The 144,179-nt window shown below is 41.0% G+C and overlaps 1 protein-coding gene and 1 pseudogene across 3 annotated transcripts; both read left to right on the plus strand.

Annotated features, from left to right (window-relative positions):
* Nucleotides 1–8,960: 8,960 nt before the first annotated feature.
* On the plus strand, nucleotides 8,961–91,901 carry LOC148017002 (uncharacterized). 3 transcript variants are annotated; one of them, XM_087663357.1, is made up of 3 exons: nucleotides 8,961–9,220; nucleotides 90,982–91,412; nucleotides 91,501–91,638. In XM_087663357.1, the coding sequence occupies exons 1-3, from the start codon at nucleotides 9,091–9,093 to the stop codon at nucleotides 91,513–91,515; spliced, it is 576 nt and encodes a 191-aa protein (XP_087519483.1). In that variant the 5' UTR covers nucleotides 8,961–9,090; the 3' UTR covers nucleotides 91,516–91,638. The 3 variants fall into 3 exon arrangements, with proteins under 3 accessions (XP_087519483.1, XP_087519484.1, XP_087519482.1); XM_087663358.1 differs by having other exon boundaries at nucleotides 91,493–91,628; XM_087663356.1 differs by having other exon boundaries at nucleotides 8,962–9,220; nucleotides 90,982–91,901.
* Nucleotides 80,451–82,576, plus strand: LOC148017003 (uncharacterized; annotated as a pseudogene).
* Nucleotides 91,902–144,179: the final 52,278 nt, after the last annotated feature.

Consider the following 144,179-nt stretch of genomic DNA (forward strand, 5'->3'; position numbering starts at 1 on the left):
AAAGTGAATGTGCGAAACTTGAAAGAAGCAGTATAAGGAGACAAGAAATCTTTCGTGAAAAACATGAAGGAATTATAAAAGCTAGAAGGGAAGATGATCCAACTCTAACTTCTACATATTTTGAATCCTTGGAAAGCAAGATGAAAGAGTTTTCTAAGATACATACAAGTTTGTGTGCACATGTTGATGGTACCCTTGGGATGTTTTCGGCTGAATTGAATGAACAAGCCAAAGGTTTGCATGAAGTTGTACGAGAAACAAAGCACATAGAAAATGTAACAAGTCTCAATGGATCTGAGAGCTAAAGTAAAGACTCTTTCAGGAGTGGTTTTACAAGACAAGTAAATTGACCTATGTCTTGGTAAATGATATGTGAATTGTTTTTTGGGGACATGGAGATGACCAGCAACAACCAGTGATTTGCAAACAAGGGTTGTTGATTGCCATTTTTGTATATGCAAGAGCAAGTTTGTTGCTACAAGGGGAAGTGCACTCATTAAAAATGAGTGTTGGCAAGTTTCATGCTTTGTTGCAACAAATGAATAGTCATCTCAATGATCACACTTGAAGAAAAGAAGATATTTTGGATAAAGCTAATGGTTGATTCCATATGTTGTAATAAAGAAAACTTTGATTAATCTAACTTGATGTGCTATCCTTATCTTTTTTTATGTAACAAGCAAACTCCTTTGGTGTGCTATCTTATCTCCTTTGATGGAACAAGCAATATCTTTGATTTGTTAAAAAGCACTTTTGATGTTTTATCATTGGTCTTCAATGTCTGTAATCTTCTTTTCTGGTGGATTTCTAGAAAATTTCTTTGGGCGTACATACATACATACATGCATACACACACATACACCTGTATGCATACACATTGGAAATGTAGGTACATAGAGAAAGGCACATTAGCACATTATACATGTGCGAGACATGCATGAAGCCACATGAATCAATGAAGATTAGGAGAAATCAAGTTAAGCAACATAATAAACCCCGACCCTTTCCTTTTACATAATGATACAATTCTATTTTGTTTTGAGGATTAAACTTGTTGCCCTGAGGCTATCCTCTATAGCATTTTACTAGAATAAAATTGCAAATCTATAATGCTTTTATTAGTTACACATTTGTTCTAATAATACATTTATATGAGAAAATTTATCAATTTTATTTTGAGATAGAGAGACAAAGAGAGAGTGTGTGTGTGTGTGTGCCCTATCCTCTTAGGATATACAATCCTCTCTCTCTCTCTCTCTCTCTCTCTCTCTCTCTCTCTCTCGTATGGCTCCTCTCATACATACATACATACATACATACATACATACATACATACATACATACATACATACATACATACATACATACATACATACATATATATATATATATATATATATATATATATATATATATATATATATATATATATATATATATATATATATATAGAGAGAGAGAGAGAGAGAGACAAAGAGAAAGAGAGGTCCTATTAACCTTTGTGCATTGTCCCTCAAATTATCACTCAATTATAATATTATCTCTTGATACAAGATTCTTCTTAATTGCAATAATTATGGGATTGCCATATTGAACAATTGCTAGAGACAATGTCCTTCGTGTTCATAGGCATCTACTCAAGTCTACTAAGTATAAAGGAAGACAAATGGCTAGATTTAGGACTCAAATGGTTTGACTACAAATAGAGTGTCCATTTCTCTATATCCCATGCAATAGAGGAATCCCTATGATGGGACAAGATAGGTTGCTAAATATGATGCCTTTTGTTGCTCAAAACATGCCTTCTCACGTCCAATTTTCTACCAAAAATATTGAACCATCTATTCTTATACATGAACCTTTGATACAAATGGATGGTACCAATGCTCAAAATGATCAAAGTTTAGAAAGTCCAGTATTAATGAATCACATATTAACAATGTTCCCATATTTGATCCCCAAAATGGAGGATTTTGCTCCATTCTACATGCTTGCCCACAATGGATATTCATCCAGCAATCACAATATTGTTATTTCAAGACCCAAATCTACATTCCATTGGGAGTCTTTTTTGAGGTATGTGAGCGATGCTTGGCCAAATTGTGGAAATGCAAAACTCAAATGCAACATTTGATCTTATTTGGTAAACATTGTTGTCAAAATGGAAAAGTGATATTACCTTCATTGCAACGTCCACCACAACCATTACATGATTTATTGCATGGTGTGCATTCTCAAAGCAGAGAGTTTAAAAATAATATACGAGCTTATAATAGTGCTCTTGCATTTGTATTGCTTGGTGAAAATTTTGATGAGCTCTTATGTGGTGTTGGTAATGCTTATACTTTTAGACTACATGGCTCAATTTATCACCGTATAGTACCCAATATGCAACATCAAGAACGACCAAGATTTGCTCAATTGTATGTTTATGATACTGAACATGAGCTATCTAATCGCGCGGGGGGGGGGGGGGGGGGGGGGGGGAGTCATGCCTAACCTCTTATCAAACTTCCTTAGAGAGCTTCTATCTATGATGCATCAACACAATATATATGCACAAGCTTTTAGATCTATGGGTAGACAATTGCAACAAAATCTTCAAATGGAATTGAGGATAACTTTTTTTTTTTGTTCAACAAAGTAATAGACAGTACTTAGCTCCAATGGCAATCTAGGTGGTAGCTATCATGCCAGGTCAAGGTGATGAGGAAACTCTCGACCATAGAGATATTCATGTTTATACTCGAGATGGTCATTGTGTTGCTATTTCAAATGAACATAGAGCTTATATGCTAATGTGGTATGTTCTTCTCTTTCCCAAAGGTGATGATGGTTGACATATAAAAGCTCCTTATAGTAATGTCAATGTTCCAATCAATGCATATGAATTATTCAATAAGGATTATGTTACTCAAATGCAATTTCATGCATTTTCTCTCCAAGTGCGTGAAGACACTCAAGCATGCATATTGTGTAGTGGGCTAACTGTTGCAACAAGTTATTATGGATGCTTACTGCAACATAGAGTAATGTAGATTGACTTGGTGCCATTAGAATCAATCAATTCTTCGTTGTTCAGAACTTTTTGAAGCTCGATTGACTAGTATCTCTATGGGTAAGAGAGTGCTTTTACCATCTTCTTTTACTGGCGGATCAAGTCATATGTATCAATTATATCAAGATGCCATGGCCATAGTGAGAAGTAAGGGAAAACTAGACCTTTTTATAACAATGACGTGCAATCCCAAGTGGCCTGAGATAATTGATGTGTTGTTGCCTAGACAGAGTGCTCATGATCATCCTCATTTGACTAAATGAGTGTTCCATAAAAAGCACACTAATATGATCCATACCTTATTGAAGAAAGAATTGTTTGGGAAGATCATAGGTTATGTTAGTGTGATTGAGTTTCAGAAGTGAGGGTTGCTCCATTCCCATACTTTGTTGATTTTGGGCCATCCTTTTAAACCTCTAAGGTGTGTCACTATGATGGATTGGTTTATGTTGATCAATTTCCTAATAAGGATGGGTTTTTGGATTTATTTGATATAATTAAAAAATGCAATATTCATGGTCATATAAGTATATATATAAAGGACATGATCGTGCAACCATTAAATTCTCTGTTGGGGTTGGTTCAACACCTAATCTTACAAGTGACCATGAGATGGATGAGATCCAAAGCTACTTGGATGCACGATATATATTTGCTTCTTAGGTATGTTGGCGAATATTTGATTTTTCCCTATATAATGAAAAGCCTGATATACAATGCTTACACGTGCATATATTGAGTGAGAATTTAGTGGTATTCCAATACACAAATAACATATCAAATGTTATGCAAAATGAAAATACCCAAAAAACTGCTCTTACTGAATGGTTTGTATACAATAGGGTCAATCCTAAGGCTAGAATTGTTCTCTATAAAGACATTCCACTATTTTGGGTGTGGAATGAACAAAGAAAGATTTGGACCAAGAGAAAATGTGGAAATACTATTGATCTAATATACTTTGTGGCACCTACCTCTAAAGAGAATCTAGATATATATTCTTTTTGGATGGTCGTGGTGGGTTTGGAAAGACTTTTCGTTATTGGTGTTTGCTAGCTAAGTTGCGAAGTGATCAATGTATAGCATTGGCAATTGTATAATCAAGGATTGCTACCTTGCTTCTACCCCATGGTCATATTGTTCACTCCAAGTTCAAAATACCATTAGAATTGGATAGTCAATCCACTTGTAATATTCTTGTTCAAAGTGACCTTGCTTAATTATTAAGACAGACAAGCTTAATTTTGTGGGATGAGACTCCTATGATGCATCCATATGCCTTTGAGGTAGTTGATAGAAATTTGAGGGATATTATGAGGTGTGATAAGCCATTTGGTGGAAAGTTTACTTTGTTTGGAGGAGATTTTAGATAGATCTTGCCAATTGTGATCAAGGGCTCCCATTAGAGTATTGTTAATATGACTTTATGGTACTCTTATTTATGGCAGTATGTTAAGGTATTAAGACTCTCCGAAAATATGCATGTATTCGCAAATGGTGGTGTAAATGATTGTGGCTTTAGTAGTTGGATTCAAGGGATTGGTGATGGGATAGGTATTGCTGATGATTGCGATAAGTTGTAGATTCCATCTACCATGGTGTTGAAAACACAATCTCTAGAAGCATTGGTTGATAGTGTATGCCACCAAGTGTTTATCTCATGATTGATTTTGGAACATATTTTAGAGAGCGTGGCATCCTTGCATCATGTAATTCAGAGGTGGCCTCTTTAAATCATAGTGCATTGCAATTGATGCCAAGAGAAGTTATACACTATTATAGTGCTAATTTAATTGTTCAAACAAATGATAACTCATTTTTGTACTATGTAGAGTACTTGAATATCCTTAATTTGGGAGGTGGATTCCCTCCTCATATTTTGTTGTTGAAAACTAATGCACATATAATTCTCCTTAGAAACTTGAATCCACGAAAGGGGTTTTACAATGGCACAAGATTGATATGCAGGGCTTTTAGCAAAAAGTTGATAGATACATAAATAATAACAAGGACAAATATAGGTGAGAGGGTTTTTATTCCTAGAATCGCATTCATTCCTATCAATTTGCATTTTCCATTTACTATGAGATGAGGGTAGTTTCCTATTCGACTAGCATTTGCTATGACAATCAATAAGTCTCAAGGTCAAAATTTAATTGTTGTTAGACTTTACTTGAAAACACTAGTGTTTACTCATGGCCAATTGTATGTGGCACTTTCAAGGGTGAATTTATCATGTGGTGTGAAAGTCTTGCTGGAGGAAAGTGTAGATGATACAAATCTCACTACAAACATTGTGTATAAGGATGTACTTCAAAAAGTACAATGGTATGAAATGCTTCTTTAGAGAGATGTATTTTTTGGTATCCCCTTGCAAGCATTGCTACAAGTATTTTACAAAATATTCTATATGATGTGTCTAAAAAGTGGTTTCTTAATTGTGGATCTCTCTCTTTCTTAAGTTTTTGCTCAACTTTTGTAGATGCCTACCCCAAGTTATGGCTACTATCCTACTTTTGAGTATCATAAGTATCTTCAACATACTTTGAGAACCGAGCCATGCTATTATAAGAAGGACTCTAGCTAGAGTCATTGAGCGTGTGGAGTTCGAACCCAATATGGACATTATGTTTCCCCTATTTGTTGAGATCTCACACATAGGTTACATTCAATGTTTCCATGTTCACTTGACTACCCCTGATCAGAACCATGAGTATAAATAGTCTCATATGGATAAGATACCCATGGGTTGGATGAAGTATGAAAGTACGGACTTGGGCTACTTCATGACTATACATCAAGGGCACATAGCTCCTACCAAATGGTCTAGGAATATTAGATTAGGTATTTTTATTTTGTGATGAGGATACAATTTAATGAGAGAGAGAGAGAGAGAGAGAGAGAGAGAGAGAGAGAGAGAGAGAGAGAGAGAGAGAGAGAGAGAGAGAGAGAGAGAGAGAGAGAGAGAGAGAGAGAGCCCTAGAAATTGGAAAGAGAGAGCATGAGCAAAAGAGGCGAATTTTGCATGGTCGACAAATTATATAAGCGAATGGTAGGTTTATTCCTTTCTCAATGTTTTTTTGTGGTATCTTTATGTAATAAGTTGTCGTAAGGTGGCGTGAAGTTCCTTGCTAATAAAAAAGGGAAAAGCAAAATATAATGTGTGGAAAATAAGTAAATAAATCAAAGTTTCTTTAAGGAAAAGGGTTATTGCCTTGGAAGAGTAGCCTAGATCTTGGTTTTAGAGAGAGAGAGAGAGAGAGAGAGAGAGAGAGAGAGAGAGAGAGAGAGAGAGAGAGAGAGAGAGAGAGAGAGAGAGAGAGAGAGAGAGAGAGAGAGAGAGAGAGAGAGAGAGAGAGAGAGAGAGAGAGAGAGAGAGAGTGCATAATATTGTGCTAGGGTTTGTTATAAATGTTGTAAAAGCATATTGATACCAATGTTGTGTGTATAATGTGTGTATGTGTAGAGAGAGCTATGATTAATATTGAAACATATCAAAGTAATATTGTACACCTTGAGAGAATTGGAGATGCTAGTTGCATCTTCAGATGTTAATAAAACACGAGATGGGAAAGGTTGACAAGTTTTCATAAGCTACCATGGAAGTTGGAGAAGGGAAAGGTTGACAAAAGTGCCTAAGCTGCCATGGAAGTTGAAGATGGAAAAGGTTGACAAAATTGCCTACATTGCCATGAAAGTTGGTGTTCTGAAGGGAATATTATAATGGTGATAATGAAATCCTTCACAGATAGTTGGAAGAGTTTAATCCATGATTTGAGAGAGAGAGAGAGAGAGAGAGAGAGAGAGAGAGAGAGAGAGAGAGAGAGAGAGAGAGAGAGAGAGAGAGAGAGAGAGAGAGAGAGAGAGAGAGAGAGAGAGAGAGAGAGAGAGAGAGAGAGAGAGAGAGAGAGAGAGAGAGAGAGAGAGAGAGAGAGAGAGAGAGAGTGTGTGTGTGTGTGTGTGCGTGTGTGTGTTTGAAGAATAAGAAGATGAGGAGGAAAAGCAAGAGAACTCACAATGCCGCTTTGTGGCAAGCATTCCGCGCACACAAAGCGCACAAGGAACACTAGTGGATATTTCGAACAAGTTTACAGGGTTGATTATGAGAACAATATAGGTGCATTTCAATAGTTATGAAAAAAGCTATAAGTGGAATGGGATTATCTATTGCTAGAGGGCACCTACACAAGGGGATGATGACCTTAAATGGTTCTTGCTTGTGCACATCATCAAAGGGAAAATTGCAATAAATGGTTCTCTCTCTTTAGGTTAGGGCGCATTCTTAAGGAGATGACATCCTTAGATGGTCCGCACTTGAGTGGAAAGTTGATGGAAATGCTTTTCCTTTTCAAGAAACTACATTTGTTAGCATGCATGTAGATGATTTTCTCTTTTAAGTGATTCTATGACATCCATGCTAGCTAATTGTGGCATCTATGTGTTGGAGTCTTTTGCATAGTCCTATTATCAAGTTACCCATGGAGTATCCCCATTATATTTCTTTTTTCACTATTTAGATACATCTTTTGGATGATATGTAGTGCATATATATTTAGTTTCTTATATAGAGCTTTGTTGACAAATTCATTGTTCTTAGATGGACCTCAAAGCAAGACATGTCTAGTGTAATATAGAAGAAGAGAAATTATAGTTCTTAGATTCTAAAAATTATGTATGTGCACCTCAAAGAACTCTTTTTTATTTGATATTCTCATTGGGTTCATTTTCTCTATTACAATTCTTAGATTCTAAAAACATGTATGTGCATCTCATAGAGCTTTCTATTATTTGATATTCTCATTGGGTTCATTTTCTCTATTGCAATATTAGGTCATGAAACTAGTTTTCTATGAGGAGAGATGGAAATTTTCTATTCACATACGGGTCAAATTAACCCTTTGAATGTAGGTCAATAAATGCAAAGCAAATATAGTCATTTGCTTAGTATTTACTTTTAGATTATAGAGTTGAAAACTCATTGAGTATGAATAATCTTTAATTAATTGTAGAATAAGCACTCTTTTTTTGGAGAAAGGCTTGAAATTTGAAATATACCTAAAGGATGAATCCAAGGTTTGAAGTCACACACATGTACATGCCCACATACTCAAACCACTTGAGCTACAACCCCATTTGCAACAAAGTAAGCTTATTATTATGATAGTATGCATATACATATATGCATGATAGCATGCATTATCTATGAAGAGTCTATGAAAAGTGCTAACTTACTTATCAATTATAAGTCCAAGATTATTTAATGTCAAGTTTTATTAGATCTTTGATTTTAATAACATTAGAGTAGTAGATTTATAATAAGCTTTCTTTATGAAATGCTTTGTTATTTTTTAAATGTAGTTCTCTTTTTCTTTTTGGATTTTCCAATTATATAATTTTTTTGTACATTATAAGGTTATATGTATTTGAGATTTAAGATGCTAGATTTTGCACATGATTTACTTTAAAGCATCATCACATAAGGAGGGAGCTTAAAAGTTTAGTTTTAAGCAAGACTAACACCACACAATCCACACATTTGTGTAGTCTCAAGTATAGAGTATTCCTTCGAAGATAAGGCTAGCTTGTCAAACATATGTTCCTTTTTGATGGGCTAAAGCTACTTTTTCTCTAAAACTAGCCTCTTTCTCAAGGATTTGGGATTTTTTTCCCTCTATTTGGACTACTTCTCTTCATTGAATTGGAATTTGCTTTCCTTGAAAACATGCTCAATAGACCATGCACTCTACATAGGTGTTATGACTTTGCATGAAGAAATATGTTATGGTGGGTTGGGGGAAGGAAGGGGGTTAAGTGACCTCAAGCATGCAAAAAAGATTAAAGCAAGGATAAAATCCAAGGTATAGCAGCCTTGAGGTAGGTACGTTGATCTCAAGACCCCGCGACAACACCCTTATTAGCGATCGGCCTACACGCTGCTGCTGATAGTTTGTTAAACTGACAGTGTTAGTCGGATACCAAATAACTTGAAAGAAAGCTGGAATACTCTTTCTGCTTACGAGTGCACTGGAAAAATGCTGAGGACTCTATGCAAGCAGGCTTACCGAGGGGCCCCTTCTCCTCTCACCTCGACGCGCGCACAGTCCTGGAAAGTAGTTTGCTGTGCAGCTGGTAATCGCGATCTCCATGGCTCCTCTACGCCTGGTATGCTGCCGCTTGTTCTCAATTATTTTGTTACTTAGATATAGGGTGCCTTCCTTGCGGCACTTGCCTTCACATGCAGAAATAAATTTACCAGATCAAGAAAGCCTGCTTTCAAAAGTTCAGCACATAAATGCTATGGACATTTTTCCGCTTTTGCACGTGTTATAAAATTGTTCGAAGAAATTATGAAAGTTCATGTGCTCGTTGGAGAAACGTTCTGCAAAGATCAATTTGAAGAGACAAACATACGGAATTTGAGCAAAACAAAAAACAAGGCTACTTCAGAAACTTGGATTGGAAGAAGTATGTTTTTCCGGATTCTCGCAAGGGCAATTCTATCTAGACTTCTGCATTCTAATTATCGTTTTGGTTCAATGAAGTCTTGGTCCCTTGTATGGCTATGTTGATTCAATCACTGACTATATATGGAGCCAATGGTTGCAGACTTTTGTATTGCAAGCCCTTCATCTAGGTAATAGGAGGGGTGAAAAGATTATCCTAACTAAGAAGAAATTTAAAATTGGATCGTAATATCTTGCTTACCTTATATTGATTCCAACTATTGAGACCGGTCAATGCTGCAAAGTAAGTAGATACTACTAAAAAAGACTGAAGAGTAAGTACTCAAGAGCCATGAATGTCTAAAGGCTGAAGTATGTATCATGAAATAGCCAAGGTTCGAGTGGCAAAGCCAATAGTAGATACAAATATCGAGTCAAACTAGGTTAAATTGTCACTTGGTGGCAGGCAGTAGGCTGGAACGTGGCATTTCCTACAAAGTTCCCTACATTGGAACTTTCCTAGGTCAGAATATTGTTGGGAACGGGATAGGTAATATGCTCCACCAAGTTGAATGCATTCCTCCTCCCAGCTTGTCAGGGTCCAAGGAACAATGCCTTACCCTGTTTAAGGTGCCGTTCCTGCCATTCCGTTTCACAATTCTCTTTTCACTATGTCATTTTCACTCTCTCACTCCTCCTTGAATGTTCCCTCTCCCTTCTTTTCAACTAGCTGCCCACACTCCTTGCAAGAGCCATTGCCCAGCTAGAGGAGGTGCGGTCCTGCTATGCAACCTACCACCCAGCTGTAGGATGCTGCCACCCTGCCCTAAAGGACATTGCAAGCTCTTGAGAAGTCATTGTCAGCATGGTCCTTGCATTTTGCTGTAGTCCAACCACATCATCATTTCCTAGACCGTTGCTTGCAAGCTCTTGAGAAGTCATTGTCAGCATGGTCCTTGCATTTGGCTGTAGTCTAGCCACATCATCGTTTCCTAGACTGTTGTTACTCGTGTTTTCTGCTTGCAGGCTGTATTTTGCTGTGGTAGTGGGCTGTCTGCTGACATTGTCATCCTCTCCATCATCTGTTGATTGTAGAGCTGTGTTTCACCCAGCAGACCTTGTGTTTGTTGCTTGGAGTCATGATCAATATTGTGTTGATGAGAGGACTGCATTTTGTTGCCTCTATTGCTGCCCACATAGCCACATCAAATGGGGAAAACAGGAAATGGTAATGGGAATGGGGAATGTGATTGGAATGGGAAGGTCCCATTCCGGGAATAGGGGGGACAAGAAATTAAAAAATAGATAAATATATAGGGTTAATAAAATAATTCTACATTGAGCAACTTCACAAGTATTCAAAGACACTTGAAAAGCTCACTATTGCATGAATGGTGCAAGATATATTAAGACTAATCAATGCTTCAAATAAGATATGAGCACATAATGCACACAACCTAAAGAGTTAAGACTCTAATGATTAAACTCTCAAGACTCAAGAGCCATAATTCATAAATGTTTGAAGGCTGAGTAACATATCAAAGTATCATGAAAGAGCTTAGGCCCAAGTGGCAAGGCCAACAATACATACAAAAATAAAGTCAAGAGTCTAGACTCGAGACTCATGAGTCATAACTAAGAACTCAAACTGAATACAAACTAATGTACTAAGGAGTGAGTACTCAATAAACTATCAAAAAGACACATCATACTAGACTTTGGTACATTGAAAAGATATCATACTCCACCAAAATGAAAGGAAAGGGACCAAAGAATTCACCCACCCAAAAAAAAAAAATCTCTTACTCTGCATTGATATAGCCATTGCCCACATGGAATGGCCAGCTTGGAACATTGTGAAATGGCCCTAAAATTGCCACACCTTTCGTAAATTTTTAACTTCAACTGTCAATGGATGTATTATAAGTTGAGATTTCATGATCTCCTTGGCTGATCTAAAAGCCTCTTGCTGATTCAATAATCAACAAATAAATTGGGATATTTGCCCCTTGATTTTCACCCAGGACTTGCTTAAACTGGATCCCAATTGGCCAAATTTTGCCCCAAATTTACAATGGATGGCTGGGTATTTGAAATCCTTGACAATACAACAAGTTGCATTTGTTAATTTTAGTGTACAATGCTTTATCTTGTTGGCACAAGTCCATAGATGGCTTCTAAACCCTAACTTCTGCAAAGTTTAGGGTTCACAGCAGAGATCCTTGTGCTGTCCACCAAATTTAGTTGAGATCTATTCAAAATGGTTGACAAATGTTGAGATCTCCGGAGAATGGGTTGGAGAAGGTGAGAGAAAGCCAAGATGAGAGAGAATTTTATTTTTTCTTTATGAGAAAGCCCTAAAATTTGCATGTTGCCTACTTTAGCTTACATTTAATGTAGTTACCCACTACCAAGTACCTCCAAAATGCTGTTACTTGATCAACATTGCTGTTGTCAGCCCTTGGAAGGTGTCTCCCTATTGTCCCATGTCTGTTGAGGCCCCTAGATGGTTGTCTTTTGTAAGAAATAGCTATTCTGTGATGAGAAAATGGACCGGTAGCTCCCTCCCTCTCTCCCTCTCTCCCTTAGCCTGTAAACTGATTGAATGGATGAGATCCAGTCCCCCCAAAAACGTTTTCTTAGTTTGTATGGGTATTTTTGCCAAAGTGGCAGCCTTATAAACCCATTTTTCAGCATTATTGAGCCATTTAATTAAATTTCAGAGTTAAATAAACTTAAAAATTAATTTCGGCCCTTTTGATGTACCCAAGATCAAATGTGTCCATCATAATTAAATTGGCTAGACCATTTGCAACCTGGAGTAATCCCCAACCTGTAAATGTGGTTAAGAATGTGAGAATGTCAATTCTTTGAACTAACCAACTTGATCAATTTTCACCATGAAAATGTGTGTGTGAGAGAGAGAGAGAGAGAGAGAGAGAGAGAGAGAGAGAATCTCCTAAATTTTAGAAGTCACTAAATTTAGATTTCGAAAAGCTTCATTATGTGGGTTCACCAGTTCATAGTTTGTTTCTTTGATCATGAGCATCTGGTTTTACTTTTTGGAACCACTCATTATATGTATTTCTAGTCAATCTAACTATTTGTGTATAAAAGTCTTAGTCGTTCTGATCTTTTTGGTCAATTTAACCGCCCAACTAAACCTTTAATTTCTCTTGGGCATCTTGTTAATGGTGACCTGAGTATAATTATAGGTGCTTTGGCCATTGGCCACCCTTAAAAGAAAAATGAACATTTAATCATATTTTGAAACGCTTAGTTAATACAAATTACCTTTCAAAGTATGTGAGCATAAAATGAATTTGAATCATTGAGCCAATATATCTTGGTAGCAATTTATATACAAAAGGTTAGTTACATCCCTTCCTCTTGGAATCTTGTCCTTAGAACATTGCTTGAAGTATTTCTGATCTTATAGCTTCTTCATAAGCTAGAAGTATTTCTAGATAGTCTTTAAAGTACTCTTTTGGTATCCATTTAGAATCTAAATGAGAGTAATTTTTAAATTTTAGAAGAAAATTTCTAAAACTGTTTCTTTCTCATTTTCCAATCATTTAAAAGACTATTTGCTCTGGTTGAAGTATATCCTTCTGTTCATCTACTTCGGTGGATACTTTATTACAGGTTTCAATGGTTGAGGCCTTCTATAAGGCTTGAAAAGATGGATATGAAAAGCATTGTGAATTCTTAAATGCTCTGGAAGTTGTAATCTATAACCAATATCATTAATCTTTTCAGTAACTTGAAATGACCTATAATTTCTTTTGCAAGCTTAGTGACTTGGGATGAAGACTTGTTAGAGTTTCTTGGACGAGCTTTGTCAAATTTCAGACATACCCAATCTCCTTTTTGTAAAATCAAGTGTCTTTGATGCTTATCTGTTTTTTTTTTTCTGTTTTTATTGAGATCTTTGGATAGCTTGTCTAACTTGGGCAAAAGCTGTATCCATATCAAGCATGAACTCATCGGCGTGAAATATCTCCTCCTTTGTTTTGAGAATAGGTAGTAAGATTGATTTCCAATATATAATCTCAAATGGTGCTTTACTTGTAGAAGAATGAACTATGGTATTATAGGTATGTTCTACCAAAGGTAAATACTTTTTCCATTGTTGGTTGGCTTCATGGTAATAGTGCTTTAGGCTTGAAATTTTTAGTAGCACATAACTTATTCTCCATCAAAAGAAATCCATCTTAGATAACATAAGAGTTTACCCTTTTACTGAGTTGTAAACTCTCCTAAATGATTTTAAAATCTTCATCAAAAGTATACATGTCCCTCATACTAGTAAAATCTGTATGATGAATCATGGACATTGCATGAATTTGAGGTCTTCTTGATAGGTTATTAGCTACCTTGTTTTATTTCCCAGGATTATGCAATATTTGAAAGTTAAATTGGGCTTAATAATTGGCCCATCAAATATGCTTCTCAGAAATCTTTGGTTGGTTGAGAAAATGTCTCAGACTGTCATGATCTATCTTGATGAGAAATTCTCCACCTAAAAGATAGTATCTCCAATCTTTTAAAGCTTGAATGACGGCCATTAACTTCTTTTCATAGTAGTAACATTCTTTTTTGCATTTTACAACCTCCTGCTTGTATAAGCAATTACATGTCCTTCTTGGTTTATGGCTATATCAATGCAGTCTCTTGAAGCATCACATTTCATAAAGAATGGTTTTGATAAATTTGGTATAATCAAAATAGGTCCTTTGCTGATATAGAACTTTAGAGCCTCAAAAGATTTCTTTTTTAGTTTGGTCCACTGGAATGCCATTGCTTTCTTGGTTAAATTATGCAATGGTCCAGCAACCACTACAAACCATTTAATGAATCCCTTATAATAAGCGCATAATCCTAAGAAACTTTGAACTTTATGAACATTAGTCAATTTTGGCCATTCTAAAATAGCCTTGATTTTTTCTGGATCCATCATTTGAATCCCATCTTTGGATACAATATGGCTCAAGTAGTGAATCTATTATAGGAAAAATCACTATTTTTGCCATTTATATAAAGTTTATGTTTGTGAAGTTCTTGAAATACTATTTTCAAGTATTGCTTATGCTATTCTTCATATTTTGAATGAATCAAAATATCATCTAAGAAAGTACTTGTAAACTTCCGATGTGCTCTAAAGATTCTTTCCATCATTCTATCAAAGGTTGTAGGAGCATTGGTGAGACCAAATGGTAGCACAAGAGACTCATACAAACCAAAAGTTGTCCTGAATGCTATTTTATAAATATCTTGACAAGCAATCCTTATTTGATGTTAGTCACTCTTTAAGTCAATCCGGTTGAATACTTTGGATCCATCCAATCTATCCAAGATATTATCAATTCTTAGAATGGAAAATCTATTCCAAATTGTAATTTTGTTGAGGGCCCTATAGTCCACACACATACACGAAGATTCATCTTTCTTTTGCACTAAGAGGACTGAAGAGCAAAAAGATGATGAACTAGGTCTCATTACACCCTTCTCCAAGAGCTCATTCATTTGCTTCATAATTTCCTCTTGTTATGTTGGTCTCACATGATAGGATAGTCTATTTGGGGTGAGCTCCCTAGGAATGAGATCAATGTGATGATCTTCTGGCTTCTCTAGTGGCAACTCATCAGGTAAAGTGTCTATAAAACAATCTTCATACTCCTTTAAAAATCTCATTCTCTCCTCGTTCATTTAGAGATAGACTCTTTAATTCTGGACTCTTTGTTAGAATCTTTGACAAAAATCAAGTACGAGGAAATAGACTTTTTCATTGCTTTATAAATTTGTACATGGGATAAGATGGAAATAGAGTTTCCTTCCACTCCCACATCAAAAGATACATTTTTATCCTTAAAAGAGAATCTAAACTTATTTTGATTTCAATCAATGGTTGGATCTTTTCTTGTATACCAAGGTATTCCTAATACAACATCACAATGACTAAGATCTCCGATGACAAAACTCTCATGATTTATGTTATGAGGATGTGTATTTTTGAAACCTTACTTAACCTGTGGATTAATTTTTAATCACATGGTTATGTAAATGTTGCACATGTGAGGTGTAACTGGGGTTAGAGTAAATTTATGAGCCCGAGACCCAAGGAAATCACGGAATGTCAAAGGCAAAAGTTGTTATAAGTTATATTGCATTGGTATTTGGTGGTATTTGGTGCCAATTGTTGGCCTAGGTCATTCATTTGGCCATAAGTATTAGTTGGTGACATGAGAGAAGTGGTGTTTAATGGTACCTAACTCCAACGTGATGGTCAAAGATGGTGTAGGGACGCTCATGAATGAAATTTGTCTAGCCAATTTAATTATTGGCCAGTCGGATTATTTTTTTTGGGCACCAAAATAATTGTTATATTAATTTTTGGTATTTAAAGACTAAAAATTAATATTTAACTATGGATAATGCTAGAAAAACCATTTGGGAAGGCTGTCACTTGTCAAAAATGCCCATGCAAGACTGAAAAACGTGTTTAGATATTGAAGAGAGGCATTGGAGAGAGATTGAAAAACTTCCAAGAGAGAGGGAGGAGATACTGTTGGTCTGATTTGCAGCCATTGAAGGACCTTTTGAGGTAGTTAGGGGCAGGAGAAGACCAATCAACATTAGGCGATAACATCTATAGGTTGTTCAGATAGAGCAACAACAATAAATGATTGATTTTCTTCAGTTGTTTGCAAAGAAAGTATGGATTTTCTCTCTTCTCGGCACTCTCTCTCATCTCCTAGCCTTTCTATAGACTTGCTCCGAAAATTACAGTATTGAGATCACTAGAGGCTGAGAAATTTTAGATTTCTTTGCTGTAAATCCTAACCTTCAGTAGAAATTAGGGTTTAGCAGTAGCCTTAGGAAGTATGTCAGAAATTGGAAGCTCCAAGACTTGGATTCAAGAGGGCTGAAGCTGTTTTCAATTAAATTCAAGTGGAGGGACCAGCAAATTGATGAGTTCAGGGTATTTTCCATCTCCATCACAGCGGCGGGTGAAGGTCAATTAACAGCTCGAGTCAAGGGCCAACTCAGATTGATGAAGACTTATTGGTCATTTTGGACAGCAAGGGGGGTTGGAATACTGAAAGGGATTGGGAAAATCCCATTGTACATCAACTTCTTCTTTAATTAAGTTAAAGAAATACCGAAAGGGGCGCCAATTTTGGGGCTAACAGGGTGTTCATTGTCAAAGATTGTGAGTTAATTTGCATTTCTCAAGTTTGTAATAAATGTTACTGTTGTAATCAAGTTGTATTAAATGTTACTGGTATAATCAAGTTGTAATTAGAAATTATCATCCATCCACTGAAGGAAGATTGGTTTTGATCTACATAATCTCCTATCTCAATTTGTAGTTTCCCAAGAATGGGAGTAGCTTCAGACTCCATTTTTTGTAAAGCAGCACTTGACATTTCTAGTGTTTCAAACCTCTCCTTTGGTAGATGTAGAGCTTCAACAATCCAAGGATGGATATAATAATATGTAGCCCTTGTATCAAAATGAATGAAAATAGGTTGAGTAGCAATCTTACCCCAAGCCATAAAAAGCTTTCTTTTCTTTGACGGATTTTCATCGTGTTGCAGGGATTCCTTAGGTACAACATTTGCTTGAGGTGTCTTTTGGGGCTGATTTTCCTCATTTGCCTTATTAGAACATTGACCGGCCATGTGTTCTTTTTCACCACAAGAGAAATATCGTCCTTCGCTTGTATATTTTGCTAACTGCTAATATGTTAGCGTCTTTTTAGATGGCAAATGTGGTATATCCCCATTCTTATGCTTTGGTTTTTGTTTATCTAACTTCTTTTGGTCAAATATCTTGGTCTTCGTCCTTTGTGGTTCTTTTTTTGAGGACTTATCCAGCATCCATGATATATGCAATCCTTCAGCTTCTAGGGTTGTATCTTGGTTTGCTTCGAAAGTACACCAGGACTTGTCATCACAAAAGCTTGTCGTATTGTCGGATGTAATCCTTGGATAAACTTTCTCATCTCCGTATTGGATGAAACTTCATTAAGAGATGTAAATTTAAGAGAAAGAGTTGTAAACCTGTTGATATATGTTTCAACATTTTCTCCATGGCTTTGCCTCAGCTCATGCCATTTTTTGTTGCACGTTGGCTCCAAAGGATGAAGACAGAAACTTCTTGTTGAACATCTCCTTAAACTCTTTCCAAGACTTGAGTTCTTTTCCCTCTTGAACAACTTTGAGCCACCAATTCAAAGCGGCATCCTTTAGATGCATTTTAACCATCCTAATCTTTGATTTTTCTGTATAATCTTCACTGCCAAAAGTAGCATCAAATTATCTAGTAAAAGACAAAGCTTTTTGAGAATCTCTCTTACCATAGAAAATGTAAAACTTGACGCTCTTCTCTCCCAACTTGAAGTCTCTTTTAGCATTATTTTCCTTTGCTAAAAGCATGTTTGGAGATTCAGCTACATGGAGGGATTCTTGGGACAAGAGGAAGCAGCTTGTGTATGATGGGACTTTGAAGTCACCGCTTGGGTGGATCCGTGAATGATAGGTGATGCATTATCTTTCATAGAATTAGTTGTATCAATAACATTGATACCTTTCATGTTGAGGTTGGCCTTCAACAGTAATACCATCTGTCTCAAGAGCCTTCTCGATAAGGAAATCTTCAAAGACTTTCGCTTCAGCCTGTACTTTAGCTCTTTTCTCCATCAAAGCTTGAACTTTGGGATCAGCTTCCAGCTCCTTGTATCTTTGTATCTTCTCATAATAAGAGAAGAATACATATATAGAGTGTCAGGAGCCTTCCAGTCGTTCATAAAAATTCTCTTCTCCTCCTCTTGATATGGTGAGAGAGTTGGGCCCAAAGATCTTGTCACCCCGAAAAAGTTCTTGCAAAGAAGAAGAAACCTGGCTCTGATACCAATGCAAACGTGGGAAAGAATGTGAGAATGACAATTCTTTGAACTAACCAACTTGATCATTTTTCACCATGAAAATGAGAGAGAGAGAGAGAGAGAGAGAGAGAGAGAGAGAGAGAGAGAGAGAGCACGTTGAGAGAGGAGACTAGAATTTATTGGAACAAACCACGAGCACTGAGTGCTTGAACCATATACAAAAGGGATGATTTGCTGCAATTCTTAAAATTAGGGTTTTTGAAGCTCTAATTTCTGCAAACTCTAGGCAGTAAGCTGACTTTCTTCTTTAGTGCTTGGATTAGATCAAGCTACGTTGAAAGTGCTTCTTGGCTGAGAGATAGATAGGAGAGTATAAAGCATGTGGCTGAAATTTCAGCATGAGGGCTTATTCCAAATGAAGAGAGAGACCTCTAATATATAGATGTGAGACTTGGATGCGCAAAAGTGGAAAGTAGAGGTTACAAATGACGTGTTTGTTAAAAATAATAAGTGTAGGAACGCTTGTCTCTTTAAAATGACACATGTCCTCTTCTACATGCCACATGTCACTTTTCTAGAAAAAGAAGCTTCTAAACCTTCGACTCTAAAAATCTCTTAAATTGTTAAGAATTTAAGATAGCTGTTGAAGACAAAATTGTATCTTGCGAAATTCTAGAGCTTTTATCATGAATAAAATTTCCATTTGAGCAACTTTCACAAATAGTAATTTTCTAAATTTTAGGAGTCACTAAATTTAGATTCTGAAGATCTTCATTATATAGGTTCATGAGGTCATGGTTTGTTTCTTTGATCATGAGCATCTGGTTTCACTTTCTGAAATCACTCATTATATGTTTCTAGTCACAATCTGACTATCTAAGTATAAAAGTCTTAGTCATTCTAAGCTTTTTGGTCAATTCGACTACTCGACTAAACTTTTAATTTCTCTTGGGCATCTCGCCAATGACGACCCAATCATAATTGTAAGTTCTTTGGCTACTGGCCACCCACCCTTAAAAGAAAAATGAACATTTAATCATATTTTGAAATACTCACGTAATACAAATCGCCTTTTATACACGAGTATTAAATTAATTTGGAAATTGAGTCAGTATGTCTTGGTAGCAATTTATATACAAAAGTTGGCATTAATTAATCAATTAATGCTAGTCCCTAGTATCACTACTGACACTTATTGGCCAAACAATACTCCTAGGGTCAAAACTGATACCAATTGACCACCAAAACCCAATTGGCATAACTTATCATAACTTTTGTCTTTGACACTGATTGCATCCTCGGGGTTCTTGGCTTGTTACCATGAAATAAATGCCTTGTGCATTGCATGTGCTAAGCAACCTTGCACATTTGATCAAATTCTTAATCAAATGTTATCAGCAAGATTAGAGCATCTCAAAATTTCATGTCCTCGTGATTGATCCATGCAACATGCCCCAAACGTGCTGAAAATTTCCAGCTAGCATAAACATGATAAAAATCTGAAAAACAGTCCAGAATTGTTGCTAGAAACCCATTGGATGCATCCATAGCTCATGTTTCTCAATTGTCTTGACTTCACAACCATAGTAAATCATATTCTCAACATAAACCATGGCTGAAACTATCAATGGCATTTTCTAACATGCTGGTGTCCATGGAACCAGCTGCAAACCATTGAAAACTGAGCATAATCTGATCATTTGCTGATCTGAGAACTAATCACAAACTGCTGCAAATGTGATCCCAAACTGCTCACAATCTCATTACAAAAACTGATCAACAATTGATGCAAAAACTGATGTGAAACTGATCCCAAAGTGGCCATAAACGGTTCTCAAATTGATCGAAAATCGAATTGAAAGTAATCAGAATTTGATCTCAAAATTGAGGCAAAAGCTCATGCCTAACTGATCATAAGTTGATCCCAAATTAATGCAAAAGTATAGTCTTAGAGCAACAGCAACAACCAAACTTATTTGCATACATCTCAGAGTGACTAGTACACTGAGTAATGATCTCATGGCAGGGATAGTGTCAGCATAGTACCTTGGATGCATGTTGAATACATTTGAGATCCACTACATACGAGAGCTGTCCACAATTGGAGGAGTGGAAGTGGTACCTCCCCCTTGAGCATCAAGCAATACCTCGGACCCCTAGTCTATTGAACCTCATTGAGCCCAAACTAAAGTCAGCTCTATGCAATGATTGATGATGGTTTGCCAAGTCATTCTCTTCCATTCATTTTGCATCCATTAGTGAATAATTTTGAAACTTTAGCAAATATCTCTTAGAAACTTTACCTCTAACCTGTCTTTCCTTATGTGCCAAGATTTACTTAGGTAACAAAATCTCATCTAGCTCTTTAACCTCAGGCTGAATTTCAGGATACATATCCTGTTGCACATCACCACGAAAAGGCCTCAACAAATTGACATGAAAGGCATTTTGTATTCTTTAATGTGGAGGTAAAATGCCATATTGCAGATATTTTCCAACACTTGAAAGAGCTCATAATATCTTATACTCAACTTAGGATGCAACCTCTCTCTTTCTTTCATCTTTTTCAGCCTTGCCTTTCATAACTTGCAAAGTGCAAAGCATGTCTATGGCGATCAATTGCCTTCTTTTTCTTTTCCTGTGATCTCTAAAGTGCATATTTTTATCTTTGCATAGGCTGCATCCAAGTTTTTCACATAATAATCAACCTCAAAGATCTTATCCTTAATCTGCAAGATAGGTAGTATCTTCTTGCCATCCTCAACCATCTCAAATGGAGCTTTGCCAGTGGAGCTATGCATTGTATTGTTGTATGCAAACTCAACTAATGGCAAATACTGCCACCACTGTGTCTTGTGGTTTGAAACATAGCATCTCAAAAGGTCAAACATGAGGAATTTGTTTTCTCAGACTGACCATCTGTCTGCGAATGGAAGGAGGATGAGAATTTCAACGTCATATCCATATTCTCAAATAATCACTTTGAAAATAAACTGGTCATCTAAGGGTCTCGGATCAACTTTGGCATACCATGATACTTAAGGATATGCTGCAAAAACAATTGTGCCTTATGATGAGCCTTTATTTTCTTTCTCATTGGAATGAAATGGGCGGGTTTGTTGAACGTGCAAATGATAGTCCATGTCCCATTATTCCCTGTAGGTGTTTGAGGAAGCTCAAAAATAAAATCCATTGCAATGCTCTGTCAAGGCCTATCTAGAAAAGGCAAGGGTTGCAACAAGCGCGACATCTTTTGCCTATCATGCTTTACCTTTTGATATACGATGCATGTCTTGACAAACTATGCTACATCATGCCTCAAAGCTGGCCAATAAAGAAACGCTCCATTGCCTTGATTGTGGCATCAATGGCTTTGTGTCCTACATATAGAGAAGCATGACTTTCAGTGATAACTCTAGGCCTTAATTGCTTTGTGACACATAGTCGTCCATGCATCATTAGAAATCCATCTTTAAGTACGAAGTGCTCATGCCCCTGGCCATTGCAAAGCTGATCATAAACATTAGTAACGTCCGAATTAGTAGTGTATTGCTCTTTCATGGCATCTAACTTAGTGTGACAAACCATACTAATGGCTGAAATTTGTGGCTTACGTGACAGTGCATTAGCCATGACATTTTTTTAACCATCAATATGTACAATCTGAAAATGAAATATAGAGAGAAAATTTGCCTACCTTATATGTTTCTTTGACAACTTGGTTTGCATCAAAAAGTACCTCAAAGTTTGACAATCTGTTTGCACTGTAAAATCGGTCCCCAACAAATAATGTTTCCACATAGATAGTGCACAAATTATCGCCAAGAGCTCTTTTTCATAGACTTGTAAATTCTTCTTTGCACCATGGAGAATTTGGCTCTCATAAGCCATAACATGGCCATCTTGTATAAGAATACCCCCAATGCTGTTACCACTTGCATCACATTGCCAAAATTTCCACAGCTGTCCGTCTAAATGGCACATTTTTCTTTTGCAAAGCATGCAATGAAGATGCAATTTCAGCAAAACCCGTGCATGTACATCCTATACTAAGAACATAAAGCCAAGTAGTTATGGATCTCATGCATAATTTTTAAAGGTGGCCATGATCATATTGCCTCAACCTTCGGAGGGTCCATGCGAATACTGTCATGGACATGCCATGATCAAGTGTATGGATTGATTCTTGCTCATGCCATATGAATCTACACCCCATGCGAACACACTCTTAATAGGACATCCTCGAGCCAACCATGCGAATCTAAGCTTGCTATGTCATTATAGAACCTTTTAGAAGAGATACCATGTCATTGCTTGTATCATCGATGATGCCATTATGAACATTCTAGATCTTTAGTCGCTCTATAAAAGGAGGGGCTTGCCATAGAGCTCCTCCAATACCTATAAAAGGAGGGGTTCGCCATAGAGCTCCTCAAACTTGCCAATGCCAGTCTTGGGAGCTCAAAGATTCGAGACCTCCAAGTAACTTCAAGTTCTAGTTTTAGTTCTTGACTAGTCATGGTATCTAGTCTTGTCTCATCTTCTATTATACTCCTGTTGTCTTGTCCCCTTGTAGTCTCGTAGTACGAGATCTTGTCTAATACTGTCTCGTATCTTGTTCATTCTCGTGGAGGGAGATCTTGTAATTTTGATATCTTATATCCATACCTACGGTCCCGGGTTGTGCAATCCTTCATATCCTATTGAGTCCTGTTGTCTATACCTATGGTCCCGGGTTGTGGAATTTTCCGTATCTTGTTAAGTTATCATTGTACCTTGTGCCCCTACGTGGGATTATCTTGCAATCAAAAATCTTGTAACAAATCTTGCATCTAGTCCAGTCTGTCAAGCACAGTCTAGTGCTCCCATAATAGTTTAGCAAGGCCACTTTCTAGCCCTACTGAGTAGCATGGAGGCGACCCTTGAAAGAATCGTGGCCTCCCTTCAAAACTTGCAACAACAAATTCAAGGCAACTTCAAATAGAACACCCTATGCATTTAGGCCTTGCGCTTCAAGAGATGCAAGACCAGGTCCTAGACTTATAGAACAACAGAGGAAGTGATCGGATGATTCCATGTGTTCGTCACCCCCCAACAAGAGAACCCAAGATTAACATGCTAGAGAAGTTCAATGGTGACCGTTCGAAGTTTAGGGGATTGCTGCAACAAATAAATCTCTATAGCTGCATGCAACCGGATAGGTATCCAGATGATGCTTCCAAGGTGGGATTCATATGGACTTTGCTTTGTGGTCAAGCTTTATCATGGTTCACCCCAATTTTGAAAAAGAATATGCTAGTACTTCATAACTATGCAATATTTCTTTGCGAGCTCACTTCCACATTTGGAGATGCAGACATTGGTGGAGTAGCAGAAATAAAACTTCGGAAGCTATGATAAGGTAACCACCCTACCTCTACTTATGCATTTGAATTTAGGCTATTAATTTGTGACCTCACTTGGCATGAGGAGTATTTTATCAGCCAATTCAGATAGGGTCTTCGAGATGACATCAAGGAACTTATGCTCAATATGCCTGAGGTAAAAACACTCAATGATTATATCATTCAAGCCATCCAATGTGATAATAGATTGTTTGAGAGGAAGTAAGAAAAGTGAGAAGAATTAAGGCCTTGCCAATGGAATTAAGGTCTCATCAATGGAACCAAGTCCCAATCAAAGATCCAATCAGAGAAGAAACCAAGACCAAACAGATGCAAATAGATAGTATCAATTTCTAGCCCTTGACCCCACAAGAAAAGCAAAGACGAAGAGAGAATCATCTATGTCTATATTGTGGAAACCCTGGACACATTGCCCTAAATTGTCCAAATAAAAGGGTAAGAAGAATCCGAAGAGTTGTTGCAACCATCCTCGAGTAGGAAAACGAGGATGTCCGATTGTAAATGAGACCGTACAACCTGACCTTGATATAAGAAAGGGTCTCTTGATCCCAGCCACACCCATGGAAACTTTCCTTGTCATAGTCCGCATGATCCTGCCGAGAAAGTCCCTTTCTCTCAAAGCCCTGGTCGACTCCGCGGCCTCAGCATGTTTCATTGATGGTGGCTTTGTGAATAGATACCAGATTCAAGTACTCCAAAAGACCAATCCTGCACCAATTGAAGTCGTGGATGGAAGATCTCTATCATTTGGAGATATTACCAAGGAAACTTGACCACTCGTGGTAACTCTTGGTGATCACAAATCTCGTGTATGCTTTAATGTCATATCTAGTTTCTACAAATCCAATTATCCTTGGGATGCCTTTGCTAAAGAAACACAACCCAAAAATTGATTGGGTTAAGCAAAAGATTATACGTCATGAAAATCAAGGAAAGTCGGTATATCTAGGAGCCGAAGCCTTTATACACATAGCAAGGCAGGAACCGACCTAGATGATATATCTTATACTAGCTCAAGAATCTAGTAAGGATGAGTTAGTCAAGCTACCAAGCCAATATCAAGAATTCCAAGATGTCTTTGAAAAAAAGATAGTAGATCTTTTGCCCGAATACAGACCATATGATTGTGCTATAGAACTCCATGAGGTGGCTCAACCACCTTTTGGACCCATCTATAGGCTATCCCGTGACGAACTAGCTGAACTATGCAAGAACATTGATGAGAACTTAGCCAAGGGGTTCATTAGGTACTTGAAGTCTCTTGCTGGAGCCCCAATTTTGTTCGTGAAGAAGAAAGACGGGTCAATTCAAATGTGTGAGGATTATGGAGGAATCAACAAGATAACAGCCAAGAATCGATACCCTTTGTGGTTGATACTAGAGTTCTTGGTGTTGAAATGCATAGATCTGAGTATGGCTATGGTGGATGGAACACAAAGAGAATGTTCATGATGACATAGATTAGAGAGACCAACTGTTACTCAAGTGAATTAGGTTTCAAGATGGAAGCTTGGATTCATAAACACAATCTTAAGTATGACACTGACTATGAATGAAACGACAAAGTACAATAGTATTCCATCATTGAATGATAAGAAGGTACATCACTTTATAGGCTCATGATGGTTCCCTTTTTCTCCACTGTGCTTATGGGATTTAGGCATCTTGTATTTCAGGCATCTTCTGTAGTAGACTATTTAAGTCTTGCCCTATTGCTCCATACAAAGAGGCTATCACATGGGTGTGATTGCATAACTCTCAATATCCCTCCTCAATCACAACCGTGAAAAAAAAGGCACTTAAGTGTACAGAGGCTGTCATGAGTAGAATCTTGCTAAGTGTGGATATGCCACATATATGGTAATCATTCAGAGACTGTCGCAGAAAAGGCTAAGTGTGGTACCAAAAACATGGCTAACAGCCAGGGGCTATTACAAGGCGTCACTAAGTGTGTAGAGGCTGTTATGCATAGGCTACATGAGGAGTTTTACAAGGCGTATGATAGAAGCATTAATGGCAAGTATATACAATAAAAAGTTTTAGAGAAAAAAGTGGAGACAAAGACTGACAGGCCCTTGTGGCTTTCTTCATCAGGTAGGCATAGCAGATCTTTTTTTTTTGTTTTGTCCTCTTCTTTAATGTAGTTCACTTTGCTTTCTTTGATACTCTTTTTGTCTTCATGGTCTTATTTTTCTTGGTCTTTTTGATTTTCTTCTTCATTGACTTTGCTTGCATTAATCTTTATGTCCATGTCCCCCTCAAGGAAATGTATCATCATCTTTGAGACAACAGAAATGTCTTCAGAGTCTTCAAATAAGATCATTGATTGCTCTTTAGTATGGGCATCTACATTTTGCCCTTTCCTGAGAGTGAGACGGTGAAATGGCTCCACACTAGTAAAATGTAGGAGTGCGACTGGGAATAAAACAAGGCCATTGAACAATCCAAGGAACTTGCTTTCTCTTCTCCTCTTGTTTCGTCCAAAAGTTTCTTCCGGATCAGTGCTGTGTACATTGCATAGAAAACAACTAATATAAGGCAGAGTAAGTCGCCCCATGCTGGATTAATGACTCTGCTACTACCTGCCTCCAAATCTAACAAGCTCACAACTATTGTCCTTGCCATACAAAGAAGCATACTCCATAGCTTCACCTATTTGAACTTCTCTCGCAGAAATTTTAGGGACATGATGAACGTGAACAGACTGGAAGTTGAACTTAAGATCATGTTGGAGGTTATAGTTTTGTACTTGAGAGATAAACTGAATGTGAGCTCTGCAAGGAACCAAAAGGGGCACATAAACAGGCTAGCACAGGCGGTTTCTTTCCTGTTCACATTCGTGGGGATGCATAAGGTTGTGAGGTCTCTTCTGTGACAATCAGTTTTTCGTAACCAGCATCATCATGTTCTGCCATGCTGACCATATTATTAGTTGAACCAGATCTCTTAGCATCCCCGTCTTTTGCTCTTGTTTCAACACCTTGCTCTTTTACAATCCCATCCTTCAGAATGTTGAGATGATAAGCTCAACACATGCGGATATTGATGATGGACCGCCTGGTTAGATGGGTCCACACGTCTATACTTAGCACGTCGGTGGTCATTATGACTCACACATGGCCACTGACTCGTTACTTATTATATTCAGGTTGTTACACCTATTTACAGCTGGCATAGTTATAGCGCCAGTCGACTAGTGTAGTCGGTTATGCATTGTTTGACTTAGTAGGCCACTTTCCTTTATGTTGTATCTTATCTATACTTTGTGTACATTGTAAAGAGTGTGGAATAAGAATAAGAAACTAGCAAGAAAACGTTTTTGGCCTCCATCTCTCTTCTTATCTCTTAAGTGAGCTTCTCCTTGTGCATTCTGTGTGTGTTCGGCGCATCATCTCGAGCAAGTCCCCCCACCATGCGATTCTTGACATGGTATCAGAGCCGCGCCACTGAGAGAGGCTGATTCCGAAGGCTGAAGTGAAGGAGAAGAAGCAAGGTTCGAGCAAGCAAGCCATGGGTAAGAAGCTCTCCCATTCTTCCACTCCTTCTCTTGGATAGTGCCTGCGGAGGCACCGGAAGCAGGGCAGAGCAAAAAATCTCAGATTGCAGTGAGATTTGGTGTGCGCGAAGAGTGCTGTGTATTCTGCAGATAACCCCTTAAGGGCTTTCCCGCAGTTATTTTGGGCATCTGAGGCCGTTTCAGGGCCCGTTTTAGAGCCGCAAGGTTGCAGACAACAGTTTCAGGGTACACAGTGACTTCGACTGTATTGACTGAAAGTGGGTGCGCAGGTTACAGATTTCAGATCTGTAAGTTCAAAGGTGTTTATCAGTGAGTAAACACAAGGTTTATCTGCAAACAGGTTGCAGATTGCATGTATTGTTGAGCAGACAGTGAAAAAGGCTGTCTGGTATATTGCTGTGCTTTACAGGTCAAGGGCTTTCCCGCAGTTATTTTGGGCATCTGAGGCCGTTTCAGGGTCCGTTTTAGAGCCGCAAGGTTGCAGACAGCAGTTTCAGGGTACACAGTGACTTCGACTGTATTGACTGAAAGTGGGTGCGCAGGTTACAGATTTCAGATCTGTAAGTTCAAAGGTGTTTATTAGTGAGTAAACACAAGGTTTATCTGCAAACAGGTTGCAGATTGCATGTATTGTTGAGCAGACAGTGAAAAAGGCTGTTTGGTGTATTGCTGTGCACTACAGGTCAAGGGTTGTAGAAGATTTGCTTGCTGTTGGTATTAATTTTGTGATAATGACAGAGAACAGTGGAAGCCCCATCATTGAGAAGCTCGACAAGAACAACTACCCATCATGGAAGTTCCGTGTCACGAACTTCCTTATTGGAAAATGCCTCTACGAGTTTGTTTTAGGTGAAGAAAAGGAGCCGGAGGTGAGTGATCCTCCAACTGTAGAAGAGACAAAGGTACGGAAGGAATGGAATGCAAAAGACAAGAAGGTCATGTATTGGTTGTCTACAGTAATTGACAATAATATGCTGGGACACATTAGAAATGCAGAGAATTCATATGCAGCTTGGACCATACTTGAAAGTATGTTTTCTGTAAATACAAAGGCACGAAAGATTCAACTCAAGCAAGAGTTGAATACATTAAAGAAAGGGAAGATGTCTATCAATGAGTATGCACTGAAGGTAAGAAGCATTGCAGATGCATTGGCAACGATTGATGCAATGCCCGATGATGATGATTTGGTGTCGTCTACCTTTGGTGGACTTAACAATGAAAAGGCTTGGAAGTCTTTTGTAACTTCCGTATATGTTAGAAAGCCATTTCCAGATTTTGATGAGTTGGTCTCCCTTATGATCACTGAAGAGATCAACATGCAGAGTGAGATATTTGAAAAAGGTGGTGAATAGGTCCAAGCTTTCTACTCCAGTTCAGGAAGGGGACGTGGCAGGTTCTCTTCAAGAGGCCGTGGTAGTGACAATCAGCAAAACAGATTGAATCAACAATTTGGCGATATGCAGGTTTCAGGTGGTTGTGGTAACTTTAGAGGCAGGGGGAGCTTTAGAGGAAGAGGTGGATGGCAGAACAGAGGTTCTAATAATTTTGGTATTGTGTGTCACTACTGTGGCAAAAGAGGTCATATTGCAGTCCAATGTTATGCTAAGAAAGATGATATTCCCAGTGGTAAGTTGCAGCAAGGAAACTATGCATCGTCTTCACGACAGAATGAAGACAAAAATGAACGTCTGTTTGTTATGCAGCATATGCTAAATGTTGTTATAGGAAAGGGAACACATGATGATGTTTGGTATGTTGATTCAGGTGCATCCAATTATATGACCAGCCATGCAGAATGGTTTGGAGAGATGCAGGATTTGCAAAATGCAGGTTATGTGCAGACGGGTGATGATTCATGCCATCCAATTTCACATATTGGAAAAGTTCCCTTGTCCTTGCATGGTAAGACAAAGTCTTTCAGATGTATTACATATGCCATCTATTACAAAGAACTTGGTGTCAATCGGTCAAATGGTAGAGCAAGAGCTGCAAGTAAGATTTAATGCAAAGGGCTGCTTTGTAGAAGACTTCAATGACAAGTGCAGGTTGGTAGCAAAGGGAAGTAGAGTTGGACGTATGTTTACTCTAGATGTTGGAATTCCTACTATGAATGCTACTATGTATGCTAAAGGAAAAGCTGTTGCAGATATTGAAATTTGGCACAAACGCATTGGACATGCAAATGTACAAAGGCTGAAATTAATGCAGTCCAAAGGGTTGGTTACAGGTTTGCCTACATTTAGAGTTGCAGAATTTCATAAGGTATGCGAAGCATGTCAGTTTGGTAAGCAAGCAAGACAACTCTTTTCACATGACAGAGATGTAAGCAGAAATATCCTTGATGTTGTGCATACAGACATTTGGGGGCCTACACAAAATGTATCTCTTGGAGGCAGTTCATACTTCGTCACATTCATTGATGATTGTTCTAGGAAGCTGTGGGTATATTTTATGAAGGAAAAGAGTGAAGCGTTTGAGCACTTCAAAACTTTCAAGGCTGCAGTTGAAAGAGAAACAGGCTTGAAAGTAAAGTGCTTGAGGTCAGATGGAGGGGGAAAGTACCTCTCGAATGAGTTCAGTGATTTTCTGAGGTCTCATGGGATAAAGAGACAGTTCACATGCAGGTATACCCCACAGCAAAATGGGGTTGCAGAAAGGAAAAACAGGCATATTGCAGAAATTGCACGCGCCTTGATGGTTGAAAAGAATATGCCTAAGCATTTCTGGTCTGAGGCTGTTCATACTGCTGTTTATATTATGAACAGAACCCCCACAGCTGCAGTTCATGGTATGACTCCTGAATAATGTTTTACTGGCAAGAAGCCTGATGTATTACACTTGAAAGTGTTTGGCTGCATTGCGTATGTTCATGTGCCAGATGAGTTGCGGAAGAAACTGGATCCAAAGGCTGAAAAGTGTGTCTTTATTGGATACTCTTTAGAGCAGAAAGGGTATCGATGTTACAACCCTGTCACATGTAAGTTCAGAGTGAGCAGGGATGTCATCTTTGATGAAATGAGCAGTTGGTATGCATCTAGTGGTGATGCATTGGATGATGATGATGATCATGACACTCATGTGCAGGCTGAAAAGCAAGAATCACGAACTCTTAGTGGACCAGAGACATCATCTGGTAGTCCTTGGTCTGGGAGACTAAGGAGTACCTCTACATCTTCGAGTGCATCTAGTAGCACTACAGGTAAAGACAAAGGAAAGAATAAAGTGTCAGAAGGCATTGATGCAGTTCTTGATGGAGACTCCAGTGGCTCAGAGAGTTGGGATGATGAGCTTGGCATTCCTTTAGTGAGGACTCCAGGTGTGCAGAGAGCACACGTTAATGCAAAGACTCCATTGAGTGATCCAGTGGTACGCAGGTCTAGCAGGGTGAGATACCCTATTAAAAGATTTGGTTTTGAAGGTTATGCAACTCACCATTATGCTTATATGGTGAAACTAGTTGAGGATGTTGAGCCCACATGTTTTGAGGAGGCTGTTGGTCATGCTCATTGGGATGTAGCAATGGATGAGGAGATGGCTGCATTAGAGGCCAATAAGACTTGGGATCTAGTATCATTGCCGAAGGTCAAGAAAGCCATTGGATGTAAGTGGGTTTATAAGATTAAGCACAATGCAGATGGTTCTATTAGTAGGTACAAAGCTAGGCTGGTTGCAAAAGGCTATGCCCAGACATATGGCATAGATTATGATGAAACCTTCAGTCCAATTGCTAGGATGGCAACTGTCAGATGTGTGATTGCTTTGGCAGCAGCCAAAGGTTGGAGGTTGCAGCAAATGGATGTGAAGAATGCTTTCTTGCATGGTGATTTGCAAGAAGAAGTGTATATGGATCAGCCAGCAGGTTATGAAGATTTAGAGCATCCCACATATGTGTGCAGGTTGAAGAAGGCACTCTATGGGCTCAAGCAAGCACCTAGAGCATGGTCTGACAAGATCAGAGAGTATCTTGTCAATATTGGTTTTTATGTTTCTGATGCTGATCACTCACTTTATGTGAGAAAGGGAGATGCGGGTTTGGTCATCATAGTCATCTATGTGGATGACTTGATTATTACAGGTGATAATGATAGTGGGATTGCTGAAGTCAAGGATTTTTTGAAGAAGTTTGAGATGAAGGATTTAGGTGAGCTAAGGTATTTCCTTGGCATTGAGGTGATCAGATGTGATGATGGTATATGGCTGTCCCAAAGACAGTATGGCTTGGATATGTTGTCCAAGTATGGTATGACAGCATGCAAACCACTTTCAGTCCCATTGGAGCAGAATGTAAAGTTGAGTACTGATGTTGGGGATGAGATAGAAGACCCTACTATGTTCAGGAGGATAGTGGGGAGTTTGATCTACATGACCATTACAAGGCCAGACTTGAGCTACGCTGTTGGTCTTGTGAGTCAATTTATGCAAGTACCTAGAAAGCCACATTTGGATGCAGTCAGACGCATATTGAGATATGTGAAGTCCACATTACATTATGGAATTTTCTATGAGGCAGGTACAGATGTACAGGTGTTTGGATACACAGATGCAGATTGGGCTGGTAGTATGTCTGATAGAAGATCTACCAGCGGGTACATGTTCTCTCTTGGTAGTGCAGCAGTTGCATGGAGCAGTAAAAAGCAATCTACAGTTGCTTTGTCGAGTACAGAGGCTGAGTATAGAGGTGCTGCTGTTGCAACATGTAAGGTAGTATGTCTGCAAAAGCTATTGGCTGATTTGGATGTGTAGGTGGAAGGTCCAGTTGTCATTTATTATGACAACATGAGCAGTATACAGTTGGCTAGGAACCCTGTGTTCCATGCCAGGACAAAACATATTGAGGTACACTACCACTTTGTGAGAGAGAAGGTACTAGCAGGTGAGATTGACTTGGTGTATGTCAGCACACAGGATCAGATAGCTGACATCTTCACGAAGACATTGGGTACAGAGAAGCTTCAAAAGTTTCGAAGCTTACTTGGAGTTGCAGAGATGCAGTTGAGCTTGAGGGGGAGTGTTGAGATGACAAGCTCAACACATGCGGACATTGATGATGGACCGCCTGGTTAGATGGGTCCACATGTCTACACTTAGCACGTCGGTGGTCATTATGACTCACACATGGCCACTGACTCGTTACTTATTATATTCAGGTTGTTACACCTATTTATAGCTGGGATAGTTATAGCGCCAGTCGACTAGTGTAGTCGGTTATGCATTGTTTGACTTAGTAGGCCACTTTCCTTTATGTTGTATCTTATCTATACTTTGTGTACATTGTAAAGAGTGTGGAATAAGAAGAAGAAACCAGCAAGAAAACGTTTTTGGCCTTCATCTCTCTTCTTGTCTCTTGAGTGAGCTTTTCTTTGTGCATTCTGTGTGTGTTCGGCGCATCATCTCGAGCAAGTCCCCCCACCACGCGATTCTTGACACAGAAGGTTGTCGATTTCTGATCTTGCACCTTCTGTTGTACTTGGTGCTAAGGAAGGAGCGCCCGAGAGGTTCTTGGACGGAGGCTGTCTCGGTCGTCTCTATGGCGAGGGGGTTGCCGCAATCCGCAATCGGGGGTGCTCCCGGCTCGCAGGAGGGAGGCAGAGGGTATTGACCGGTAAGGAATCTAAGGCGATCAGTGCGTGGCCGATGTAGCTGGAGAGTGGAGTAGCCAAGCTGGTGCAAGAGTTGACTGGCACCTTACTCAGCTTTATTGCCTTTGTATTTATGATGAAGCAAATTCTGACTGATCGCTGCTTGACCTTAATCTGGGAGGGGAGAGGTCGAATGAAAAAAGGAGTTAATAGGAAAAATCGGCTAAGCAAAAGGCCTCTGTTTCATATATATCTGTGTTCATCGTGATTACACCAGCAGCGGCCAATAGGAGAGTACCAGAAGACTGGCATGATGAGATTTGCATAATGTTGGTGCCATAGCTAAGCAAACAACGGCTGCAAGATTCTGCCTACTTCAATGATAGGTAAGTATACAAGAAAGAGCGTGTTGCAGATGTAGGTGACTAGAAATGGAGTGGCTGCCATGGTGGAGGGTCAAGTGGAAATAGAGGTGGAAACTAAGGTCATAAGCTAACAATGAGCTGATCAAAAGTGAAGAGGAGCTAAGAGAGTAGAGAAGGGAGCTGATTTGAGCTAAGCCGCCATGCTCACCATGGCAGCCACTCCATTTCTGGTCACCTACATCTGCAACACACTCTTTCTTGTATACTTATCTATTGTTGAAGTAGGCCGAATCTTGCAGCCGTTGCTTGCTTAGCTATGGCACCAACATTACACAAATCTCATCATGCCAGTCTTCTGGTACTCTCCTACAGCCGTTGCCGGTGTACTCACGATGAACACAGATATATATGAAACAGAGGCCGTTTGCTTAGCCGGTTTTTCATGTTAAATCCTTTTTAGCCATGCTCTGATACCATGTTGAAATGCATGGATTTGAGCATGGCTATGGCGGATGGAACACAAAGACAATGTTCATGATGACATAGATTAGAGAGACCAATTGTTACTTAAGTGAATTAGGTTCCAAGCTAGAAGCTTGGACTCATAAACACAATCTTGAGTAAGACACTGACTATGACTGAAATGACAAAGTACAATAATATTCTATCATTGAATGATAAGAAGGTACATCACAGAGAAGTATTTTTTCCATTAGATAGAAGTGGAATTCTTGGGGTACAATGTCTCCCAGAGAGGACTCTTCATGGATCCCAAGAAGATCAAGGCTATTTTTGACTTGCAGACACCCACATATGTTCGTGATGTCCAATGTTTCCTTGGCTTTGCCAACTTCTATAGGATATTTACCTTAGGAGCCATCTTGTCCCAACATGGAGATGATGTTCATATGCATTTGCTGGTGTTCCACTCAAGGAAGTTTTTTCCCCCAAAGATAAACTATGATATCCATGACAAAGAACTCCTTGCTATTGTAGATGCCTTTGATATTTGGTATCATCATTTAGAGGGTGCAGCCCATAAAGTTATCATCTATACATATCACAAAAATCTAGTGTACTTTATGACAACCTGCATCCTCATTCGAAGACAATCCCGCTGGAGTAACTTCTTATCTAGGTTCGACTTTGTCATCACCTATCACCCAAGATGCTAATAATGCCAATCAGATGCTCTATTAAGAAGATCCTACTTGAAGGGAGAAGGAGCTTTTGATCAACAACGAGCAATACTACTCAAGCCAGAGCACCTCCAGCTAGCAATCGTCTCCAATTGTCACCAAGATGACCCTACCTTGATCCAATTAATCCATGAAGCCCTGTTGCATGATGATTTGGCCAACAATGTCAAGATTAAAAATCAAGAGGGAAAAGGAAATGAAGTTTGTGAGTTTTAGGAAACTAATGGATTGTTATACTATGAGGATAAGGATCTACTTTACATCCCTCTAGGAAAGTTGAGACTCTAGGTACTCCAACAACGCCATGACATCCTAGCAACATAACACTTTGGAGTTAATAAGACCTCAGAGCTTATTTCAAGAGATTTTTGGTAGCTAGATGTGGAAAGAAGTTAAGGGATATATAAAATCATGTGATATCTACAACAAGGCCAAGGTACCTTGTCACAAACCGCATGGCCTCCTGCAACCCTTGCCCATTCCAATGCGACCCTGGTCTTCTTTGTCCATGGATTTCATAACAGATCTTTCCAAATCAGACCAATATGGCTCTATTCTTGTTGCAGTAGATAGGCTTACAAAAATGGCACATTTCATCCCTATTACCAAGACCATCACAGGCATAGCTATCGCTAGACACTTCCTGTGACATTAATGTGACATTAAAAGTGATATTTAATGTCACATTAAGGTCATAAGTGTGGAATGTGACATTAAAAGGGATATTTAATGTTACATTAAGGTAAATTTAGGGGAACATGCACGAGAACGACCGTCCGGGCTCTTGGGCGCCCGAACGGGGTTAAGGGGAGCCTAGAGAGTAAGGGAGTCCAGGAATAGTAGGACTCCAGGAAGTTGACGGCTGGCAAAGAGATAAGCTTGAGGGCCAGCACTTATCTAGGCGTGGCTGGGAGGTGAAGAACACTCGTGCTTCCATCTTTTCAAGAAATCTGTCCCCGTAATCTAACATTGGTATCAGAGCCGTGAGAATTCTTGAAGGTCTTCAATAGAAGAGCAGTGACGAATTGGAAGAAAAAGGGTTGCGTGAGAAAACGGATCGTGAAGAAGAACGGAAGCCAGAAGCGCCCCGTCTCGTCGCGTGAGAATCGACGGGCCGTGAAGAAAACGGAGAAGCGACTCGTCATATTAGAAGTACAGCGGCACGTCACGTAAGTGACATTTAATATTGGTCTAACGTTACGGGGACCCGTGGCAGAAAACGTTACGGGCAGAAACGTTACGTTCGGGCGGGAGAATCAGAGTCGCGAGAGGGTCGCGAGGACCAACCAGATCAGACGTGGAGATACCAGCATCCACGAGAACCAGATCAGAAGTGGAGCCGCCAGCATCAGACGTGGGTCATTGAAAAACAAACAAAAACGTGATTCTGTTATGATGGCTGTTGATGGGTGAATCCGATTGCTCCTGAGACGGATAGGACTGCGACTGCTGTGAGACAGGCAGAAAAACTTCATACACAACTGAAGCTACAGCCTTCATACATAACTGAAGCCACAGCCTGCCATTAAAAATCAGGGAAGTATTCTATCTTGTATGCAAATTTCTTATTTTTGCTTTCCAATTCCAGTGTATTAATGGCAGAAAAAGGGAAAGAAAGGGTAATGGAAAGTTCTAGTTTTGGGGATCAACCTATGGTAGACCCCCATGAACCAGACATACAAGAAGAACAATGGGAAGAATTTTTTGCCACGAGAGAGCAATTTGATGATCTTTCTGCTCGTGTGCAAACTCAGGGGGTTCAAATGGAATTTTTAACTCAAACACTTACTGAAATAAAATCTCAGTTAACTTTATTGTTGGAAAAAGATAAAAATAAAATAGAAATCTCAGATGTCCCATCTTCATCGAAAGATTTAGATGTGACCATTCGAGATTCTAAAGAACCCCAAACTTATCATAAATTGAGGGATAATCCGGTTTTAAAGGATATGAAACCACCTCAATTTTACGGGGAGGAAAAAGATAGGAATAAAGATACAATCTTTAATTTCCTCCAAAAATGGGAAGATTTACATAAATTAAAAAATACCCCACCACATCTCCAAGCACTGGAGGCCAGTTTAACTTTGGGGCCCAAAGCATATAAGTGGTGGCGAACTTTAAAGGAGGCGAATAAAATACCTGAAACTTGGGCTCAATTTGAATCCGTCTTTTTAAAAGAATTTCTTCCTGAAAATGAAATGGAAAGAAATTGGGAAGATTGGGATTATGTCAGACAAAAGGGACGGCCCCTACTGACATATCTGGAGGAATATCGTGAGATAATCCTCAAACTGGAAGGAATTGATGAATTCCAAAAAACAAGAGGATTCATTAGGGGACTGGATAAAGCCTGTAAAAAGGAAGTAAAACGGAGTTTACCTAAGACGCTTGAAGAGGCAATTAAATTTGCATTAATTTATGAAGATAGTATGCGTCCAAGTACACTCACCAGTCTCACTGATATGGAGCCCAAGTCTAAGGAATTAGAAACCTCAAAATTTGTGGGCAAATTTAAAAGAAAAATGCCATTTTTCAAGGGTAAAAAACAACCTTTTAAAAAGAAACCATATATGAGGCCAAAGTTAAGTCCTGATGACTTTGATAAGGCCAAAAAAGAAAAATTGTGTTTCAATTGCCTATCCCCTAACCATGCTGCTTGGAATTGCCCTCAAAAGAAAAAGGGGGAAGACAAAGGAAAGGACAAGGGCAAGGGAAAAGAAAAACAAATCCATGTAGTGCAGACCTTAGAATTAAAGGGCCATGAAAAGTATAAATCTTTAAAGGTCTTGCACATGGATGTACAACATAAGTGTTGTATGTCAACTTCTTTGTGGCAGCCTACTTTTGGGCCACATGATTTACTTAGAGTACATGGATTGATAGCTGGAAAACGGGTTAGAGTCATGATTGATGACTCTGCCACACATAATTTTATAAATTATGCACTTGTCAAAAAATTGAAACTTCCCCAACAAAACAGTGAGCATCAATATGTTGTTCGTATGATGCAAGGCCAAGACAATAAAATATGGGATACAATGGTATCCAATTTGGAAATCGAGATTCAAGGATATAAAGATAAGCTTGATTTCCAAATAATGAACATGGAAAGAGTTGATATTGCTCTAGGGAGGGAGTGGCTATGGGGATTGGAACCATCCTTAAAACGTAGCTATCACCATAATACACTGGAATTTGAAAGGGATGGTAAGACTTTTGTCATTCAAGGTGAACATGAAGTATCTGATAATCCTTTGCTGTGTTCTACTGAAGTTCAGAAGCTGATAAAGAAGGAAGTTTGTGAGGTATATATGCTATGGTCTCTTCCTGTACAGAGTACTTTTACTTTCTGTAATATAAAGCAACAATTTTCTTATGTTTGCGAATTGAATGTAAATAATGAATTGAACAGTTTGTTAGATGATTTTAAAGATGTGTTTCCTTCTGATTTACCTAGTGGCCTTCCACCTGATAGGGGTGAAATAAATCACCCAATTGATATAAATAAGGATACACACCCAATTTCAAAACCACCGTATAGGTTAAGTGAAACACAGCATCAAGAAGTTGAGAGACAAATTAAGGATTACCTAGATAAAGGATTTATTCAACCTAGTAATTCACCTTGGGCTTCACCAATTTTATTGGTAAAGAAAAAAGATGGTTCTATGCGACTTTGTGTTGACTATAGAGCACTTAATAAAATAACGGTGAATAATAAATTTCCTATGCCCAGAATGGAAGATCTTTTTGATCAATTGCAAGGGGCAAAATTCTTCACAAAGATAGACTTAAGATTAGGTTATCACCAAATAAGAATTAAGGCACAAGATGTTTCCAAGACGGCATTTCGTACTAGATACGGGCATTATGATTTTTTGGTGATGCCTTTTGGCCTCACTAATGCACCAGCTACCTTTATGAAGCTGATGAATAGTGTTTTACGGCCCTATCTAGGACATTTTGTAGTAGTCTTCTTAGATGATATTTTGATCTTTAGTAAATCAAGAGAAGAACATTTGGAACACTTACAATTAGTATTCGAACTGTTAAGAACACATTCCCTTTATGCGAAGAAAACTAAATGTGAATTCTTTGCACAAGAGGTCAAATATCTAGGGCATATAATCTCGAAAGAGGGAATCAACATGGATCCAGAAAAAGTAAGGGCAATTATTGAATGGCCACCTCCACGGAACCTGGAAGAGCTGCAGATCTTCCTAGGTTTATCTGGATTTTATCGTAGATTCATTCGAGATTATGCCAAAATAGCTGTTCCAATGACAGACCAACTTAAAGAAAAAGGGAAAAGTTTTAATTGGGGAACAGACCAAAATGAAAGTTTTCAAAAACTTAAGGTAGCTATTGCTACAGCTCCAGTATTATTAATAGTGGATCCCAATAAACCATTTGTGGTTGAAGCTGATGCCAGTGATAAGGCAATAGGCGCGGTCTTATTACAAGAAGGTCGACCAGTTGCTTTTGAAAGCAAGAAATTAGATCGTGCAAAACAGAATTATTCTGTTTATGAAAGGGAGCTGTATGCAATAGTACATGCAATGAAGAAATGGAGGCACTATTTGTATGGTGCCAAACTTTTGATTTTATCGGATCATGAAAGCATTAAGTGGCTTAATGATCAACCAGATTTACATGGGCGTAAAGCCAGATGGGCCGAACTCCTCCAAGAGTTCGACTATGAGATAAGATATAGAAAAGGAAAGTATAATATAGTAGCTGATGCACTCAGCAGAATGCCCATCATTAATGAATTGAGTTTTACTCAGTTCACTTCCAATTTACTTGAATCTTTAAAAGGGAAATGCCAGGTTGATCCGGCATATTCCAACATATGGGAAGCAATAAAAAATGGGGATCCAAATGAAAGTGCTTCTACTGAGGAAGGAATATCTGAGGATGTTCAACTAGGAAATGGAGCATCAGGGGTTGCTCAAACTGGATTCAAGTGGAAGAATTTTACCATTGATAATGGTTATTTACTCTACAAGGGTAGGGTATGTGTCCCGAAAGATATAGAAATAAGGCGCCAGATACTCTTTGAGTGTCATGATACCCCTAGTGCGGGACATCCAGGAGTTAATAAGACTTATAGTCTTATTAAAAGGCAGTTCTATTGGCCTGGAATGAATAAGGACGTCCTTGACTATGTGGTCAAATGTAATAAATGCCAGGTTAATAAAGCTGAAAAATTAAAAATGGGAGGACTTCTCCATCCATTAGAAATTCCTTCGGGAAAACGGGAGAGTATCTCCATGGATTTTATTGTTGCTCTACCTAGAACACAGAGGGGGCACGACTCTGTGTGGGTAATTGTGGATAGGTTAACCAAAATGGCTAGGTTTATTCCAACTTCAACTGATGTTAAAACACCAGAATTGGCTAGATTGTTCGTAGAGAACATATACCGATTGTATGGCCTTCCGGCAAATATAATTTCTGATCGGGATAGAAAATTTGATAGCCATTTTTGGCGTGCGGTATTTAGGAAATTGGATACTAAACTTAGCATGAGTACGGCGGATCATCCGCAAACAGATGGGCAAACTGAAAGGGTTAACCAAAATCTTGAAGATATGCTTAGGGCATATGTAAGTAAAAGGCAAACTAATTGGGAAGAGTATTTACCGATAGCAGAGTTTGCATATAACAGTGCCAAACACTCTTCCACTGGATATAGTCCATTTATGTTGATGTATGGGTTTCAGCCCAGAGCTCCTTTTGCAGTAGGACTGCATAAGGAAAAGGTTCAGGCAGCTAAAGACTTTTTGGAGGATATGAATAGTATGTTAAAATTTGCTCAAGAAAATATTAAAAAAGCTCAAAATCGAGCTAGAGCATATGCAGATCCTCACCGAAGAGACATCTCCTTTGAAGAAGGAGAATTGGTCTATCTTAAAGTGCCTGAACAAACTAAAACTATGAAAAAGGGACATTGTCCAAAGCTTTCACCAAGGTATTGTGGTCCTTTCATAATACTTAAAAGGGTGGGAGAATTGGCTTACAAGCTCCAACTACCTATTGGTAGTAAAATACATCCAGTTTTTCATGTAAGCAAACTAAGGAAGAAGCTGGGTGATTTGGATAATCTAATCTTAAATGATGATATTGAGGAGTTATTCTATGACCAATCTAATCCACATGAACCAGAAAAAATATTAAATGTTCGTAATAGACGAACGAGGAATACTATTTATCAAGAATGTTTGGTTAAGTGGAAAGATTGTTCAGAAGAAAGCTCAACATGGGAGCGAGTAAGTACTTTAAAGAAAAGGTTTCCCGATTTACAGTTAGACCTTCCAAATATCGTTTTCGAGGACGAAACCGATTCTTAAGGGGAAGGAAATGTGACATTAATGTGACATTAAAAGTGATATTTAATGTCACATTAAGGTCATAAGTGTGGAATGTGACATTAAAAGGGATATTTAATGTTACATTAAGGTAAATTTAAGGGAACATGCACGAGAACGACCGTCCGGGCTCTTGGGCGCCCGAATGGGGTTAAGGGGAGCCTAGAGAGTAAGGGAGTCCAGGAATAGTAGGACTCCAGGAAGTTGACGGCTGGCAAAGAGATAAGCTTGAGGGCCAGCACTTATCTAGGCGTGGCTGGGAGGTGAAGAACACTCGTGCTTCCATCTTTTCAAGAAATCTGTCCCCGTAATCTAACACTTTCTTAGATACATTTTTAGATTACATGGACTCCCAGGCGACATCATCAACAATCAGGGTCCCCAATTCATATCCGGTTTTTGGAAGAGCCTTTGCAACCTCCTTGGTGTCCAAGTTAAGTTATCCACTGTCAATCATCCACAGAGACTGATGGTCAAACAAAATGGGTAAATCAAGTATTAAAACAATATCTTTGCTGCACACCATCAACTATCATTGGTGATTGATTTGAGCTCTTGCCCTTTGCAGAGTTTGATTATAATAATAGTATCCATGCATCTACCAAGCAAACTCCTTTCTTTGCAAACTATGTGTCAAGCACTTCATCATTGCTACGAATAGGATAAACCAATACCTTTCGTGTAGCATCATTGACAAGGCAATGTGCCTTAAGAGGAGAAAAGAATCAGCTAAGTCTATGTATGTACAAAGCTGAAATACATATATCTATCCAACTCCCATCATCTATCGGCAATGAGCAAACCGCTTTGTTGGAAGACCCTTCGTGAGAAGGTTTGCAAGATTATCATTTGCATGCACTTTGACAAGCTCAATGCTCTTGCTGTCAAGTACATCTCTAATGAAGTGGTACTTCACCTGTATGTGCTTTGTCTTTGCATGAAAGACAGGATTCTGTGCTTGCATGATAGCACTCTGACTATCACAATGGAGAATAGGTAACTCTGTAATGCCAAGCTCTCCCACCAGACATGAAAGCCATAAATCCTCCTTGTATGCCTCAGTGGCAGCCACATACTCTGCCTCTGTAGTGGACAATGCAACACACTTTTATAGCTTGGAGATCCAAGAGACTAATCCTCCTGTGAATGTAAACACATACCTAGAAGTGGACTTTTTGCAATCCGCATGACTAGCATAGTCTGCATCCGTAAAGCCAACGACAATTGCCTTCTGCTTTCCAAAGCAAATGCACAACTCCTTTGTGCCTTTGAGGTAACTCATAATACCTTTCATTGCTTTCCAATGCTTTTTACCAGGGTTTGCCATGTACGTGCTAACTACTTCCATTGCAAAGGCAATGTCAGGACGTGTAGCAACCATAGCATACACCAAACTCCCCACAGCTGAAGCACATGGTATCTTGGCCATTTCAGCCTTCTCATCATTAGATGTAGGGCTATCCTCTACACTGAGTTTCACATAAGGAGACAATGGAATCCCAATTGTTCCCCCCCCTCCCCTCCCCCCCCCCCCCCCCCCCCCCCCCCCCCAAAATATTGAAACGCTGTAAAACCTTGGAGATATACTCCTGCTGAGATAGATAGAGCAATCCTTTCGACCTATCTCTGAGAATTTGCATGCCAAGGATGTGATTTGCATCACCAAGATCTTTCATGTCAAAGCTGTCATGAAGGCTTTGCTTTAGTGAGTCCAAGGCATAAGTATCCCTGCCAGCAATCAGTATATCATCAACATACAGAACCAAGATAATCAGGTTGCCATCTGTTGCCTTCTTGATGTGCAAGCAGTGATCCACTTGATCTCTATGGAAACCTTGAGATTGCATGAATATATCAAACTTATGATACCATTCTCTTGGTGCTTGTTTTAGCCCATACAAACTCCTTTTGAGTTTACATACAATCTTCTCTTTCCCTTTTTCCACAAACCCTTGCTGCATATATATGTCTTCATGCAGATCACCATGTAAGAATGCAGTCTTTACATCCATATGTATGAGCTCCATATCTTCAGTTACAACAAAGCCCAAAATGGTTCTCAAGAAAGTCATCTTGACTACAGGAGAGAAAATCTCATCAAAGTCAATTCCATGTTCTTGCTTATACCCCTTCGCAACCAGTCTTGCTTTGTACTTTGGTGAGGAACCAGAAGTGACCATCTTGTAAACCCATTTGCATGCAAGTGTTTTCTGCCCTTTAGGCAACTACTCCAAGTCCCAAGTGCCATTTTTCTCAAGAGATTCCATTTCTGACAACATGGCTTAATACCATTCCTTGCTGTCCTGTCTGTCCATTGCTTCCTTGAAGCAAAACGGTTCACCACAGTCTATCAACATGACATAATCAGCCACATTGTTTGCACCAATAATGAATCTATCAGGTTGTGTAGTAGCCCTAGATGATCTCCTAACCCAATGATCATTATTTGTTGGCTGTTGAGCATTTTCAGCTTGCTGTCTTGGCATTTCAGCCTGCAAATGAGCATTAACAGCTTGCTGTCCTGGCTGTTCCTGCACATGTAGTGGCTCATTATCATGGGCAATAGCTGGCTGATCATTTCCAACATTATTTTTTGTATTTACAGGTTCATTTACAATAGGTATTTACTGTTGTACTGCGGGCACATTTTGCTGTCCAAAAGGTATTTCTTCCTGGAATATAACCTTACGGACCTCCTCAGTCTTTTCGGACTGTTTATGCATGCGATCTTCCTAGAAGATAACATCATTGCTGCGTACTACTTTCCTTTTCTCAGGATCCCATAATCTATACCCCATTTCACCCTCATTACCATATCCTAGGAAAATGCATTTACAGGACTTTGGGTCAAGTTTGCTATGTTTTTCTTTACGAATGTGTACAAAAGCCTCGCAGCCAAACACTTTCAGGTGAGCATATGAAGGTGGGTTGCTCGACCACGCTTCTTGGGGAACTTCCCCCCCCCCCCCCCCAAAGACCTGTTTGGTGACCGATTTATCAAGTGTACAGCTGCCATTACAGCCTCTGCCAAAAAACCATGGGGTAATGTAGCATGAGACAACATTGTACAGACCTTATTCTGTATGGTCCGATTCATATGCTTTGCAACGCCATTTTGGGGTGGATTATGAGGGGCAGTGAGCTCCCTCTTTATCCCTTTGCTGTCATGAAATGCGTGAAAGGCCTTGGATACATATTCCCCACCATTGTCAGAGCGAAGACATTTGAGTATCTTATCAGTCTGATTTTCAATCAATGCCAAGAATTTTTTAAACTTGTTAAGCACTTCATTCTTACTATGAATAGGATAAACCCATACCTTCCGTGTAGCATCATCGACAAAGGTGACAAAATATTTCTTTTCTCTTAAAGATAATCTTGGCATCTGACATACATCGGAATGTATTAACTTTAGAGGAGAAGATTTCAGCGAAAGAGACTTTTTATGAGACGTTTGTGCTTGTTTACCATAAACACAATGATCACAATGCTCAAAATCAGCATAACGAAGACTAGGCAAGTAATCCAAACGAGAGAGCACTGTCATTCTAGTTTGACTCACGTGTCCCAACTCGCCATGTCGCAAAGAAACGCTTGGTTGCTTGGTCACGGCAACAACATGATTACTCACACTAGATACATGGAGAGGATACAAGGTATCACTTTTACAACCTCTAGCAATCACTCTAGATCCCTTACAAATCTTCCATTTCCCACCACCAAAGGTGGTATGAAATCCATCCTCATCTAGCTGCCCTGTGCTAATCAAGCTCTTCTTGAGTTGAGGTACATGCCGTACATATTGAAGTGTGAAGACAGAACCATGTTGAAAGTGCAACTACACACTGCCAATACCTGCAATGCACATGCATAGTTTACCCCAAGATGAATAACACCATGTCGATCCCTTGTATAGGCAAAGAACCACTCATAATGAGGGGTGACATGAAAGGAAGCTCCTGAATCGAGAATCCATGTATGTATGTCATCATCTGTATTTGTAAGTAAAGCATGTGGACCAAAGTGTGAAGAGACAAAGTGTACGTCATTCTCTTTGTCACCGTCATGAGTGATTACGTAGATTCACCTCTTCAATTTTGACACTGCTCTGCTTAGGTTGACTCTCTTTCTTCTCTTCCTTGCTATCATCTATCTTCTTGCCCTTTCCTTTCTCTTTCTTCCATTTGTAGCAGTCACGTTTAAAGTGACTCTTCTTGCCACCATGATTGCATTCAACATCTTTGCCACGTGATTTACTGCGTCCCTTGCTATCAGATTTGTCTTTCTGCTGTGATATGCACCTCGTATGCAAAGCACTAGAAGACTTATTGGATGCATTGTTCTGCCAATTCATTTCTTCCATGAGTAGAGTACTCTCTACATCAGCATACAAAAGAATCGCATTAGAGTTGCTCATAGCGGTCTTGAATGTATCCCAACTCTCTGGCAGAGTGCAAAGCAATAACGTAGCCTTAAATTCTTCATCAATCAAGAACTTTAAGGCAACCAGCTAGCCGAAAATGGAGTTAAACTCACTCAAGTGAGTAGACATTGCTTTATCCTCTTTTATACGCAAATCCATAAGCTTTTTCATCCAATACACTTTGCTTGCGTCTCTCTTTTGTGCATACAGTTCTTCCAGTCGAGTCCAAATAGCATATGCAAAGTCCAAACCTTTAATGTTAAACAGCAAGGCATCAGAAATCGATAGCTCGATGGTTGAGCGTGCAAGCTCATTTAACTCATCCTAACTTTTGTGTTTCATGTTTGCGGGCTTTGCGCCTTTGGTCTTAATCGGCTTTGCCTGCTTCTTTTGCAACAGGATATTGTAGCACTGTTTTTGCCAGACTGCAAAGTTATGTGCTCCTTCAAGCTTTTTAATGTGCATGAGATTACTGCTGTCACTACTGCTTGCCATGATTTTCAGCCCAAATGTGACAAAAAAATTCAGCAAATGAGGCCCAAACTGTCACACAAGTGACCAAGGTACAAACAAGTACCAACTAGCAATAAATGACCACGTAGAAGCAGAAATTTTTGATCTGTAAGTAAATTTTCAGAAGCACCAAACCATGTGCTACAACATTCCACAACTGATTACATCTGTTCCAAGGGCAAATACATCACATTACATGAGAAGTCCCAAATTTTAGCTGCAATTTTTGTTGTACATGTACCCACGGGCATAAAATTTGATACACACAGTCAAAAGCCCCAAAATTTTTGTGCTCAAAGTATCAACCATATATCTGCACTGTCTCTGATATGCATAGAAGAGGCCAAATTTGCCAAAAATAGAGCAATTTTAGTAAAACCCCTAAATTTCATTGACTGATCTGTCTGGAGTGCATTAATACATGTTCCTGAAAGCATAAAACATGCAAAATTTCACAAGATTTTGCAAAATCCCCAAGCTTTTTGGGTCCAAATGTGTACCAATGTCAGCCAATCTGACTCAAGTGAACAGAATTTTACCAATACAGTAAAAGCCCCAAATTTTATGGGTCCAACTTGAGAAATTTCACTCAAATGAGCAAAATTTCAATAAATTTGGCGAAATCCCCAATTCAAACGTGCACAATTTCTGTAATTTCTGACGCAGATGCCTCAATTTTGCACGAACAGCACTCTATCTGGAAAAGCCCCAAATTTTTGGGCCTTTATTTTTACAAATCTGCACTTTGACGTGCTGTTGACCTGTCAGGTTCGACGATCCACTAAAGCCTCTCGTCCGTTGTGCACTGTGGTCTTGCCATCAACACCTGTGAAGTCACCGTGCAATCGCGTCGCTCAGCAGCACCGCGTTACGTAGTATCGTTGCCCCATCACGTAGCACTGTTGCATCCAGCTCCGTCAAGCGTGGCTCTTGTCAACGTGACTACTAGTCTTCTCCTGCAACCCAACTTCCCCTTCTCAACTCGGCCTTTGCGTATGTGGTCTTTTGCCCCAACCCAACACACAACTCCGACTCTGCCGTTTGACTCTTGCACGACTGATGGAGTATTGAACACCTATGCTTGATACCAGTTTGTTGAGCTCAGAGGGCGTGGGGATCAAGACACGCAGTGCTTGCTAGCAGTAGAGAGAGAGAGAGAGAGAGAGAGAGAGAGAGAGAAAGAGAGAGAGAGAGAGAGAGAGAGAGAGAGAGAGAGAGAGAGAGAGAGAGAGAGAGAGAGAGAGAGAGAGCATGAGTGCAGAGTTGAGAGAGAGAGTGAGCATGACTTGTGGGTACAATAACGAGAGTGTACATCTTTAGGTTTTTAGATAGATATATATATGAAAGTATAATGTGCTAAGGGTGTGTTCACGCTCATGCACATATAGAAGAGTATGATGGCCCTTTATTCCCAACACTATGGCTAGCATGCAAGGATGGATGTACATCTCTCCAATCAAGTAAAGAACCTTGCCGCCTGAGATAAAGCTCAACACCTAGCAGATATACACCAAGAACTCAAGCAACAAATCCAAAAGGCTTAAAATCTGTACAAGCACTATGCAGACTAGTATCATCTTCAATGTCTAGCATACAAAGTCCCTGATAAAGTATGGAAGTGGATTTCATGCAAAAAGAATTCACTTTTCTTGCCATTGATAACCAAACCATGCTTACGTAGTTCATTGAATACAATGTCCAAGCATCTTCTATGCTCTACCTCATTCTTTGCATAGATAATTATGTCATCAAATAAAGTACCCACAAATCCTCTATGTGGCTTGAAGATATGATCCATAATTCAATTAAAAGTGGTAGGAGTATTCGTAAGCCCAAAAGGCATGACAAGAAACTCATATAATCCAAAAGATGTCTTGAAAGCTGTCTTAGGCACATCCTTTGATCTAATACATATTTGATAATACCCACTTTTTAAATCTATATGGCTTAATATGGATGCCCCCTACAATCTATCCATAACATCATCGATACAAGGGATCAGAAACTGATTTTTTATCCTCATCTTGTTTAGAGCTTGATAATCAATGCATATATGTTATGAACCATCTTTTCTTTGTACTAATAGTATTTGAAAACAAAAAGGAGATAAGCTAGACTAAATCAGCTCTTTTTTCTAATAGCTCATTCACTTATCGCGATGATATGAAATTTTGAGATGCTTTAATCTTGCCAATAACATGGTTGTTTAGTATGTGATGCACGCGGTGGTTATTTCATGCTAATAGGCCAAGGACCTTGAAGATGCAATGGGTGTCAAAGGCAAAAGTTGTAATAAGTTGTGTCTGACAGGTACTAGGTGGTATTTGATGTCAAATTTGCACCTAATCAATTTATTGGCCGTTAATGTTAGTGGTGACATTAGAGACTAGGCATTAATTAATTAATTAATACTAGTCTAAGGATCAATAATTGCTTAGGGATACTTGGAAGATAAATTGGTCTAGCCATTCTAATTATTGGTTGGTGAAATTAATTTTTTGAGCACTAGAATAATTAATAAATTAATTTTCAGAATGAATATTTTGAAAACTAATTTAATAAGCTGGATAATGTTGGAAAATGGGATTAGAAGATTGCCACTTGGCAAAACTTGCCCATGCAAGTGAGAAAAACGTTTTTAGGGATTGATGGAAGTCTATTTCAACCATTGTGAGAGAGAAGAAGGTTGTTAGAGAGCAAGGAGAGACTGTTGATATGATTTGCAGCCACTAGGGATCAGTCCTATAGTGATAGTAGTTTGGAGCTCTCTAGCAGTAAGTGATAGCAGCTAAAGTCTTTTCGGTTCAAATGACAACGTACAGGAGGGGCAATAGTCTTTCTAGTGGTCCTAAGCTGTAGTGAGAGCCTCCATGGCTATTTGAGCAAGACAGTAGTAGCGTTTCAACGTTTCTTGCGATGAAACTCTGAAATTGATCTCTCTACAGCATTCTCTCTCATCCCACAACCATCTCTTATGTAATCTTAGCATTTTCTAGCAGCCATCAGAGAAAGAAATTTTAGTCAATCTTTGCTGTAAAGTCTAATTTATAGGAGAAATTAGGGTTTCGATAACTGTCTTGGGATGCATGCTCAGAATTGAGGACCTAGGACTTGAATTCTAGTAGCTAAAATTGAGGAATTTTAGGGAGATTCAAGATGCCAGTTGAGCAATATCAAATTTGGGGCTGAATTTGTCTTTCAAGAAGTAGGGTGAAGGCCAATTCCCGAGCAAACCAAGGGGCAAATTGGTTTGGAGGCTTGTTGGTTAGTCTTGATAATAAGAGACACTTGCATTAGTGGAGGAGGTCAAAGGATCTTAGTTGTACTCCTTCCATTTGTAATATAAGTTAAATAAATACCGAAGGGGGCGCCAGTTTTGGGGCCAATAGGTTGTCCAATGTCCAAGATTAAAGTGATAAAATGTGCATTTTCAGTTTATATGAATTTTATGTTTGCTGTAATTAGTGCTTAATCAAGTTATTCACCACCCTATCTGAGGAGGAAGGCTGGTTTCAAGGTTTTGTTGCCGGGATACCATCAACTCCCTTGAAGTGGTGGGCCTGAGGTACCTGATTGGAGGTTTGAAGCTTTGCTCTAGTACTGAAATTGCATTCTACTGAGCATTACAGCAATAATGTCTTTAGATAGTGAGATGGGATCATGCAAGGATGGTGCCTCCCAATCTGAAAATTCACAAAGTATTAGGGAAATGCAATGCTTGATTTTGGACAAGGTGCACAACATGGATAGCAAGCTGATAATGTTGGTCTATACCAAAATGTGGGTCCTTCTAGGTCTCTTGAAGCTAATGACCACAACAAGAGGAAGAGGAATTTCATGACTAGTGTAAATATCAGCTGAGGACAACAGCTGAAATGTTTATGCAATTAGCAAATGATCCTCAGTTTATGTGCTTTTTGAACCCTTAAAGGAGGGCAACAAAGACAAGAAGAGGAAATCGTCTTTGAGAGCTTTGGGACAGCAAGATGCACTAAAGGAAGAGCCACCACACCAACATGATGTTTCAAGCGTGGGTAGTGAGCATAAGCAAATGATGCCAATGGGGCAATTGATGCATGTGCAAGGCCAACTTGGAAGTGTCAATCCAATGCTTTTGGACAACATGGCGTGTATGCAATGATGGGGCAGCCATGATACTTTGGTGGTAGCACTAGTTTCTATGCTATGGTGGGTCAAGGACTACATATGGGGATGTATGATACAACTCCTTATCATATGCAACAAGCAATGCGTGGTGTGCAATGTCCAATGTATCTCGGTATGGCTAGTAATATGCATAACCCCATGTAAAGAAATGTTGGCATGATGCTAGGGCAGAAAGTGGCAAGTTTGGCAATGCGTATATGCAATCACTATGCTTGGGACTCATGGTATTAATGTGGTCATGCGAATGCTCCGTATAGTATTGTTCATGAGGGAAATGCAGCTAGTAATATATGCAATGTATGGGAAAATGTATCATGTTATGGTTGGTAGTATGCAAATTTCCATGCACAGTCACATTACAATGGTCCAAAGTATGCAAACAAGAATGTTTCCTAATGCATATGGTGCTCGTAGCATATCAAGTACACATGAGGGGCTAGTCAACTGGATGCAATATTGCATATTAGTTAAGTTGGAATTGCAGTAGTGTGAAAGTATAAAGCATTGCAATGCTTAAGGGGAAGAAAGGTCTACATCCTAGTGGAGGTTTCGAGGCAAGTAAAGTTAGAGGTAAAGTTTCCATATGCTTCTTGGTGAAGCTTTAGCATTGTTTCACCAATAGATGTAAAATGGATGGAAGAGGATGACTTGGTAGACTATCCTCAGTCGTTGCGACTTCACCTAGATGCCTTTCAGTAATAGCTGATGGGCTCAGTTAGGTTTAGTAGAGTAGGGGTCTTGAGTATTGCTTGATGCCCAACAGGGAGGTAGCACTTCCACTCTGCTAGTTGTGGACAACTCTCGTATGTAGTGGTTCTTGGATGTATTTAGCATGCATCCAAGATACTGTGTTGACTGTATGTCTGCCATGGGATTACTACTTAGTGTACTAGTCATTGTGAGATGTATGCAGATGGGTATGGTTATTACCATGGCTCTGAGACTATACTTTTGTATCAATTTGGGATCAGTTCATGATCAGTTGGACATGTGTTTTTGCCTCATTTTCGAGAAAAAAATTCTGATTAGTGCCAGCTCAGTTTGAGAACTGTTTATGATCTCTTTTGGGATCAAATTTGCATCAGTATTGCATTAGTTGCGGATCAGTTTTTGCAATCAGTTTGTGAGTAGTTGAGGGGTCACATTTGCAACAGTTTGTGATCAGTTCTCAAATCTGTTGTGGGAAGGGGATAGATCTAGAGGAGAAATGTTGAAAGAAGTCTCCTCACCTTTGTTGCGGGAACTAAGGATGGAGCTAAAACATTCGAGACTTGTACCTCTACTCCAATAGTTACCCATGAGTCAGTGTTCCTTCATATTGTTGAGTTGGAGAAGTCTTTTTCCGAGGTTGTCTCATCTTCTGAGAGGCCTTGGTTGGCTGATAGTGGTGCTTTTAGTCATATGACTCCTAGAGGTGATTTGTTGCAAGATCTACATCCTTTTGAGGATTCCGTCATTGTTGTGACATTGTATCATTGCCTATTAGTGGTATTGACACTTTGCCTTTGTTTCTTGACCGCGCTTTGAGCTCCCTTTCACAGGCCCTTTATGTTCCAGACTTGGGCTTTCCACTCCTCTTAGTTTATGGCCTTACTAGGCTTGGTACTTGTGTTGCCTTCACCGAGTAGATTGTTTGTATTGAGGATTGTTCTACGGGTGTTGTTATCGCAATAAGTTGGTAGGAGAGCGGGCTTTATAGGCTCCATTTCCCTTCTTTTATGTAAGGTTCTCTGCATAGCAGCTAGAAATGTTTAGAAACGAAACGTTAGAAATATGTTTTGTAAGTTTATTTCAAGAGGGGATAAAAGAAGAAATGCAGGTTTTTTTATATAGGGATTTTTAATGGTTTTGACTAGGGAAAGAGGTTCTAAACCTCTATGGACCTCTCTCTTAAACAAAGAATGGCCAATTGAGCTTGAGTGATAATAGATTCAATTGAGAATAATACGTTACGTATCCATGATCCAATATTGACTTGTCACTTATGTCAAAGTTAGTCTTTGGACAAGCTATACTATGGTTTAGAACCATTCTGATTTATATATTTTATATAAAGAAAATTGAAATAAACATGTAATGATGTAAATAGCCTATCTACAATATGGACCGAGTCAAGTTTCAACATCACGATTCTCATTTCAAAACAAAGTGACAAAATATTAAAATCGAGAATGAATCATAATATATCGTAAATAACACATAAATGAGACTAAAGTCGTATAATAATCAACTCTCAAGACAAGAATAGAAACTAGATTAAAAAGTCCAATAACTAAACAAAATCACAAAAAAATCAGTCTCTCATCCAAAATCTTAGGCCCTCATGAGTCATTACACATCATCATCATCATGTATAATATTGTTGTTCGCCATTGTTCGGCTTCATGTATCCCGGTGTGTGTGTGTATTGGAAGCATCGGAGGTTGTGTAGTAAGGGTTTTTAGTATCCTCAATTGCATGCTTGTGGGAATCAACTAATAGAATAACAAATAGGATGTTGCTCTTAGCTGATATGATCCTTTGAGGCAGTTCTTTATTACTACACCTATTCCCGTTTGTGCACCATCTATTGCATAGGTTCCTTTCCTTGTACCCCCCATCCCTTTTAGAGGGAGATGATCTCGATGATGCAACTGTGGATTTCCTGGCCCCTCATGCTTTAAAGGGGGTCTCCTAGGATTGCAATGAGCTTCTTCATTGGCAATCTACATTGACAGACTTTATCAACATTGGCATTCCTCAAGATCAATTTCTTTCTTGGCCTTCCACCGCATCCAAGATCTGAGAGGGAGTGTTAGCAATCTTGTTTGTCATGCCTTGTCATTTTTTGCGTGTGAGCCTCGCAGACGAGGGTTTTAGGAGTTTTGATTTGTCTGTTACTTGTTTTGATAGAGGAGGTAGCTCATTTTAGAGCACTTAGTTTATTGCCTTTTAGTTCATTTTCTTCTCTAGTTGGGATTTTGTGTGCATTTCTTGGGCAGTTTTTGCATTTTTTAATCTGCCTCACTTGTGGGACATTGTCCACCTTTTCCAGGATTTTTTCCTAAGATTTTTTAGCATTTTATCAGTATTAAATGCTGGCCGGCCATAGTTTGGCCCCACATTTTAGGTTGGCCAAATTTGGGGGTATTTTTGGCTATTTATAGCCTTCCCCACTTAGTTGACAGATCATTCATTCATCTTCCTCCTTCCTTGGCGGGTGCACACTGTGACTCCATCAACTTCCTATGTCTCCAGTAGTACTACCCTTATCAGCAACTTGATCTAGTGCCCTTACCAATGCTGTGGGTTGTGTGCAGGGACTGATGAGTCCTCCTTTTGTATTCGGTATTCTTTCCTTGTTTAGTGTAGGTTTCTTTCTTCTTTTCTTGTAGTCTCTCTCTATTCCTTTGTCTTTGTGTTCATGCTCCTTTCGTTGTGCACTCTCAGAGCCACTTTGGAAAAAATACCCATGCAAGTGAGGAAAACGTTTTTGGGGCTGATGGAGAGCATTTAGTGCATTTAGCTTGTTGGAGAGAGGAAGGAGCAGTTGTTGGTTTGGTTTTCAGCCATTGGAGGATCTTTTGGGGCGGAAAACAACATGAGAAGACTGAGTAGGGGTAGACAAATGCAGGTTTGAAGCTCCTAAGAGCAGGTGACAGCATTAAATGCACTTCTTGGTAGTAGGCGACATCATTTGGGGCTGATCAGAGCATGCAGCAGCCAATTTTAGGCTTTTCCCATGAAGAAAAGCAGGGATTTCTGGTTATCTCAGTATTTCTCAGCTATTTGGAGAAGATCACAGTCAGATTTAGGTGTGGAGCAAGAGAATTTTTGCTGTAAACCCTAAATTTGTACAAAAGTAGGGTTTAGCAGCCTCCTTTGGACCCTTGCCACTACTCAAGGGCATTGTACATTGAAATCAGCACCTGCATTTCAAGGAATTGTCAGGGATTTCAGATGCTAGCTCTTTCATTGTAAATTGGGGTAGAATTTGGCCAATTGTGGGTCCAATTCGTACAAGTCGTGGGCGGAACTCTAGAGGCAAATTGCTTGGAAGACTTGTTGATCAATTCAGATAACAAAGGGCTTTTTGATCAGCAGAAGAGAGAGTGTAATCTTGGTTGTACTCCATCCAATTGCAATATAAACTAAAGAAATACCGCAAAGGGCGCTAGTTTTTGGGGCCAACAGGGTGTCTACCGTCCAAGCTTTTTAACGTAAAAGTGTGCATTTTAGTGTATGCTCATTTATTGATTGCTATAATTAAGTGTTTAATCAAGTATTACCACCCTATCCGAGAAGGAAGGCTGGTTTCATTTGTTAGTTGTTGGCTATATATAGCCTACCCCCTTACTCCACTGCATCTGTCCATCATTCAGCCAGCCCTACACATCATTTTGTCACATCCTCTTGACTCCTATTTCCCACTTTGATGCTCGAAGCAGCGTGTTGGGGCTGATTGTTGCGGCCTTGTATCATTCAGTTTTCAGTCAGTTTGTTCATTTAGTTCTTTGCGTTACTTTTGTCTCCTCTATTCACTCCATGTTCACTTTCCTTTTGTGTTGTGCACTGTCACATGTTATCATTCACCATGGTGGGGCCATGATGTAATTGAAGAGGAGCATCTATTTGTGGCAAAGCTGGGTACATTATCCAAGTGCTGTACATCTGTGCTTTTAGGCAGGGCGGCCAGTTTTTCAGTTGGCTCCAGCTGCATTTCCATGTGCATTGGCATCTCAAGCTGCATTTTGCTGAGTGGCCTTCCTAGACTGCTGGTGACATCACTTGGGTGGCAGAGCAAGCTGTGTTTACATCAGAGAGGGTGTTTCTATGCTGTGTTCAGAATCAGCTCTGTTTTAGCTGCTTTTTCTGTCTTGGCATACTCTATAGATTGTGTTTTGCAGCCAGGCATCTCTTAACAGCAATGTGTTTGACTTTTCAGCCCTGCATACTCCTTGACTGATTTGCTGCACTTCAGATTACTGCTGTACCACAGGCAAGCAGATCCCAAACAGGCTGAAGTCATCCTATAGGTTGGTTTCCACATCAGCAGCCTCTTTTCTTGTGTTTTGCAGGTTTACTTAAAGGATATAGATGGGAGACTAGTAAGATTGGTAGGATTTGTGAAGATATGCTAGGGTTTGTGCTAGAAAACACAAACATAGGAACATGACTAAAATACAATTTTGTGTTCTAGAGGGGGATTTCTAGGATTGCAAGGAGCTTCTTGAGGGATTGCAATCTTCATTGGTTCTTTCTTTCATGTAGTAGCCTCTTTCCTTCATCCTCAAGCCACCATCCCTTGCCGCTTTCATGCCTATCCCATGACCCTTGTTCCTTGTTCTTTTCTCGTAGGTCATAGTGCCTTCAATAGCTCCTTACATCATCTCTAGTTGTGTTCCATACCCATTTGTGGACATCCTTGGAGTGATCCATTCAAGGCCTCTCTGCTCCCATTGTGTTAGCAGGATTCTTAGCTCATGTGTGAGTTTGTGCATGCTTGTTGGGGTTGGGTCATCATCATTATTTTAGGCATTATTTTAGTGATTTATTTGTGTGGCATTTTATGCTAGTCGGCCAGCCTAGCTTTGCTATATTTGTTGTGTTTTGTGCCTATATTTAGTGGGGCTCCTTCTCCGCTTCAGTCATCATCATCATTCATCAGGTGGACTTCTTGTTGGAGAGAGAAGCGAGTGCCAGTGCCCACGGAGCGAGTGACTCCCTATTGTACACAATGGTCTCGTGTTTGGTATATGGATTCCATTTCCTGAGCACATCTCTGAGTTCACTTCTTTTGCATTTTTCTTATGTTTTCTCTCTCTTTTGTCTCATGTTTAGCGGTTTATTTCAGCACTTGTCGATGCTTCCATTGTTGCAACACTTTTGACATGGTATCAAATTGTAGGATCTAGGTTCTTGCTGCAATTTCTCTGCTGATTTCAGACCTTCCCCTTCATTTGCTGATCAAGCGACTGTTTGTTGCTATCCATTGTGTAGATTTCCCTATGATTCTTCTGCGTTGGTTGCATTTACTGCAGTGTCAGTTGATGTCAGCCCTCCTAGGATCCGCGTTTTTAGGCTACGACCCTTTGGTTGTGTTTGGCAGCTCTTGTATTGCTATCATTTACTGTTTTTAACCCAGATTTTCTGTGTTTTCAGCATTTGACCCTTGTTTATTGTTGGGTGACAGCTTCTAACTGTTTTCTTGCAGATTTTGGTACTTGCAACATTGTGTTTTTGTGATCAGCTAGTGATTACTACGTCTGAACTCTCTTATTGTGCAGTCTGTGTTGTTTGGTTGGCTGTCTTCTCTCATTGTCTACCTTCTATCTTCTCTTCTTATCCTCTCTATATGGCTCCTCCATACACTTCTGTAGATGATAAGTTACATGGACTTGACTGTAGTGACGGGGAGTCCAAGGATCGAGACACGTAGGGATTGTTAGGAGTAGAGAGAGACAGAGAGTGAGAGTGAGCACGATTTATGGGTACAATGACAAGTGTACCACTTTAGGTTTTTAGATAGATATATATATATATATGAAAGTATAAGTGCTAAGGGTGTGTTCACACCTGTGCACGTATAAAAGAGTAGGATGGCCCTTTATTCCCAACAACCTCCCACCTAAAGGAAATGTGCCTTAAGAGGAGAAAATTATCAGCTAAGTCTAGGTATGTACAAAGCTGAAATACATATATCTATCCAACTCCCATCATCTGTCGGCAATGAGCAAATCGCTATGCTAGAAGACCATTTGTGAGAAGGTTTGCAGGATTATCATCTGCATGCATTTTGACAAGCTCAATGCTCTTGCTATCAAGTACATTTCTAATGAAGTGGTACTTCACCTGTATGTGCTTCGTCTTTGCATGAAAGACGGGATTTCGTGCCAGCATGATAGCACTTTGACTATCACAATGGAGAATAGGTAACTCTGTGATATCAAGCTCTCCCTCCGGATGTGAAAGCCATAAAGATTTCTTACATGCCTTAGTGGCAGCCACATACTCTGCCTCTGTAGTAGACAATGCAACACACTTTTGTAGCGTGGAGATCCAAGAGATTGCTCCTCCTATGAAAGTAAACACATACCCTAAAGTGGAATTTCCACAATCCACATGACCAGCATAGTTTGCATCCGTAAATCCAACGTTAGAAGCCTTCTACTTTCCAAAGCAGATCCACAACTCCTTCGTGCCTTTGAGGTATCTCATAATACCTTTCATTGCTTCCCAATGCTTTTTACCAGGGTTTGCCATGTATGTGCTAACCACTCCCACTGCAAAGGCAATGTCAGGACGTGTAGCAACCATAGCATACATCAAACTGCCCACAGCTGGAGCATATGGTATCTTGGCCATTTCAGCCTTCTCATCATCAGATGTAGGGCTATCCTTTGCATTGAGTTTCACATAAGGAGGAAATGGAACCCCAATTATTTTCCCCTCCCCATATTGAAACGCTGCAAAACCTTGGAGATATACTCCTGCTGAGATAGAGAGAGCAATCCTTTCGACCTATGTTTGAGTATTTGCATGCCAAGAATGTGATTTGCATCACCAAGATCCTTCATGTCAAAGCTGTCATGAAGGCGTTGCTTTAGTGAGTCCAAGGCATGAGTATCCCTGGCAGCAATCAGCATGTCATCAACATACAGAACCAAGATAATCAGGTTGCCATCTGCTGCCTTCTTGGTGTACAAGCAATGATCCACTTGACCTCTATGGAAACCTTGAGACTGCATGAATGTATCAAAGTTATGATACCATTCTCTTGGTGCTTGTTTCAACCCATACAAACTCCTTTTGGGTTTACATACCATCTTCTCTTTCCCTTTTTCCACAAACCCTTTAGGTTGCTGCAGATATATGTCTTCATGCAGATCACCATGTAAGAATGCAGTCTTTACATCCATCTGTATGAGCTCCATATCTTCAGTTGCAACAAAGCCCAAAATGGTTCTCAAGGAAGTCATCTTGACTATAGGAGAGAAAATCTCATCAAAGTCAATTCCATGTTCTTGCTTGTACCCCTTCGCAACCAGTCTTGCTTTGTACTTTGGTGAGGAACCAGAAGTGACCTTCATATTGTAAACCCATTTGCATGCAAGTGTTTTCTGCCCTTTAGGCAACTGCTCCAAGTCCCAAGTGCAATTTTTCTCAAGAGATTCCATTTCTGATAACATGGCTTTATACCATTTCTTGCTGTCCTGTTTGTCCATTGCTTCCTTGCAGCAAGACGGTTCACCACAGTTTTCAATATGACATAATCAGCCACATTGTTTGCACCAAGAATGAATCTATCAGGTTGTGTAGTAGCCCTAGATGATCTCCTAACCCAATGATCATTGTTTGTTGGCTGTTGAGCATTTTCAGTTTGCTGTCCTGGCATTTCAGCCTGCAAATGAGCATTAATAGCTTGCTGTCCTGGCTGTTCCTGCACATGTAGTGGCTCATTATCATGGGCAATAGCTGGTTGATCATTTCCAACATTATTTTCTGTATTTACAGATTCATTTACAGCAAGTATTTGCTGCTGTACAACAGACACATTTTGCTGTCCAAAAGGTATTTCTTCGTGGAATACAACCCTACAGACCTCCTCAATCTTTTCAGGCTGTTCATGCATGCGATCTTCCTGGAAGATAAGCTGCGTACTATTTTCCTTTTCTCGGGATCCCATAATCTATACCCCATTTCACCTTCGTTATCATATCCTAGCAAAATGCATTTACAGGACTTTGGCTCAAGTTTGCTGCGTTTTTCTTTACGAATGTGTACAAAAGCCTTGCAGCCAAACACTTTCAGGTGAGTATATGAATGTGGGTTGCTCGACCACGCTTCTTGGGAAACTCCCTTCCCCAAAGACCTGTTTGGTGATCGATTTATCAAGTGTACGGATGTCATTACAGCCTCTGCGCAAAAACCTTGGGGTAATGCAGCATGAGACATCATTGTACAGACCTTATCCTGTATGGTCCGATTTATATGCTTTGCAACACTATTTTGGGGTGGATTATGAGGGACAGTGAGCTCCCTCTTTATCCCTTTGCTTTCACAAAATGCCTGAAAGGCCTTGGACACATATTTCCCACCATTGTCAGAGCAAAGACATTTAAGTGTCTTATCAGTTTGATTTTCAACCAATGCCAAGAATTTTTTAAACTTGTCAAGCACTTCATCCTTGCTATGAATAGGATAAATCCATACCTTCCGTGTAGCATCATCGACAAAGGTGACAAAATATTTCTTTCCCTATAAAGATAATCCTAGCATCTGACATACATCGGAATGTACTAACTCTAGAGGAGAAGATTTCAGTGAAAGAGACTTTTTATGAGACGTTTGTGCATGTTTACCATAAACACAATGACCACAATGCTCAAAATCAGCATAACGAAGACTAGGCAAGTAACCCAAATGCGAGAGCACTTTCATTCCAGTTTGACTTATGAATCCCAACCGGCCATGCCACAAAGAAATACTTGGTTGCTCGGTCTCGCACACACTAGATACATGGAGACAAGGTATCACTTTTACAACCTTTGGCAATCACTCTAGATCTCTTACAGATTTTCCATTTTCCATCACCAAAGGTGGTATGAAATCCATTGTTATCGATTTGCCTTGTGCTAATCAAGCTCTTCTTGAGCTGAGGTACATGTCGTACATATTGAAGTGTGAAGATAGAACCATGCTGAAAGTGCAATTGCACACTGCCAATATCTGCAATGTCACATGCATAGTTGTCCCTAAGATGGACAATACCATGTCGACCCCCTGTATAGGCAGAGAACCACTCACGATGAGGGGTGACATGAAAGGAAGCTCTTGAATCGAGAATCCAGGTATGTATGTAATCATCTGTATTTGTAAGTAAAGCATGTGCACCAAAGTGTGAAGAGACAGAGTACGTCATTCCCACTGTCACTGTCATGAGTGACTACATTCACCTCTTCAATTTTGACACTGCTCTGCTTAGGTTGACTCTCTTTCTTCTCTTACTTGCTATCATCTATCTTCTTGTCCTTTCCTTTCTCTTTCTTCCATTTGTAGCAGTCATGTTTAAAGTGACCCTTCTTGCCACAATGATGGCATTCAACATCTTTGCCATGTGATTTATTGCGCCCCTTGCTATCAGATTTGCCTTTCTGTTGTGATGTGCCCCTAGTATGCAAAGCACTAGAAGACTTACTGGATGCATTGTTCTGCCGATTCATTTCTTCCATGAGTAGTGCACTCTCTACATCAGCATACAAAAGAATCACATTAGAATTACTCATAGTAGTCTTGAATGTATCCCAACTCTTTGGAAGAGTGCAAAGCAAGAAGGTAGCCTTAAATTCTTCATCAATCAAGAACTTCAAGGCAACCAGCTGGCTGAAAATGGAGTTAAACTCACTCAAGGGAGTAGACATTGCTGTATCCTCTTTCATACGCAAATCCATAAGATTTTTCAGCCAATACACCTTTGCTTGCAGCACTCTTCTATGCATACAGTTCTTTGAGTCAAGTCCAAATAGCATATGCAGAGTCCAAACCTTCAATGTTAAATAGCAAGGCATCAGAAATCGATAGCTCGATGGTTGAGCGTGCAAGCTCATTTAACTCATCCCAATCTTTCTGTTCCATATCCACAGGCTTTGCCCTTTTGGTCTTAATCAGCTTTGCTTGCTTCTTTTGCAACAGGATATTGTAGCACTGTTTTTGCCAGACTGCAAAGTTATGTGCTCCTTCAAGCTTTTTAATGTGCATGAGATTACTGCTGTCACTACTGCTAGCCATGATTTTCAGCCCAAATGTGACCAAAAAATTCAGCAAATGCAGGCACAAACTGTCACACAAGTGACTAAGGTACAAACAAGTACCAACCAGCAATAAATGACCACGTAGAAGCAGAAATTTTTGATCTTTGAGTAAATTTTCAGAAGCACCAAACCATGTGTTACAACATTCCACAACTGATTACAGCTGTTCCAAGGGCAAATACATCACATTACATGAGAAGTCCCAAATTTTAGCTGCAATTTCTATTGTACATGTACCCAAGGGCATAAAATTTGACACGCACGGTCAAAAGCCCCAAAATTTTTGTGCTCAAAGCATTAACCATACATCTGAACTGTCTCTAACATGCATAGAATAGGCCGATTCTGCCAAAATATAGCAATTTCAGCAAAACCCCCAAATTTCACTGACCAATCTGTCCTAATTGCATTAATAGATGTTCCCGAAAGCATAAACCGGGCAAAATTAGCAAAATTTCACAAAATATTGCAAAAGCCTTAAATTTTTCGAGTCCAAATGTGTACCAATGTCAGCCAATTTGACTCAACTGAACAGAATTTCACCAATACAGTAAAAGCCCCAAATTTTATGGGTCCAATGTTGAGAAATTTTACTCAGATGAGCAAAATTTCAATAATTTTGGCGAAATCCCCAATTGAAATGCACACAATGTGTGCAATTTTTGACGTAGATGCCTCAATTTTGCATGAACAGTACTCAGTCTGGAGAAGCCCCAAATTTCTGGGCTTAGATTGCACAAAAATTGAGAGTTGTGCCTCCACGCGTGAATCCTTGGTAGGGTAAGAGGAATTTCAAAAAATTTTGAAGAAGAAAAAAAAATGGATGATGGGTCTGTTGACCCGTCAGTCATGTGCCCATGAGCCCTGCTTGTCCCGTTTGTCGTGCGCCTGGCTGCCTGCAGTCACGTGGTAATCGCCTGGTCGCTTGCTGTCATGTGGTTGCCGTCAAGCTTGCAAACTAGACTGTCCGTCGAATGTTCCACTTGGGTTGCAACCTATTGACAACTGCTTGACTGCCGCGTTGGTCCCGTGTGATTAACATTGACCTGTCAATTCTATTCACACGCTAGCAGGCACCCGTTGGTCTTTTGCTCGACTGCTCTTTGCACCTGTCAAATGTTGATTGTTGCTCATCGAGTCCACTTGAGACTTCTGCAACACTTGCCGTCTGCTTCGTCTCGAGAAGCATATACTCCTTGCCACTCTGATACTAGTTTGTAGTGACGGGGAGCGCGAGGATCCAAACACGTAGGGATTCTTAGCAGCAGAGAGAGACAGAGAGTGAGAGTAAGCACGATTTGTGGGTACAATGACGAGTACACAACTTTAGGTTTTTAGATATATATATATATATATATATATATATATATATATATAAGTATAAGTGCTAACGGTGTGTTCACATTTGTGCACGTATAAAAGAGCACGATGACCCTTTATTCCCAACACTAACTATCTTATATGGAGTGTTGTCATAAAGCCTGGTTTATGTAGAAATGGATTTGGTATATTATTTGTGGAGCTATTGCCCATCTTTAGTATCCTTTTTCACTGCTCTAAGATTTTGATGAGGATAATCATGAGGAAGCTGTGCTTACATGGGAGTCAGATGATGCATGTGCCTATTTTGCTATTCTTCGATGTATTTCTAAAGCAGTTCTATCCATGGTTATCTCCTATAGGACATCTCTCGAAGTATGGTCGAAGCTTCAGATGTTGTAAAAGGCACCTCCACCATGCGTATAGTAACCCTTTATGGCCAGTTTCAACAGATGAAGTTTGAGTCTAAGAACACCATTTACTCATGATTGCTTCGTGTTACATAGATATAGGACCAACGTTCACACATGCAGTGCCCTTCTAGAGGCACATCTCATGGGAACGGTACTCTACAAGCTCCCCCCGGAGTTTGATGGAGTGACGAATGCTTTGAGGATGCAGACTGTCAAAAGATGACGTACTAGCGAGACAGTAGGGTTTGTGGGGAGGAACACGGAGTGAACTCGGCAAATATAGAGAAGAGAAGAGAAGAGAGAAAAAACTCTGATGAATGGAATGATGAAGTTCTGAATCATGAAGTGAATGTGAAACAAGGGAACAAGGGTGTCGTAGCACAAGGAAGATGATGATGATAGCCACGAACCACGAACCGCAATGTCCTCTTGGAGGGGTGTGAGGGTAGTGGAGAGGCTAGAGAGGAGGTGATGAACTGAATGAATCACCTGTGAGGAATGAATGAGAGAGTGGCCTATAAATAAGCGTAGTTAGTCTAGGATGGCGCCCCTTTTTGGGGCTGCAAATCCCAAACGAAAACCCTAAATGCAAAACGCAGAAACACAAAACGCAAATTGGGGTGAAGGTTGAAGGGTTTCTCAACACCCCCTCTCAGGCCCAAAAAGAGGAACAAGAGAAGAGTGAGGTGGAGATGCAATGCTTATGCAGCAGGTGCCACTTGGACAATGTCCCTCGTGGTTAAATTGTTTACTTGCCCAAGTGCCTTAGTACAAAGATGATGAAAACATGCAATGCATAGGAGGAATGTCGGACTTTGTGTGGTGCCGAGAACCATAAGGATATGCCCTTACTCAATCTCGGGAGGGGGCTCCATGTTGACTAAGTGACCAAGGCAAGAAGAGAAGAGGATGAAAAAGATGTAGAGGATCCCTAAGATCCAAGATTTCCACTGGAAAGGGAACCTGCAGTAAGGACTAGTAGACAGAGTGAACTGGAGAACCCGAAACACAACCTCGGGAGAGAACCCACTAGCTCCGTGCATCCGTACTGGAAGGAATACGAAGGTCTCGTCACCAAGTCGTGGTTGAACCTCCGAGGTCCCAATCTAGGTGGTACTTGAAGATCGTGGATATCAGTAGAAGAGATGACTGGTCGAAGACAGCCATCCCAAGAAAGTAGAGGATGGGTGAAGAACTTCATGTGGAGTAGGTTCCCCCTCTGAGGTGGGAGGTGGAGGGGCCCCCACTGAAGTCGAAGAAGAGGGAGATGCCCCCTCTGAGGGCAAAGAAATAACATCCCCCTTTGAAGTAGATAGGGAATCCAAAAACTCATGGATCCGGACTCCGAAATGTCTGATGACGAAGGAAGTGCCGCCGGTCGTGCTGAAGAAGATATCTGGCGTGTTGAAGAGCTCCCAGAGGTAGCCTCTCGAACCTGAGTAGTCGAGGGTGGGGAAGGGTGGAGCTCAGAATGAGCAAGAGGTGGGCAACAGTTACTGTCTCTCAGTGGAGCAGACTGGGTAGTCGAAGAAGAGGAAGGAGTCGAGCAGCCACTGTCTCTCGAAGGAGCAGATTGACGAAGGCGCGGTATCAAACAATCATTGTCTCTCGATGTATCGGACTGTAGATCCGAAGGTCATGGAAGCCACTGTACCTGAAAATAAGTGGGAGAAGACTGCCGCTGGCATTGCGACGATCTCCATGAGGTCGTAGCGCCAATCAATCCTCCATGTGCTCGAAGACTTAGTGCGGTTTGGATGCGTCTTATTGTCTTGAGCATAGTACTCTGATAGCCGATGTAGAATGATCTCTGTGGCCCAGAAAGGAGAGGTGGCACAAGGAGTGCCTGGTGGAAGACGCATGTACTCCGGAGGGGTGGGGAGCAAAGGTCGATGTCGACAGTCTTTGGTGGGATGACTGTTCGTGCCGCAACATGAATACCTAGTAGACTGGCAATTTGTCGATGTTGAAGCCATGGATACCAGTGTGCCTTGTTGAAGAAGGAAGAGGTTAGCCACCATGAGCCACAAACTGCAATGTCTGCCTCAAGGGGTGTGAGGGCAGTGTGAAGCACGAACTGCAATGTTTGCCTCAAGGGGTGGGAGGATAGTGGAAGGGCTGAAAGTGAGTTGCCAGTGGGAGGAGGATGTGACTAGTAGTAAGAGATTGCAACTAGTAGAAAAATGCAGGTGAGGAGAGAGAAAGACTAAAACGAAGGCAAGACAGAGAAAGACTAAAAACGCAGGCAGGACAGAGAAAGACTAAAAACGCAGGTAGGACAGCTTGCAGGAGAGAGAAAGACTAAAAACATAGGCAACAGGTGAGAGAAAGACTAAAAACGTAGGTAGGACAGCTTGCAACAGAGAGAAAGACTTAAAACGCAGGCAGCAGGAGAGAGAAAGACTAAAAACGTAGGCAAGATAGCTTGCAAGAGAGAGAAAAACTAAAAATGCAGGGAAAAACAACAGCAACAGTCAATATGCTGAAATCAGCTCCGAACAATGTGTGATAGGCTGGAAACAAGCGCCAGACTGTTCTAGACAGCAATGGCTAGCTTGAACCGTGATGTCCTCCGCGTTTGGGGTGTGGACAACAAGCTAAATACCTGAAATCTGCAAAAACTAAATTGTTTTCTGAATGGAGAGTGATTAGCAACATTCGTTTTGCTGTAAACAGCTGCAAGTTGCAGGTGGAAGGCTGGAAATAGGCGCTAGACTGTAGATAACAACAAGGAGGAAATAGGCGCTAGACTGTGAAGGCAGGTGGAAGGAGTGGAGGATCTTTGTTGCTGTTTGAGCAGATCCAGCTCTGATACCATGTCAAAAGATAACGTACCAGCGAGACAGTAGGGTTTGCGGGGAGGAACACGGAGTGAACTCGGCAAACATGGAGAAGAGAAGAGAAGAGAGAAAAACTCTGATGAATGGAAGGATGAAGTTTTGAATCATGGAGTGAATGTGATACAAGGGAACAAGGGTGCCGTAGCACAAGGAAGATGATGATGACAGCCACGAATCGCAATGTTCTCCTGAAGGGGTGTGAGGGTAGTGGAGAGGCTAGAGAGAAGAGGTAACGAACTGAATGAATCAGCCGTGAGGAATGAATGAGAGAGTGGCCTATAAATAGGCATAGTCAGTCTAGGATGACACCCTTTTTGGGGCTACAAACCCTAAACGTAAAACGTAGAAACGCGAAAAACGCAAACTACGGGTGAAGGGTTTTTAACACAGACATTATCCATGCTTGTGAGCTTTACATATATGTCCTAAATGCTGCATGAGCATGAGGCATTTTTGCGTTTACAGGGGAGGCTTCTATCTCATTGTGGAGGTTTCAGTGAGGCCTTTACAACTTCCAAGAGGGGTGACAGGAAGAAGAAGTCCAAGGCCGAGCATTATCAATATGGTAAGAAGGGCCACTTGTAGAAGGATTGCAAGGAGTTGGCAGTCTCACAGAAGAAGAACAAGAGGAAAAAGAAACAGGATGTGGACTGCTTCAATGAGTTACCCTCTTTCACAGACTCAGACTCTGGTCCTCCGGCCAAGGAGAAGTCCAAGGTGCAGAAGGGATCCGCTTCTTCAGATTGAGGGAAGGGCTTGACTGCCCCTTCCTCTACTGCTTTCTACTCTAGGTGATGCGGTCATCCCTCGCGACTCTTCAGTGCAAGAGAGGGAGTGTGACAAGGTAGTGAGATGGGGTAGCTGAGCCTCATCTATATAGTTATATAGGTGCACAGGTTCTAGAGAGGGATGTTCCTAATGTATCGATCAAATTTGGCAACCTGAAGAGGAGTTTCCATCGCGACACAAATTTGCGTTTTTTGCGTTTAAGGGCAGACAGGAGGGCTGCGCCTTGGAACAAGGCTGAAACGAGTGTGGGCGCACAGGAAAGGAGTCCAGGTGGTGGATTTGCTGCTGTTTGACGCGGAGGAAGTTTGAGTTTTCAGCCTACAAGTGCAGGTTTTGCTTTTTCATCGCCTCCGGCGGGTGAAGAAGGTTCAGGACGCGGAAAAGCCTTAGCAGGCTGAGTTTTCCCACTCTCAGAGGGGGCTGCTTTTGCGTTTGTGAAGGCATTACAGGTGAAGATGTCTACAGAGATTGACTTGGAGTTCCAGTCAATTATGGACCGGAAGGTGCCTGTCTTACCGGCTCTTCCTGCAGATCAGAAGCTCGACGGCGACAACTACCGCATTTGGCGCGTCATGATGTTGGCCATCCTTGAGTCCTATGATTTGGCGGAGCTGGTACAGGAGGAGATTGACCGGCTCTCGGTAAGAGATGAGTCCAAACTCTCTTCCGATGCTCGTGCGGAGCTGGCCAAGGCACAGTCTCATTGGGACAAACTGAATGCCAGGATTCGTTCCTTTCTCTTTCTATCATGTACTACAGCCGTGATCGCTCACATCGAGTACTTGACGGTGGCTCGGGAGATATGGCTGGAGCTTGATCAGATGTACAATCGGATGACACTTATGAAGCGGGTTTCTTTGGAGGTACAGATGCGGACCTTGTCCGTAAATAAGTCTTCTTCGTTGGGGGAGCACATTAATAAGCTAAGGCAGCTTCAGAATGCGGGGAAGCCGATTTCCTCCGAAGACATGGCGATTACACTTTTTTCCCAGTTGCCGCCACGATTCGGTACATTTTACTCTGCCCTTATTGCTTCGGGACGAGAATCTACTGTTCGGTGGAAAGAGTTGGTTCCTATGGTCTTGGACCAAGAGGAACAGTTAAAGGGACAGAATGCTTCCAAGTCGGAGGCGCTGACAGGTCAAGCCTCTCAGAAGAAGGGGAAGGACCAAAAGAAGAAGAAGGGGGATAACAAGTCCAAGAAGGACAAGGACAAAGACTCCACATGCCATATTTGTGGAAAGACTGGCCATTGGAAGAAGGATTGCCCTGACAAAGACAAGAAGGACACCAACAAGAAGGACACCAACAAGAAGGACACCAAGGATTCTGGAGCAGTGGCTGCACCCTCATCAGCTGCATTTCTTCATCTAGCTGTTATTGAGGACGCTTCACTGAATGCTTCTGATGCTGCGATGACGGCTCCCCAGGCTCGAGAGTGGATCGTTGATAGTGGTGCCTCACAGCACATGACTCCTTCATCAGATGGTGTTGCCCAATTGCGACCCTCGCGTGGGCAGATTCTCATTGGAGACAGCTCTTCAGTATCTATTGCAGGTCGGGGTAAGATGCAGCTTATTCCCGATGGACGCGGTGGTACCCATACCTCAGAGGTTTTGCATGTACCAGGCTTAGGGTACCATCTCCTTTCAGTTCATAAGATTTGCTCCCTTGGCCTTTTGGTGGAGTTTGACAGTACTACGGTACGAGTCCTTGACCGTGGATCGAGGAAAGTTCTATCATTCGGATATGAGGAGAACGGCATTTATAAGTTGAAGTCTTCCACCGCCCTCTCTACTCTTCTTCTTACCTCTCAGTCACAGTCAGAGTTATGGCATGCTCGGTTTGGTCACCTGAACTATGATTATCTTCGGAGGGCGTCACGTGGACAGCTTGTTCGAGGGTTGCCGGATATAGTGGTGAGCCAGCAGCCATGTGTCTCCTGCATTTAGGGGAAGCAGCATAGGGATGCCATTTCCCACACAGCTTCGCGGCGGTCTACTTCACCGATGGAGCTTGTATCTACGGATCTATGTGGCCCTATGAGGAATGAGTCCTTGCGTGGGAGCTCGTACTTCATGCTGATCGTGGATGACTTCAGTAGGATGACTTGGGCCTATTTTTTGGCATTAAAGTCACAAGCTTTCTCACACTTCAAGGATTGGCTTCTCTTTGAGGAGAACCGATCGGGCCGGAAGTTGAAGACCTTGCGATCCGACAAGGGAGGTGAATTTGTTTCTAATGAGTTTGCTCGGTTTTGTGCCGATAGAGGGATTCACCAGGAGTTTGCCAATACCAACACTCCTCAAGAAAATGGCATTCTTGAACAGAAGAACCGCAGTGTGATCGAGATGGCGCGCACCATGATGGAGCACCGACAGACCCCACAGGTTCTGTGGGCCGAGGCTGTGGCTACTGCAGTCCACATCCTTAATCGATCCCCTACTTCGGCCGTGGAAGGGATGACCCCGTTTGAGGCTTATTTTGGGACGAAGCCAGATGTTTCTTACTTCCGGGTCTTTGGGTGTGATGCCTATGTTCACATTCCCAAGGCTCACCGTGATAAATTTGAAGCAGCTTCCCGAAAACAGGTATTTGTTGGCTACAGCTCCCAGTCCCAAGGCTACCGACTGTATGATCCCGTCAAGCGGGATGTGTACACTAGCCGCGATGTTCGGTTTGTGGAGGTTCCGGCTACTTCAACGGGTGAGGAGCATCCCGTTCTTGGAGATCCAGGGGAGAGTTGGGCTCCTTCTACAGTTCCACTGGAGCCCGTGCCTTTTGATTATGATTCTGTTTCTGACACAGAGTCTACTGTTCCACCGGTCACCTCAGAGGAGCTACCACCGGTGGATATTCCAGAGTCTTCTGCTAATGGAGAGAGACGAGGGGAGGTTCGGCCTCCTCCTCGCTGGGCCCGTGACACACTCCGTGATTCAGGGATCGAGGGGGTTCCTGAGAAGTGGGGACTGCAGGATGGTCCGCGGCGGTCACGGCGGCACCGGGCACATTCTACGGAGCTTGTTTGCTCTAACTATTGTTTGATGAGCCGTGTTATGCAGGATTGAGAGCCCACCTCCGTGAAGGAGGCTTTACAGTCCGCACCATGGAAGAAAGCTATGGAAGCCGAGTTGGAGGCTATTGAGAGGAATGGCACTTGGTCACTCGTGCCCCGCCCCCTGAATAACAAGGTGATTGGAGTCAAGTGGGTCTTCAAGAACAAATATCTTAGCGACGGTTCTTTGGATAAGCACAAGGCTCGCCTTGTTGCTAAAGGTTTTGCACAGCGCCCAGGGATTGATTGTCTTGATACTTTTGCCCCCACAACTCGTATGGCGACCATTAGAGCTGTTCTTGCTTTGGCTGGCCATAGGAGATGGCCTGTTTATCAGTTGGATGTGAAGTCGGCCTTCCTCAATGGTGATTTGAAGGAGGGATCTATGTTGAGCAGCCTCCTGGCTTTGGATCTTTAGATGGGCAAGTCTACAGGTTGAAGAAGGCCTTGTATGGCCTCAAGCAGGCTCCGCGTGCATGGAACGAGAAGATTGATTCGTTCCTCCAATCTCAGTTGGGATATCGGTGGTCCCAGGCCTCCGCAGCTGTATGTTCACACTTCCGAGGATGGGTGTGTGCTTTTTGTCTTATATGTTGATGATTTGATTTCACAGGTGATGATGCACAGCAGGTCCAGGAGACGAGGTCAGCTTTACATCGGACGTTCGAGATGACGGACTTGGGTCTACTCCATTTCTTTTTAGGCCATGAGATTTATCAGTCTCAGAGGGGGATCTTTATCTCTCAACAGAGATATGTACAGGAGCTCTTGGTGTCTTTTGAGATGGAGTGTCGGGCCCTTTCTACTCCTATGGATCCGAACTGGAAGGCCACTTCCCATTCAGCTTCTCCTTTGGCGGATGCGTCCCGCTATCGTCAGTTGATTGGGTCCTTGATTTGGCTTCTCAACACTAGGGTTGATCTATGTTTTGCTGTTGGGCTGTTGGCAGGGTTCATGAGTGAACCTAAGACGGTGCATTGGCAGGCTGCTCAGAGGATACTTTGGTATTTGAGGGGGACGTCTGATTTAGGGATTCATTACCCCACAGGCACAGATGGTTTAGATCTTGTACTTGCAGGTTGGAGCGACTCGGATTGGGCCGATGATGTGGACCACAGGCGGTCTACTACAGGTTACTGTTTTACCTTGGGTGCAGGTGTTATTTCATGGAGTAGCAAGAAGCAGCCCACGGTAGCCCTTTCGTCTACTGAGGCGGAGTATCGGGCCGCGTCTTCCACCACATGTGAGGCTGTGTGGCTTCGGAGATTATTGGAGGAGCTTGGGTGCTCCCAGACTCGTCCTACTTTGCTACGATGTGACAATGAGAGTTGCATTGCCTTGGCACGGAACCCTGTTTTTCATGCCCGGACGAAGCACATAGAGATCTAGTACCACTTCATCCGAGAGAAGCTTTTGGATGAGACCATCACTGTGGAGTATTGCAAGACGGAGGACAATCTTGCGGATTTGTTTACGAAGGCACTTCCCCAGGCTCTACTTCGGAGACATTCCAGATCCCTCAGGCTTCTGCCCTGCCCAGGCTCTGAGAGGGGGTGTTAGAGAGATCACAGCTAGGCAGGAGGTTTCAGCCTGGTGCAGTCGGACTGCATGCAGTCGGACTGCACAGTCGGACTGCCACGTGGCAGTCCGACCCACTGCAGGCAGTCGGCTGCATTTTGGGCATTTCTGGCGCCCTATTTCCAGGCAGTTCTCGGCTATAAATAGCCGACATTCTCAGCAGTCTGACACACTTCTCTGCTCGCAGATTACAGACCGGTGACACGCGCAGATTCCGTCTCTGTTCGCAGATTTCAGACAGGAGACAGTGCAGACTGCAGCGGATTTCGAGGTGAACAGCAGGTTGCATCGTCGAGGTGGAGACATGCAGTCCAGCGCACTGCGCCCGTGTATATATCTGCATATCTTTGTATTCAGTACTCTTTATATAGCAGATCTTCATCTTCCACTGTCTCTTTCTCTCTCTTCTCTCTCTGCGTTCTCTCTCTCTCAGTCCTACGCTTCCGCACCGCTGCACTCTGACACACATATGTTCAGAGGTATTTTTGATAGACATAGAGACATGCTATGGTTCTTCTCTATTTTTAGGAGCTAGTATGATTGACATTGACCTCAGGTCCTCTTTGAGGCACCTTGATGGTGGCTTGATTACCCACTGCTTGGGTATCCATGGTTCTACTTTGGTCGTTCTATGTTGTATAGACTGTGATGAGTCATTATCATTGTATCATTGTATTGTATCAAATTACCCATGATCTGAGAGAGGGTTGTTAGCAGGATGGCCAACTTATGTGTGAGTTTGTGCATGCTTGCTAGGGCTGAGTATATCATCATTATTTTAGGTATCATTTTAGTGATTTATTTGTGTGACATTTGTGGCATTTTATGTTAGTCGGCCAGCATTTAATGATGGCTGACGAGTTGATATATTTGGCCTATTTTATGCTTATATTTGGTGGGGCTCGTCCTCCTCTTCAGTCATCATCATTCATTAGGTGGACTTCCTATTGGAGAGAGGAGCTGGTGTCAGTGCCCATGTAGCCAATGACTTGTTGAGTTTGAGTAGGAAATTGTGAGGGCTTAAGATTTTGGATTAGAGGCTTAATTTTTTGGCATTTTGTTTAGCTATCGGCGATTTGTATTCCATCACTTAGAACTAGTCATTTGCATCAAACACAACAATACATGCTATTGCTAGTTCTTGCATGGTATCCTGATTCGTGATGACTTGCCTACTATTCTAGCCCTTGTTCATGCAAGAAATTAGGTCATCCACCACTGAGCTGGTGGCTCCAATATCCTCTCCAAACAAGGTTGCCCCACTACCATGGTGCTATATTAACTCTCTCTCTCTCCAAACTGAGATCTCTACCCTTAGATCTATCCCAAATAGCTCTCCAAAGTCTTGCATGGTATCCAAATTTAGCCAATTGTCAAGCATTAAAGCTGTCCATAACAACTCAGTCTCTAGACTTAATTTCCAGCCAAGAATAATGAATTGAAATTGGAAAATAGATGTCCAAGCCCACACTTGGGCCATGCCTAGCCCCAATTTCAAATTCCTAACCTCTTTGAGTTTGAGAGTGTTGAACTTTTCACAAACCTTTGTCTAGGATATTAAATTACTTAAATCCCTAATCCCGTGACACCAAAAGTCATTTACAAGAGAAAATTCAATGTCCTTGATCAAGATTTGACTTAGGCATCCCATTGGCATTTTTCTATCATAACTTTTGCCAATGTCCCCTAGTGCCCAAGCTAGGGGTTGTAGAGGACAACTTGATATTCCAAATGTTGTTGGAGAATTGGCTTGGTCGAAGACGAAGAGTGGATCCTTGTATAGTGATCCCTCTTGGATCAGGATCCTTGGAGAGACATCCCTCTTAGATTCCAAGCAAAGCTTGACTCTTCTTGGGGACTCCAGTCAAATCTCAATGCACAATAGGTATTCTCAATCAATGTAAAAATAAATACTATCACAAGGATGTCTATCTTTAGTGCTTAGCTTTGGTATTATTAAGTTGTGCACATGTGAGATACACATGTGAAGTGCAAGTCAATTAAATCATGGCGGCGACTTAAGTAACCAAGTGAATAGTGGGTGACATTGGCAAAACTAATATAGTTATGTTGGGCAAATATTTGTGGGTACTTGTAACCAGCCTTCCTTCCGTGGATGGGTGGTAAATCCTTGATTACAACTTAATTACAGCAGCAAACAATTAGTGCAAATCTGAAAATACAAATTTATCTACCGATCTTGGACAATCACACCCGATTGGCACCAAAATTGACACCCCTTTCGGTATTTCTTTAGCTTTATTGAAAAAGAAGTTGGTTTACAATGGGATTCTCCCAATTCCTTTCGATATTCCAACTCCCCTTGCTGTTCAAAATCACCAGCAAGTCTTTAATCTAATTTGCCCCTTGATTTGGGCAATCAATTGGCCTTCACCCGCTTTGATGGAGATGGAAAATGCCCCATATTCAATTATTTGCTGGTCCCTCCATTTGAATAGGCTAAAAAACAGCTTCAGCCCTGTTGAATCCAAGTCTTAGAGCTTCTAATTTCTGGCACGCTTCCAAGGCTGTTGCTAAATCCTAATTTTTGCTCTGCAGATTAGGGTTTACAGCAAAGAAATTTGAAATTTCTCAACCTCCAAGGGTCCAAATGCTGAGATCTTCGGAGCAAGGCTGTGAATGGCTTGAAGATGAAAGGGAAAGTTGTAGAGAGAGGAAATTCAGAGTTTTGTCATAAAGAATGATTGAAAATCAATCGAATGCAGTTGCTGCCCTGCCACAACAGGATGTAGATGCAAAGAACTGAAGAAAATCAGTCATGTACTACTGCTGCCTTGTCTCAACAGCCTGTAGATGTTGTTACTTGCTGTTGATTGGTCTTCTCCTGCCCTTGGCTGCCTCAGAAGATCCTCCAATGGTTGCAAATCAGACCAGCAACATCTCCTCTCTCTCTCTTGCAAGCTGAACACTCTAAAAATGCCTCTCTCTAGCCTCTAAAGACGTTTTTCAGTCTTGCATGGGCATTTTTGATAAGTGGCAGCCTTCCAAATGGTTTTTTAAGCATGATCCATAATTAAATATTAATTTTCAGTCTTTAAATACTGAAAATTAATCTAATAATTATTTCAGTGCCCTGAAAAATAATCTAACTAGCCAATAATTAAATTGCCTAGGCAACTTCCATTCCCGAGTGTCTTTGCGCAATCTTTGACCATCAGATTGGCGTTACGTACCATTAAACGCCACTTCTCTAGTGTCACCAATTGATACTTATGGCCAAATGAATGACCTAGGCCAACAACTGGCACCAGATACCACCAAGTACGTGTGCGGCATAACTTATAGCAGCTTTTTCCTTTGACATCTCGTGATTTCTTCAGGTCTTGGGCTTGTAAATTTACTTTAACCCTAGTTGCACCTCACATGTGCAACATTTATTTAATCATGTGATTAAAAATCATATTAAAGTTAGAAGGTCGTTGATGGCAAAAGAGGCTTCCACTTTATCAAAATTACCAATGCAAGTTGAGAGAAGTTGTTTGGGGTCTAGTTGAGGGTCATTCCAGCACTAAAGACGCTGATGGAGGAAGGAGCCGGCATTAGATGAGCTCTAAGAGCGGCGACAACTTATCGCGTAGTGCGGTATGATAGGGGAAACAAGTAAAACCAACCTTTCTTCTCGGATAGGGTGGTTTAATCTGATTAAGCACTTAATTACAACAATAAATAAATGCACATAAAATGAAATACACACTTTATCATAACATTCTTAGACAGTAGACACCTTGTTGGCCCCAAAATTAGCGCCCTTTGTAGTATTTCTTTAGCTTTCATTTAATTGGAAGGAGTAAAACTCGAGATTCTTCAATCTCCTCTTGCTAACCAATTGCTCTTGCTGTCATAAATGACCAGCAAGTCTTTTGGGTCATTTGCCCCTTGATTCACCTAGGACTTCTTCTCCAATTTGACCCTTGGTTGGTCAAATGCTACCCCAAATCAATTTGGGATGGGCCGGCTCTTGAAATCCCTTGATTATCTTTAATTATCAACTGTTGATTTCAGTCCCTTGAGCCTTCAATCTTTGGCACGGATCCCAAGGTGGCTGCTAAACCCTAATTTTTGCTGTAAATTAGGGTTTACTGTAGAAATTACAGATCAGCCCACCATAAATGGCTGAGATTTCCTCCAATGGCTGAGAATTGCTGAGAATGGCTGAGCATAGGCTGAAGGAGAGAAGAGAATGTTGTAAGGAGAGAAAATTTTGAGATTTGTCGCGAAGAACTGATCAAAATCAGCTGCTGCCCTGTTGTACCAACCCCAAACGGATGCAGCAACAACAATAGGAGCATCAGAGACACTGATCTTCAGGAGAAAGTGCATTAGTAGCAATTGCCAGCTTCCCAAGGTCAAGAATATGCAATCTCCATCACCAAAATGGTCTCCAATGGCTGGGAAATGGCCCCAAAAGCTGGCAGCAACAGTCCAACACCTCTTTCCAACAGCTCCAAAATGAAAAAACGAGATTTCCATCTCCCTTCAACGCTATTTAGCCTTTCCCCCACTTGCATGGGAAAGTTTTGCCAAGTGGTAGCTTTCTTAATCAATTTTCAGCAATTTCCAGCCATTTAATGAATTTTTAGAATTAATTAATTCTGAAAATTAATTCAGCCCTTAATCCATGCCCAGAAAATTGACCTTGCACATCCAAAAATTAATTGGCTAGGCCATTTGCAACCCAAAGTGGTCCCATGCATTAATTGACCCTTGGACAAGCATTAATCCATTAATGAATGCCTAGTTCCTAGTGTCACCGCTGACACTTAATGGCCAATTAATGGTCCTAGGGGCAAATTGACACCAAAATTCACCTAGAATCTAACAAGTGTAACTTTTTACAACTTTTGCCTTTGACACCCATCTTTTTCACAGGGTCCTTCGGCCTTCAACTGTAAAAAAAAGTAGCTTGCACCTCACATGTGCAACACGTGCATCTTTTAATTGCACATTTGATTAATCCTTTAATCAAATGCCAATTAAACATAAGCAAAGCATCAAATTTTCACGTCCTCGTGACAACAAGTTTCCTTTTTTGCCTCAACGAGAGGCGGTGATAGAAGAGGAGGGCTTGATAGTTATGCTAAGCTTTTACCCCATTTTTGAAGCTATTGGGGCCATCAAAATTGCAATTAGATCTACTACTTGAAAGGTACTCCTTTCAGCTAATTCTCTCTCATCCTTTGACATTTCCTTAGCAATCCTCAATATATTCCAGCCATTGGTGAAGAGCAATTGAAGAAATTGCTGTCGAAACCCTGATTTGCAGCAGCCATTAGGGTTTCCATAACCACCTTCAAATCCATGCCAATTACTGAAGACCTAGGTACTTAGTGTAGCAATAGAAGGCATCAATTTGCAGCTGATCCGAGGGATAGCCCTTCCCAAATTATTGTGGCCCACATGTGAGAGATTGAAGACCCAAGCATAGCTCTGATTGTTGTACAATCAAGGGGCAAATTGTGCCCAAGCAGTGTTGGTCACTTATGATAGGCTCTTGTATTGAAGATTGAAGGAGATCAGCCTATATCTTAGTGTACTTCAACCTTATAGCAATACAAGATAAAGAAATACTGCAAGGGGCGCTAGGTGCTAGGCATCGAGTGTCGGCTGTCCAAGATTAAGTGTGTGTTTCCAGATTTATGTATTTATTGCTTGCTCTAATTTAAGTCAAATCAGGTTATCACCACCCTTGCCAAGAAGAAAGTTCAGTTTCAAATACTGCAAGGGGCGCCGATGTTTTGGGGCGAATTGGGTGTTGACTCTTCTCAATTTTCTTATGGGCAATCTAGCCCAAAGTGGTAAAGTGTTGAATTTTCAATTTTATTAATTTATTGCTTGCTGTAAATCAGTACATTTTAGGGCTCCACCACCCTTCTGTATCAAGAAAGGTTGGTTTCAGCTTTCCTTTCTATTGTGCACTTTCACACTCGAGCCTTCTGTACTTTCTAGACCATTCTGTCGCGAAAAAAGTGATTTTCTCACAATTCTATTACGTAAAAGAGGAATGGTGTGGGATTGTGAGAATTGTGTAGGGAAAGTCTCTTTTGAAGTTTGGTCCATGAGCTCAAAGGTGCTATGTTTTCTAAGGTTTGGATAGGGCATAGGATGAAGCCTATGCATGGACTTTTGAAAAATCGAGAGTTGGTTTTGTTGAGCAACCAAAGTCATTAAGTGCAATATATTCCATGAATTCCTATTTAGTTTCCATTTACAGCCCGAAAAAGGCTTTATTTTTATTAGTAGTATTTGGGTGCCACCCTAGACACTTCAATGACTCATGTGGCTATATATAGGGCACATTCATCACTCTATAGTTACTCTCTCATTCACTCTTCATCATTCCCCCATGACACGTTCAGCCTTGTCTCTCTACCAGTGCTGTCCATACGCCTACCTTGGCAGAGATCTCAGTTCATGTTGCTCTTGAGCTGACCATGACATTGTACCAACAGGTGATTTCATTTTGGAGGTCTTCTCCACATTGCCATCAGCTCCAGACACTCCAGATTGTTGCCGTCGAGTCCAAAAAGCCTGCCAACCTTTTCTTCATCATTTCCATTGCTGTGTTTCTAGCTTCACTTCTCCTTGTACTGGTACAATCGATCATCTTCATCATTATTGTGGGTTTCCAGCCCTTGTTGCCTCCTCAACACCCATGTGATGGTTTCCACTATCCAGCCACTAGCCACTTTATGGAGGCTACATTTGCAGTGGATCTAGGTTGTGTACAAGAAGTTACATCCTCTTTATCAGCCCTACATTAGATGCGTTTTTGTGTTTTCTTCGCTCTTGAAGGGTTGCCCAGCAATCATGCATCTACAGACACTTACACAGAGAGATCTTCACTCACAAGTGTTGCCACCTGATTAGCTAGGATAATGCAGTTATCTTCGAGCTTTACTCCATTGTATTAGCATGATTCATTTAACATGATTCAATGTTCATCATTTTTTATTCTTCTTTAGTGTTTCTAAGTTTATTTGTCTCAATGTTTGCCATACACTCTGTGTTCCTTCTTGCAAACTCCACCATTTCTCGACATAGTATCAGAGCTCAGTATTTCGTCCTATGACATGTTTGAGTCCAACAATGAAGGTAACAAAGTTGTCGGACACTTGGAAAGTCCCTGAGTTAATCAAAGCCAATTAACAAGGATAAGACGGTCCTCAAGTCTCCATAGATAAGTTGTGTGGCTCAATTTGGGAATGGAAATTTGTGTGTATATACATGGTTTGCAATGGGCAATAATGTGGGACCAAGTTTGCATCTTCAATATGGTGTTTGTAGGTCCATTGGACTGAGAACAACGTGTTTTCATATGCATTGCACTTTAGGCGTGAATGGACAGATTTGTCTTGCATTTGGTCAAGGTTGGGGAGGGCAACTGATGACACCATGCTGGAGACACGTTTTGTCTGATTCAAGAGCAAGCTACAAGGCACATGAGAATCACTGGCATTGAGAGGATGGTGGTTAGTGAGACTAAGTCAGTCGCATTCTAGCTCTCTTGTTCAAGGAGTCTTTTATTTATTTACTGATTTATTTTGTGTCTGTAAGCTAGTTTACTTTCACTACTCTTTGGATTACTTCTGAAGGCAGTTTCAGCTGCTATAGAATCACAGCCTGAAAAAGTATGATGAACATAATTTCCAGCAAGCTGTTGGTCATAAGAATCAAGTCTGTAGAGGCCTTTTGCCAATGTGGTAGTCAATACAATAGAAGAACGAGATTTGTTGTCATAGACTGCACACCTCGGAGCATCGAAAACAACTTGAAAGCCACAAGTTGCAATGGCTGAAATGCATATTGAAGTCTTCTTTATACTTGGCACATAGAGAACATCTTGCAAGAGCACAAGAGTACCAAAAAACTGTAATGACTTGCACATGATCAATAAAATTCACTGCACAAAAAGACATTGTTGGTGTACATGATGGTGCCCCAACAGCAAAAACTGATGAACGCTCATCACAAAGAGAAGGATTATGTTGACATTGGATGAAGATGTATATACCTTATGCTGAGTGCAGGTGACAATGTTGACATTGGATGAAGATGTATAGTCCTTATGCTGAGTGCAGGCAACAATTTCATTGGTGATAGCAAGACCTAACTTCCTCTTTTGCTTCTTTGAAGCGATGTGCTTAGAAGTTAGAACATTCAATGATGTCATGCTTTGGCTTTCTGCAGTAGTTACATCTCTTTGTCTTCAAAGTAGTACCTTTTTGGGAGTGAGCTGAAGATTGACAAGCATGAGAAGAGATGCAGTATGAGGGGATGAAGCATTATGAATGGCATTTGTAGTGGCGAATTTTTGACCAGTATTCTTTGGAAATTGGTGGGCCTTGGGGATCTCCTTATCCTCTATGAGTCATTGTTGCATTGTGATTGACATAGCTTTGCTCTTCCTAGAATAATAAAGAAACAAGCTGGTCGGAGGTGTAGTTGACTTGGTTTCTCATAGTTGCTAACCTCAGAGTGGTGGCAAAACCTTGATAACACTTGGGCAAACTATTAAGTCTAGTAGACAACGCTGATTGTCAGGAACAACTTCATCAATGTTTAAGAACTGCTCCCTAAGATCTCTAATGTTTGTTAAATTAAAATCAATATTACCACCTTCATCCATGCTAAAGTTGCTTATGAAGGTAAGCAATGTGTGCCTCATTGCTACATGACCTCATGTAAGGAATGGCTCTTCTCTTCACTGATAAGGCAATAAAATGGCAACCATCTCAACAAATCCGCTCTGGAGTAAGAGCAGTTAAAGTAGAAGATGATGATTCAGTACCATGAGTGCCACCTCTCATGTGTAATGTACTTGGGCATTGCCCACATACACAGCTCATATGGTGGGCATGCGATGGGACAGGCGGGAGTAGATTTTGTTGGACAGCCAGGTGGATAGAAGGATTGCATGAGAGGTGGATTGCTTGTGTATTACCGGTGAAACATGATGAGATAGGTCATGATGATGGCCTGTAGGGTCGGGCAGCAGGTTATGGTTGAAATGACAACAAAAACATGTATATTAAAATATTATGATGATGTGGCAGTAAGCAAGCCAGTTTAAAAGTAGCAAAAAAAAGTATTTAGCCTGATTGCAACACTTGGCTGCAAGTTTTCGAACCTAGAATAAGAATAAGGATGCCCATGGCTGGAGTCATCATCATGGTGCATATAACGTGATCGGCGAACACAATTCTTCTCCTTTTGTCCATGCCAACTACGAGGAGCAACAAAGAGAAGTCTAGCTGACAAAACAGTGTGTTTATGAGATCAGCAATCTGGAGTGTTTGTGGCAGATCAAGGCTGAAAATTGATTGAAGATGGGCGTGCAGTGTAGAAGAGCTGAGTTGGTTCAGCGGACAGCGAGGCAGCTTCAAGGAATTGTAGAGGGTGTTCATTCTTGGGCTCTTGAAGCCAACACTTCTATAGATCTCCATTAATTACTCTAATGAAAATTTGAGGATCTCTTTTTCCTTTTTGGGTTCTCTCATCTTTGGTTGAGTTATGCAATTAGGATAGTGATTCTTATAGTTGGTATCATACACAACTAGTCAAATTGTTTTGCAAACAACTAGACCAGTTAGTTGGCAGTTCCCCTAAAGCCTATTTAGGGCAATTGTGGACGACTCAAAGGAATTGTGGTTGGAGTATGTGGATTCTTATACATACCTAGGAGTCTTATTCACAAGGCCCACCTTTTCTATGCGAGAGGCAGTAGACTGGATTGACTTGCGGATACACAGCACTAGGTAGTTTGGAGAGGATGTGCTCACAGGTGCAATTCTAAGAACCCCCCACCAAGCTATGTCTCTTCGATACACTGGTCACATCCACACTACTTTATGGAGTACAGATATGGGGACCTAAGTCTTGACCACCTTAGCAGATCAGGGTGCACTTACGACGGATGGAGGTTGATGGAGAACCCCTAGTGTCCATGATATCCAAGATGATCAGATGTAAGGCCTTAGTGCCACATGAGATCATCAGAGCCGAGCTAGCAGTTACACCGATTGTGGTAGAGGCCCTCACCCAATCGGTCACATACTTACATAGCCTATGGGACTTACCTAAACACAGATATGCACGGTTGGCCCTTGAGTCCTCCAAACAGCTTGCTAGAGAGGGTGATACTTCATGTTGGTATGCATAGATGCCGGCTTGGTTTGAGCTGCATGGCTTTAGCATTGACAAGTTACCCCCCGTCCTGTACTCCCTTGATGCACCATCTCTTGATCTGAGTAGATTAGAGATCCGCAAGTTCATCAGGATGGATCTTACCCAGTTGGATATTAGACGGACATGGTTGATGCCAGGGCAAGAGCTAGGGACAAAGATGGCTTTCTACCGTGTGCATTTCCTTCATGTTACAGATAATGAATTTATTGTTTGCCCGAGATACATGGACACCCATCTTTCCTATGGGATCAGATGTACTATTGGCCAGTTGCGCACCTCCTCACATCAGCTAGAAATTGAGACAGGCAGATATAGATCCATCCCACTAGAGGAGCGCATATGCCAGATATGCCAATTAGGGCGAGAGATAGAGAAGCATTATATTTGCCTTTGCCCAGCGTATTATGAGATCCGTGGTCGTTTCCACTGTCTCTTTAGAGACGGATTTGGACCACTACCTAGAGTCATGGATTTTACCGATCAGCGATGCCTTGGCCTCTTTCTTCTTGAGATACGACGGCTTCCTGACATGAGCCTCAGGAGTATAGCTACTCCAGGACAACGAGGCCCTTCACAGAGGCAGCTCACAGACTTCTTTGCAAAGGAGACTTAGAAGACTTCAATACAATTACATCCACAGTCCACACGAGAGCCTCTCTTACCGCCACAGTCCACACACAGACAAGGAGTACTGATTGATCGAGCCGTTCAGCTTAGCCAATCGAGGCGTCCTAGGCCTCGGCACAAACATCGATGACACCTTCATAGGCGAATACAGGGGATTATTGCTCGGGCTAGAGCTAGGTCCTCCATTTGGAGCTCATTGTTACTAGATAGAGCTCTATGTTTTACACATAGCCATAGTTAGTTTCCTTTCTTATTTTGCTTTGTGCTACATACATATTTTGCCCAGACAGTTGTACCATCATACACATGATTGTAACTCATGGTCTCATAGGTCATTTTGGCCTTTTGAAGACGTTAATATATCATTTCATGTCATTTCATATAATTTCATTTCTCCCTCTCTTTCTCAAGGCTCAAGGCTCAAGCCTCTCACTATCCCTTGAGTCTCTCTCTCTCAAGCCTCTCTCTCACTTATTACTCTCCCTCTCCATCGGCATCATGACTCGTAAGAAGCACGAGGCCTTCAATTTGCATGTCATTCATGTGGAGAGGGACACAAAGAAGTTAAACCTCCCACCATTGGATGTGCAAGTATTGCGGAAAGCGCTACACAAGTGGTGCGACCCGTCTCCAACATCCTGCTAAGACTGTGGGGGAGGGGGGGAAGTCAAGTTGCTCCATACAAGGAAATCCCTCAAAATATCGTGAACAAGATTCTCACCAAGATGAGAGGAGGATCCACTAGAGGAGGAGGAAATGGTGTATCGGCACCAATACCTATGCCTACTAATGAGAAAGCACAAAATGTGGACGTATCTTCAACCGATGTGGATGGGGCCTCCACCGTTGGTGGCTGGTGACTCCACGTTTGCAGTTGGCTCCGGCAAAAGACAGAGTGGAGACTCATGTGGCACCAGAGAGGCAATCCTCTATCTCTCAAGCTCTTGGTCGTGTGCGTGGATCGATTGCCTTTCTTAGAGAAAGACAATGATTTGCGGATATTGAAATTGCATGCATGGTGATTGCACTGTGAAGAATGGACCGGTGTTACATACAACGACATGAGAACGAAAAAGATTAATGAAGAGAAGGAGAGGATTGATAGAGCCCTTGATCCTATTCAGGCCGCATGGACAAAATATGGTCACTCCATGCTCATGGACGGATGGAGTGATAGTAAAAAAAGGGATTCAGCAATATACTCGTTTTATGTCCACTTGGCACTTACTTTTTGTGGGCCGTAGACACTAGCAAGGAGGAAAATGACGGGTGCCTTCATCTATTGCTACATTCGGCAAGCTATCTTGAGGTATACATTGTCTTTTAAATTGATTTCTTTCATTATTCATGAATCATAATTATCTATCTCCCTATTCTCTCTAATATCTACCTTGATTCTCTCTTCCCCTTAAGCCTCTATCTCTCTTGATTCTTGAAAGTTGAATCTTTCGAGGCTCAACTCTCTCTCTCTCTCTCTCTCTCTCTCTCTCTCTCGGATCTCTTAAGTATTGTAATTTGTGGTTATAGGTGGGCCCCTTGAATGTGGTGCAAGTTGTTACTGACAATGTATTGAATTGTTAGTGCATGGGTCGTTTGCTAGAGGCCGAGCTCCCTACGATTGTGTAGACTCCATGCACAAGTCATTGTTTGGACTTGCTCGTGAAGGACATTGGGAAGTTCAAGTGGGTGAAGAGGGTGGCTTGTAAAGCCACATCACTTGTCATCTTCTTCATGGTAAAGGTAAAGGTGCTTGCAGTGTATCGCGAGCATAGCACACTCGAGTTGAATAAGCCTTCTTTAACTCACTTTGCTTACATGTGGTTATTACTCAAGTGCCTTTATGAGGTGTGGTCCGCATTGTACCAGATAGTGGTGTCCACTCTATAATGAGTGGGATGAGCATGAGATAGAGGAGGTTGAAGCTATGTAGCCCTTGTGCCTTAGTGAGCAATTCTGGCAAAAAGTCCATGCCATTGTTAAGGGGTCCAATATGGGCTTTAGAGCAGCATTGGTGGAGGCATGTGCTTGCACGACGATCACAAAGACACAGCGCACGCACGTTCTAGAGATAGCAGTGAGGATATGGACATGGATACATAAGCTCATCCATGGTTTTGCATCATTGGTATATTGGGCCTATAAGTTGCTGACAGTCATGGACGATAGACATGTATGGTTTTTGTGAATAACCACAATGCAGTGCTAGAGGAGCTAGGATGCTATGCAGATCAGAGAGGGCATGTGGCTTTTGCTTCTTCCACTTGTTGGAGGAGGGAGTTACTTGTGAAGCCTCTATTTTGGTGGCAAAACTTTGGATACACTTTGGAAAACCTTTAGCCCTTAGCCATGAGAGTCCTTGCTCAAGATTGCTCTTTGGGTGCATGTGAGAGAAACTGGAGTGTCTATTCTCTCATTCACACGAAGATTTGCAATCAGCTTAGCATGCGACAATTAGAGCAGCTAGTCTATTGCCGCACTAACTTGCGCATGATGAGGGCTATGATGAGCATGGTAGTCCAAAGCAAGTAAACACTTAATCATAAAATTTAAAATTTGTTGTTTTAAACTTTAAAGTTCATACTTCACTATTTAGACTTTAGCATTTACAATCTTATGTGCATTGTGTTGGTGAATGTTGATACATTCAAGTTGATAGGCGACACTCTTTAGAGTGTACATCAGGAGGTGGACAAGGAGGAGGAGAGGATCTTTGCTGAGCTCTATAGAGAGCTTACAACAGCAGATACTTGTGACACTCGCAGTCAGTGTGCTCGTGGGTAAAGAGTTCGAGTAGATGGTAGCAAGGACATGGTCATTCGGCACCCTCTGATATCGAGAAGGGGTGGTTCGAGTGGCTTGCATACATATGTAAGGTAGGGCTCTAGTAGCTTATATTCCGTGCCTCACCATGACATCCCCTTGCCTATACAGCCGGCACCTAGGGAGCCATCATTTGATGATGATGGTAACCTCATTAGTGAAAATGAGTATGAGAGTGTCTCATCATTTGACGCTGAGGAGTCATCTTAAGAATCTCTTGATGAGCACGCAGATGGTTTTGATGATGATGATGATGGTGATAGTGATAGTGATGCCTCATCAAATATTCATAGGTCTCTTTCTTTTTTGTATCTACTATCATTGTATCCACATGCCACTATGATGCATCATCCATGGAGTAGTCACCATGTATGTACTAGACTCTAGTTGTATCGCATGTTTCGCACAACCCATGCGATCACGATGGCCACCCTCATGTATTCATCTTATTTTGTAATGAAATGGCTATTTCCATGTTAAACATGTATTTAATGTTCTATCATTTAATGACTTATGGTTTTTTAAATAATAATGTTAAATTTTTTTCTATACTAATATCGTACCGTACCTTATAAAATCGTAAGGTACCATTTAGTACCATATTTTATCGTACCGTACTGCATCGTACCTTTCGTACCTGACAACTATGGGTGAGTGAGTCAGAGCATTTGTGGCTTGGTTGTGGTGAACATTGTTTGGGGCAATTGAGATGGCATGAAGGGCTGTCTCAGATAGGACATTTAGATGACTTTGTGGATTTGAAGTGTTGGTTCATACTTGGGCTCTTGGAGGATCACTAGTACAAGTCTCTATTAATTGCTATAATAAATTACAGCAGAGAAACTTGCAATTTCTCAACCTCCAAGGGTCCAAATGTTGAGATCTTTGAAGCAAGGATGTGAAATGGCTGGGAGATGAGAGAGAAAGCTGTAGAGAGAGAAAATTCAGAGTTTTGTCGCGAAGAATGACTGAAAATCAGTCAAATGCAGCTGTTGCCCTGCCACAACAGGTTGTAAATGCAAAGAACTGAAGAAAATCAGTCATTTACTGCTGCTGCCATGTCTCAACAACTTGTAGATGCTGTCACCTATTATTGATTGGTCTTCTCCTGCCCTTGGTTGCCTCAAGAGGTCCTCCAATGGCTACAAAGCAGACCAGCAACATCTCCTTCCTCTCTCTTGTAAGCTGGATACACTAAAAATGTCTCTCTCCAGCCTCTAAAGACGTTTTTCAGTCTTGCATGGACATTTTTGATAAGTGGCAGCCTTCCCAAATGGTTTTTCCAGCATTATCCACAATTAAATATTAATTTTCAGTCTTCAAATACTAAAAATTAATCTAATAATTATTTCGGTGCCCTGAAAAATAATCTAACTGGCCAATAATGAAATTGACTATGTAACTTTCATTCCCGAGAGTCTCTGTGCCATCTTTGACCATCAGATTGGTGTTAGGTATCATTAAATGCCACTTCTCTAGTGTCACCAATTACTTATGGCCAAATGAATGACCTAGGTCAACAACTAGAACCAGATACCACCAAGTACCTGTGCAGCATAACTAATAGCAACTTTTGCCAAAAATACATGTTCTCATGACAGTCCTTCCCCTTGAAATCCTTGCAATCGTCCTCGATTACACTGCCAAATGCATCAAAAGCAAAGTACTACATTGGAATTTCCATAGAGCATCATAGTTAATATAACATTGCGCACTGCTGTTCAACCATTCCATATGCCCAACATATGCTGAAAATTACTAGCCAACATAACATAACATAACATAAGACTCACAAAGAATCTCAAAAACATTGCCAGATTATCATATGACATGTCCACTTCTCATGAGCTCAACTCATCTCACAAAACCAAACCACAGTAAGCGAAAACCAAACATAAACCATGGCTAAAATATCAATGGCATTACAACATATGTTGTTGCCCGTGGAACTAGATGTAAACCATTGAAAATTGAGCATAATCTGATCATAAACGGATCACCTACTGATATGAGAACTGATCACAAACTGCTATAAATGTGACCCCAAACTTATCACAAACTCATTGCAAAAACTGACCAGCAATCAGTGCGAAAACTAATGCACAACTAATCCAAAAAGTGACCATAAACGGTTCTCAAGCTGATCAAAAACTGAGTTGAAATTGATCAAATTTTTTGTCTCAAAATGGAGGCAAAATTCATGCTAAATTGATCATAAGCTGATGCAAAAGTATAGTTCCAGTGCTCGGGTGAAACTCATACTCATCTGCATATATCTCACAGTGACTAGTACACTAAGTAGTGACCTCATGGCAAACATACTATCATCGCAGTACCTTGGATGCATGCTGAATGCATCCGAGATTCACTACATGCGAGAGCTGTCCATAACCGGAGGAGTGGAAGTGCTATCTCCCCCTTGAGCATCAGGCAATACTCCGGACCCTTGTTTTGCTGAACCTGACCGAACTCATTCTCAGTTGTTGTAGCTTTACCTAGATGCCTTTCAGTTAGAGCTTTGCCCATAGAACTATGCATTGTGTTGTTGTAAGCAAACTCAACCAAGGGCAAATACTGCTCCCACAGTATTTTGTGGTCTGAAACATAGCATCTCAAAAAGGTCTAACACTGGAATGTGCTTCCTCAGACTGACCATCTGTCTGCGGATGGAAGGATGATGAGAATTTTAGTGTGGTACCCATATTCTTAAACAAGCCCTTTCAAAATAAACTAGTCATCCGGGGGTCTCGATCACTAATGATCGACTCTAGATACCATGATACTTAAAGATGTGCTGCAGAAACAATCGTACCATATGATCAACCTTTATTTTCTTTCTCACCGGAATGAAATGGACTTTTTTGCTAAACTTGCAAATGATAGTCTATATCCAATCATTTCCTGTAGGTATCTTAGGAAGCTCAAAAATAAAGTCCATTGCAATGCTCTGCCAAGGCCTATCTGGAATAGGCAAGGGCTGTAACAAACCCGGCATCTTTTGCCTATCATGCTTTACCTTCTGGCATACGATGTATGTCTTAACAATGTGTTCTATATCATACCTCAAAGCTGGCCAATAAAAGAAATGCTCCACTGCCTTGACCGTGGCATCAATACCTCTATGTCCTGCATACCAAGGAGCACGACTTTCAGTGATAACTCTAGGCCTTAACTTCTTTGTGACACACAGACGTCCATGCATCATCGGAAACCCATCTCTTATACAAAGTGTCCATGCCTTTGGTCATTGCAAAGATGATTATAAACATTAGTTAAGTTCAAATCAGCAACATATTGCCCTTTCATGGCATCCAACTCAATGTGATAAACCATATTGACAACCGACAATTGAGGTTTACATGACAGTGTATCACTTTTCCCACTCTTTCTTTGCGATCTGTTCCTCTTTCCAGCTCTATTTTTCAGATCTGCCCTGATTTTCAGTTTTATTTTCAGATTTTTCCTTTTTCTCAGCCTTTGACTCTTTGATATGTGACTTGGCATCATCATTGTGGAATCATGCATCCTTTCCACGCAGCAATGTGTTGGCTATAGTAGCAGTTTTTATAAGCTGAGACATGCTGGAAACAGTGGACTTAATGCAAAAATCCTGAATACCCTTTGGCAAACTACAAATATACTTCTCCACCTACTCATGGAGGGGTACTGTGCGATAAGAATGTGCGACAAGAAGTAACTGGCAACAATGCATCTCAAAACTTCTTATTATAGTGATCCAAGTTCATGCAGTCTTTGGAATTCAACTGATTCCAAGTTGTCATAATGTCTACTTCAAAGGTACTTGTCAATCAATTTGAAGCAAACATTTGTTTGAACTGGACCCAAGTGGTAGGTGACTTGCCTCGAATAAGAAGTGTAGACCACCACTGCAATGCATTTCCCTTCAAAAATGTGGTTGCCTTGCGTATCTTAGATGCCTCTATGAAGTTGCCTTCAGAATAGGCTGCATCAAACAGTGGAATAAAAACAATTGCTTTCAGCCTATCTTGTGCACCACTGAAAGGCTCAAACTTCACGCTTTTGCCACCTTCATTATAGTCCTTCAGCGGACCAATGGGAGTCAAGTTATCATAAATGGGCTGCTGCAAAAAGGGCGCATTGGTTGTATTTGCATAAAAACCAGCACTATCTGAAGCACCTACATGGCCAGCACCAAATCCTTGTGCTCCAACAGTCCCTGGGAGTACCGATACATATCCATACGGCCCACTTTGTGCCCCAGGCATCATGCCTATGTTGCCTTTCATGGGGTTAGGCATTCCACTTGTGTTATCTGGATACATTGGGTGTTGTGAGCCATGCATTGGCTGCTGCATACCATAGGGATTTATGCCATACATTCTCGTATGTGGTGCCTATTCAACCATAGCATGAAAAATGGTGCCACCACCAAAGTATCCTTGCTATCCCATGCTTGCATGTGCATAATTGCCTTGCTGCCCATGTTCCTATGGATTGGCACTACCAAGTTGGCCATGCATTTGCACTTGCTGCTTCACAGATACTAACTGTTTGTGCTCATCAAGCATTTTGGACTCTTTTAACGAAGGCTCCCGAAGCTGTAGAAAGTGTCTTCTTCTCTTTGCCTTTGCTGTCCTTCTTTGGGGCATTCAAGAATCGAGTAAACTGAGGATCCTTTGCCAATTCAACAAAAAGATTTGCTGTTGTACACATTCAATCCTTGAAGCTATTATCAAATTCTTCAGCCCCTTGCTGGTCATCAGCCTCTTTATGCATTGAAGTGCCAACATTTGGGTCATTTTCCACATTTTCATCATGCTGTCCATGCTGAGAACCATGCCTAACATCAATCATTGCGTTTTCCCCTTCACCACGCGATTGACCAAGGAGTGATACATCCTCTCCACTTGATCCCATATCACGATGTGAAGACATGCTTGCTGTAATTCACTACTGAGAACAATTTCAGCAATAACACAATAGTCCCAAGTTGCAGTCAAGTACCACAAATCCACCAATTCAAAGGATTTGATGGTATCAAAGCAAGGAAACCATTAAACCAACCTTCCTTTTGTGGATGGGTGGTAAATCCCTGATTACAACTTAATTTCATCAGAAAATAATTAATACAAATCTGAAAATACAAATTTACCTATTGATCTTGGACAATGCATACCCGATTGGCCCCAAAATTGGCGCCCCTTTCGGTATTTCTTTAGCTTTATTGAAGAAGAAGATGATTTAGAATGGGATTCTCCCAATCCCCTTCGCAATCCAAATGCCCCTTGCTATCCAAAGTGACCAGCAAGTCTTCAATCTGTTTTGCCTCTTGATTCGGGCACATAATTGGCCTTCACCCACTTCATGGACGATGGAAATGCCCCAAATTCAATGGCTGGCTAGTTCGCCACTTGAATTTAGCTGAAATTCATCTTCAACCTTGTTGAATCCAAGTCTTGGAGCTTCCAATTTCCGGCACGCTTTCCAAGGCTGTTGCTAAACCCTAATTTCTGCTGTAAATTAGGGTTTATAGCAGAGAAACTTGTAATTTCTCAACCTCCAAGGATCTAAATGTTGAGACCTTCGGAGCAAGGATGTGAAATGGCTGGGAGATGAGAGAGAAAGCTGTAGAGAGAGAAAATTCAGAGTTTTGTCGCGAAGAATGACTGAAAATCAGTCAAATGCAGCTGCTGCCTTACCACAAAAGGTTGTATATGCAAAGAACTGAAGAAAATGAGTCATTTACTACTGCTGCCCTATCTCAATAGCCTGTAGATGTTGTCACCTACTGTTGATTGGTCTTCTCTTGCCCTTATTTGTCTCAGAAGGTCCTCCAATGGTTGCAAATCAGACCAGCAGCATCTCCTCTCTCTCTCTTGTAATATGAATACACTAAAAATGCCTCTCTCCAGTCTCTAAAGACGTTTTTCAGTCTTGCATGGGCATTTTTGACAAGTGGCAGCCTTTCCAAATGGTTTTTCCAGCATTATCCATAATTAAATATTAGTTTTCAATCTTTAAATACTGAAAATTAATCTAATAATTATTTCAGTTCCTGAAAAATAATCTAACTAGCCAATAATTAAATTGCCTAGGCAACTTCCATTCCCAAGAGTCTCTGTGCCATCTTTGACCATCAGATTGATGTTAGGTACCATTAAACGCCACTTCTCTAGTATCACCAATTGGCACTTATGGCCAAATGAATGATGTAGGCCAACAATTGGCACCAGATACCACCAAGTACGTGTGTGGCATAACTTATAGCAACTTTTGCCTTTGACATCTCTTGATTTCTTCGGGTCCCGGGCTCGTAAATTTACTTTAACCCTAGTTGCACCTCACATGTGCAACATTTACTTAATCATGTGATTAAAAATTAATCCATATGTTAAGTGAGGTTTCAAAAATACATGTACTCATAACAAAACTCCATCACAAGTAGGCCAACTATACTTGCTTAACTGTGTTGCTTAGCAAAGCATGACAAATGGAAAGTGTTGATCTGTTTTTGTAGCTTAGCAAGAAAGAGAGGTTTTGTAGTGTTGAAACATTCCTTTTCTATGATCAAGCATTTTCAGATTGTGTGGAAGAGCTTATATTGATAAATTTCCTTTTTCTGCAGAATTATTGCAAGATAATGAGACTAGCAGAGGGATTGTAGCAACCTGGAAGGAGATGATGTCCAGGAGACTTGATTTTACTCCAAATAAGATTGTGTGGCAGAGCCTTCCTTCATTGAGTTTTTCAAGTTTACATATGAACATGGCAAATGAACTGCACACTGGGAAGGTTTATCTTTTAAATTGTGAGGGTGCAACATCTCAGTCAAAAAAAAGTCTGGAGGACTTTCAACATGAAGAAATAGTGGGACCGACAGTTGAGCGGGATATGTCACCAGTTGCAAATGAGCTTAGGGAAGCCCAGATGGAAATGAAGAATTCTATGCAGAAATTCACCAAAGCTCTTGTCATAGCTGGCTCTGTGCACATCATATGGGGGGCCTTGATGTTCAGGGTTATGGATTCTCCCTTCAGTCATGCTGTCATGACTCAGGTGTGTATGTCTTCCCTGGTCATGCTTGGTTTGGCCTATCACTTGAAACAGACTCTCAAGCCAATTGACTTTTTTACAAGAATTGAAGAACGCAGCCGCTTGAGGATTCTCACACTCTCTCTTCAAATCACCAAGATACTCAGTTCATTTTTCCAGCGAGGGTACGGGATTGGCATGGTTTTGTCTTTTACATTGACAGCACACCTGCTAGCATGTCTGAAGGTCTTCTACTTTTAGTTTCTTGGAAAAAGAATTGTCTCAAGCTTGCTTAATGGATGAAAAATTTTGCCTTGTAAAGCTTCAAGGGGTTTTACAATAACTTGATCCCATATGTATCAGTTGTAAGTGAGGTCTGATTTCGTGCTTTCTTTCACCTGGGTGTGAGGATTTTGAGGATGATGCAGTCTTTTCAACTCCATATCCATTCATGGTGGAAGTTTTACTTACAGTAATCTGATCGTTTTTAGCCAATAATTATTGGGCTGCTCAGATGCATAGTCTATGTCTTTAAGGTGGGGTAAATTGTGGGCAGCTGTTTAAATTGTGTGCTTAAAGTAAGCATGTTGGTTTTGGATAAATATGTAGTGCTGTAAATTGTGGGTTAGTTAGAGAACAGCTAAAGGAAATAACTCGTGGAAGTGAATCCGAACTACTTGGTATAAAAGTGATTTTGCTTTGACGATGTGGTGGGAAGATACAGAGACAACTAGGGAATGTGCTCATGAAGTGGATTTATAGCATTTATTGCAAAGTGGGCATTAATTGCCCACCTTGCTGATACATGCAGGGTCCTCCCATTCGCATGCATGCAGAGGGAGCAGTGCCCCAAAAAGAAAGGAGGGAGGTGGGCCCCAGGAAAAGGGGGGGGGGGGGGGGCGGCGGGGGGAGGGGGGAGGGCAGGGGTATGGGCGGGGGTGTGTGGCAGGAATTTTGAGGTTGCTTATGGCTACAAATAATAGTGGCAAGCAGAGAGGATGTAACATACCATGCTGGTGCAGTCCTTGCTAACGAGGATGCGGTTGAGTTGGAGAAGCAAATGTGGTAGGACCAAAAGTGATTTAATGAGCAGAAGGTGACAATTGCTGCAGGAAAACACGTATTATGTGAGCACTGGTGGCATTTTCATCATGGCTCAAGCAAAGGTATGCAGATTTTGCACTGTTGGGGCTGTACATGTACTTCACAGGACAGCCTCCTATGGGGGATGGCTTCTTGAATTGGTTCTGGCATACTTTTGGGAGTAAGGCTGTGCTAATGTAGTTCTTTTTCATGGGCAAAGGGTTCTTCCTGGTAGTTGTGGCTTCTTACACTTGGTGTGACTACATTATTAACTCTGCAGTGGGGTATTGGGGCAACCTGGTCTGCTCCCTGCCATGGATATCTGGTTTCTCTTGAAATGAAATTCTCTCACACTAATGCCTTTTATGGGTTGCCTTTCCTGATTTGATTATTTGGCTTGATGATGAAGTCCAAGCCCTGGTGCAGGTTCTGGGAAGGGGACTGTATGCTCCCACTTTCACACTCGTATTGGAGCACTCCAAGGTGAGAAGGTGTGCATTCTATAGCACAGAAGAAAGCCCCAACCGGAGGCTCTATAGGTTCTTGATGCTAATGGTATTGAACTTGTAATTGAGGTTGAATTCTCAGCCTATCTTGATGCATGCTTCGTTTGTAAGGAAATGGACACCATGCAAAAGATTGCCCCAAAAGAGATATGGGTGCAGAAAATGCCCAGGATACTAAACAGTTGGCTGAGGAGTCACAGCAGAAAGTCAAGCAAAAGCTCAAGCAAAGAATCACATTCAGCTGACACAGAGAGAGAGAGAGAGAGAGAGAGAGAGAGAGAGAGAGGAAGGTGTGCATGCAGAAAAAGATAAGGGCAAGGAGGGGTTGGATAACCAAAAGAGTGTGTAGAAGGAAAAGCCCAAACCTCAGCAAGGAAAGGAGGTAGGGCAGTTTGGACCAGTGCTACTACTCAAGAATCTTGCATACAAGCTTCTCATGGATCGCAATTATTTTGCGTCCTTGGAAGGAGAGGATGAAGCATTTCAGGATGCCAATGACTCATGCGTAGGACTTGAAGGAAAGAGGTTTTCTGCTATTGCATGGATGTACAAGGGCATGGAGCTCATTGCAAAAGAGAGTACCTTCTGCTATTCTAAGAAAAGGAAACTTGTTGCACTACAGGTAGTGAAGCTAGGAGAAGAAGAGGCACAGAAGTTAGAGTTTGGAAGGTATATAGCCTTTGGTGACTATTGCAGTCGAGGCAGAAGAGTATGCTATTGTTGGTCAGTTATAGATATGAGGCCAATGAATTATGCTGCAGAGATGGAAGTGGGGTGGTGCCGAGCATGAGGATGGGTTTTTGGAAGGTATTCATTGCCCGTCTTTTGATGATTGTGGGTCCCTTGAGTGGAGCACCTGCAAAATTGCAGGATGAAGTACTACTTCTGGAGAGACCCTTCTCAAAGAAAGAGCTAATGGTTAGTGGTGAGCAAGATGAAACCAGGAAAGGCACCAGGGATTGATGGCATTGTAGTGGAGGTTTTTCTAGCCTTGTGGGAGCTTTGTTCTGATGATTTACGCAGTTTGCTGAATACAATTAGGCTGCAGGGCTCTCTCCCTAGAGAATCAAATAAAGGTTTGATAAAATTGATTCCAAATTCTGTAAAGAGGAAGAAGCTATCACAATGGAGACCTCTTACAATGTTAAATGTGGTGTATAAGATTATGGCCAAAGCAGGGTTGTCTGCGTACGTAGTACGGACTGATCCGTATGGTACGGTACGGTACGTATCCGTACGATTTAGTACGAAAAAATGGGCACTTTTTTGGCCACTCTACTTTTAAGTCTACAACTTTCTTTTTTTCTTTCTCATTTCTTTTTTTTTTCTTCTTTCTTTCTTATTTCTCCCCCAAGCCTCTCTCTCTCTCTCTCTCTCTCTCTCAAGCTTCTCACACCCTCTTTCTCTCAAGCCTCTCCTCTCTCTCTCTCTCAACCTTCTCTCTCTCTCTCTCTCTCTCTCTCTCTCTCTCTCTCTCTCTCTAGTTGCACTAGTACCACGTACGAAAGGTTTGATACTATATCATACTTTAGGTACCGTACCTTACGTATTAGTACCATAAGGTACCAACTTAATGGATGTATCTTTCCCATTCGAACGGCACTTTGGGACGAGCTAAATGCTCCTTATATTAATATGATTGTCCCATGAGATTAGGTTATTTGAGATTCAAATAATTTCTCTCAACCTTTTCTCTCAAGTTCACATTTCTCTTATTTGTATGATCATGCATGTATGATGTATCCACTCCCATCTATGTAGTTATAAGTTGTAGGTAGCAATAGCGCATGTTGTGCATTCCGTATTAGGTTCTGGCATGTTACCCTTAAGTACTCATCTTATATACTCTAATAGCATTGCTATTTAGACTTGAAATATCTATTCTATTATCTTTTGTCCAAAATAATCAAGTTATTTTTTTAATCATACTAGTATCGTACTGTACCTTATAAAATCTTAAGGTACCATTTAGTAACGTATTTTATCGTACCGTACCGTATCATACATTTCGTACTCGACAACTATGGGTCAAAGCTATGACCAATAGGAACAAGTTTCTTCTACAAGGATAGTGCATCTAATGCAACATGGTTTCGTTTAGGGAAGAAGGATGCATGATGCTATCTTGCATCATTGAAGTGATGAGAACAATGGGATTTGGAAATGGATTCTTGGGCATGTTGCAAACATTTGTTTCTAACTCATTTGCAGTTGTGTATATCAATGGTATATGCTCTGGGTCTTTCGACTTCACAAGGTTGGTGAGGCAGGGTTGTCCACTGGCACCATTGCTCTTTGCAGTGGCGACTGATCCTCTATTGAAGAACTTGAATAGAGAGGTGTATCGGCATGACCAAGGGTCTCCCATTAACTCAGGATAGTGTATTTTTGTGCAGACCACGTTACAGAAATGTACTCTCAGTTCTCACAGCTTTTAGGTTCTTGGATCGGTAAAAGTAAAATAGAGATGGTGTTTCTCAGTTGGAATGAGCCGGCTCAATCAAGGTTGTCATGTTTGATGGGGTGGTTGATTAGTATTGTCCGATACTAGGACAATATTGACTGGACTAATTAATCTTGGACCTACATTTGATGCTGTGTTCGATGAAAAGAAATTGTACATATAATTTTAATGCCTATACTTAATGTGGGGGCTTATAATACTCTTCAAACCTTTAGGGACTTCATATACAAAGAGTTTACATATTAAGAACTTGAGGATAGAGAGGATTGAGAGCTTGAAAGTGGAGGTAGGGCGGAGATAAAGGGAAGGAGAGCTTGAGGGAGTGGGGATAGAGAGCTTGAGGAGAGAGCGTTCTAGAATAGAGAGCTTGAAATTTGAATTTGATAGAGAGGGAAAGAGAGAGAATATATTGCTTGAAAAAGGTGTTTTGAGAGAGAGAGAGAGAGAGAGAGAGAGAGAGAGAGAGAGAGAGAGAGAGAGAGAGAGAGAGAGAGAGAGAGAGAGAGAGAGAGAGAGAGAGAGAGAGAGAGAGAGAGAGAGAGAGAGAGAGATTGGGGGGTACGTAGAGTAAACCTAAACAACGTTTGCAACTACCCCAAAAGTAACCCCAAACGATCACAAATAGGCACTTTAAAACAATCACAACAGTTTTGATCAGACATCATTGGATGTGTCATATCGGACAAAACAGATTGGTCAAGTCAATTCGTCCATTGCAGGGATGTGGACAACTAGGGCTCAATGCTTGATTGATCTAGGCTTTAAACTAATGAGTTGGGGAAGTTTTCAGATATTTGGAATGTTTGATGGAAGTGGGTATCACAATGGACTACAAGGTGGAATGGTTTGAAAGCATGGTGAAGGAGAGGATAAGGAAATGGAAAGGATATGGACTTAGCTTTGAAGGTAGATTGATTGTGATTAAAGTCCTCTTGATCTGTATGTTTGTTTATTAGGCTCTGATTCTTTGCTTTAGTGCAGGATATTGTGGCAAATTGAGAAAGAGAGAGTTTGAAGCATTATAGAGACTTGAGACCAATTTCTCAGTCATTGATCACATCACAAAAGAAAGAGGTTGGTATTCCCAACCTCAAGTTACTTTTCTCAACCTTTTAAACACATGGAATTCTATTAGCCTTGGACGGTTAGGCTAAAGGTGTAGTAAGCCAAGGCTAAAATGAAGGGCGGAAGATAGGAAATACTTGACATGGTCGGAAATTTTTCTAGTAGGGTAGAATATTAAAATTCTAGATTCTCCAATGGGGGATATCCTTGCTATGTCCGTTGTGTAGGAGAGGAGAAAAATATACCTTACTTATTTTGGAGATGTAGGAAGGTTAGAAGCCTGCAAGGCTCTGTTAGAGATTGGATGAAGACCACATGGTTTGATGATAACATCAATATGAAGGTTGTCTTGTTTGGAAATCAATTACCTTAATGAAGATACCCTTAAGATTTGAAACGTCCCAAGGGTAGTGATCTTTGGTTGGATTTGGAAATGGAGAGAGAGAGAGAGAGAGAGAGAGAGAGAGAGAGAGAGAGAGAGAGAGAGAGAGAGAGAGAGAGAGAGAGAGAGAGAGAGAGAGAGAGAGAGAGAGAGAGTGTGTGTGTGTGTGTGTCCCTCTCTCTGAGTGTGTGTTTTTTTTGTTTGGTTATTGAAATGGTATTCGAAAGACCAACTTTGTCCTAAACTAATTGTGCACATGCACATGCACATGCACATGCAATATTTATATTAATCATTGGCTTTTAGAAGCAGATTGGTGTTTGCTAGAACTTTTTGCTCTAAATCTTGAGTTGTTAGTGTCAAGAGCAACAAAATTGCAATTGCTCATAAGATGACTTGCATGTCCATTTTATTTTAAAGCATATGCATTAAACCAATAAGACTAATAATTGCTTACATGTTATAAGAACATGTAGATTTATATTTGGAAGTCCAAGGCTAGGTAAAATGGATTTTGTTTGTGCAGTGGGTACAAAACTACCTTAAGATACCTGAATGAAGTACTCTTGGATGAATCAACTTGTCATTATATAATGGGGAATCGTACGAGCAAATAGTATTAAGTGTTGATACCACCAATTTAATGCCATCTTAAAATTGCTTAGGACCCAAAATATGTAGAAATTGCACTTTTTTAAGAATTACTTTGTTCTTTCAAAAGTATGTTTAAGAATATGCCTAAATAGTCATCCCCATGATTGATAATTTTTCAAGGAAAACAGAAGCCTTTGAATCAAGAAAGATCAAATAAAGCTTTGAGAAGTTAGAGGTTGATGCTCTAGATTTTGTTTGTAGTACGGATGTTAATCAAGCTTTCCTAGTTGAGATAGATGTGTGTAATAAAAAGATTTCATTGCAAAATTTGTAGGTTTTTGGTGCAAGAAGGAGCTATTTGTAGTCTATGTTCTAAATAACTAGCACCACTACTTGTTAGTGATAGATTCAATATTTGTTCAGCTATGAGAGAACTAAGCCATCAAGTGAAATAGAGCTTAAGAGTAAGACAAGATCCTTGGATTCAAATTATGAAAGGGTGCAAATTTGGTTAAGGTTGAAAGTGAAATTTTAGTATTGCCACTTCTTTCCTTAGCTATGCACTCATCATAATGATGCTTCATATGTTGAAATAAGGAAATGTGCAGTTGAATAGAATGAACAACTAAAATTTTGCTAGAGTTTTAGATTCCTTTGTTGGGGCACATGGATTCATTATGTCAAACATAGGTGATTTCAAGTGCTAGCTTTTATATGAGTCATGATGCCAACATTTGATAATTCACAAAATACGGGTTCTACCAAGATGGTATTATTGGCTTAGAATTTTGTAGGAAACGAAGGGGCGTATTGTGTCCCAACATATTTGATCATTAAAGCAAAGCACTTATAAGGTGGGTAGATGAAATTGTTACTAAGATAGGATGAAAAATGATATATCTAGAATATCAATAATAGTTAATTGATATTCTAACCAAGATGGATCAACTTATTCCGACATAAAAAGTGTAAACATGTGCGAGCTAGCATAGATTTTTGTGGAGTTGTTAAACAAGCTATATATACTTTGTGTTGGTATGGTAAGCACGTGGGAAGTTTAACATCCATTTTTAGTGGGGAGTTATTATTGATCTTAGTACTACAATTGATATGGATACCTTAGATTATCTAGTGTCTAAGAGTTAACCAAACTGTAGAAGACATGCTAAGAGATTGCGTGAGTTAGAAGTGTTGGAAATGTAACTTGAATCACAATTAGCTTTTATCTTCGCTAATAGATGAACTAGAATGTACTTTGCACATATGAAGAAAAAAATTAGGGGTTTTTGGTGTAAATAGTGTTTAGTTAAGTGAGAAGATAAACTAGAGGATATTTGCGATATAACACCAATGGCTCATGTGGTAGGAATAGTGAGGCCTCTAGAAGATCAAATCATTACTTGTTCAATATGTGATTGTCAAAGGACAAGAGAAACTGGGCTCCATCACCACTCCAAAATCAAATAAAGAAGTGGTAGAAGATCTTTTCAAAAGGAAGTCTGATTGCTAAAAAATCCAATGCAAATATTAGAGAATTACTTTCTCTATACGCTACATTTCAATAGCATGACACATTGGTGATTCAAATTGAACGGTTTCTTTTGATCTGGAATTGCACTAGTCCTTTATCCACATAGTAGCACTATGCTTACAACTTGACTTCCTTTTCCAAAAGTTTTTGGAGGGAAGATCCTTTGGTTGCAAAGTGTTTCATACAAACCCAACAAACTTGTCAAATGACTAAAGTTTGATGGACACTAATAACAATGCTATATTCTTAAATTTTGTTAGGTATCTAGCTATAATATGTGGAGAGAAAATGACCAAGTAATACACTTGAAGAGAATCCAAATTCACATTCATTAGCATTGAAGGGGATGCCATACTAGGTGCTTCTAATGCTAGACTTGAGAATTAGAAGTATGTAAGTCATCCCAATATGCCTTACTAAACTTGTGCATTTGGCTTTGGAAGGTAGCCATTATGATCGTGGAAAAGGTGGCACATTGCACAAAATAAATGAATTTGTGACTTAATAAGAAATTTGTTCAACTTATTTGTCATTTCTACCACTTACGCTATTGGGACTTCTTTAGAGCGATGCATAAGGGCTTCTTTTATTCTAGTTCATATTTTCCTTTGTCAAGCCCTCTTTGCCTCCTAATGTGGCTTTGGACACATTCTGAAGTTTTTTTGCTTTGAGTCATTCGTTCAATGTCCACTTTATTATCTTCTTATTTTAGCTCAAGAAGATTCTATTTCTAGCAACTTTGATTGCTTACTTTTTTGGAGCTTAAAAATCTACTTTTAACCCACTACATAAAGGAATAGATTCTTCTAAATGCTTTGAATATCATCCTCTAGAGTGATCCAACTGTATCGTTATAAGGGTAATAATAGCTCCACAATATCTCTATTTTGTAAGCGATAAATTTTATAACAAAAGGAGATATTATTGCACTAAGAAACCCAAGTGTCATATTGTAGCACATCCACATCTAGATTCCAATTTTCTATCAAATTTCACATCTATAAACTATGACTCACATAGCTCCTTAGAAGTCCAACACTAAATGTTGGTGGAATGTTTTTGAAACAAGATGATTATTCCATTGTGGAGTAAGAAGGATAATCACTTGAGATATATACTCATAATTTTTTAATATTTAAAAAATGCACCTCGATTATCCATAAAGGAAGTGGTGAGTTAATTCTATCAAGGCTTTATGCTATACTCATAAAATTTATTACCTACATGATCATGAATCTTTGTCTTGAAGTTATGCAACCAAATTGGATGCAAATACTAGAGATTGCACTTTAGCAATCAATGTTAAGAAACACCGTTCTATTGGTTTTGAGTTGATTATAAAAGGAGAAGTTGGAATCCATGGCCCTTACCATGTCTATTAAAAGAGAAGGTGGAATCCATGGGCTAAGATGGTTTTTATTGTATGCATAAAAACTTGGAGTGATCCATGGTTTAAAATGGTTTATATGATTCTATGGCTTTTTCTTGAGGCCCTACATTTGTTATGGAGTAATATTTACCATAGTATTTTACTGAAATTTATCATGAAATCTAGATTATTTTTATTATTGTGGATTTTGTCTATTTGCCACATGATTTGTGACTTATTGCACAAACATGTGTGTGTGTGTAATATTAGCCACATTATGCTGGTAGATAGATGGAAGGATATCAATGTGTTTTGTGTTGTGGGGGCAGATTATTAGACGAAGTTATGTGGAATTATTATTTTTGAGTGCACATTTTAATAGGTGGAATTTATACACTTTATAACATAAAAAAATATTTTTCAAATTACTATATGTTGTATGCACCCATACGCGCAAGGACTTTGTGTGTGCACATGTGCATTAGATTTATTTCAAATGTATTTGTTAAAAGAGATAAAATATTATTTTTGGTTATAAAGCTATTTGGAATAGGGTGTGCTTGATTTATTTGCACAAAAGCAAGTCCTGCAAGAAAAGGAAAAGGAAAAACTCAAAAAGATGTCTTCAATGTATTGTGAGCACAAAGATTAATTGACTATTATAAATACATGCATGGGGGAGGTGCTAACCCATGCATAGTGAGGAGATTACATCCAATCTTGTGTTGTGCAAGTTTTATGGACTTATATTCTCTATTGCAATTTGTTCCCTTCATATTTTTCTCTCAATTTTGTTGCTAGCCTTCATCATACAACACAAGGTTGTATTTACTTCCCTTCACAATCACACACCCTACGACCTATGGTTTGGTCATCCACTCGATTTGTTTAAAGAGCAAGAGATCATACTAGCATCAACTCCCTACTTTAGAGCTTTGGAAGTGCTCTTACTACAAGACAATATTACTATTGGAACAAAAAGAAGTCTACAACACAATGGCATTGTTCAGCCACTTGCTTGGTCCAATAGTGGACTAGGTGCACTAAGAGGTCATGAGGCACACCATTGGAAGGCTGCAATAGCCAAATAGTATAAGGCACTAATGCCAAATTAGACTCGGATACTATATTATTATCTCCTAGTCAATTAGCAATATTCAATTGCAAATGGGTACTTTGCAAGGAGCTCAAGCTAGTTAGTATGCCAAATATTACTAATCCCAATTGATTGCTAGAGGATTTAGGAGAACCAAGGAAAACAATATGGATCTATCTTATTACCCATGCTTTTCATGGCCTCTCTTTAGGTACTAATCTCTATTTGCTAATTTTAACTTAATGCTTCACCATGTAGATGTAAAGAAAGACTGCATTCCTTCATGGTTGCCTAATAGAAGAATTTCTCATGTCACAACCACAATATTCCTTGGATCAACATTTTCTCAATCATGCTTGTCTTTTAATTAAAGCTCTCTATGGTCTCAAGGAGGTATCGAAACAATGGTACACTAGGATACACACTCCCCTTTTTCATCATTGCTTAAGAACACTCAAGAACGATTTATGAATTCATTCAAGCAAACATAGTCATTATCCTAGGCTTGTACATAGATAACAAACCATCTTGACAAATATCATCTCCTCTCAATTTGCCATCATCGATTATGACCCTATGACCTACTATCTTGGCATAGAGATAGATTAGTTCTCCATCTTGATTAAGATACACCAATACACTTACATAGAAAACATTCTATCTCATTATCAAATAATTAGATGCAACCCTATGGCTATTCCACTTGCCCAAAACCTTTAGATACATCACACACTCTCTCATTCCATGTCTAGTATGGAATTTTCACCACCACCACTAGTAGCAGCACCACCACTGCCATTTCCACCAAAAATATCCTTCTAGAAGGTTGTTCGAGAAATATTGTAGGACATGCGGCTTGAAGGGCTTGGCGAGAGTAGCTAATGGCCCATTGCCATGCAAGTGGGTTGCAAATGCATCGGATTAGTGTGCCCATGCTGGAGAATGTAGCAGCCCACACACTTGTTGCGGGTTTTTTAATAGTTATTCCAGGCAACCCATGGACCGACCAACAACCATTCTTCAGTGTTGAACCTTTTTCCTCAGCCTCCTCTTCATCTTGGAGCAATCCGAGACAAGCATCCTTCAGCCCCTCTTCTTCTTAATTTCTTGCATGCAAACCACTGCTTAGAGGAGAGAGAAAGACTAGATTCTGATCTCCCTAACCGGGCCCTCACATTCCTTGAACATATGCACAAAAATTGCAATTGGTATGAACCAACTTAGGTGTACATTATTTGAGCCCATTAAGGAGTTTTGAGGTCTCAAAAATGCCTTTTATGAGATAGAAAGAGAGTGCTCTAGACTAATAGGAGAAAAGCCTCCGTAACAAAAATTCTATTTAAAAAAGGTAAAAAAATATTTTTAAAAATATATATATATATAATAATATTACGAATTTGTATTATCAATATCTATTTTTAGTCTCTTATATTCGTGATTATGACATTCTTTGCATTAATGATATATAGTCCTGACCACTTTTATTTAATGATATGTTTAGACTAATGATAATGACAAGTTTACTCTAAATTAAAATTAATAAAAAGCTTAGCATATATATTTTTCCCTTCTTTCTTTGTTCTTCTCGTGTTTTTCCCTCCTTTGTGGTAGCCTAGTCTTCTCTCTCTCTCTCTCTCTCTCTCTCTCTCTCTCTCTGTGCGCCATGGATACAAAAATTCAACCTTCAATAAGGTATCTGCTCCAAATCACATCTATATCAGTATTTGACTCATTCGAAAAAGATGGAAGATGGATTTCTATAATCATTAGCAAAGGCAGTTGGATCACCATGCAACAAGTAAAACGTGGGAAAAGACGAAGATATGAGAGCTCGTTCATCTTTGCTTGGAAGGGGTAGATGGATCCCTAAGAGGAACACTAAGGAAAAGGGGATTCTATTGCAAGAAAATCTATCTTGTAACATCAACAAGCTTTCATTTCATTCTTTTGATGACCAAATCAAAGAAAACAACAAATCTTCACGCAGCATCATAGTAGATATCTCCCATGGATTTGATAGAATCAACCATAATCTTCAACATCTTCATAGAATTCATTAATAGAACAAGGAATATAAAAGAATACACCACTTTTAAATGAAAATCAATCACATAGTATTCATCTTCAATGTCTTCATAGTTTTCTCGCTCAATCTCTCATAGAAAGATACATTGTTTTGATAGAATTGGCTATCTCTGACTCTCTCTCTCTCTATCTCTCTCTATCAATGGTACATCATCTCCTTACTACAATACTCAAGAATGGCACTTAATAATCCTCCTTAGGTCATGGATGCACCTCCCAAGAGGTATGGGAGGTATGAAAGGGCACCAGAGCCATTACAGTGTCTCTTCATAGCTCACTACTGTCACTGTCACTTCAGTCTTCTCTTTAGTCTTCAGTAGCTGCTTCTTCAAATTTTTTTAGCTCTTTTGAACTTAGATTCATCCTTTTCAAAAGTTAGAAAACTTTCCCAAAGTCACACATACATTCTACAGAATACTTACAGAAGATCTACAAAACAGAATAGAACAGGAATAAAGCAGAGACAGAGGCTCTATAGAAGGTCTACAGAGGGTCATCACAGAATAGAAGATCCTCATAACTCATACTAAAACCATTCCAAACTATCAAAAACTATTCAATAATCTTTCAAAAGACCTCGACCATCAATCATCAATCTATGCTTCATATTGAAGAAAATCAGAACAAAACATAAGCTAACCAGAAGGTATCAAAACCAATTAGAACCTTAACAGAACCTATCAGAATATCACAGAGCATTATATTTCCATTAAGAATCATCATGAGCTTTCAAAAAATAATCAATATCATCCAAAACACTCTCAAACACTTCCAAAAACAACCATGCATCACTCAAAATCCATCAAAAATCAACCATTCAGACCTCAAAAATAACAAAAATCAGTCGAAAATTCAGTATTTTTCCACTCTCAACATGTATCCCCATACTTAGAAAGGAAGTGTCCTTATGACCTAAGGAAAAGAAGAATGTAAGTTCAGTAAAGAGCTCAATTTGATCTTCTTTAGTATCTTCAATAATCACCTCAACCACGACCCCAACTTATCACTTGTATCTAAGAAAGAATACTGCTAAAGGAAAACATCGTTATTCATTACCACATCTTATAAATAATATAAAGCCATAATAAATTTGTAAAGGATATAAGAGGTTCCTCAGCTTTGCATCGTAGGCTTGCCATTCACCATCACCATGAGTGTCAATAGTCGAAAAGAGAGCTCTCGAATAAATTATTCAACCAGCACGAACTCATCACATACAAATTAATACATCATAAACACAAAACAACCATGTGAATGGCACCTCCAAATAACATATGATTAAGAAGAATAGAAGATACATTTAGGGGTATCAGTGAAGATGATCTCTCTTGAAAGCTTGATGATTACGAAAGAGATCCATGGATAAAGACTCATCTACAAAAGATTTGAGAGGATTCTGAAAGAATTGAAGGTAGCGCATCCGTTCTAGCAAAACAAGGTATCTACTAGGTAAACAAAGGGCATGAAAATATAGGACTTCCAATTGTTGGGAATCAATGTTCACATTGACATTCATACAAAGCTTGGGAATGGCCTTTTGATCGTTATGGGAATGCCTATGCATATATGCTAGGTACCAAGCAAAATGGGCTGTCAATCTCACTCAAGGATTGAGAGATTGTGAATATTGTTGAGAAAAATGGAGATAATTTTGGTATGCTTGACTAGCAGTTGTCTAGCCCCCTGGAATTAATGGCCAATTAATCTGTGGTCCAGTAAGAGAATCAGTTGAGCTCCATCCTCTTCTTCTTGGAATCTGCTGATCAAATCCTTCATACCCATTAACCGAGGGGGTTGAGAAATAGAAGTGGTAGGAGATGGAAGAGGAATGAGAAAAAGATGATGAAGATATGGGTAGGAAAAATCATAAAATAAGGAATAAACTAAAGAAGGATTAGTTGAAAATTTAGGTGAATCAGTTAAGAAAGATGTTAATTGATAAGAAGGAAAAGTAGAACATATATGGATAGATGGGGAAGGACAAGGAGGAGAAGGGGAAAAGACTCAATCTTCAATGAAAGAACAATAGGTAAAGATTGGAATTTGAGGAAAATCGTGAGGTTGGAAAAGGAGAGGTAAGATGGCTACTGAGTTGGATTGATAAAGGAAAAAATAAGCATAATAGCGATGAGCCATTTGTTGATAGTACGATAAGCTAGGAACAACGGGACCTAAAATAGATCTCCAATGGTAGGCATCAAAGAAGGATGAATCAAATGAATGGTTCTTGGAAAGATAAGCCAGGAGATCCACCCTCAGTTGGTTAGTGTTCTACACATGTGTAGAAGCTGTATTCTGTCGTTGGTTCAGGACTATAGAATCAATCATTGAATGCCATAAAGTGTCAGGGCAAGTAGCCACTTTAGAAGAATAGGACTGAAACATTTTATATATCTTGAACTCCAAATGGTTGACATATAAGGCAGCTTGTAAGACCATATCTCCTACATACCAAGCCAGATCTACATAATCTGGAATTAATAGATCACCTCGTAGATACATATAAGACATCAGCATGGTATTCGTTGTCACAAAATTTTCAAAGACCATACGGACAACTTCGGTCAGCAAATCCGAAGACCAGGCTCCACTCCAACTATCCTCTGGAAGAGGGAGATCCATCGTTGAGAGCTTAATATAGAAGACCAACTTCTGCAGGCTGATAGTGGACAAAAAAGGAATGGTCGGGAGGAACATACTCCTGAAATTGCTCAAATGTAGACCGTAATAAATCCATCGTGGACTGCAATCTTTCCACTTTAGCTTGAAACAACAGACATAATGTGGCATGTCTTTGGAGAACTGCCAAGTCCTACTGAGATATAGAAGGAATCATGGGGACACTGGGACTTGGAGGGATGGAGCGTGACTGCACCAGTTGGTCCTTTAACTGTTTAATTTGGGAAGCTTGAGATTCCAATGTATTGTGAGCAGTCTGCAAAGCTGACAGTTTCGTATCCAAAAGAGTCTTAAACTCTCGAGCTTCTTTGGACATTTTCGCTTTCTCTTCCGAAACTTGAGTGACCTCTGAGACTGAACTTCTACTAACTGAGTTTTCAAAGAAGATATTTCTTCTCTCTAGGTCTCAATCATTTGTGTCTGTTGCTCCATCTATTTAAACAGATCGGAAAGAGTGTCTTTAGCAGAGGCTAGCTCTGTGGTTTCCTTATGTATATGGTCTTTGGATTGCATTAATTCTTCATAGAAAGAAGCATATAACTGTTGAACACAAGCTGTCACTGAGAGTTCAATAGAACTTTGGATGTCGTTACAAAGGAAAGGAATGGCATCCCCTGTCACTAAGCTGTTCAGTGAAGGAAATGATATATCCAAAGGACCCTCTCGATGTGCCCTGAATAAGTTGTTGCATGTGAGGTAGGTAGGGAGGTCACTTCTAGAGGTAGCAGGAATTGACACTAAAGGAAAGACTGGTGGAATTGTCTTTGATATACGCTTCAAGCGCTTTTGCTAAATGACCAACAGACGAGGGGAGTCAATATTCTCTATGTCAATGGGTTCTGAATCTTCTAAAGGTGGAGGAAGAGGGACTGGATCAGATGGTGGAGGAGGTAAAACACCCTTCTTAAGGCCTGAATATGTCAGGAAAGCATATAAATATGAACCATAGGTTAGATTAGTAACATTTCCTCTAGTCACCTTGACGAAATGGTGGTCCATCTTCGTAAGAAGGTAAGTACTCTAGTCAATGGCAACCCCTTTTAAAACCATCCTGAGGGCTGTGAAGGGCTCCTTGGACAAATAGTGAGATGGTGTCTTGGCAGGCATAAACCAGTCCTGGAGAAATTGACAGACTAGCTTCTAGAGAGGATCAATGATCATTGAGAAAGACATTCCTGAAGTGTTAATCACCTTCTTGACATCGAGGACCTCTTTGGTATGCTTCTGTAACAGCTTGAGAATCTCTTCATTTGAGAATAATTGTCTGGATGTGACAAAGGATTCTTCTTTGTAGGGAAGAGACAAAGCCTTCTCTAACCCTCTAAGTGTCAGGACCATGGAAGTACCACGAACCAAGCCTGATTTCTTACTGTATAATGCGAGAAACTCATCACAAAGGCTTGGATCGTTTGGAATCAGAGGGAGTGGAGTAGCCACAAAAGATGCAAGTCCAGCTTTTGCAATAGGCTAAAGAAACAGTAGAGAAGAATAATCCCTATTGACTAATGGGACATACTGAACAGGAGGAGGAGCTTGAAGTGCCATTCAGATGGAATATATACACACACCATACACACAGACAATCACAGTGAATGGTTGCAAAACAACAAAATATCTATACAAAAGAAATTGTTTGAAAAAGTACACACAGACGTGACTAATCAACTAACCACCCCAAACAATCCACATCCTAGAAAAAATTCGGCATGACCTCTATACATATGCGACCGAAAGCTTCATTCTATGCAACAAATATACACCCGAGAGCCCGTATCAGGCAGAAAAGAAAACTACAAACCGCACCCATAATCGTATCATACAATCAAACCATAATACCTCAATAACCTTCTCATGACATAACCAAAAATTCTATAAGCAATGTAAGCTTAAAGGACTGTACGTGCCCATCCCACGAGCGTATTTATTGAAAAGGGAAAAAAGTGCAGTGAGAGGAATGATTTTAGTGAAGGGTTTGTTTTAATAAATTATTAACAATGGTTGAAATTTTATTAGGTTATAAACCTTAATAAGAAAACGACGGTTTATTTTTAAATTGTTAGTTACAATTTATTAATGTGAAATGGTGCTTTTAAAGAATCCCTGACTTCGATACCCAAACTTAGGTCTCTAAATGCATATTCATTGATTAAAAATTTGATGTATCTGAAGTGCTCTTCTTTTTCAGCGCGTGTATTTTTGTGACGACTGATTCATTTTTATTGAAAATTAAGGTGCCTCTGAAGTGCACGTAGCGCGTGTAAAGTGAACGGCAAGTTTATTTTAATTTATTAAAAAAATGTGTGTTTGGTGCGAGCGCGCGTGTCATGTTAGGATTCATTTTAAGAATTAATCGTGAATTTTGGGATAGTGAAAAATAAGAAATAAGAATGGAAAAAAAAGTACGTGGAAGTGGGTATGTGTGTATGCAATGAAATGGAATGCGCACGTCGTCTCAATCCCAAGCTGCAAGTCAATAGTCCAAAAAGAAAAAAACCACGAACTGAAAATGATGTGACACGTCAAGGCAAGGTCAGTGGAGGTATATTTGTTTGGTGTGCGTGATTTTTTTTATTTTTGTTTTTTTTAAATTGTGTTGTTAGGTTATTTAATTTTATTGAGAAAAAGGTGATATCTAATGTTGGTTTGTTTGTTAAAAAAATATATATGATTAAAATGGAATAAATGGGACATATGAATATATTGTAAAATTTTATGGTGATGTTTTAGCAGTCCGCCATGAGTAAAAACTAGACCATCAAGTTTCAATAATGTTTTCGGATTTTTCCAATATTTTTCAGGTTATTTTCAGAATTGAAAATGAAATTTTCATGAATTTAGATATTGAATTTAGCATTTTTACCTTAAAATAATAGTTGGATCATTTGGCAAAGCATTTTCAGCGTAAGAAACATTTTGAAAATATTCAAATGAGTTGGTGGAATTTTTAGTTTTTTTTTGAATTTTTTTTTATTTTCACACATCAGACCAACCACGACGTCCCCACACTTAAGACATAACCGTCACTGTGAAATAGAAGGTGTAGGGTCAGAAAAACTTGGCCCATATTGCCGAGGAGGAATGTCGACTATCGAGGTTGCGTCTTGTATCATTGATGGCTGCAGGAGGTAACAAGATATCTTCACAGCACTCAGCCAATGTCCTTTATGGCAGGGACCACGCGGCAGTACCCAGGGAGGTAGCTGGTTGAAGGAATCACAGAAAATTCGTCGATGGCAAGGGATATTGCACTCAACTCACGATCACTCAAATGAAATGAAAGAACAGTCACTCGCCCCATTACGAATGTCACTCAAAGAAAATAATGATGAAAACCTAGAGGTCAAACCCGGTTTAGAAATAGACAAAGGAATGGTATAGAGGGAGTATGCTAGGATGCACAATTGATGGTGCATCAGTGCGTCCAACCCCATCTAGCGTAGGTGCAAGAAGAAAGGCCAGTGAGCCTTGTAGTGCAGTGCACATAACAGAATGACGTGTCCTGTGCTGATGACAGAGACCCATCCCATGGGTGCATAGGAAAACAGAATGTATCGGACTCCAATTGTCGTAACGTCCCTCAATCCTCACCTCTCGATAATTGATTGAAGAAACTCCAGTCACACTCAGCCCACCCCCTATCTCATGCTCTGTTGAAAGATACAGGGGGAAACCCATTCTTGAAACCCATTGATGTGATCCTCACTATCACTTGTGTAGAGGTTGTATGCCTTGTGCGCATTTGATGGTGCAACTGTGCATCCCGCCTTGTGCGGGCATACAGTGCAAGAAGGAAGGCCAAGGAGCCTTATGGTGCAGTTCACAGGAACAGATCGTGCTTTGTGCATTGAGAGGCCCATCCTGTGCGTGCAACACTCCGTTCATACATCTCACCTCTCATTGATTTAAAGGGGAAAACTGGTCACTCACCCCACCTTCTGTTTCACGCTCACTGATAGATACAGAGGGCAGCCCATACTCACGTCCCCATCTTGTTAGGATGAAAGCTCACGTCACTCAAGGGGTTGGCGCTGAAGATCATGTCGGATGTTGTTGTCATCAGGATCTTGAGAAGGAGGCGTACCCAGGGAGGCAACCTACAAATCTCATACTTCAATGATTGGTAAGAAAGATTGTCTATTAAGAAGGGCAGACGGACTGATATTGCCGAGATAGTGCACCAAGGGAGGTGGCTTCAAATTACTTGCTGGAAAGGTTCTGTTGGTGATGAGACAGCTATCTTGAACTGCGGGGTGTTACCACCTTTTCCACAGTCAGCTTCTTGCCCAAGGGTGTTTCCACCTTTTCTTGGAACGAGGCCTGTTATGGCAGGGAATTTCTTCCTTTTCTCCCATAACAGTTTGTTTATTTTGTTTTGTTTTGTTTTTCTTTTCTTTTTCTTTTTATTTTTTTTCTTTCTTTTTTTTTTCATGAAGAAAGAGAATGGTAGAAATACCATATGTCAGGACCAACCTCGCCACCGTTGTTGGATCAAACTAGAAGAGAACAATGTCGAGGGTTGAGATATTTCTGCGAGGGGGTAGCAGAACGAGACCGCCTCATGAGGAGAATCTTAAGGGCTATCAGAAGCACGATGAGAAGGATAGTGCGACACCCAAAAGGGAAAGGGTAGGTCGACTATGATTGTCAAGATCCCCAGGGAGGGAAGTACATCTTCAGGCGATAGCCATCGATCCTCAGGAAAGGATCATCAGAGGCATCAACAGTCTGCACCTGAATAGAGCCATTAGGATTGATAGCAAGTACCTTGTACGGGCCCATCCACCGTTGCTGAAGCTTGCTAGGAAACTTGCCAAATCTCGAATCATAGGCTAGAACAAGATCACCTTCTTTGAACTCCTTGTGCTTGATGAAACTATCATGATAGGCCTTGCATCGCACTTGAGTAGTTTCCATGCACTGTAGGGCCATCCGCCGTATCTCATCCAAGCATTCCAAGTGCAGGAGATGGCATTGCAGTGACTCATCATCTCCCAAGCATTCTTTAATTGCCACTCACAAAGAGGGCAACTCCAGCTCAATAGGGAAGACGACTTCTGTACCATACACTAGCTAGAAAGGGGTCTGTCCTGTAGCTGCCTTATGGGAGGTTCTGTATATCTAGAGGGCCTATGTAAGTCGATCATCCCAGTCGCGACGATGTGCAGTAATCGTTCTTGTCAGGATCGAGCAAAGGATGCGATTGGTGACTTCAACTTGGCCATTGGCTCTAGGGTAATAGGGAGTGGACTTGCGATGGTGGATGTTATACAGCTCTGTCAACTCCTCCATGATTTTGTTAAGGAAATGAGTACCTTTGTCACTTACCAGCTCAAGGGGACTGCCAAAATGGGTAATAATTTTCTCATACATGAATATGGCTACGCTGTTACCATTGTCCCAAACGGCTTTAGGGGAAGAATAGGTTGCAATGGCATGGCACTTGTTTTGGTGGGTTTTTCCATCCATTGACAAGCATCACATCTCTTAGAGTAATCATATGCATCCTTGTGGAGGGTCGGCCACCAATATCCTGCTAACAGAGCCTTCCTGGCTATCGCTTCTCCTCTGAAGTGTCCACCACATGGTTCGTCATGGCATGCTTTCAATACTATGCCGATTTTATCCCCTGCAACACATCTCCACAGCACTTCATCTTTGCCTCTCTTGTACAATGCACCACCTAGCAAAGTGTAGGGGGCTAATTCTAACAAAAGCTTTTTCTTCTCACGGCTTGAGATTCCAGGAGGATACTATTGAGTTGCCAAGAGGTTGGCTATGTCTGCATACCAGGGAGTAACTATTTCAACTAGAAATAAGGAAGTATCAAGAAGGTCTCGATCATCTTGTTTCGCTTCTTCTGTTTGAGGGATCCGTGATGATAGATGATCGGCTAGGACATGGGAATGGCCAGGCTTAGTGACCACTTCAAAGTCGAACTCCTAGAAGAGGAGTAACCATCTCATCAGTCATCCTTTAATATGTGCTTTGTTCATCCAGGAAGGATAGGGCTTCATGATCCACATAGAACTTGAAATGCGTTGACAGTAGATAGTGTCAAAACTTCTCCAGTGCAAACACCATTGCTAAGCACTCAAGCTCTGTCATCACTGTATAGTTCCGTTCCCTATCAATGACCTTTCGGCTTGCATAATATATCGGCTGATCTAATTTAGAGGGGCCTTTTTGACATAGGATAGCACCTAGCCCTTCAACTGATGCATCTGTGTGCACATGGAACTCCTTCGTCCAGTCAGGAGGCTGTAAGATAGGTGCTTGGACCAGGCACTATTTTAGGGTATTAAAGGCTTCTTCATAGTCATCAGTCCAAAGGAAATCCACCTCTTTCCTTAGGAGCTTGTGTAGAGGGACTGCCTTGGTTGCAAAATGTGCAATAAATATTCTGTAGTAGTCCACATGTCCAAGAAATCCTCTTAATTGCTTAAGGTTTATTGGTGCTGTTAAGGTGGCAATCTTTTCAATCTTTGCTGGGTCAGTTGCAACCCCTTGTGCAGAGACAATATGGCCTGGCAGAACTCCCAATGAGACGCCAAAGACACATTTGTCAGGGTTAAGAGAAATCCCATACTCTCGGCATCTATCAAAACATTGCTCGAGGTGTCCCCAGTGCTCATGGATCAAGCTATAGACACAAAAGTCATCAAGATACACCTCAATGAAATCATGCAAATGATTTTGGAAAGCAGCCATCATTACTCGTTGGAAGGTGGCAGGAGAATTACTACAGAGCCCAAATGGCATCACTCTGTAGGCATAGGTCCCCCATTCTATGGTGAAGGTTGTTTTGGATTGGTCCTCTTCTGCAATTTGGACTTGATTATATCCGTTGAATCCATCCAAGAGGGAATAGAGCTCATGGCCTACTACTATATCCAACAGTTGGTCTGTAAAAGGGATAGGGAAATGATCCTTCTTCATCTTCGAATTGAGCTTTGGAAAGTCGAAACATATTTGAAGTTTCCCGTTCTTCTTGGGTACTATCACAATGGGTGAAACCCATTCACTATTAGCCACGGGATAAATGAACTCTGCTTCAAGAAGTTTCAATAATTCAGCCTTCACTAGAGCAGAGTAATTAGGATTCATATGCCTTTTTCTTTGCCTTACAGGTTTGGCATCAGGCTCTACATCAATGTGATGTTGACATACTGTGGGATCAATCCCCTTTAGATCTTTATATGACCAAGCAAACACATCTAAGTTCTCCTTTAGTAGATCTCGCAGGACCACTAGTTCTTCTTCTGGAAGATTGAGACCCACTTTCAGATGACGTCCAGTACCGTCAGTATCCAAGAACGTTACTTCCCTTTCACCTTCCACTTCACGGATAAATGTCCCACGAATTGCTTCTGGATAGAGGTCTGAATCTTTCAAGAGAGCAGTATCCTTGTCTGATGTCCTACTAGAACCAGTGTCCTCCTTCTGAACAGATGACTCATTCGTCTATTGAGGTTGCTGGAAGGGTATCAAAGCTTTGTTTGCTTTTGTGTGAATGGTAATTTCTTCTAGACTTAGATATTCATCTTCAGAGGATGCATCCAGGAATGTCACATAGCACGGACCTTCTAGAGGTAGTGGCTCTAAGAGCTTTGGCTTCTGTTGCAGGGGGCATCATCATCATCATCTTTTCTCTATACTAAACGATCAGGACGATAGGAGCCACTAGTGAAATTAATTTTTATGCTTTTAATCCATTGATTATACAGATTCTGCATACTTTGTATTTTATTTGTTAACCTAAATGGAACCATAGTCATTCCATCTATCAATCGGAGATCTTCGACCTCTGAGGTCTCTATAGGGACATCAATAAGATCATCCGCTATCAGAGGAAATTCTTCATCTGCACTTTCATAACCTGCTTCATTTTTTTCTTTCTCATCATTTTCATCCTCTTCCTCTGGGGGCTCTGTCTCTGCTTCTGTAGAGGCTCTGTAGGAGAAGAATAGATCTTTTGCATTTACATTTGCTTCTGCTTCTGTCACAGCTTCTGACTCTGCTTCTGCCTCTAGCTCTGGCTCTGTGTCTGTTACTGTCTCTATGACTGTCTCCGTATCCACTCCGTCTCTGTTCTGCCTCTGTTTTGTCTCTGCTCTGTAACTGTACTGTCTCTGCTCTGTCTCTATATCTACTCTGTATCTATTCTGCCTCTGTTCTGTCTTTGCTCTGTAACTATACTGTCTCTGCTCTGTCTCTGTATCTGCTCTTATATGTTCTGCCTCTGTTTTGTCTCTGCAACTGTCATGTAACAGGGAGAACAATACATCCATGCTTCTATTTCACTGTCAGAGGTGATTTCAGAAGTCAATTCTAGTTGAGGTAGGAGATATTCTCCCATGGACAAGGATTTTGCTTCCCTTGGCAGTTGGCTTACAGTGCCCACTGTTAGGGATTGCGCCTCTGTTTTCTTAGGAAAGATCTGTTTGACAGCCTCTTCATCTCGTGATGTACCATCTGTTACCTCATTGGAGGAGTCAGTTATTACTTTGATGGATGTGGATCCATTGCCTTTTTGCAATCCATACAGCTTTAACACCACTTTGTTGGGTCCTCTGCTGAGGATTAGGGTTCCTTTGAACTAGTCTGTCCTGGCTCTTGCTTAAAAAAGCCAAGGTCTTCCCAATAGTAGAGGGTACAAAGTCCCATAAGAATTTGGTTTGACCACCAGGTATGTCAACCAATACTCTTCCTGCAAGGGTTGTCTTTATGTATGGAAGGATGCCCAACGGTTTGACTCTGCTTTGGTCTGCCAATCTGATAAGCCACTGTGTAGGTTGAATTCCTTGCAACCCTAAGTCCTTCATTGTCACATCTGTCATTATGTTTACTGATGAGCCTCCATCAATCAATGCATCTGAAATAAAGCATCCTTCTATCCATACACTAATCTCTTAGGTTCCAGGATCTAGGAAGGCATTAGCCACATCCACTTCCTTTACAGGCTCTGGGGCCTTATTGGTCTTGGTCGTTGTTGAAGGAGCGATTCTTAGTCCGCGTCTTCTTGTCAAGATGCTTTTGAATTTCTTTCGGCAGCCAGGAGATAGAATCAGCAATTGCCGGAATGTTAAGTTTGGTTTAAAAGTGTCTAGGTCGTTGACCAAGTCATAATCTTTGATAGGATCCACAGGCTTCTCCAGCCTGCTGGGGAATGGGGCTACACCCATTTTCATATTTTCTTTTTCTTCTAATAATTGCAACATCGGCACTTCCTATGTTTCTAGAAGTGCTTCTGTATCATCTATCTCCTGGACATCTGGTCCTATCTTTGGGACTATCTCTGTGACTCTCTATGGCACTGTAGTGCTCTGTACTGCACTGTTATGTTCTGTATTGCTCTGTCCCTCTATTGGCAAGTGGAACTTCATAGTCTTGGTAGGAGAATTATTTTGATTCTAAACAATTGGTTCCTTCTTCTTGGTGCGCGTGACAGCGGCAACTTCCAACTCTACTAAATTGGAGGCAGGCTCTTGTACCTTCTGTTGGCTATCAGTGCCATTGGCCTTTACAAGGGTTGGGCTGTCAAGATTGTGGGAGAGAAGGAAGGAGTCTCACTTGAAGCTTTCTTGCTTGCACAATGGGGGAATACACACAGAGGTGGAGGCTGAAAACAGTTTTCCTCTTCTTAGTTGTGTAAGCCAAAAGAACTCAAGTACAAAGAAATAGAAGAACCCTATATATGGGTCTCAAACCAAACTCAACTAACTAAGGTGGCATACTAACTGAGCCACGAACTAGAGTAGATAAGGATAGCTATCATGTAGCTATTATTCATGGGCGGTGTACCAACCGCGTCTGCAACTGACAAGTCGGTGACATAAATACACAACGGTCACCCTGGCGTATTACGAGTGGAGCTCGATATCTCAACACTTCCCCTCGAGCTCAATCCCAATTCCTGCACACCAAGCAGGTCTCTGAACTTGCGCAGTTTCTCTGCGCCCAATGCCTTCGTAAATATGTCAGCTACCTGATCCTCTATGCTGACATAAACTAGATCAATAAGACCTAGTAAAACCCTCTCTCGCACATAGTGATAATGCACCTCAATGTGCTTTGTTCTAGCATGATAGACTGGGTTATTTGCCAAGTGTATACTGCTCATGTTGTCACAATAAATGACAACTGGCCCATCTGTAGACTGATGCATAAAGTAGCTTATGCAACCAAGCTACCTCACATGCAGCCATTGCTGCACCCCTGTACTCGGCCTCTGTGCTCGACAAGGCAACTGTAGGCTGTTTCTTGCTGCTCCAAGTGACTGCAGCACTCCCAAAAGAGAACACATATCCACTGATAGATCGTCTATCAGAAATACTACCAGCCCAATCAGCATCAGTGTATCCATGTAACTGTATCTGAACCCCAGTCTCATAAAATAGTCCATACTGCAATGTGGACTTCACATACCTGAGTATGCGTCTAGCCGCATCCAAATGTGGTTTCCTTGGAGCCTGCATAAACTGACTTACCAATCCAACAGCATAGCTCAAATCTGGCCTGGTAATAGTCATATAAATCAAACTTCCTACTATGCGTCTGTACATAGTAGGGTCTTCTAGAAGCTCACCTGCATCTGTGCTCAGCTTTACATTCTGCTCCAAAGGAACTGAAATAGGCTTACAGTCTGTCATCCCATATTTGGACAGCATGTCCAATCCATACTGCCTCTGCAAGAGCTGTATCCCACTTGGTGATCTAATCACCTCAATGCCCAAGAAATAACACAGCTCTCCCAAATCCTTCATCTCAAACTTCTGCTTCAATAGCATTTTCACATGAAGGATATCTTCATCACTGTCACATGTCATAATCAAATCATCAACATAAATGACAAGTAGCATAATACCTTTCTCTGTTTTTCTCACATAAAGTGAGAAATCTGCCTTGGAAATCTGAAAGCCAATAGTGACAAGATACTGTCCTATCTTGTCAGACCATGCTCTAGGTGCTTGCTTCAAGCCATACAAAGCTTTCTTCAACCTGTAAACAAACTCAGGATGAACAGCATGCACATAACCTGGTGGCTGCTCCATATAGACCTCTTCTTGCAAATCACCATGCAAGAAGGCATTCTTTACATCCATCTGATGTAAAGACCATCCCTTTGATGCAGCCATAGCAATGACTGCTCTTACGGTTGCCATCCTTGCAACCGGACTGAATGTTTCTTCATAGTCAATGCCATATGTTTGTGCATACCCCTTGACTACTAATCTTGCCTTGTATCTGTTCACAGAACCATCAGCATTGTGCTTCACCTTATAAACCCACTTACAGCCAATTGCATTTTTACCTTTAGGCAAAGGTACCAATTCCCATGTAGCATTTGCTTCCAAGGCATCCATTTCTTCATCCATGGCTTTCTCCCATTTTTCTTTTCCCATGGCTTGCTCAAAAGAAGTGGGTTCTAGTTCCTGTATCACCTTGACCATATATGCATAGTGAATGGCTGTAAATCCATCATATTTCAGCCTATCCACAGGATACCTAACTCTGGTAGACCTGCGCAAAGTGGGTTCACTCCCAGGTGCTCTCAAAACATCCCTGGTCTTCCTTACTCCAGGTGTAACAATAGAAGGAATACCCAACTCATCATCAATGCTCTGTTCTGAGCCACTGGATTCACCATCCACATAAGAGTGACCTGCATTCACATCAAACATGGGCTGATCAACCTTCTCTTTTTCTTTTCGTGATACCTGCATACCACTATTTGCAGTACTTTGAGAAGATTCTCCTGATCTCAATCTGCCTGTCCATGGCGAAGAATGTGAACCACTGCTAGAGGATGCTCCAGGTCCACTAATATTTTGTGATTGCTGCTGTGAATTCTGTGCAGCATTACCATTTTGTGCATCTACATCATCAATCACATTTACTGGTTTATACCAGCTACTCATCTCATCAAAAACAACATCTCTGCTCACTGTAAACTTACGAGTAGAAGGGTTATAGCATCTATACCCTTTTTGCTGGCAGAGAGTAACCAATAAAGATGCACTTCTCAGCTTTTGGATCCAACTTGGATCTCAACTCATCTGGCACATGTACATAGGCAATGTAACCAAAAATTTTCAAATGAGAAATATCTGGTTTCCTACCAGTATAACTCTCCTCTGGAGTCATTCCATGTATTGCTGCAGTGGGAGTCCTGTTCATTATGTAGACTGCTGTAGCAACTGCTTCAGCCCAATAAAAATCTGGCAGGTCTTTTTCATTGAGCATGGCACGAGACACCTCTCCAATTTGTCTGTTTTTTCTTTCTGCAATTCCATTTTGCTGTGGGGTATGACTGCATGAATATTGCTGCTTTATGCCATGCTCCTGCAAGAACCTTGCGAACTCATTTGAGAGGTACTCTCCCCCTCCATCTGACCTTAGGCATTTTATTTGCAGACCTGTTTCTTTTTCAACCATAGCTTTAAGAGTTTTGAAATGCCCAAACACTTCACTTTTCTTCTTCATAAAATACACCCAAACTTTTCTGCTATAGTCATCAATAAAAGTGACAAAATAATGACAGCCTCCAAGAGACGCAGCTTTAGTAGTCCACACATCAGAGTGGATTAATTCCAATGGCTTCTTACTCTCTTGAACATGTCTAGGAAATGGTTTCCTTGCCTGTTTTCCAAACTGACAGGCTTCACATACCTTATGCATTTCTGCAACCTTGAATTTGGGCAATCCTGCAACAATATTTTGGGCCTGAATTGATTTAAGTCGTTGTACATTAACATGACCAATGCGTTTATGCCAGATATCAATATCTGCAACTACACCGGTCCCATGTGCAAACATTGCTGCACTCAATTCAGACATGTCTGCATCCAACGTAAAGATTCTGCCCTTCTTCTTTCCTTTTGCTATCAAGCGACCTTTATTTTTCATATCCTCAACAAAGCATCCATGAGGATTAAATCTGACCTGCAAGCCCTGTTCAACCATTTGACCAACAGAAACCAGATTCTTGGTGATATTCGGGACATGAAATACATCGGACATGTATTTCTTTTTCCCATCCTGCATAGACAAAGGAATTTTTCCAATCTGCACAATCGGATGTGCAGTATCATCACCAATCTCCACAAATCCTGGTTTTTCCATTTTCCTTGCATCCTCCATCCATTCTGCATGACCTATCATGTGGTTTGATGCACCTAAGTCAACATACCACACATCGTTGCTTTCTTCTGCACTTGTCACAGAATTGTTCATGTGCTGCACCATAAACAAATGCTCATTTCTGTCATCACCCTGTCTACTAGAAGATGCATAATTTTCTTGTTGCAGTTTTCCATTCATGATGTCATTCTGCTTTTTATAGCAGTCTTTAGCCATATGACCTATTTTACCACAATAGTAGCATTCAACATTGCTGTTTGCATTTTGGCCTCTTTGCCATCCACCACGACCTCTTTGGCTCCCCTTGCCTCTAGAGTTACCACGTCCTCCTCCATAGGACTGGTTTTCTTGAGTTTGTTGCATATTCTGATTTCTACCACGGCCTCCAAATCGGCCTCCTCTACCTCTGCCTCTACCTCTTCCAGCATTTGAGTAGAAGACAGTTTCTTTTGAAGTTCCTCCTGAAGAAGATGCACCACCATTTCTCTGCTCCTCAGAAATTAGAAGAGCAATCAACTCCTCAAAATCAGGAAATCTTTCACGAACTGAAATGGATGTCCGAAACTGTGCATAATCCTTTCCTAGACCATTCAAGGTCACAGAAACTAAATCATCATCTTCCACTGGCGACCCAATGGAAGCAAGTGCATCTGCAATCTTCTTCACCTTCATGTGGTAGTCATTGATGCTCATATTTTCTCTTTGCACATTGTGCAACTCTTGCTTGAGCTGCATTTTCCTGGCTTGTGTATTTGTGCTATACATCTTTGACAGAGTATCCCATGCCTCCTTTGGCGTACTTGCATCCTGAATATGCACAATCATAGAGTCTAAAATACTGATAGACAGCCAGTACATAACTTTCCTGGCTCTCTCATGGCATGCTTTGAATGCCTGCGTTTGCTGTTGATTGGGAACATCAGGAAGAACTGGTTCTTCTTCATTTCCTGCAACAAATTCCCAATATCCTTTTCCCATAAGGAAATTCGTCATTCTAAACTTCCATGCCTGGAAGTTGTTCTTGTCAAGCTTTTCAGTGACAATCTGTGAAAGAGAATCAGATGCCATTACAGAATACTGCAAAAAATTCTGTCACTGCAAAAAACACAGCTTCACCCTCACAAGGGCAAATCTGCAAAACTGGCGAAAGTGGTATTTGACCACACAGTCACTTCCTAGTGACGATTTTGCATAAACAGGAACCAAGGATGATTCTGAAACTCCCAATGTCTCTGCGCACAAGCATACGATGCAATTTCTACAGTAACTTTTCTCCGACCTGTAGAACAGTGGTTGCACAGCATAAAATAGGGTCTTTTCCTGAGTGCGTGCAGAAAACTTCCGCCTTCTAAACAGGCCCCGAAATGGCCTCAAATAAAAAAAACAAGGTCGCCAAGGGCTAAAGTCCTATCCCGCAGCATATAGTGCCCTCTTGCTTCACCGCGAAGGGCGTCTGAACCTGAGACAATGCACTCTTGGAATTTCCGGCTGTGCTACCTGCAGAGATCTGCTCCCAAAATAGAAAATGAAAGCAACAGTGCTCCTCTTACCAGAACACCGCGAGCTTGGCTTGCTTTCTTGAGCTCCTTACCACGAACAAGGATCTGATACCATGTCAAGATTGTGGGAGAGAAGGAAGGAGTCTCACTTGAAGCTTTCTTGCTTGCACAATAGGGGAATACACACAGAGGTGGAGGCTGAAAACAATTTTCCTCTTCTTAGTTGTGTAAGCCAAAAGAACTCAAGTACAAAGAAATAGAAGAACCCTATATATGGGTCTCAAACCAAACTCAACTAACTAAGGTGGCATACTAACTGAGCCACGAACTAGAGTAGATAAGGATAGCTATCATGTAGCTATTATTCATGGGCGGTGTACCAATCGCGTCTGCAACTGACAAGTCGGTGACATAAATACACAACGGTCACCCTGGCGTATCACGAGTGGAGCTCGATATCTCAACATGGGCTTGGACAATCCTTTGCAGTGTGGCCTTCTCCTTTGCATCGACTGCATAAGGGCTTGTAGGCCACAGAGCGTCTAGGGTTTGGACAATTTGGGGAGATATGACCCTTTTCTCCACACCTGTAACATTCCACCTCTAATCTCTGACCACCGCCAGACTGTTGACCTCTGTAACTTTGAGAGGGAAACCTCCTTGGACCAAAATTAGGACCAAACTCCCTAGGCTTTGGTTCAATATCCTGTGTTGTCATTTTGGATTCCAGCAAGTTAAATCTTGCATTTTCATCCTTCTGTCTTCGTTCATGCATCTCTTTCAGAGAGCAAATATCCTCTATATGGTTCTTCTGCAAACAGTAGGAATATAAGGCTCCACGAATGGTTGGTTTTCGGGTACATTCAGTGGATAAATGTCCCACTTGATTGTTGAGATATCGAGCTCCACTCGTGATACGCTAGGGTGACCGTTGTGTATTTATGTCACCGACTTGTCAGTTGCAGACGCGGTTGGTACACCGCCCATGAATAATAGCTACATGATAGCTATCCTTATCTACTCTAGTTCGTGGCTCAGTTAGTATGCCACCTTAGTTAGTTGAGTTTGGTTTGAGACCCATATATAGGGTTCTTCTATTTCTTTGTATGTGAGTTCTTTTTGGCTTACACAACTAAGAAGAGGAAAACTATTTTCAGCCTCCACCCTTGTGTGTATTCCCCCATTGTGCAAGCAAGAAAGCTACAAGTGAGACTCCTTCCTTCTCTCCCACAATCTTGACATGGTATCAGAGCCTTCTTCGTGGTAAGGAGCTCAAGAAAGCAAGACAAGCTCGCGGTGTTTTGGTAAGAGGAGCAGTGTTGCTTTCATTTTCTATTTTGGGAGCAGATCTCTGCAGGTAGCACAGCCGGAAAGTGCAGGAGTGCATTGTCTCAGGTTGAGACGCCCTTCGCGGTGAAGCAAGAGGGCAGTATATGCTGCGGGAAAGGGCTTTAGCCCTTGGCGACCTTGTTTTTTTGATTTGAGGCCATTTCAGTGTCAAGATTGTGGGAGAGAAGGAAGGAGTCTCACTTGTAGCTTTCTTGCTTGCACAATGGGGGAATACACGCAGAGGTGGAGGCTGAAAACAATTTTCCTCTTCTTAGTTGTGTAAGCCAAAAGAACTCTCTTACAAAGAAATAGAAGAACCCTATATATGGGTCTCAAACCAAACTCAACTAACTAAGGTGGCATACTAACTGAGCCATGAACTAGAGTAGATAAGGATAGCTGTCATGTAGCTATTATTCATGGGCGGTGTACCAACCGCGTCTGCAACAACTGACAAGTCGGTGACATAAATACACAACGGTCACCCTGGCGTATCACGAGTGGAGCTCGATATCTCAACACTCCCCCTCGAGCTCAATCCCAATTCCTGCACACAAGCAGGTCTCTAAACTTGCGCAGCTTCTCTGCGCCCAATGCCTTCGTGAATATGTCAGCTACCTGATCCTCTGTGCTGACATAAACTAGATCAATAAGACCTAGTAAAACCCTCTCTCGCACATAGTCATAATGCACCTCAATGTGCTTTGTTCTAGCATGATAGACTGGGTTATTTGCCAAGTGTATACTACTCATGTTGTCACAATAAATGACAACTGGCCCATCTGTAGACTGACGCATATCATAAAGTAGCTTATGCAACCAAGCTACCTCACATGCAGCCATTGCTGCACCCCTCTACTCAGCCTCTGTGCTCGACAAGGAAACTGTAGGCTGTTTCTTGCTGCTCCAAGTGACTGCAGCACTCCCAAAAGAGAACATATATCCACTGGTAGATCGTCTATCAGAAATACTACCAGCCCAATCAGCATCAGTGTATCCATGCAACTGTATCTGAACCCCAGTCTCATAAAATAGTCCATACTGCAATGTGGACTTCACATACCTGAGTATGCGTCTAGCCGCATCCAAATGTGGTTTCCTTGGAGCTTGCATAAATTGACTTACCAATCCAACATCATAGCTCAAATCTGGCCTGGTAATAGTCATATAAATCAAACTTTCCACTATGCGTCTGTACATAGTAGGGTCTTCCAGAAGCTCACCTGCATCTGCACTCAGCTTCACATTCTGCTCCAAAGGAACTGAAATAGACTTACAGCCTGTCATCCCATATTTGGACAGCATGTCCAATCCATACTGCCTCTGCAAGAGCTGTATCCCACTTGGTGATCTAATCACCTCAATGCCCAAGAAATAACGCAGCTCTCCCAAATCCTTCATCTCAAACTACTGCTTCAATAGCATTTTCACAAGAAGGATATCTTCATCACTGTCACCTGTCATAATCAAATCATCAACATAAATGACAAGTAGCATAATACCTTTCTCTGTTTTTCTCACATAAAGTGAGAAATCTGCCTTGGAAATCTGAAAGCCAATAGTGACAAGATATTGTCCTATCTTGTCAGACCATGCTCTAGGTGCTTGCTTCAAGCCATACAAGGCTTTCTTCAACCTGCAAACAAACTCAGGATGAACAGCATGCACATAACCTGGTGGTTGCTCCATATATACCTCTTCTTGCAAATCACCATGCAAGAAGGCATTCTTTACATCCATCTGATGTAAAGACCATCCCTTTGATGCAGCCATAGCAATGACTGCTCTTACGGTTGCCATCCTTGCAACCGGACTGAATGTTTCTTCATAGTCAATGCCATATGTTTGTGCATACCCCTTGACTACTAATCTTGCCTTGTATCTGTTCACAGAACCATCAGCATTGTGCTTCACCTTATAAACCCACTTACAGCCAATTGCATTTTTACCTTTAGGCAAAGGTACCAATTCCCATGTAGCATTTGCTTCCAAGGCATCCATTTCTTCATCCATGGCTTTCTCCCATTTTTCTTTTCCCATGGCTTGCTCAGAAGAAGTGGGTTCTGGTTCCTGTATCACTTTGACCATATATGCATAGTGAATGGCTGTAAATCCATCATATTTTAGCCTATCCACAGGATACCTAGCTCTCGTAGACCTGCGCAAAGTAGGTTCACTCCCAGGTGCTCTCAAAACATCCCTGGTCTTCCTTACTCCAGGTGTAACAATAGAAGGAACACCCAACTCATCATCAATGCTCTGTTCTGAGCCACTGGATTCACCATCCACATAAGAGTGACCTGCATTCACATCAAACATGGGCTGATCAACCTTCTCTTTTCCTTTTCGTGATACCTGCATACCACTATCTGCATTGCTTTGAGAAGATTCTCCTGATCTCAATCTGCCTGTCCATGGCGAAGAATGTGAACCACTGCTAGAGGACGCTCCAGGTCCACTAATATTTTGTGACTGCTGCTGTGAATTCTGTGCAGCATTACCATTTTGTGCATCTACATCATCAATCACATTTACTGGTTTATACCAGCTACTCATCTCATCAAATATAACATCTCTGCTCACTGTAAACTTACGAGTAGAAGGGTTATAGCATCTATACCCTTTTTGCTGCAGAGAGTAACCAATAAAGATGCACTTCTCAGCTTTTGGATCCAACTTGGATCTCAGCTCATCTTGCACATGTACATAGGCAATGCAACCAAAAATTTTCAAATGAGAAATATCTGGTTTCCTACCAGTATACCTCTCCTCTAGAGTCATCCCATGTATTGCTGCAGTGGGAGTCCTGTTCATTATATAAACTGCTGTAGCAACTGCTTCAGCCCAATAAAAATCTGGCAGGTCTTTTTCATTGAGCATGGCACGAGATACCTCTCCAATATGCCTATTTTTCCTTTCTGCAATTCCATTTTGTTGTGGGGTATGACTGCATGAATATTGCTGCTTTATGCCATGCTCTTGCAAGAACTTTGCAAACTCATTTGAGAGGTACTCTCCCCCTCCATCTGACCTTAGGCATTTTATCTACAGGCCTGTTTCTTTTTCAACCATAGCTTTAAGAGTTTTGAAATGCCCAAAAACTTCACTTTTCTTTTTCATAAAATACACCCAAACTTTTCTGCTATAGTCATCAATAAAAGTGACAAAATAATGACAGCCTTCAAGAGATGCAGCTTTAGTAGTCCACACATCAGAGTGGATTAATTCCAATGGCTTTTCACTCTCTTGAACATGTCTAGGAAATGGTTTCCTTGCCTGTTTTCCAAACTGATAGGCTTCACATACCTTATGCATTTCTGCAACCTTGAATTTGGGCAATCCTACAACAATATTTTGGGCCTGTATTGATTTAAGTCGCTGTACATTAACATGACCAATGCGTTTATGCCAGATATCAATATCTGCAACTACACCGGTCCCATGTGCAAACATTGCTGCACTCAATTCAGGCATGTCTGTATCCAACGTAAACATTCTGCCCTTCTTCTTTCCTTTTGCTATCAAGCGACCTTTATTTTTCATATCCTCAATAAAGCATCCATGAGGATTAAATCTGACCTGCAAGCCCTGCTCAACCATTTGACCAACAGAAACCAGATTCTTGGTGATATTCGGGACATGAAATACATCGGACAGGTATTTCTTTTTCCCATCCTGCATAGACAAAGGAATTTTTCCAATCTGCACAATAGGATGTGCAGTATCATCACCAGTCTCCACAAATCCTGGTTTTTCCATTTTCCTTGCATCCTCCATCCATTTTGCATGACCTGTCATGTGGTTTGATGCACCTGAGTCAACATACCATACATCATTGCTTTCTTCTGCACTTGTCACAGAATTGTTCATGTGCTGCACCATAAACAAATGCTCATTTCTGTCATCACCTTGTCTACTAGAAGATGCATAATTCCCTTGTTGCAGTTTTCCATTCATGATGTCATTCTGCTTTTTATAGCAGTCTTTAGCCATATGACCCATTTTACCACAGTAGTAGCATTCAACATTGTTGTTTGCATTTTGGCCTCTTTGCCATCCACCACGACCTCTTTGGCTCCCCCTGCCTCTAGAGTTACCACGTCCTCCTCCATAGGACTGGTTTTCTTGAGTTTGCTGCATATTCTGATTTCTACCACGGCCTCCAAATCGGCCTCCTCTACCTCTGCCTCTACCTCTGTTCAAATTCAAAGAGGCAGATAGATGACGGACAGAGTGAAGCAACTAGCTTCCTCTCTTACACTAAATTATTCATACCACACAATAGTGAAAGATACAACCTACGATCATAAGACCATTCACACCAAAGGCACCGACTTATTTAATGTATCTAACTACTATGGCTAGACTAGCTGTGTCCAGCTCATGTCGGTCAACACACACTAAATGAGCTTGATATTCTAACACTCCCCCTCAAGCTCAAGACAGCATATGTACTCCAAGTAGCTGTCTAAAACCACAGAACTTATCTTTACCCAGAGACTTGGTAAAGATATCTACTACCTGCTCATTAGTCCTCACATGCATAAGATCAACCTTTCCTGCAAGGACCATCTCACGAATAAAGTGGTAGTGTTCCTCTATGTGTTTTGTCCTGGCATGGTAAATTGGATTCATGGCCAGGAGTACACTACTCAGATGATCACATAACAGTTTCACTGGAGCATCAACCTGAATATCCAAGTCAGCCATAAGCTTGAGCAGCCAAGTAATCTCACATGCTGCCAATGCAGCCCCCCTGTACTCTGCCTCAGTACTAGATAAAGCAATCATAGGCTGCTTCTTGCTGCTCCAACTGATAATGCCGCTACCAAAGCCAAAGGCATAGCCACTCGTAGATCGTCTGTCAGTTGAGCATCCTGCCCAATCTGCATCTGTGTATCCAATCAGTGTCAAGGGCTTATCTCTGACATAGAACAGCCCATAGTCTACAGTGGACTTAACATACCTCATGATGCGTCTAACTGCATCCAAGTGCGGCTTTCTCGGCTTCTGCATAAATTGGCTTATCAGCCCTACTGCATAGCTCAAGTCAGGCCTAGTGATGGTCAAGTAAATCAGACTGCTGACCATCTGCCTGTACATAGTCACATCTTCTACTTCAGCCCCAGTGTTCATGTCTAGCTTTACATTCTGGTCCAGAGGTGTATCCAGTGGTTTGCATTCAGCCATGCCATACTTCTTAAGCATTTCCATGGCATAGTGCTTCTGCATCAGCCATAAGCCATTTTCAGCTGGTACGACCTCAATACCCAAGAAATACTTCAGATCTCCCAGATCTTTCATGTCAAATTCAGATTTCAGCATCTTCATAGCATGCTGAATTCCCATGTCATCATCTCCAGTGATTATCAGGTCGTCAACATATATGACCAGTACTACCAAGCCACTGTCAGTCTTCTTTGTAAACAGGCTGTGATCAGCCCTGCCAACAACAAATCCAAGACTCTGCAAGTAACTACTGATCCTAGCATGCCAGGCTCTCGGAGCCTGCTTCAGCCCATACAGTGCCTTTTTCAGCCTGCACACATAATGCTGGAAATCAGGGTGCTCATACCCTTCCGGCTGAACCATGTATACATCCTCTGCTAAATCACCATTGAGGAATGCATTCTTAACATCCATCTGCTACAATTTCCAGCCTTTTCCAGCGGCCAAGGCAATAACAGTTCGTATGGTTGCCATTTTTGCAACCGGGCTGAATGTTTCATCATAATCCAAGCCATACTGCTGAGCATATCCTTTAGCGACCAGCCTTGCTTTGTACCTTTCCACATTGCCATCAGACTTACATTTGATTTTATAAACCCATTTGCAGCCAACAAGCTTTTTCCCTTCAGGCAGTGGTACCAAATCCCAAGTCTGATTTTCAGCCAAGGCTTTCATCTCTTCGTCCATAGCCATGCACCAATTTTCATCCTTTGCTGCTTCAGCATAAGTACCTAGTTCTTTGATCTCCATCACTTTTGTCATGTATGCATAATGCTTTGCAGAATAACCAGAGTACGTCAACCTGTCAATAGGGTATCTGACCCTCTGCGATCGTCTAGGCTGTGGTGCACTACTCGATTCACCTCTCTCATGAGGCGGAATGTACCTGTTCTGCCTCGTGCCAGGCTTATAGACAGTTGGAATACCAAGTTCGCTGTCTAAAGTATCACTAGACTCATAGCCCGAAGTCATTCTGCCAGGTGTCATCATACCATCCTCAATAACTTTCTCTTTTCCTTTGCTGTCCAAGACATCATGTCTCCCCCTCACTGACATACCCGTGTCAGTGGACGGTGAGCTCCTCAATCTCCCTGTCCATGGGGATACTGTCTGACTGATAGGTCCTGTCATAGCAGTGCTTTGCTGCATATCAACTGTAGAGACATGAGTGGAAGGCAGATCGAATGGCACTGCAACTGGTGAGACATACCAAGAGCCCAGCTCATCAAAGATGACATCCATGCTTACCAAAGTCTCCCTGGTAGAGGGATCATAACATTTGTATGCCTTCTTCTCCTGCGAGTATCCAATGAACACACTCTTATGCGCTTTGGGATCCAGCTTTTTCCTTTTCTCATCTGGAATGTGCACATAAGCAAGACAGCCAAAGACCTTCATGTGTCTTACATCCGGCTTATAGCCATAGAGCCTCTCAAACGGTGTCATGTCATGAATGCCTGCAGTGGGAGTCCTGTTCAGAATATACGTGGCTGTCACAACAGCCTCTGCCCAATAGTAAAGCGGCATATGCTTCTCATTCATCATGGCCCTAGCAGCTTCCATTAGAACCCTGTTCTTCCTTTCAGCTACTCCGTTTTGCTGCGGAGTGTAGCTGTAGGTTAGCTGCCTTCGAATGCCATTTTCAGCCAAAAAATCAGCAAATTCATTGGAGACATACTCCCCACCGCTATCAGATCTCAAGCAAGAGATGTAACACTCAAATTCCTTCTCAACCTGTGCCTTAAATTTCTGAAAAACAGCAAAGACCTCATCTTTTGTTTTCAATATGTAAAGCCATGTATATCAACTGTAGTCATCAATGAAAGATACATAGTATCTGGAACCCCCCATAGATGCATTATGAGCTGGTCCCCAAACATCAGAGTGCACTAACTGCAGTGGTCGTGTACTCTGTCTTACATGCCTGACAAACGGCAATCGTGACTGCTTACCAAACTGGCAAGCCTCGCATACATGACCAATATCTGAATATTGAAATCTAGGTAACCCTGTTACCAGCTGCTTCTTCTGCATGGTCTGCAGCCTCTGCAAATTGACATGCCCCACTCTCTTGTGCCAAATCTCTAAGTCCCTGATAGTGCCAGAACCCTGAGCAAACAAAGCGGAATTCAGCTCTGGCAGTGTAGCATCAAGAGTGAACATTCTTCCATTTCTGTGGCCTTTCGCGATCAACTTGCATCCATTGCCAAACTCTTCAATAAAGCAGCCATGCTTATTGAAGCGAACCTGCAAGTTCTGCTCTGTCATTTGGCCCACAGACAATAGGTTCTTCGTAATCGAAGGGACATGCAAAACATCATGAAGATTCTTCTTCCTGCCATCATGTACAACCAGAGGCACTTTGCCTTTATGCTCAATGCTATGCTGCGTATCATCACCTGTGCATACATAGCCATGCTTTTCAGCCACCATATCCGTGAACCAATCACCATGAGGGGTCATGTGATTCGACGCCCCCGAGTCAATGTACCACACTACATCATCAAATGATTTTTCAGCAGCCTTATCTTTGACATATTGCATGGCAAACAGTCTATCACCAGAGTCATCTGCCTGATTGAACGTAGCATAATGTCCATGCTGCTTGCCCTTCTGATTTCCCTGCTTCTTCCAGCAATTCTTTGCAATATGCCCATACTTTCCGCAGTAGTGACAATCCTTGTCCTTATTTGGATTGTCTGACTGACGGTGCTGCTGCCATGAGCCTCTGCCACGGGAGTTAGATCTCCCCCTGCCTCGAAAGTTGCCACTACCTCTTGCATTTGATGACTGCTGATTGCTATTACTATAGGATGCATTCTGCTGGCCTCCTTTGCCAGATCCATAGCCTCTACCATGGCTACCACGACCATGCTGATTTGAATAAAAAACAGCATCCTTATTCCTTGAGCTGCTTGACCGTGTAGCTAAGCCAAGCTTTACCTCTTCATGAATCAATAATGCAACCAGCTCATTAAAATCAGGCATCTCAGCCCGCACAGATACTGAAGTGTCAAAAGACTTGTACTCCGGACCCAAGCCATTTAAGGTCACTGCAACCATATCCTCATCTTCTACCTGTGAGCCAACAGATGCGAGCTGATCTGCTAAGGTTTTAATCTCTGTGACATAGTCCTGTATGGATCTGTTCTTCCTCTCTATGTTGTTGAATTTTTGCTTCAGTTGTATCTTCCTGGCACTCGTAGTTGTGCCATAGTACCTGACCAATATGTTCCATGCATCTGCTGGGGATTTACAGTTCATGATCTGCATCACCATAGCATCCGAGATACATAATGACAGCCAATGTAAAACTCTGCGAGCTCTTTCCGTCCAAGCTCGATGCGCTCGTCTTTGATCAGCAGTAGGATTCCTATCTAGAACTTCAGGTTCAGCCTCAATACCTGTCACTAAGTCCCAGTATCCTTTGCCTATCAGAAAGTTCTCCATGCGGAACTTCCATATTGCATAATTGTTACTATCAAGCTTTTCTCCCACAATCTGGGTTACATTATCAGTTCTATCAGCATTTGCCATGTTGCAGACCTTGCCTGGCTACCTGCAAACCAAGATCTTCTTAACAGTTCAACTTCAGTCCGGAACTGTTTATGACAGTTTTCTGCAATTAATTGCAGAAAAAAACCAGTAAATTTTAGTCAAATATCAGCCCAAACAAAGTCACAATCGGTTGATCCAACTCATAAAGACACCTGCCAATACATATGCCTGATGTTCGGTTCAGATTTAACTCCTGCAGACCCACTGCCAGGGTCCAAAAGCATGCAGTCCAAACCTATAAACTGCAATTACAGCAGCCTTTCCAAATTCAAACTCTACCTGGATACATGTAATGCATGTTCCAAAAACTGCTTAGTTGACTGCGGGTACATGTGTCAAGCCATGCATAGGCATAGAACCTCAAAATAGTATATAACCAACATATATGAATATTGTAAATAAATTCCCAGATTTCAAATAGCCAATGCACTGCCAACAGGGATTAATTTCAGTCCCAAATATCCATAAACCATTTGCATTACTTCTGTTTCCAATGCTCAAGCATTCAACAGTCATAGACCGAGTCTTCAAGTACCTGTGGAACAAACCCAGCCAACTAGTTCTTCAGAAATAACCAATTTGTGCTTTATGTCTGCAAAATTTTTCAATTTTTTAGCCTATCACAGGCTCTCAGATCAGGCCATTTCAAGCTCCAAGTTTATGTCAAAATACCCAAGAAGTATGACATGTCTTCTACCAAGCATCAAGTGCTACATCCAAGTTCAATGTACATGCCAAAGAGCATCCAAATATGCAGGCTTCCCAAGTGTACAATGTCACTGTAAGTTCACTGACAGTTCAGCCCTGTGTATTCAGATTTGTACACCTCTATTACAGCTCCCACATGAGCTCCCACAAGAGCAATAGTAGGATAGACCCTTCAAGAATCTTCCTTGGTATGCATCTAAGCTCTATGCCACCTGACAAGTATTATACTCCTTGAATCTCAGCCAATGAGAGCAGCCTGTTCATAGGCACAGTCCATACAGACTGTTCAGAGTACATTCAGATCAGATTTGCCCACTTGTTGATGCTCAACGGAGCTTTGGTGAATCTCCAGACAAGCTACACTCCTGATAATGCTCAATAGAGTCTTGGTAAGCAGTCCATGTGCTGAATCTCAGCCATGGAGTTCAGCTTGGAAACAGGCGCATTGATATTCTAACAACCTCTTCCAGCATTTGAGTAGAAGACAGCTTCTTTTGAAGTTCCTCCTGAAGAAGATGCACCACCATTTCTTTGCTCCTCAAAAATTAGAAGAGCAATCAGCTCCTCAAATTCAGGAAATCTTTCACGAACTGAAATGGATGTCCGAAACTGTGCATAATCCTTTCCTAGACCATTCAAGGTCACAGAAACTAAATTATCATCTTCCACTGGCGACCCAATGGAAGCAAGTGCATTTGCAATCTTCTTCACCTTCATGTGGTAGTCATTGATGCTCATATTTTCTCTTTGCACATTATGCAACTCTTGCTTGAGCTGCATTTTCCTGGCTTGCGTATTTGTGCTATACATTTTTGACAAAGTATCCCATGCCTCCTTTGGCGTACTTGCATCCTGAATATGCACAATCATAGAGTCTGAAATGCTGATAGACAGCCAATACATAACTTTCCTGGCTCTCTCATGCCATGCTTTAAATGCCTGCATTTGTTGTTGATTGGGAACATCAGAAAGAACTGGTTCTTCTTCATTTCCTGCAACAAATTCCCAATATCCTTTTCCCATAAGGAAATTCGTCATTCTAAACTTCCATGCTTGGAAGTTGTTCTTGTCAAGCTTTTTAGTGACAATCTGTGAAAGAGAATCAAATGCCATTACCGAACACTGCAAAAAATTCTGTCACTGCAAAAAACACAGCTTCACCCTCACAAGGGAAAATCTGCAAAACTGGCGAAAGTGGTATTTGACCACATAGTCACTTCCTAGTGATGATTTTGCATCAACAGGAAACAGGGATGATTCTGTAACTCCCAATGTCTCTGCGCACAAGCATACGATGCAATTTCTACAGTAACTTTTCACCGACCTGTAGAATAGTGGCTGCACAGCATAAAACCGGGCCTTTTCTTGAGTGCATGCAAAAAACTTCCGCCTCCAAAACAGGCCCCGAAATGGCCTCAAATCAAAAAAACAAGGCTGCCAAGGGCTAAAGTCCTCTCCCACAGCATATACTTCCCTCTTGCTTCACTGCGAAGGGCGTCTCAACCTGAGACAATGCACTCTTGCAATTTCCGACTGTGCTACCTGCAGAGATCTGCTCCCAAAACAGAAAATGAAAGCAACACTGCTCCTCTTACCAGAACGCCACGAGCTTGGCTTGCTTTCTTGAGCTCCTTACCACGAACAAGTCTCTGATACCATGTCAAGATTGTGGGAGAGAAGGAAGGAGTCTCACTTGTAGCTTTCTTGCTTGCACAATGGGGGAATACACACAGAGGTGGAGGCTGAAAACAGTTTTCCTCTTCTTAGTTGTGTAAGCCAAAAGAACTCTCTTACAAAGAAATAGAAGAACCCTATATATGGGTCTCAAACCAAACTCAACTAACTAAGGTGGCATACTAACTGAGCCATGAACTAGAGTAGATAAGGATAGCTGTCATGTAGCTATTATTCATGGGCGGTGTACCAACCGCATCTGCAACTGACAAGTCGGTGACATAAATACACAACGGTCACCCTGGCGTATCACGAGTGGAGCTCGATATCTCAACATTCGGGGCCTGTTTTGGAGGCGGAAGTTCTCTACACACACTCAGGAAAAGGCCCAGTTTTATGCTGTGTAGCCACTGTTCTACAGGTCGGTGAAAAGTTACTGTAGAAATTGCATCGTATGCTTGTGCGCAGAGACATTGGGAGTTACAGAATCATCCCTGTTGCCTATTGATGCAAAATCGTCACTAGGAAGTGACTGTGTGGTCAAATACCACTTTCGTCAGTTTTGCAGATTTGCCTTTGTGAGGCTGAAGCTGTGTTCTTTGCAGTGACAGAAATTTTTGTAGTGTTCTGTAATGGCGTCTGATTCTCTTTCATAGATTGTCACTGAAAAGCTTGACAAGAACAACTTCCAAGCATGGAAGTTTAGAATGACGAATTTCCTTATGGGAAAAGGATATTGGGAATTTGTTGCAGGAAATGAAAAAGAACCAGTTCTTAATGATGTCCCCAATCAACAGCAAATGCAGGCATTTAAAGCATGGCATGAGAGAGCCAGAAAAATTATGTACTGGCTGTCTATCAGCATTTCAGACTCTATGATTGTGCATATTCAGGATGCAAGTACGCCAAAGGAGGCATGGGATACTTTGTCAAAAATGTATAGCACAAATACGCAAGCCAGGAAAATGCAGCTCAAGCAAGAGTTGCATAATGTGCAAAGAGAAAATATGAGCATCAATGACTACCACATGAAGGTGAAGAAGATTGCAGATGCACTTGCTTTCATTGGGTCGCCAGTGGAAGATGATGATTTAGTTTCTGTGACCTTGAATGGTCTAGGAAAGGATTATGCACAGTTTCGGACATCCATTTCAGTTCGTGAAAGATTTCCTGACTTTGAGGAGTTGATTGCTCTTCTAATTTCTGAGGAGCAGAGAAATGGTGGTGCATCTTCTTCAGGAGGAACTTCAAAAGAAGCTGTCTTCTACTCAAATGCTGGAAGAGGTAGAGGCAGAGGTAGAGGAGGCCGATTTGGAGGCCATGGTAGAAATCAGAATATGCAGCAAACTCAAGAAAACCAGTCCTATGGAGGAGGACGTGGTAACTCTAGAGGCAGGGGGAGCCAAAGAGGTCGTGGTGGATGGCAAAGAGGTCAAAATGCAAACAGTAATGTTGAATGCTACTACTGTGGTAAAATGGGTCATATGGCTAAAGACTGCTATAAAAAGCAGAATGACATTATGAATGGAAAACTGCAACAAGGGAATTATGCATCTTCTAGCAGACAGGGTGATGACAGAAATGAGCATTTGTTCATGGTGCAGCACATGAACAATTCTGTGACAAGTGCAGAAGAAAGCAATGATGTATGGTATGTTGACTCAGGTGCATCAAACCACATGACAGGTCATGCAGAATGGATGGAGGATGCAAGGAAAATGGAAAAACCAGGATTTGTGGAGACTGGTGATGATACTGCACATCCTATTGTGCAGATTGGAAAAATCATTTGTCTATGCAGGATGGGAAAACGAAATACTTGTCCGATGTATTTCATGTCCCAAATATCACCAAGAATCTGGTTTCTGTTGGTCAAATGGTTGAGCAGGGCTTGCAGGTCAGATTTAATCCTCATGGATGCTTTGTTGAGGATATGAAAAATAAAGGTCGCTTGATAGCAAAAGGAAAGAAGAAGGGCAGAATGTCTACATTGGATGCAGACATGCCTGAATTGAGTGCATCAATGTTTGCACATGGGACTGGTGTAGTTGCAGATATTGATATCTGGCATAAACGCATTGGTCATGTTAATGTACAGCGACTTAAATCAATGCAGGCCCAAAATATTGTTGCAGGATTGTCCAAATTCAAGGTTGCAGAAATGCATAAGGTATGTGAAGCCTGTCAGTTTGGAAAACAGGCAAGGAAACCATTTCCTAGACATGTTCAAGAGAGTAAGAAGCCATTGAAACTATTCCACTCTAATGTGTGGACTACTAAAGCTGCATCTCTTGGAGGCTGTCATTATTTTGTCACTTTTATTGATGACTATAGCAGAAAAGTTTGGGTGTATTTTATGAAAAAGAAAAGTGAAGTTTTTGGGCACTTCAAAACTCTTAAAGCTATGGTTGAAAAAAAAACAGGCCTGCAGATAAAATGCCTAAGGTCAGATGGAGGGGGAGAGTACCTCTCAAATGAGTTTGCAAGGTTCCTACATGAGCATGGCATAAAGCAGCAATATTCATGCAGTCATATCCCACAACAAAATGGAATTGCAGAAAGGAAAAACATGCATATTGGAGAGGTATCTCGTGCCATGCTCAATGAAAAAGACTTGCCAGATTTTTATTGGGCTGAAGTAGTTGCTATAGCAGTCTATATAATGAACAGGACTCCCACTGCAGCAATACATGGAATGACTCCAGAGGAGAGGTATACTAGTAGGAAACCAGATATTTCTCATTTGAAAATTTTGGTTGCATTGCTTATGTACATGTGCCAGATGAGTTGAGATCCAAGTTGGATCCAAAAGCTGAGAAGTGCATCTTTATTGGTTACTCTCTGCAGCAAAAAGGGTATAGATGCTATAACCCTTCTACTCATAAGTTTACAGTGAGCAGAGATGTTGTTTTTGATGAGATGAGTAGCTAGTATAAACCAGTAAATGTGATTGATGATGTAGATGCACAAAATGGTAATGCTGCACAGAATTCATAGCAGCAGTCACAAAATATTAGTGGACCTAGAGCGTCCTCTAGCAGTGGTTCACATTCTTCACCATGGACAGGCAGATTGAGATCAGGAGAATCTTCTCAAAGTAATGCAGATAGTGGTATGCAGGTATCACGAAAAGGAAAAGAGAAGGTTGATTAGCCCATGTTTGATGTGAATGCAGGTCACTCTTATGTGGATGGTGAATCCAGTGGCTCAGAACAGAGCATTGATGATGAGTTGGGTATTCCTTCTATTGTTACACCTGGAGTAAGGAAGACCAGGGATGTTTTGAGAGCACCTGGGAGTGAACCTACTTTGCGCAGGTCTACGAGAGCTAGGTATCATGTGGATAGGCTGAAATATGATGGATTTACAACCATTCACTATACATATATGGTCAAAGTGATACAGGAACCAGAACCCACTTCTTTTGAGCAAGCCATGGGAAAATAAAAATGGGAGAAAGCCATGGATGAAGAAATGGATGCCTTGGAAGCAAATGCTACATGGGAATTGGTACCTTTGCCTAAAGGTAAAAATGCAATTGGCTGTAAGTGGGTTTATAAGGTGAAGCACAATGCAGATGGTTCTGTGAACAAATACAAGGCAAGATTAGTAGTCAAGGGGTATGCACAAATATATGGCATTGACTATGAAGAAACATTCAGTCCGGTTGCAAGGATGGAAACCGTAAGAGCAGTCATTGCTATGGCTGCATCAAAGGGATGGTCTTTACATCAGATGGATGTAAAGAATGCCTTCTTGCATGGTGATTTGCAAGAAGAGGTCTATATGGAGCAGCCACCAGGTTATGTGCATGCTGCTCATCCTGAGTTTGTTTGCAGGTTGAAGAAAGCCTTGTATGGCTTGAAGCAAGCACCTAGAGCATGGTCTGACAAGATAGGACAGTATCTTGTCACTATTGGCTTTCAGATTTCCAAGGCAGATTTCTCACTTTATGTGAGAAAAACAGAGAAAGGTATTATGCTACTTGTCATTTATGTTGATGATTTGATTGTGACAGGTGACAGTGATGAAGATATCCTTCATATGAAAATGCTATTGAAGCAGAAGTTTGAGATGAAGGATTTGTGAGAGCTGCGTTATTTCTTGGGCATTGAGGTGATTAGATCACCAAGTGGGATACAGCTCTTGCAGAGGCAGTATGGATTGGACATGCTGTCCAAATATGGGATGACAGGCTGTAAGCCTATTTCAGTTCCTTTGGAGTAGAATGTGAAGCTGAGCACAGATGCAGGTGAGCTTCTAGAAGACCCTACTATGTATAGACGCATAGTAGGAAGTTTGATTTATATGACTATTACCAGGCCAGATTTGAGCTATGCTGTTGGATTGGTAAGTCAGTTTATGCAGGCTCCAAGGAAACCACATTTGGATGCGGCTAGACGCATACTCAGGTATGTGAAGTCCACATTGCAGTATGGACTATTTTATGAGACTGGGGTTTAGATACAGTTGCATGGATACACTGATGCTGATTGGGCTGGTAGTATTTCTGATAGACGATCTACCAGTGGATATGTGTTCTCTTTTGGGAGTGCTGCAGTCACTTGGAGCAGCAAGAAACAGCCTATAGTTGCCTTGTCGAGCACAGAGGCTGAGTACAGGGGTGCAGCAATGGCTGCATGTGAGGTAGCTTGGTTGTATAAGCTACTTTATGATATGCATCAGTCTACAGATGGGCCAGTTGTCATTTATTGTGACAACATGAGTAGTATATGTTGAGATATCGAGCTCCACTCGTGATACGCTAAGGTGACCGTTGTGTATTTATGTCACCGACTTGTCAGTTGCAGACGTGGTTGGTACACCCCCGATGAATAATAGCTACATGATAGCTATCCTTATCTACTCTAGTTTGTGGCTCAGTTAGTATGCCACCTTAGTTAGTTGAGTTTGGTTTTGAGACCCATATAGGGTTCTTCTATTTCTTTGTATTAGAGTTCTTTTGGCTTACACAACTAAGAAGAGGAAAACTGTTTTCAGCCTCCACCCTTGTGTGTATTCCCCCATTGTGCAAGCAAGAAAGCTTCAAGTGAGACTCCTTCCTTCTCTCCCACAATCTTGACATGGTATCAGAGCCTTGTTCGTGGTAAGGAGCTCAAGAAAGCAAGCCAAGCTTGCGGTGTTCTGGTAAGAGGAGCAGTGTTGCTTTCATTTTCTGTTTTGGGAGCAGATCTCTGCAGGCAGCACAGCCAGAAAGTGCAGGAGTGCATTGTCGCAGGTTGAGACGCCCTTCGCGGTGAAGCAAGAGGGCAGTATATGCTGCGGGTAAGGGCTTTAGCCCTTGGTGACCTTATTTTTTTGATTTGAGGCCATTTCGGGGCCTGTTTTGGAGGCGGAAGTTTTCTGCACGCACTCAGGAAAAGGCCCAGTTTTATGCTGTGCAGCCACTGTTCTACAGGTCGGTGAATAGTTACTGTAAAAATTGCATTGTATGCTTGTGCGCAGAGACATTGGGAGTTACAGAATCATCCTTGCTGCCTGTTGATGCAAAATCGTCACTAGGAAGTGACTGTGTGGTCAAATACCACTTTCGCCAGTTTTGCAGATTTGCCCTTGTGAGGCTGAAGCTGTGTTCTTTGCAGTGACAGAACTTTTGCAGTATTCTGTAATGGCGTCTGATTCTCTCTCACAGATTGTCACTGAAAAGCTTGACAAGAACAACTTCCAAGCATGGAAGTTTAGAATGACGAATTTCCTTATGGGAAAAGGATATTGGGAATTTGTTGCAGGAAATGAAGAAGAACCAGTTCTTCCTGATGTTCCCAATCAACAGCAAATGCAGGCATTCAAAGCATGGCATGAGAGAGCCAGGAAAGTTATGTACTGGCTGTCTATCAGTATTTCAGACTCTATGATTGTGCATATTCAGGATGCAAGTACGCCAAAGGAGGCATGGGATACTCTGTCAAAGATGTATAGCACAAATACGCAAGCCAGGAAAATGCAGCTCAAGCAAGAGTTGCACAATGTGCAAAGAGAAAATATGAGCATCAATGACTACCACATGAAGGTGAAGAAGATTGCAGATGCACTTGCTTCCATTGGGTCGCCAGTGGAAGATGATGATTTAGTTTCTGTGACCTTGAATGGTCTAGGAAAGGATTATGCACAGTTTCGGACATCCATTTCAGTTCGTGAAAGATTTCCTGACTTTGAGGAGTTGATTGCTCTTCTAATTTCTGAGGAGCAGAGAAATGGTGGTGCATCTTCTTCAGGAGGAACTTCAAAAGAAGCTGTCTTCTACTCAAATGCTGGAAGAGGTAGAGGCAGAGGTAGAGGAGGCCGATTTGGAGGCCGTGGTAGAAATCAGAATATGCAGCAAACTCAAGAAAACCAGTCCTATGGAGGAGGACGTGGTAACTCTAGAGGCAGGGGGAGCCAAAGAGGTCGTGGTGGATGGCAAAGAGGTCAAAATGCAAACAGTAATGTTGAATGCTACTACTGTGGTAAAATGGGTCATATGGCTAAAGACTGCTATAAAAAGCAGAATGACATTATGAATGAAAAACTGCAACAAGGGAATTATGCATCTTCTAGCAGACAGGGTGATGACAGAAATGAGCATTTGTTCATGGTGCAGCACATGAACAATTCTGTGACAAGTGCAGAAGAAAGCAATGATGTATGGTATGTTGACTCAGGTGCATCAAACCACATGACAGGTCATGCAGAATGGATGGAGGATGCAAGGAAAATGGAAAAACTAGGATTTGTGGAGACTGGTGATGATACTGCACATCCTATTGTGCAGATTGGAAAAATTCCCTTGTCTATGCAGGATGGGAAAAAGAAATACCTGTCCGATGTATTTCATGTCCTGAATATCACCAAGAATCTGGTTTCTGTTGGTCAAATGGTTGAACAGGGCTTGCAGGTCAGATTTAATCCTCATGGATGCTTTGTTGAGGATATGAAAAATAAAGGTCGCTTGATAGCAAAAGGAAAGAAGAAGGGCAGAATGTCTACATTGGATGCAGACATGCCTGAATTGAGTGCATCAATGTTTGCACATGGGACTGGTGTAGTTGCAGATATTGATATCTGGCATAAACGCATTGGTCATGTTAATGTACAGCGACTTAAATCAATGCAGGCCCAAAATATTGTTGCAGGATTGCCTAAATTCAAGGTTGCAGAAATGCATAAGGTATGTGAAGCCTGTCAGTTTGGAAAACAGGCAAGGAAACCATTTCCTAGACATGTTCAAGAGAGTAAGAAGCCATTGGAATTAATCCACTCTGATGTGTGGACTACTAAAGCTGCATCCCTTGGAGGCTGTCATTATTTTGTCACTTTTATTGATGACTATAGCAGAAAAGTTTGGGTGTATTTTATGAAAAAGAAAAGTGAAGTTTTTGGGCATTTCAAAACCCTTAAAGCTATGGCTGAAAAAGAAACAGGACTGCAAATAAAATGCCTAAGGTCAGATGGAGGGGGAGAGTACCTCTCAAATGAGTTTTCAAAGTTCTTGCAGGAGCATGGCATAAAGCAACAATATTCATGCAGTTATACCCCACAACAAAATGGAATTGCAGAAAGGAAAAACAGGCATATTGGAGAGGTATCTCGTGCCATGCTCAATGAAAAAGACTTGCCAGATTTTTATTGGGATGAAGGAGTTGCTACAGCAGTCTACATAATGAACAGGACTCCCACTGCAGCAATACATGGAATGACTCCAGAGGAGAGGTATACTGGTAGGAAACCAGATATTTCTCATTTGAAAATTTTTGGTTGCATTGCCTATGTACATGTGCCAGATGAGCTGAGATCCAAGTTGGATCCAAAAGCTGAGAAGTGCATCTTTATTGGTTACTCTCTGCAGCAAAAAGGGTATAGATGCTATAACCCTTCTACTCGTAAGTTTACAGTGAGCAGAGATGTTGTTTTTGATGAGATGAGTAGCTGGTATAAACCAGTAAATGTGATTGATGATGTAGATGCACAAAATGGTAATGCTGCACAGAATTCACAGCAGCAGTCACAAAATATTAGTGGACCTGGAGCGTCCTCTAGCAGTGGTTCACATTCTTCGCCATGGACAGGCAGATTGAGATCAGGAGAATCTTCTGAAGGCAGCGCAAATAATGGTATGCAGGTATCATGAAAAGGAAAAGAGAAGGTAGATCAACCCATGTTTGATGTGAATGCAGGTCACTCTTATGTGGATGGTGAATCCAGTGGCTCAGAACAGAGCATTGATGATGAGTTGGGTATTCCTTCTATTGTTACACCTGGAGTAAGGAAGACCAGGGATGTTTTGAGAGCACCTGGGAGTGAACCCACTTTGCGCAGGTCTACCAGAGTTAGGTTTCCTGTGGATAGACTGAAATATGATGGATTTACAGCCATTCACTATGCATATATGGTCAAGGTGATACAAGAACCAGAACCCACTTCTTTTGAGCAAGCCATGGGAAAAGAAAAATGGGAGAAAGCCATGGATGAAGAAATGGATGCCTTGGAAGCAAATGCTACATGGGAATTGGTACCTTTGCCTAAAGGTAAGAATGCAATTGGCTGTAAGTGGGTTTATAAAGTGAAGCACAATGCAGATGGTTCTGTGAACAGATACAAGGCAAGATTAGTAGTCAAGGGGTATGCACAAACATATGGCATTGACTATGAAGAAACATTCAGTCCGGTTGCAAGGATGGCAACCGTAAGAGCAGTCATTGCTATGGCTGCATCAAAGGGATGGTCTTTACATCAGATGGATGTAAAGAATGCCTTCTTGCATGGTGATTTGCAAGAAGAGGTCTATATGGAGCAACCACCAGGTTATGTGCATGCTGTTCATCTTGAGTTTGTTTGCAGGTTGAAGAAAGCCTTGTATGGCTTGAAGCAAGCACCTAGAGCATGGTCTGACAAGATAGGACAGTATCTTGTCACTATTGGCTTTCAGATTTCCAAGGCAGATTTCTCACTTTATGTGAGAAAAACAGAGAAAGGTATTATGCTACTTGTCATTTATGTTGATGATTTGATTATGACAGGTGACAGTGATGAAGATATCCTTCATGTGAAAATGCTATTGAAGCAGAAGTTTGAGATGAAGGATTTGGGAGAGCTGCGTTATTTCTTGGGCATTGAGGTGATTAGATCACCAAGTGGGATACAGCTCTTGCAGAGGCAGTATGGATTGGACATGCTGTCCAAATATGGGATGACAGGCTGTAAGCCTATTTCAGTTCCTTTGGAGCAGAATGTGAAGCTGAGCACAGATGCAGGTGAGCTTCTAGAAGACCCTACTATGTACAGACGCATAGTAGGAAGTTTGATTTATATGACTATTACCAGGCCAGATTTGAGCTATGCTGTTGGATTGGTAAGTCAGTTTATGCAGGCCCCAAGGAAATCGCATTTGGATGCGGCTAGACGCATACTCAGGTATGTGAAGTCCACATTGCAGTATGGACTATTTTATGCGATTGGGGTTCAGATACAGCTGCATGGATACACTGATGCTGATTGGGCTGGTAGTATTTCTGATAGACGATCTATCAGTGGATATGTGTTCTCTTTTGGGAGTGTTGCAGTCACTTGGAGCAGCAAGAAACAGCCTACAGTTGCCTTGTCGAGCACAGAGGCTGAGTACAGGGGTGCAGCAATGGCTGCATGTGAGGTAGCTTGGTTGCATAAGCTACTTTATGATATGCATCAGTCTACAGATGGACCAGTTGTCATTTATTGTGACAACATGAGCAGTATACACTTGGCAAATAACCCAGTCTATCATGCTAGAACAAAGCACATTGAGGTGCATTATCACTATGTGCGGGAGAGGGTTTTACTAGGTCTTATTGATCTAGTTTATGTCAGCACAGAGGATCAGGTAGCTGACATATTCACGAAGGCATTGGGCGCAGAGAAGCTGCGCAAGTTCAGAGACCTGCTTGGTGTGCAAGAACTGGGATTGAGCTCGAGGGGGAGTGTTGAGATATCGAGCTCCACTCGTGATACGCCAGGGTGACCGTTGTGTATTTATGTCACCGACTTGTCAGTTGCAGACGTGGTTGGTACACCCCCGATGAATAATAGCTACATGATAGCTATCCTTATCTACTCTAGTTTGTGGCTCAGTTAGTATGCCACCTTAGTTAGTTGAGTTTGGTTTTGAGACCCATATAGGGTTCTTCTATTTCTTTGTATGTGAGTTCTTTTGGCTTACACAACTAAGAAGAGGAAAACTGTTTTTAGCCTCCACGCTTGTGTGTATTCCCCCATTGTGCAAGCAAGAAAGCTTCAAGTGAGACTCCTTCCTTCTCTCCCACAATCTTGACAGTATACACTTGGCAAATAACCCAGTCTATCATGCTAGAACAAAGCACATTGAGGTGCATTATCACTATGTGCAAGAGAGGGTTTTACTAGGTCTTATTGATCTAGTTTATGTCAGCACAGAGGATCAGGTAGCTGACATATTCACGAAGGCATTGGGTGTAGAGAAGCTGCGCAAGTTCAGAGACCTACTTGGTGTGCAGGAATTGGGATTGAGCTCGAGGGGGAGTGTTGAGATATTGAGCTCCACTCGTGATACGCCAGGGTGACCGTTGTGTATTTATGTCACCGACTTGTCAGTTGCAGACGTGGTTGGTACACCGCCCATGAATAATAGCTACATGACAGCTATCCTTATCTACTCTAGTTCGTGGCTCAGTTAGTATGCCACCTTAGTTAGTTGAGTTTGGTTTGAGACCCATATATAGGGTTCTTCTATTTCTTTGTATGTGAGTTCTTTTTGGCTTACACAACTAAGAAGAGGAAAACTATTTTCAG

This window comes from Lygodium microphyllum, chromosome 22, assembly GCF_053477565.2.
Source record: "Lygodium microphyllum isolate KBCC chromosome 22, Lygodium_microphyllum_v1.1.10, whole genome shotgun sequence".
Lineage (NCBI taxonomy): Eukaryota > Viridiplantae > Streptophyta > Polypodiopsida > Schizaeales > Lygodiaceae > Lygodium > Lygodium microphyllum.

What these genes read in the sequence shown, in the direction of transcription:
- LOC148017002 (XM_087663356.1), top strand. Translation starts at nt 9,091, where the DNA reads ATGCTGAGGACTCTATGCAAGCAGGCTTACCGAGGGGCCCCTTCTCCT. An exon ending in CCATGGCTCCTCTACGCCTG is followed by an intron (nt 9,221 to 90,981) that starts GTATGCTGCCGC and finishes CTTTTTCTGCAG; the next exon opens with AATTATTGCAAGATAATGAG.